This window comes from Lepidochelys kempii, chromosome 4 (genome assembly GCF_965140285.1).
Source record: "Lepidochelys kempii isolate rLepKem1 chromosome 4, rLepKem1.hap1, whole genome shotgun sequence".
Classification (NCBI taxonomy): Eukaryota; Metazoa; Chordata; order Testudines; family Cheloniidae; genus Lepidochelys; species Lepidochelys kempii.
This window is the reverse complement of record NC_136383.1, coordinates 49,890,613-50,008,884: the sequence shown is the minus strand read 5'-3', so window position 1 is coordinate 50,008,884 and position 118,272 is coordinate 49,890,613. Positions and strand designations below refer to the sequence as shown.

General features: G+C 42.2%; 1 long non-coding RNA gene across 1 annotated transcript; it reads left to right on the top strand.

The window, feature by feature from the left end:
• Positions 1 to 5,242: 5,242 nt before the first annotated feature.
• On the top strand, positions 5,243 to 110,447 carry LOC140910391 (uncharacterized). Its single transcript, XR_012158563.1, has 3 exons — positions 5,243 to 5,278; positions 40,033 to 40,113; positions 109,377 to 110,447. It is a non-coding gene; the product is annotated as an uncharacterized LOC140910391 (long non-coding RNA).
• Positions 110,448 to 118,272: the final 7,825 nt, after the last annotated feature.

Here is a 118,272-nt window from a genome sequence, read left to right as displayed (position 1 = left end):
GTTTTAAAAGCTTCCTGATACCTTGTATTTTTGGTTAGGGTGGAAATATTGAGATGAGCCTTCCTGGTAGCATTTTGGCACTTATTTTTCCAGTCCTGGCCAGAACTCCAGAGAGCAGAAATATATAGATGTCCCTCTGCACTGTGAAGTTACTGCCTGAATGGTTGGTGTTTTGGTGTTGGGGTGACCCAAGACTAGAGCTGGGTGAAATGTTTCCAACAAAAAAAGTATATAAAATATTTTGTGAACAAAAGGCAGATTTGGGTTGACTGAAATACTCTGTGAATCTGGTGTTGAATTTGCCACATTGTTTTTGTGGAAAACTAACAAAAAATTTCAACCTCCCCTCAAATAAAAAAAACACACTAGATTTTTACGATTCCAAATGACTTCATTTTGAAATTTGCCTCAATTTTATTATCCCCTTTGTTTAAAGCAAACTAGAAAATGAAACAAAAGACTTCATTTGACACCACCCCAATTTTTCTTTCTTTTTTGGGTTTTCCAAAAAATTCAGTTGGGTTAACACTAAATGATTAAAAAAATTTTTTTTGATCAGCCCGTGATCTGAAAAATCAGTTGTTAGCACAGTCTACTCAAGGCTGACAGTGCTTGGTGACTTCAGCGTTTACACTGATGATGATTCTTCTGCGGCAGCTCAGTATTTGCTATGGACTGTCACAGAACCTAGCGAGTGTCTCCTCCTGGTCACCCACTAGGACTGCTCTGAGGGAAATCCAAGCCTCTGCTGCTCTGGATTCCTGGGTATTCCAAACTTCTGGAGCCTCAGCAGGCTGCAGCACTGGTTCCTTCATTGGCCCCTGGCACATTATCTGGGCCGGCCACCCCTTCTCAGAAATGGAGCTCCTTGGCCCCCAGGACCAATGCTAACCCCTCCCCGGCAAGGCTACCCCAGTTACTTAAACACCCTCTCCCAGAACTCCACCCAAATGGTATGAAGCTTTACGGAGTATTTACATGCTTCAGATACTTCTAACATTTATCGATCTGGGTGCAGGCTTGTGTATGGCTCAAAGACTGTACTGGTGACTTTACTAGAGGGTGTCTTGACAGGGAATGAAGATCAGGGTTAGAATCCTGGCCGCACTGAAGTCAATGGAAGTTTTTATCTTTGACTTTGGTGGAATTATTAGCTGCTGTTGATATGGTTGATTATGAGGTGGTATTGACTCAACTGCTGTCAGGATTGTCTATGAAGACCTTGGGAAGTCTCTCCTTAGCTGGTCTGAATTAGCCCAAATCTGTTGACTTTCAGGCATGGCTGTAAAGCTCTCTCTCTCTCTCTCTCTGTGCGTGTGTGTGCGCGCACACGCTCATGACTAGGACATACATACTGGAAGTTGACGGGCTTTCTTTTTCTTTCTTGAATGTAGGGGATTTATTTGCATTGGTATGTGTATTTCCCATATGTGACAGTGTTTACAGCCCTGGATAGCCCTGTTTCCATGTAGCATTTGTATAAATCCTAATAAATAAAAATGAAATCTTATGAGTAAAAAGGTTCTTCAAAATACAAACATTTTGGGAGTGAGTGTGAGGTGAAGGATGAAAAGAAGGAGTGTGGTGTCCGTTTTGATTTGCCGTTCCCTAATATCTCTTCAGGATCAGGAAAAAAAGCTGACTCTGGCTAGCTAGTGGGCCAGAAGTTGTCTTGTTTGCCAGAGAGGTTCATGAATTATCAGCTTTTGGAATCAGGTTTGTTGTTTCTCTGGTATTCCATCACCTCCAGAGTGAATGATATAAGCAAAGGGCCAAATTCTAACCCCAGCTACTTCTGTACATTCCCATTAACATCAATACGTGGAGATAACTGAATTTGCCCTTTCAGACCTTTGCTCTAATATTGACTTTGATTATCTGATCTCCTTTTCCTTCTCTGGATAAAATCAAACGTAATACTTTCCCACTCTTTTTTTTTTGTCTCCTCCTTACCTCCAATCACCCAACCCTTTTATCTTTCTTAGTATAATACTGGCCCCTAATTTCTTTTATCCCCAAAATGGGCTCAGTGTTTGCCACGTCCTGAAAAAATCAGATGTTCCAGATGTAAAGATTCCTTCTTTTTCTATATTTTTAGTACATACTTTATCATTTTCTGTAATTGCGCATACTGCACTCTCTGGATAACACCTACCCTCACTGCCTGCAGGCCAACTGGTACTGTATAACATTACTTTTCTGCTATCTGAATTTATGATTGACAGATGCGTTAGCACCTTTTGGCATCTGACACACACTTTGTCCCCAAACCATTTGTGCTATTCTGATAAACAATTTCATTCTTTTCTTCTCTTTAGACTCTGAAAACGTTTCCATGTGATGGAGCTGAAATGGAACAGAGGATTGCAAGAATGTTTCTCCTCTGGAGTTGTATGGTTTGGTCTTTGACCTTGTAGCAGAAGGTGGTTGATAATGGATCACTAATAAAAAATTTATTGTGTAATTTGTTAGGGTGTTTTTCATGTGTGTGTGTGTGTGTGTGTCACAAGCTTGCTGTGAATGGCTAGTGCTCCCTAGGTTACATATTGTAAAGTATTACCAGATTTTGCAAGGGTTGCATTATCCTCACATTTTGGTTTTATAGTTTTGATTTTATTAGACTAATTTTTGTATTGAGGTACATGCTGTTACAGATACTATACCTAGAGAAAAACACAAAGCATTTGACAGGAAAGGTTCTGTGACTATGGATACCGAGTCCTCATGATTCCTATAAACATGGATTTATTAGTGTGCAGAATAATGAATTTTAACTTCTGGGATATTTCAGTGTTTTTATATTTGTGCCCAGGGCCAGTTCGGAACGTAGAAAATGTACTTTCAATTAAATGTTTGTGAGGTGGGTGGGTTTCACAACACACATTCTAACTTTTGATAATGTGAAAGCATCTTGTTTGAAATAAATTCTGAAACTCAACACTGCCAAAAAATTGAGGTTTGTGCTCAGAAATGGGATCCTGATGAGTTAATTTTGGAGGGAGGGGGAAAAAAATTCTGGAGGCCCACTTCAGTCACTTCTATGAAATGCAAATCTTCAAATGTCAACATTTTTCAATTTCATTATGAATATTTTTTACAGGCCTTCATAGAATATAAGCAAATTCCTTCACCCTACTATACATAAACACTTATGCTCTCTCCTTGAAAACTAGTCCTTAGTGAAATTCATTTGTCATTCAGTTGTAACCTATCAAAAAGCTACTTTTCAATAGGGACTTATTTCACTCTGCTCACATACTCTTCTGCACACAGCTGAAGCATGGAGCTCAGTTCACTTAACACTATTAGGGGATATTGCTCTTTTGGAATGTGACTGAAGGAAGTTAGTGACTGGGCATAAAATGGAGGCTCTTACACAGTGCATGAACTGTACCAGTTCTGTGTATAAACAAAGTACTTCAGCTTTCACCATGGTCAGTTGCTTAACCTTTCAATCACACATGTACACAGAAAGGGAAAGCAAATCCAGAAATTTACCAAGTAGGTTCCTTTTGGATTCTCTGTCTACTCAAGCTTATCTCTTATAGTATATTGTGTACTTCAACTTTATAGTCAGATACAAGCCCAACAGTCTACCCCCCTGCTCACTAGAAGCTCAGTCTTGCAAGGTGCTGAGCATCCCTGACTTGATCCAGCAAAGCACTTAAGTCGTTGCTTAACACACGAGTAATCCCAATAACTTCAGCGCTCAGCACCTTGCAGGATTGACCCTGGGAGCTCTGTTTGTAGTCTTATTTTTAGACAAAGCTAGATAACAGGCCTGTGCTGCAGAGTATGCAAAAGAGAGAGAACCAGGTCTTCAGATTCGACTTGCCTGGGTTCCATTGTGTTTCCACGATTCCCAGCATCCTGCTGTTGTTCCCTGTGAAATGAAAAAATAACATGGAAGGTACAGCAAACTCTTTCCCTGAATTGCAGATGGTCTTACTGAAAATAATGTCTGAAATGTTTCTTCCTTTGATCTGAAAAATAAAATGAAGTAAACAATGTTTTTGTGACACAGTAAGAGAGCTGGTATGAGAAAATGCCTCCGGAGACCTTGATGCATTCTCAGGCATCAGCCAGAGGCATTTTACGCACTGTGGCAGCAGTTTTTGCAATACCTCTCACTACTCTTTGTGCCCTTAGAGGACCCAATCCTGCAAACACTTATGCAGGGAATAACTTTGTTCATGAGTAGCTGCACTGAGGGAACTCAGTAGAACTGCTCACTTAAGCAGTGTCGCTTCTGTGTATCATTGTTTGCAGGATTAGGCCCACTATGGGGTGAAATGGAATCTTTTGTTATGTGTGTACACACACACAAATAAATCTCCATGCTGTAGCAGCTACAAACATCTCAACTGACTTAGTCATTGGACATCACAGATGTCAAACAAAACCTGTGGGGTTTTTAAAGGTTTGTTTTGGATGAGATAAAGGACGAAAAAACAACCGCCCTTGACTTGTTTCCCTCCATGTACCCAGCTGTGTCTATGCATCTCAAGGAAATCTTTATCAAATATACCTGCCCCAGGATAATTTATTTTCCTTTCTTGCTTCTAGTTACTTCTATCAGTTCTGTACATTCTACCTTTCATCCATGTTCCCTCAGGCCCAGACACTGCACCTATAATTTGATTGCCCTTTGCCTGGTCAGACATTCTGCAATGCTTCCACACCTCAAAAAACTTGTTCATTAATACTTTACAGTGTGCTCATATCTAGGAAGCAACAGGATCCCTGAGCAGAGAATAAAGGCTATGGTGGACAGTACCAGTGGCAGGGCCCTACAGAGAGTGGGATTAAAAATTGGATTGGATGGGATGAGATCAGTGACATGTGACAACAATTGACTCAGGTAATTATTTTTTAAAAATATTTTGCACTTGAATAGTGCTTAATCCCCCAAATCTCTAACTTTCACCACACCCCTCTGGGATAGATATTAATATTACACATTTGATACATGGGCACAGATTAAAAGTACCTTGCTTAAGGTCTCAGCTTCTCTACCCAGTTCTACCTCTATAAGACCTGACACACTCCCCCTGCTCTGCTTACTTGACCATGCATGTAGGAAAGAAAGGGTAGCTGAGCAGGAAGAGGGATGTACTTTAGATTGATTCCAAGGTACATCAGCCATGAGTTCAAGTTGGATCATCTGAGTGGGAGAATTGGAGATTAATTATGCTAGGTTCAGTTTTTGGAAAGGCAGATCACGAATGTAAGTCAGTCAGCAGGATGATTAGAAGAGACCAGATGGAATGCGGTTGTGGTAGGTGAAAGGCAGTAAATAGAAAGTCAAAGAACTAAGATTGGGTCTTTAGTTTGAGCTTTGTTTCCCAGGTTTCTTGAGGGGAAGGGGTACACAGTGTCAGGGGTGCGAATTTCAGCTTCAGAAATTCATTAGGGTGTAAGGTTTTGGTGACCTGTCTAGTCACATGGAATCCTGTTTTTTCAGGGTGCCCACACTACTCACTCCTAGCCTAGGGCCAGACTACCCCCTGCGGTTCCCAGTCTGTGTTCCTGTCTGTCTGGTAGTAAAAGACTGACAGAAATTGAATTCTCTAAATGCCTTAAATTGTGCTTTGGTTCCACCTCCCTGTGCTCGAGCACGTGAACACAGATGTGAGGGATCACCAGACAGCAAAACGTCACAGACAGGGGTGTGTGTAGATTCACCACAGACTGGGAGGGGTTGCAAAATAGGACGGAGGTAGACAGGGGGATTTTGTGTGTACATGGAGATTAGGATCTGGTCATGGGGTGAGGGAAAGGACAGGTGGGGCCCTATGTATGTTTCTTCACATAGGGTCCATAAAACCTAGAGCTGGCTATGGCTGGTATTATAGGGAATGAAGTGCAGTAGTTCTTAGTGTTTTAAATGGTGAAACAGGATGTCTCTCTGGCTGTGATCACTGCTATTTTTAACCTAGAGTCTCTAAAAATGAGATTTAGAAACAAACACTTTTTTTTTTTTATCCTGGTAAATTCAGTAAACTGAACTGAGTTGGTATTTGAAGTGGCAGCCAATTGGAGCCTGGGATTTGGCAACAATTACTTATCAGCTCCCAAGAATAGCTTCACTGTGTGATAAGTGGATAGTAGCTTTCCATTCTGATTGGCCAGGAAGGTCCACTTCTAGTACAAGAGGAAGATAATCAATCATGTTACTAGCTTTTGTCTTGGCAAAGGTATTTAGATTTCAGCCAGCTGGTTAGCTGCCTCAAGACCACCTGCTTGACTGAATAAGAGAGAATCAGTTCCTTTTTTTTTTTTGCAAAGGAAAGGGAGGGAATATTGACTTGTGTGATCATTTCAGGTGGATGATTAAATTTGGCCTCTCAGGCCCCAGATGAAAATTCAATTCAGATGACTAGTTTTCTTTTCATACACTGTTGAGCAATCCTGTGTTCTGCCATCACTAATGTTCCCGATGTTGATTGTCCCTTCACTTTAACAAAGCACAGAATACCCAGCCTTCTCTCTATTTCTTATACCTTTGGGCTATTGAAACATAATGAGGAGACTGTGCTCACTTAAGGATACGGCATCTGCACTTATCAGACTGTCTTGTGTACTCCATAAAGTAATACATTGATGTTGTACTGGGTGAATTGTCAAGTCAAAATTGTCATAACTTTTCTGCTGACTTGGTGGTTTTCAAGCTTTGAGCTGCCCATGTCTTGAACACATATTTCATGGGGAAAAAAATTGTCCTGAACTTTTGTGCTGTAACTAACCGCATAAATGATAGAACTGCAGGATAATACCCTCTCTATACAGGTGCAGATGAAGTAGAGCATAAGCAAGGAAAGGCAGGCAAGTGGAATGCTTGGAGTATTCTTGTTGTGTTTGTTACACGTATGCTGAGGATGCCTAAATAGCTAACATGGTGTAATAGTCAAAGTAGGGTAATTCTCCTCATGAATATGGATGGCAAAAACTATCCTTTAGCAATCAGCTATGCATATATGTTCTTAATATTGCTTCATATAGCCGTATCTTCCATAGTTAGTATGCTTTGAGCTAACAGATATTTGCCACATAGATGAAAATCATATAACAACCTTAATACGGGTGCTATTCTACATGAATTATTCTGAGCGCAACAGTATAACACTGAAGCTGGATGCATGGATCTCAGTGGCATTCAAAGCACTGGATTACTATCTCACCTAGGTTAAATACTGTCTCTCACGGGTTAAATAAATAGGTAGCAAGGAATGGATAAATTTGTTGCACCAGATCTTAAGCTTTTAACAAATAGGGCTTCACTTAAGAAGGCTTCACTGTTGCAAGGGCAATTCATTTATCTGAGTTAATGAATGCAGGAAGTGCTTTCTGATGGCAGTTTTGAAACAACTGTATATTATTATAAGCAGGGTCTGAATGAACTCTCCCCTGACAGCTAGTTGGGGAGACTTCAAGAGCAAACTGTATTTACATGAATACATACTTTGCATAGGTATCTAGCAGACAGGAGCTTCAAGTGATCAACTTTGACTGGTGTTGGATTACAAATCACCTTAGTACTGAATGTAGGGGTAGTGAAATATTGTTATCAGTGTTGTTGTCTTTATTATCTGAGAAAAGCAGAGCAGAACTGTGCTTAATTTGTCCCAAATGAGGGGATCTCCCTCAGTTGAAAGGACCTCATTAAACCAGGGGATTGAATGTCAGACCCCCTGTGAAAGCAGAGAGAGGTGGGAATAGGTGTGCCAGCGAGGAGGTATGGACTCTCCCTAAGGGTCCCTGGTCTTGATTAACCTGTTCCTCCCCACTGCTCAAAGATAGAGCTATATAGGGTCCATTAGGAGCCTTTTGTTATTTTAAGTGCTTAAAAGAGCTGCCAATCATTTGTGGTGGGACAGCATCTCGGTCCAGCCTCAGAGCTGAAAATCACTAAAAGCTGGGTGGAACCTCAAGAGACTAACCTGCAGAGGTCACAGCAGAGAGGCAGGTGGCAGAAGGCGGCCAGCGGAGCGGAAGGAGTGGCTGGAGGAGTGGCCAGACAGAGCAAGTGTTCAGATGGCAGAGCAAGCAAGGTGCTTTCTTCCCTGGGTGGGAGGTGAACTCACATACATGTACCTCTGAGCCCTGGGTCCTCACTGACCAAGGACAACCACTGTGAGTGGGGTGGGATGAGGGAGCAGAGAGGGGCACAGTAAAGGAACTTTTGGTTGTAGAACTCAAGAACATGAGGCAGAAGGCCCTGCCCCACGCACTTTGGGGTGGGCGTCCTGCTCACAGTTTTATGATTATGACTCCGCCTTGTGGCATTTTCCCTAATTAATGTCAGGTGACTTCCCTCCTTTCATTAAAAGTTTCTTTTCTACACTCAGACTTTGTGCTTGCAAGAGGGGAAGTATTGCCTCTCAGAGGTGCCTAGGGGTGGTGTGTAATTTCCCCAGGTTACTGGGTAGGGGCTTGAGCCGGTTCTGTGTTGTATTGTTGAAAAGGAACCCCTAGATATTGAACTTGGCACTGGTTGCTGCCAGCTCCACCTGGCAGAAGGGTTACATTACAAAAGGTCCTGTATGGTACATAGGATAAACTACTTGAGTGTATCTAAAGAGCAGTTTGGACTGTGCTATCGAGCAAGTAGCACTAGGAAGTGAGCTTTTGACAGCTAAAGATATACTGTTGGATGGTTTAATGGAGTTAAATAGATGGAACAGATATAGATAATAGGATTAGGAAACAAGATACAGATAAACAAACACACTGTAAAGCCAATACATTTGTACATAGCAAAAAGAAGTTGTCTGCATTATAAATGTTGTCTTAAAAGAAACCAAACCCCACACCCCTCCCCTTCCCAGAGGGCTAGATTATGTCTTTAAGCACGGCCCTGAACAAAGGATGCTGTGTAAACTGCATCACTCCTGAGTGAGTCACCAAATGAGTGAGTCCTTTAGAGCTGGAACAGTTCCTAAACTGAAGTTCCTAAACTGAAGCAAGATTCTTAGGGCTGGGGTAGGCTTTAAAGTCCTTAGCCCCAAACCCTAATAGGTGCTGGCCAATCAGCGACCTCCACCTGACTCATCTGAGTCTCACAGCTAGAAGCAAACACTGCAGCCTCTCCCAGATCCAACCAACACATCACCCCAATGTAAAAATACCTACAACTCTAGTTCAGGATAAAAGCAACTAAAGGAATAGAGACATCAACCCTGCAGTGCATGCCTCACAGCTGGGTTCTTACTTTCAGTCTCTTGCTGGGACTCTGTAAAGAACTTCACCCCAGATAACACATATTACTGTTTGACCTTTTGACAAACCAAGCTCCTTGTGCTCCATGCTCTTGAGTTACTCCATTACAGGCACTTTTTTATATTTTCAGTATGAACATGTCACACTCCTCTCTCTCCATATGTGTCTAACTGGTGGAATGAATAATCAGAATGGAGGAAACAAAACCAAGTTTAAGAAAATGCAAAATTATATTGAATTCTCACTGTGGGCCTATGCAAAGTGGATGTAAAATGTGGCTGAATCAGAATGGTAGCATTTTATACCCACCCACTTTCTACAGGTGTAGAGAACTACACAAGGGCCAAGAAAGTAGGGGGAAGCAAGCTCTGTATCTTTAATGAAAGGTAAAGTTATTTCCCTCTTTTTAAAGTTCAGCCCTTGAATAGGCTGTGGGTTTGGAGCAAATCTAGATCCAAAAGAAGAGCGAACTCAAGGTTATGGTGGACAGGATGGGCTGATTTAATATAGGACAACAGACCTCTTTCATGTTACTGAAGCTGCCACAAAGGGTGCCACAATTTGTTGCTTTGCATGATGGATTGCCTAGTGTGCTATGATCTCCTTGTCCTCATCCAACACAAGACCATTGTTACTGGATAACATAGGGAATACATAATTAGCTCTGCTACAATCAATTCTTGGAAGAGATTTTTGTAGCTGGAACAAATACTCCAAAGTTAGTTTTTAGGGCTGCTTGCTATAGTGAGCAAACTTCCTCTAGTTTAAATGTAAACTAAATTTGCACTTAAATAGTAGGAGGTCTGCCACATCTCTTCTGGTTAATATGTAGATTGAACTCTACTGCCATGAGGAGATGATCATCACATAAGTATGCTGCAGAACCATGTCATACGAATTGGTAGAAAAAAGCAACTGAAATCTAGCCATGATGAGTTACAGAATAAGAAATGTTTTTCCCAGTGACAGAACTAATCTAACACCAGAGCAAAAAATGCAACACAAGAGGTCAAAATATTACAACAATTAATTCATATTCAATGCAGCCTAAAATGCAAGCCTTTATGAAAAACTATTACTCAGTACTGGTGCACAAATTCTTCATTAATTTCTTCCTTTCTCATCACTAATAAACTTAGGGCTGGCATGTCACTTGGTGCACAGTTATCTATGTAAATTGGAAAAAGTGCTACTGCCTTCTGGATACCAAAAAAACCCCACAAACCAACAAAAAAACAAAAAACCCAACCCCTTTGTATTTCCCCCTGCCCATATGCAGGGCCAGCATAACAGCATTGTTACTCCTGTTGGTTCTGATGATGACCTCTTGGATTCCAGCAGTAAGTCCTCATAAGTCTTCAAATGTTTGCACAGGAAGGGAAGCTTTATAATTAAGTTTCCTGAGATTCCCCCAACTCATGTTGTAGGCCTTTCAGCTCTGGTTAAAACATCCAGCTGTCCTAACCTGGAGAGAGAGACTGGGGAAAGTGTGAGTGTTTTTTGCTTCGGAAGATCACATGGTTAGTTGAATACAGGTTCCTAAAGAGAAAAGCTGTGGTGAGAATATCTGTTAGCTACAATTTAAGTTACAGAAATAATGGTTTGCTTTCTGCTAAAAAGGCTGTTTTACTTTCCTTGCTTTTAGTTAAGTGTCATTTCTTTGTTTTGTTAACCCCTTTAGAAAGCCTGCTTCATTCTTATTATGACTCATTCTTATTCAGCCTATCTTGTAAATAATATCTGACCTGTTTTTAGCCTTTCCCTGGGGGTCGCTTTGTTAATCTCCATCCCAGATTGAGGCCAGGGCCTGGCACAAGTGCACGAGGGGGAAAGGGCATGAAGAGCTTTTGCCCCTCATGCAGTGCCGATCACAATCACAGTGCCTGCACACTTTTCAGCACAGGGACTGCTCTCTCCTAGTTCCCCTGTGGACACTAGTTACCCCAAAGAGGGGCTGGGAGAAGATGGGCCATGATGACCTTCTGTGCCAGATCCCCAGTCCCTTCCCGAGTGCTCCTACTGGGATGGTGATGGGTGGTGGTTAAGGTCACATTAGAGGCTTGAACACATAATATGGGAAGGTGTGCATGAGGAAATCTCAATCTAACATGGTCACCTAATTTAACCTAAACCAGCTTTCTATAGAAGGAAGACAAGAAGCCCCAAGATAAGAAAAATAAGGGTTAATTGGGCAATTGTTCTAGCTCTGATTAAACCCTCTGAAAGAAAATCCACTGATCCTCTTTGTGGCAATAAGCTAGCATGGCTGTATGGGAGGCCGTGACTGAGAGACAGGTCGGGGAATAGGATCAGATGATAAATCTTGGTTGCTGTTAACCTGAGGGGTTCTTTCTCACTAACATAGTTCTTCAGATTAATCTGGGTTTTGTTTACTATGTTCAGGGAGAAAGTAATATTTTGGGGATTACTGATCAGCAGGCAGTTGCATTTTATTCCTAGTATAGTGCACAGTAGATGTATCTTCTACCTCTAGCCTGACAGGTCATGTTGGGATAAGAATGATGGATGCTGCAGTTTCTGCATTTGAGAAAGACCATAAGATACCAATCTCAAGATTGTCATGATGAGACAGGCTTAATTCTCTTCCCTCTTCTCATTACAGTTTGCAGCACCAGAATGCATCTGTTTCATACCATGTGGCGCTCTTCTTGCAATCTTTGTCATAGGAACACATGATGAGAGCAAAAAAATAACCAAACCAACCCCCTTCTCTCCTCCAACAAAGCACTGACAAATGTTGCAATAAGTTAATTAGTCCTTGTGGTCAAAATATTAATGCGAGCAGAAAATGTCAAAAACAGGGAGGAAAGGTCCTTTTCCATGTTGAAGATTCTGTAGAGGGGGGAAGAATGGTACCCGGTAGACATATTTTGCCATACTAAGTAAAGAGTGTAGATCCAGATTGTGAAGGGAAAGCCACTTGCTGGGTTGGCTACAGTGGGAACTCCTGGAAATATTGGGCCAAATGCTGTTCTCAGTTGCCCCTGTGTAAATCAAAAGTAACTCCATTTACTTAATGCAGTTATGCTTGTCTACACCTGGAGAGCAGAATCTGGCTCATTGTGCGTACAGCAGGCACAGTGCTTCTTGGAGTGGAAGTGGAGCATGACTGCTCCTGCCTCTCTGCAAATTTGTAACCTGCTTTCTATGCTGGCCCAGCTCCACCTTCTGATGTGGAAAGTGGTGGGGCTATCACAGCCTGCTCTTTGTCAGAAGGGTTGTTCCCACCACTGGGTGGGGGGGGCTGACTTGCACAGTCCTCTTGTCCCCAGAGTACAAATACTGGTATGGTGGTGGAAGAGGCTCTGTATAATATTTCACGTAATTGCAGTAGGTCAAAAGGTTTTCAGTGAAACCCAAACGATGTGAAAGCTGCTTTGTTTGAAATTTTATTATCTCAAAATTTAGACCAAGGGTTAAGGTTCAGAAACACGGGCCAGCTTTTCATTTTACATCTGAATCATGCAAAATTTTTATCAGTAAAAAGTGTGAATTAGAGGAGATCAATATATTTATCTAATCAACAAGTATTGGGCAAAGGCATCAAGGAATCCCTGTTGAGGTTACAGGGACAAACCATCCCGATGAGTCGAAAGAATAGTAAATATGGCAGGCGACCAGCTTGGCTTAACGGTGAAATCCTAGCGGATCTTAAACATAAAAAAGAAGCTTACAAGAAGTGGAAGTTTGGACATATGACCAGGGAAGAATATAAAAATATTGCTCGGGCATGTAGGAACAAAATCAGGAGGGCCAAATCGCACCTGGAGCTGCAGCTAGCAAGAGATGTCAAGAGTAACAAGAAGGGTTTCTTCAGGTATGTTGGCAACAAGAAGAAAGCCAAGGAAAGTGTGGGCCCCTTACTGAATGAGGGAGGCAACCTAGTGACAGAGGATGTGGAAAAAGCTAATGTACTCAATGCTTTTTTTGCCTCTGTCTTCACTAACAAGGACAGCTCCCAGACTGCTGCGCTGGGCATCACAGCATGGGGAGTAGATGGCCAGCCCTCTGTGGAGAAAGAGGTGGTTAGGGACTATTTAGAAAAGCTGGACGTGCTTTTCTAAATCCATGGGGCCGGACGAGTTGCATCCGAGAGTGCTAAAGGAATTGGCGGCTGTGATTGCAGAGCCATTGGCCATTGTCTTTGAAAGCTCGTGGCGAACGGGGGAAGTCCCAGATGACTGGAAAAAGGCTAATGTAGTGCCAATCTTTAAAAAAGGGAAGAAGGAGGATCCTGGGAACTACAGGCCAGTCAGCCTCACCTCAGTCCCCGGAAAAATCATGGAGCAGGTCCTCAAAGAATCAATCCTGAAGCACTTACATGAGAGGAAAGTGATCAGGAACAGTCAGCATGGATTCACCAAGGGAAGGTCATGCCTGACTAATCTAATCGCCTTCTATGATGAGATTACTGGTTCTGTGGATGAAGGGAAAGCAGTGGATGTATTGTTTCTTGACTTTAGCAAAGCTTTTGACACTGTCTCCCACAGTATTCTTGTCAGCAAGTTAAAGAAGTATGGGCTGGATGAATGCACTATAAGGTGGGTAGAAAGTTGGCTAGATTGTTGGGCTCAACGGGTAGTGATCAATGGCTCCATGTCTAGTTGGCAGCCGGTGTCAAGTGGAGTGCCCCAGGGGTCGGTCCTGGGGCCGGTTTTGTTCAATATCTTCATAAATGATCTGGAGGATGGTGTGGATTGCACTCTCAGCAAATTTGCGGATGATACTAAACTGGGAGGAGTGGTAGATACGCTGGAGGGCAGGGATAGGATACAGAGGGACCTAGACAAATTGGAGGATTGGGCCAAAAGAAATCTGATGAGGTTCAATAAGGATAAGTGCAGGGTCCTGCACTCAGGACGGAAGAACCCAATGCACAGCTACAGACTAGGGACCGAATGGCTAGGCAGCAATTCTGCGGAAAAGGACCTAGGGGTGACAGTGGATGAGAAGCTGGATATGCGTCAGCAGTGTGCCCTTGTTGCCAAGAAGGCCAATGGCATTTTGGGATGTATAAGTAGGGGCATAGCGAGCAGATCGAGGTACGTGATCGTCCCACTCTATTCGACATTGGTGAGGCCTCATCTGGAGTACTGTGTCCAGTTTTGGGGCCCACACTACAAGAAGGATGTGGATAAATTGGAGAGAGTCCAGCGAAGGGCAACAAAAATGATTAGGGGTCTGGAACACATGACTTATGAGGAGAGGCTGAGGGAACTGGGATTGTTTAGTCTGCAGAAGAGAAGAATGAGGGGGGATTTGACAGCTGCTTTCAACTACCTGAGAGGTGGTTCCAGAGAGGATGGTTCTAGACTATTCTCAGTGGTAGAAGAGGACAGGACAAGGAGTAATGGTCTCACGTTGCAGTGAGGGAGGTTTAGGTTGGATATTAGGAAAAACTTTTTCACTAGGAGGGTGGTGAAACACTGGAATGCGTTACCTAGGGAGGTGGTAGAATCTCCTTCCTTAGAAGTTTTTAAGGTCAGGCTTGACAAAGCCCTGGCTGGGATGATTTAATTGGGGATTGGCCCTACTTTGAGCAGGGGGTTGGACTAGATGACCTCCTGAGGTCCCTTCTAACCCTGATATTCTATGATTCTATGAAATTAAAAGTGTCTGCATTTGTTGTTTATTATGGGATGTCCCCCATTTTAAATTGTAATGAAAACTTAAAGAAATCATGCAAAATTCAGTTTCACATGATTTGGATGAGAATCTAGTTCAAACTGAGTGATTTAAAAGTGTTTTTGCACTGAGATGTTAAGAAGGTATTTGTATTTGGTTTTGTATTTGTAGTATTTGTATGTGTAGAGGCTTGGAGGGGCTTTGTGCTGGGAGAGAAGCTGAGCCCTGATTAGGGGGCGGGGCTTCTCGGACTAGTGGTCCTATAAAGGCAGCCAGCCAGTCAGGCAGTGGCACAGACAGCTGTAGTGGCACAGGAGCTAGCAAACAGAGCTGTAAACAGGGGAGTTTGTCTTGTGGTGCTTGTTTGGGGTTTGTTTTTGCTGTGGGTGGTGGAGCTTTGGTGTGGTTTGTGTTTCCCACATTAACAGGATTTAGGTGAGAAGGTGATGACAGATACAGAGGCAGCAGTGGGAGTGACCCAAGTAGTGGAAGACACAATGAAGATGACTGGATGTGGAAGCTGCGGTATGTACATGATCCTGGAGGGGGTACCTGGTAAGAGTTTTGTCTGCATGAAATGCCGTCTGATAGAGCTGACGGAGGAAAAGATCTGAGGTTTGGAGATGCACGTGGAAAGTCTGGTTGAGTTTAGGAAGGGGTTTGAGCAGATTATGGAGCAAAGACATGAGGTATCTGAAGGGAAAAGCTCAGACTTGCAGATGGAAGCAGGACTGGGGAATTCTGAGGGGTGACTGGGTGAGGAAAGTGGTCAGTAGAAGCATGTAACTAAAAGCACCAGGCAGAGGAAAAGATGGGCTAGTGAAGGAGAAACAGAGCACAAGAACAGGTTTGCAGAGTTGGAAAATGAAGGGGCTCAGCAGGTAGTCACTGAAAGCGGAAGGGCAAGGAAGAAGAGAAGAGCGGCTAGCCCTATAGGAAAAGGGGAAGAGTCAATGGAGACTACACCAAATCTGAACCCCAGGAGGATACAGGATGGGTTGAAGAGGATTACAAGGGAGAATAGGAATGGAAAGAATTTGCCTCCAGAGGGAACAGGGGATAGACTGGAGAATAGCACCGTCACCAGGAAAAGGCAGGTCTATGTGATCGGGGACTCTTTACTGAGAAGAATAGACAGGCCTGTAACCAGAGCTCATCCACAGAATAGAAGGGTATGCTGTCTTCCAGGTGCTAAGATACAGGATGTTGACCTGAGGTTGAAAAGGATCCTAAATGTAAATCCTAATTATCCTTCATGTGGGAAGAAATGATAGGGCTAGATTCTCGCTGGAAAGTATTAAGGGAGACTATGCTAGGCTGGGGAAGACGCTTAAGGAAATCGAGGCTTAGGTGATCTTTAGTGGGATTCTGCCTGTTCCAAGAGAAGGGCAACAAAGGTGTGACAAGATTATGACTATCAACAAATGGCTTTGGCAGTGGTGCTATAAGGAGGGCTTTAGGATGTATGGCCACTGGGAGGCATTCATGGACAGAGGACAGTTCTCTCGGGATGGACTTCATCTGAGTAGGGAAGGAAATTGACTTCTAGGATGGAGGCTGGCACAACTGATTAAGAGAGCTTTAAACTAGGAATTTGGGGGAGATGGTTGGGAGATGTCCAGGTAATCTGCACGCCAGATTTTAGCATTGAGAGGGAAGAAAACGAAGTAAGAAAGGATACAGCCGTGGGTAGGAGAATGTATATAAGGTGGAAGGGCAGTGTGGATTCCAGTCTAATAGGCCGTACTGGCTGTAGAATGACCGTGCCTAATCGGGTACAGAATGTGAGTGAGGCCAAACAGCGAAAATTAGGATGTTTGTACACCCATGCGAGGAGCCGTGGTAACAAAAGGGAGGAACTAGAGCTACTGGTGCAGGAAGTGAAACCAGATGCTATAGGGATAACAGAAACACGGTGGAATAGTAGACATGACTGGACTACAGGTATTGAAGGGTATGTGCTGTTTAGGAAAGACAGAAATAAAGGCACAGGTGGTGGAGTAGCATTGTACATCGATAATGAGGTAGAATGTAAAGAAATAAGAAGCAATGAAATGGATAAGACAGAGTCCGTCTGGGCAAAAATTGCGTTGGGGAAGAAAACTATTAGAGCCTCCCCTGGGATAGTGCTTGGGGTGTGCTATAGACCGCCGGGATCTAATTTGGGTATGGATAGAGCCCTTTTTAATGTTTTTAATAAAGTAAATACTAATGGAAACTGTGTGATCATGGGAGACTTTAACTTCCCAGATATAGACTGGAGGACGAGTGCTAGTAATAATAATAGGGGTCAGATTTTCCTAGATGCGATAGCTGATGGATTCCTTCATCAAGTAGTTGCTGAACCAACTAGAGGGGATGCCATTTTAGATTTGGTTTTGGTGAGTAGTGAGGCCCTCATAGAAGAAATGGTTGTAGGGGATAATCTTGGTTCAAGTGATCATGAGCTAATTCAGTTCAAACTGAACGGAAGGATTAACAAAAATAAATCTGCAACTAGGGTTTTTGATTTCAAAAGGGCTGACTTTCAAAAATTAAGGAAATTAGTTAGGGAAGTGGATTGGACTGAAGAATTTATAGATCTAAAGGTAGAGGAGGCCTGGGATTACTTTAAATCAAAGCTGCAGAAGCTATCAGAAGCTTGCATCCCAAGAAAGGGGAAAAAATTCATAGGCAGGAGTTGTAGACCAAGCTGGATGAGCAAGCGTCTCGGAGAGGTGATTAAGAAAAAGCAGAAAGCATACAGGGAGTGGAAGATGGGAGGGATCAGCAAGGAAAGCTACCTTATTGAGGTCAGAACATATAGGGATAAAGTGAGACAGGCTAAAAGTCAAGTAGAGTTGGACCTTGCAAAGGGAATTAAAACCAATAGTAAAAGGTTCTATAGTCATATAAATAAGAAGAAAACAAAGAAAGAAGAAGTGGGACCGCTAAACACTGAGGATGGAGAGGAGGTCAAGGATAATCTAGGCATGGCCCAATATCTAAACAAATACTTTGCCTCAGTCTTTAATAAGGCTAAAGAGGATCTTAGGGATAATGGTAGCATGACAAATGGGAATGGGGATATGGAGGTAGATATTACCATATCTGAGGTAGAAGCGAAACTCGAACAGCTTAATGGTACTAAATCGGGGGGCCCAGATAATCTTCACCCAAGAATATTAAAGGAATTGTCACATGAAATTGCAAGCCCATTAGCAAGAATTTTTAATGAATCTGTAAACTCAGGGGTTGTACCGTATGATTGGACAATTGCTAACATAGTTCCTATTTTTAAGAAAGGGAAAAAAACGTGATCCGGGTAACTATAGGCATGTTAGTTTGACATCTGTAGTGTGCAAGGTCTTGGAAAAAATTTTGAAGGAGAAAGTAGTTAAGGACATTGAAGTCGATGGTAAATGGGACAAAATACAACATGGTTTTACAAAAGGTAGATCATGCCAAACCAACCTAATCTCCTTCTTTGATAAAGTAACAGATTTTTTAGACAAAGGAAACGCAGTGGATCTAATTTACCTAGATTTCAGTAAGGCGTTTGATACCATGCTACATGGGGGATCATTAGTTAAATTGGAAAAGATGGGGATCAATATGAAAATTGAAAGGTGGATAAGGAATTGGTTAACAGGGAGACTACAGCGGGTCCTACTGAAAGGTGAACTGTCAGGCTGGAGGGAGGTTACCAGTGGAGTTCCTCAAGGATCAGTTTTGGGACCAATCTTATTTAATCTTTTTATTACTGATCTTGGCACAAAAAGTGGGAGTGTGCTAATAAAGTTTGTGGATGATACAAAGCTGGGAGGTATTGCCAATTTAGAGAAGGACCAGGATATCATACAGGAGGATCTGGATGACCTTGTAAACTGGAGTAATAGTAATAGGATGAAATTTAATAGTGAGAAGTGTAAGGTTATGCATTTAGGGATTAATAACAAGAATTTTAGTTAGAAACTGGGGACGCATCAATTAGAAGTAATGGAGAAAGACCTTGGAGTATTGGTTGATCATAGGATGACTATGTGCCGCCAAAGTGATATGGCCGTGAAAAAAGGTAATGCGGTCTTGGGATGCATCAGGCGAGGTATTTCCAGTAGGGATAAGGAGGTTTTAGTACCGTTATACAAGGCGCTGGTGAGACCTCACCTGGAATACTGTGTGCAGTTCTGGTCTCCCATGTTGAAGAAGGATGAATTCAAACTGGAACAGGTACAGAGAAGGGCTACTAGGATGATCCGAGGAATGGAAAACTTGTCTTATGAAAGGAGGCTCAAGGAGCTTGGCTTATTTAGCCTAACTAAAAGAAGGTTGAGGGGAGATACGATTGCTCTCTATAAATATATCAGAGGGATAAATACCGGAGAGGGAGAGGAATTATTTAAGCTCAGTACCAATGTGGACACAAGAACAAATGGATATAAACTGGTCATTGGGAAGTTTAGACTTGAAATTAGACGAAGGTTTCTAACCATTAGAGGAGTGAAGTTTTGGAATAGCCTTCCAAGGGAAGCAGTGGAGGCAAAAGACCTATCTGGCTTTAGATTCATAGATACTAAGGTCAGAAGGGACCATTATGATCATCTAGTCTGACCTCCTGCACAGCGCAGGCCACAGAATTTCACCCACCCACTCCTGCGAAAAACCTCTCACCTATGTCTGAGCTATTGAAGTCCTCAAATCGTGGTTTAAAGACTTCAGGGAGCAGAGAATCCTCCAGCAAGTGACCCATGCCCCATGCTACAGAGGAAGGCAAAAAACCTCCAGGGCCTCTTCCAATCTGCCCTGGAGGAAAATTCCTTCCCGACCCCAAATATGGTGATCAGCTAAACCCTGAGCACATGGGCAAGATTCACCTGCCAGATACTACAGAAAATTCTTTCCTGGGTAACTCAGATCCCACCCCATCTAACATCCCATCACAGGCCATTAGGCCTATTTACCATGAATATTTAAGATTAAACTCGATAAGTTTATGGAGGAGATGGTATGATGGGATAACATGATTTTGGTAATTAAATATTCATGGTAAATAGGCCTAATGGCCTGTGATGGGATGTTAGATGGGGTGGGATCTGAGTTACCCAGGAAAGAATTTTCTGTAGTATCTGGCAGGTGAATCTTGCCCATGTGCTCAGGGTTTAGCTGATCACCATATTTGGGGTCGGGAAGGAATTTTCCTCCAGGGCAGATTGGAAGAGGCCCTGGAGGTTTTTTGCCTTCCTCTGTAGCATGGGGCATGGGTCACTTGCTGGAGGATTCTCTGCTCCCTGAAGTCTTTAAACCACGATTTGAGGACTTCAATAGCTCAGACATAGGTGAGAGGTTTTTCGCAGGAGTGGGTGGGTGAAATTCTGTGGCCTGCGCTGTGCAGGAGGTCAGACTAGATCATAATGGTCCCTTCTGACCTTAGTATCTATGAATCTATAATGCAGACCAAGAGTTGAAAATGAAACTTTGGAGATAGAAGGGGTGGGAGATGTGAGTGACATAGACGGAGATGGAATCAAATGTTTGTACAATGCTGTGTGATGCAAAACTGCTGGATTTTGTACAGCTTTCATTAAAACTTCACTGTACAACATAGAACAATATTCCTGAAGTATCTCATTTCCATACCAGGTTATGAACTAATGTAGTGAAGTCTGAAAATTCAGCCTAGTTTGAGGATAATTTTTTTTATTTTTTTTCTTCTACTTGTACTGACTGGCAGTTGAGTAATTGTCCACCAGTACAACGTCTGATTGAGTTGTCATTACAAAACCCCTTTGAATGCTTTTACTTCAAGAAATATCAAAGTCGGGATAAAATTGGAATAGCAGCCTGGTAATGAGATCATTATATATAAATACTGAAGTGCTCACAGGGGGCATAATGATTCCTCAGTGCAGGTATGCAGTGCATTCCTATTAAGCACAGCCTGCATTAGATACTTTCCCATTGCGAACATACATCATCCTCTTCTGTGTAAGGTTCAAGTCACAGAAAATGAATGACTGATTAAAGCTGGGAATATGTTATTTATGACACGTTAGGAGATGAAAGAAGCCTGGGCTGTGTGTTTACTTTTCATTTGGGATTTTAAAGTATTCTGATTGACTAAAGGTAGGAGAGATATATGGTATAAGGGGAAAACCATATCAATCCAGAGTGTGAAGTTTGCTTCCTTTCAGTGATCACTCCTTTTGTTTGTACTGCACCAAGCACGTTGTTGGGAATCAACAATTAATTACAATAATGGTTGCAGTGAATCCGTGCTGAAAATAGATACAGGGCCTGATTCTCCCCTGTCTTGGACCTTGCCTAGTCAGTTATGCCTGGGCAGAGTGGGTATAAAATGCTACCATTCTGATTTAGGACTCTTTACACCAGGGGTCTCAAACCAGGGGGTTGTGACCCTTCAGGGCATCGTGAGCTTATTTTGTGGGAATTGCAAACTGTCTGCCTCTACCCTCAAACCCTGCTTCACCTCCAGCATTTATAATAGTGTTAAATTTAAAAAAATGGTTTTAATTTATAAGGAAGAAGTCACACTCAAAGGCTTGTTGTGTGAAAGGGGTCACCAATTCAAAAGTTTGAGAACCACTGGTTTACACCCACTTTGCCCAATGCAAATGATTACACTAAGGTGGGAGGTAATAGCAAATGAGGCTCCTGGTATTCAAAATGGACTAAAACACACAAGAATAAGCATAAGATGAAGAACCAAGTTATGTCCAATCACACAGTGCTAAAACCAGAGTGGTGCAAATAACCAATTTTTCATATCAGCTACTGAATCAAAAGACTTTTTAAAAAATAAAACATTTTCAATTTTTTTAGGTAAACAAAACAATTAAAAAATAAATTATTTTGGGTTGGTCAAAATGTTTCATTTGACCCCAAACAAAATATTTCATTTGGATTTTGAGGTTTTTAAAATGACTTTAAATCTTTTTAAAATGTTTAAAAAATTTTATTCCAAAATAAAACATCTTTCAGAAGCAAACAGTCAAAACGTTTTGTTTCAGAAGTACTGAAATGAAACACCTTCATATTGCCAAATGTTTTTTCACTAAAGTTACCTGAGTTTGACCCAAATTTGCAAATTGTTTTGGTCAACCCAAATCTGCGTCTTTTGGTGGAAAAAAGTATTGGCACAAAACCTTTCGCCCAGCTCTAGCTATAGGTTATATTGATCCTTCACATGCTAGTCTAAATGTCCGTTACTTCCTATGTCTGTAGGAACAAGACATGGCATCTTGTGTGGGATGATAACAGTGACCTGCAACTTTGGACCCAATTCATCAAGTATTTTACTAGTATAACTCCATTGAAATCAGTGAAGTTATACGGCTGTGTAACTGGAGTAATGCAGTAGTGGATCAGCACTTATATCTTTGTGGTGATGAAAGGAGACAAGTCAGATGCATGAAAACATATATTGAGCAACTAAAAGTGTGGGGGAAAGCAGTTTCTGTTGACACACTAGTTTCACTGATCTTACATAGTCCATGTGTTAAAATTTAGCTGCAAGTATGTCTCTGTTTGACCATGATGGCTTCTGGTTAACATCTCATTGTACTGAAACCCAGTGACATATACTAGTTGCTTTCTGAAGCCCACATTCTGTGGAACATCCTTTGTTGTCCCTGCTGTCCAGCACTGTCATTGCTGTGGTCTTTTTTTTTTTTTTAAACCTTTTTTCTTATTTGGTAAACAAACCACTTTTACATGTGTTGGGACAAATTCACCAAAGTAGGTAAAATAGTACATCACTGGGTTTACACCAATATCGGCTCTGTCATAGAGGCCAAATAGACAGCTGACTTTGCAAAATATCATCAGCCTCTAGTCATCCATATTTTATTGCCTCTGATATTTACCTGTATGGCAGAGCTGACCTGATCCCAAGGCTGCAGAACTCCCATAGCCAGCCCCAGAGAATAAAATTCTGTAGCGATGGATATGAAACTCCCTAGCTTGGTGTCTTTATCAGTATAAATTATTAGCTATATTTAAGATAGCCCCAGACTTCTTGTAAATGATCCTAAAATCTACTTCGTTTACAAGTGCCTGGCATTGATGTCAGTAAACTCAAAGATTTAGCAGGACTCTGCTAGCATGTCAACTTCTATGGGAGCTGCTTCTAGTCCAGGAGAGGAGCAGGGTCAGGAAGAAGAATCTGGTGTGGCAGTTAGAGATAGCATGTCCCACTACAGCTCCAGTGTGGGTTCTAGTCCCACTTAGCTTAATGAGAGGAGAGAGCCTAGAATAGTAAAACTCCCTGTGTCAGGCCAAAGGAATCAAAAGGGCGGTGGCTTTGGAGTTCCCTTAATGTAAGGGGACTGTTGCCCCCTTACTAACATTCAGTGGGGGTGTTTTGGTTGGCTAGCTCCCAGTACTAAAAGGGAAAGGGTCTATGGGAAATCAGGACCCCGAGACTGATAGTCCCCCAGGAACAATCGGGAGAGGCCAATGCTCTAGGTCAGCCTGAATGACAGGGCAGGCAGGTTAATCAGAGAGTCAGGAGGCCAGGGAGGTCCCGTGCTCCGTATGAGCTGGATTTGCCTGGGTCAGACAGAGTGGGGCTGAGCTAAGGAGAAAGCAGGGGCCTGAGCTGTGCCAGATCCAGAGGGACCAGAAAAGCAACCCAGAGAGAGCAGATCTTGTCCTGGGAGCAGAGCTGCAGCCCCAAAGCCAGAGACACAGCCCAGAGAGAGCAGACTTGCCCTGGGAGCAGAGCTGCAGCACCCAGAGCCAGAGGGGCCAGAAAAGCAGCCCACGAAGCAGGTCAGTGCTGGGAGCAGAGTCACAGAAGCAGCCTGCAGAGCAGACCTGTCCTGGGAGCAGAGCTGCAGCAACCAGAGGCAGAGGGGCCAAAGAAGCAGCCCAGGGAGCTGGAGGCAGAGCAGCAGCAGCAGCAGCCATGCTGGGACAGAGTGGTGCAGCTGGGGCTGGAGCAGTCCGGAGCTGGATGCGGTGAGCAGCTGAGGAGACCGAGGGGGACCCCGGGCAGCGGGCCCAGCACAGGGAGACGCCTGCGCCAAGAGGCTCTGCAGGCCAGGCTTGGATCGTAACCCCGACAGGGCGGGGGCGACACTGGGAAGAAGGGTCCTACCACTTAGAGCCTGAGAGCGTGAGGCCCCCACCAGAGCAAGTATCCAACCCACAGCATCCCTGCGGCACAGCCAGGGCCTGAGCAGGAGGCCTGGGACTTACAAGGAACAGACTGTGAACTGCCCTGACGTTCCAGAGACACAGTTTGTGATGTTCCCTGCCACAGAGCGGGTTGATGTTTCCTTTAACCTTTCCCATTTTTCCTTATTCTTTTTAAAATTAATTGTTGATTAAATTACGTGCATTTGCTTTAAATTGTATGTAATGGTCTGTGGATCAGAGAAGTGCCCAGTGCAGAGAGAGTACCCCGGAGTGGGGACACCCTAGCCCCTGTCCTAGGTGACCACAGCAGGGTTGGGGGTCGAGCCCCCCAGGAATCCTGGGCCCAGCCTTGCTGGGGTTACGAGGACTCTGCCAGACAGGAGAGTGGAAAGGGAGTCCTCAAGGGCAGGGAGGCCACTGGGTAAAGGAAGTGGGAGCGAGGACTCAGATCCTTTTGCTAGCCCACTTCACCGGGGTAGTGCAGAAGCCAGGAAAGTTTCCCACAATAGCGGGACTATTTCCCCACTTACATTAAGGTTTTAGTCCTTCTCCTGGTATCTCTCTCTCTCGGCCTGTCTCAAAAATCCAAAAAACAAACCCTACTCAGGCTTACACCAATACTCAAACCAAATCTTTCCGTTTATCCCCATGCACAAACTGGAGCCCTAACTGAAAAGCTAAACCAACACTGACAAAGGTTACTTCCTGCCTCATGAGCTTCTCAGCCCTTTTGTCTCCCTTCCTCATTTCCTCTTATTGGAGAAAAAGGAGGACATAAATCTCCTTTCTCGCAACATACTTTGCTGGAAACTTACACTATGTTGTATCAGTCCTGGGAAACAACTACTTCAGTTTTCAGGGAGCTGCAATCCACTCTCCATGCTGGAGCGCCAATCCAGGACCTAAACAGAATCAGCAGAGTTTGGGCTGTCTCCCAAACCACAAACTGCTACCAGGAGACCATTTCCTCAAGCTCAGCTGCTGCCTTGCTTATGTTCCAGGGGTGTTTCCTGAATGAAAACCTGGAATGGGACAGTGCTGGCCCAGAAGGATTCTTTTGTCAGTCTTAAAAAGCTAGTACATCCCAAAACGTTCTCCTGAGTTATGAGGACCCTGTCTCTGCTTTGACCTCACTATGAGAGCACACTAAATCATGAAACCAGCTCTGCATTGTGCACCAGTTTCTCCTTTTCTGTCTTCTTCATGGATAGCCTTCCCCATTGGTCACCTTTCTAGGTGATGGATTTTGCACTGTCAAAAAGCTGAACAAGTGGCTCCTGCTTTGTTTTTATTTTTATCTGTCTGATTTTTGTCACCAAGGTAATTGTAAGTACGGTATACGGGTTGAAGGAGGACAAACTGTGAAAGGATTTCAGATTTGTGTTTTCAATCTCTTTGCCTAGCAAAAGAACAGAGGTTCTAACACCTGAACAAGCTGTATTCAGAGTAAATTTAAAAGCAGCTGTATGACCCATACTCCATATATAGTTAAAATATGGCCTTTCCTCACCACAGTACTTTGTAGTCTTCTACACCACCAAAATATTCTAATGTGTGTGTATATTTGGCTGTATAATATATTACACCCATGGGTTCTCAAACACAATCCATTTGGCTCAGAGAGGGTCACGAGACCTAAAATAATTCTGTACTACTACCCTTCTAGATGGTCAATAGTTTTTTGAACTATTGACCAGGTAGTGGTTGGCTGAGATAAGATCTCATGACCCTGTAAACTAAACATAAAGCAAGCTCTGTAGAAGGTAAATCAGAAGCTGAAGGACATTTAGGGGAAAAGACCTTTTTAAATGAGATATTTAAACCTTGAAGTATTTAGGCCCATTTCTTTGCTAGCCTGTTGCTTTTATAGGCTTGTCAGACAAACTGCAGGAAAGAGAAATCATAGAAAAAAGAAAATGAAATTGACATGAAAATAACAGTAAATAAAAACTCTTGCAAATACTTTCAGGGACATCAGGTGGCGTTTCCAAGGATGTCCTGAATAAATGAAGTAATAAAGTTGATGTGACTGACACCAGCTATATAAAATGGAGGAAAAATGTCACTTACATTAATCTAAGATGGAGGTTGCTCTTACTGCCAGGGCTCTTGCCATGGGTGCTGCAGTTGTACATGACAAGGGGGAGCAAAAACACTGGCACAGGGTATAAAAAATATTTTTAAAAGTGGCAAATGAAACTTCTATAGCCTGGACTTAAATTTTCTGGAGATCTGTTATGGCAGGGACCAGGAATACTAGGTGTCAGCATCAGTGTCCTGGTCCCTACTCTGAAAGCTGCCTTTGGTAGCTACTGAGGGGACAGTCCTCCAACCTGCTTTTGCTGCCCTCTGCTATCTTGGTCAGAGCATGGGAGGTCCTTTCTCCCGGTTTTCATGTTTGTTTGTTTCATGCTTGGGTGTGCCAGGGAATCCCCACCACAACCAGCCCCTGCTCTCTCATTTCTCCTGCTTCCACAAATATTTGTTTTAAGAAGGGTGGGCGTGAACCACTGGGGCACAGTTCCACACCACTGTGTCATAAGCCTGGGGGACCCAATGTTGTCTTGAGCTCTCCACCACATGAGGGAGTGTGTCTCATGTGCCACCCCTGAAAATAATGTAGAGCACCGTTTGGCCTTTCATCATTCAGTGAACCTGCTCCTGCACTTTCTGCTCAGGCAACATTCCCACTCAATGTCAACAGGCATTTTGAATCTGTGAGGAGTTCAGGATTGGGCCTAACATAAATATTGCTTTAAAAGTGCAGTGAATAACTTTCATATTAAAAATATTTCAGTTCTTGTTCCTGTTCCCTTCAAGGCATCAGCAGTGCAGTCACAAGAGACTTGCATTCTACTATAATAAATAAATACCTGGAGTGCAAAAGCTGCATTTTCTATTTCCAACAGGATCCCTTCTGTTAGCTTAAGAATTTCATAAAAGTAATGTTTAGTTTGAATAATCATCAGCCTGTCAGTGCCCTTCTCAGCAAAAATGACACTGCCAAAGACAGACCGTAATATACATGCACTCCCTGGTAGCTGCGGACTAGTCACTAAAAAACATTCAACCATCACAAGGTAACTCTGTCTTACATAGCCATTTTCAGCAAGCGTAGGCAGGATTAAAGGTAGCCCACGCCGAGCTCATTTTAAAAAGTCCCTTTGCCAGCTTCTGTGTGGGATACAAATCAGAGCAGGATTTGGCCCATATTGTAGTTTTGCTGGCAGCTAACAAATAATCTGGTCCTATTTAGACTAGAACCAACATTAAGCAACTGAGTGCTGGTTTGAATCACTTTTGCGCTCCCTGAGTCCAGCTGCTTTTCCTGTCTTCTCCCCACAGACGGGATACAGGATAAATGTTATAGGCAAGGCAGCAGGCTTTGAGCTCTGGCTCTTGGTGAGGGGAAACAGGGCATAGATTCTGTTAATTCATTTTGCTTTTTATTTCCTGGCTATGAAATCCCCTTTCCTTGAGATGAATTGACTGTAGGAGGAACAGCATTCCCCCTTTCTGCTTGCCTCGGGGTAGAGAGAGAGAACATTTTGGCTGATATGCAGATGCTGCACTTAGTACAACGGTCTTTGCCACAAGTACTCCTTTTCTTTTTGCGAATACAGACTAACACGGCTGTTACTCTGAAACCTTCCACTTTGCTGCATTAGGGTTTGAATGTCCTTGTTGTCTCATAAAGCTTTAGAAAAGACTCTTAGGATCTCTTGGCAAATGCAAAATCCAATAGTCATTGAACCACTGATAATCTTTTATGCCCTGTAGAAGTATGCTTTCATTCATCTGTTTCTTCACAAGGTAAGAAGTAAAGTTATTCCTTTCTAGGCATAAATTAGCATTTGTAACAATGCAGTGCAAAAAATGCAATTTAAATGGAACTGATTAGAATTTTGATAGGGCACCAAGGAACCTCTAAACAAATGCTGATCAGGTAATGAGCTGAACAAGTCATTTATTTTAGTGGTTTAGCCATCTATTCAGTGTTTGGGTCACAGCTTTCCAAACATATACGGTGACTGTTCATTAATTATGCACTTTTCACTCAGTAATTGTCCAATTTAACTACACATCATCAGCTTACGTGTCAGGGCACATCAGACAGCATGTGAAAAGAAGGGGAAAAAAGAGGAGTAGCAGGATCGATAACTGGAATTTTTAAAAATAATGTGGGCCTTACATTCCCTACTCCATGTACCCCCAAAACATATTGTTAGAATTTGGCCTTAATCTTTTATTGCCTGTTCTGGCTTGCAGTTTTGGCTTTTGTTAAACATATTTTATTATGTCTTGAAGATTGAAGTCCAACACAGTGCAGTTTAAAATGTGGCTACAGTTTGGCATCAGTTCCTGATTTTTGTACTAAGAACATAAGAACGGCCATACTAGGTTCATGGTCCATCTAGTCCAGTATCTTGTCTTCGAACAGTGGCTGGTTCAGAGGGAATGAACACAACAGAGTAATTTGAGTGATTCATCCCCTCTTATCCAACCCCAGCTTCTAGTAGTAGGCTTTAGAGGCACCCAGAGCATGGGGCTGCATCCCTGACCATCTTGGCAAATAGCCATTGATGGACCTATCCTCCATGATCTCATTTAATTCTTTTTTGAGCCCAGTTATACTCTAGGCCTTCATAACATCCCATGACAATAAGTTTGACAGGTTGACTGTATGTTGTTTAAAGAAGTACTTCCTTATGTTTGTTTTAAAACCCTGCTGCCTATTAATTTCATTGGGTGACTCCTAGTTCTTGTGTTATGTAAAGGGGTAAATAACACTTCCTTATTAACCTTCTCCAAGCCATTTGTGATTTAATTGACCTCCTGTCATATCCCCTCTTAGTCATTTCTTTTCTAAGATGAACAGTCCCAGTCTTCTTAATCTCTCCTCATATGGAAGATGTTCATACCCTTCTTTGTACTTTTTCCATTGCTAATATCTTTTTGAGATGGGATGACCAGAACTGCACACAATATTCGAGGTGTGGGCATACCAATGATTTATACAGTGGCTTTATGATATTTACTTACTTCTCCCTTTCCCAATGATTGACTGCCTCTGCACATTGAGTGGGATGTTTTCAGAGAACTATCCACAATGACTCTAAGATCTTTCTTGAGTGGTAACAGCTAATTTAGACTCCATCATTTGTATGTATAGTTGGGATTATGTTTTCCAATGTGCATTACTTTGCATTTATCATCTTTGAATTTCATCTGCCATTTTGCTGCCCAGTCACCCCATTTAGTAAGAACCCTTTATGCCGCTTTGGAGTCAGCTTTGGACTTACCCTGGGTAATTTTGTATCATCTGAAACCTTTGGCATCTCATTGTTTACCCCTTTTTCCAAATAATTTGAGTGTGTTTCCACTGTGAAAATTGATCATTTATTCCTATTCTTTCTTTCAACCAGTGACTGATCTATGAGAGCATCTTCCCTCTTATCCCATGACTGCTCACTTTGCTTAAGAACCTTTGGTGAGGGATCTAGTCAAAAGCATTCTGAAAGTCCAAATACACTATATCCATTAGATTACCCATGTCCACATGTTTGTTGACTTCCTCAGAGAATTCTCATAAATTGATGAGGCATAGTTTCTCTTTACAAAAGCCTTGTTGACTCTTCTCCAACATATGGTATTCATTTATGTGCCCGATAATTCTGTTCTTTACTATGGTTTCTGCCAATTTGCTTGGTACTGAACTAGGCTTACCGGCCTGTAATTGCCAGAATTGCCTCTGGCAATTACAAAAAATTGGTGTTATATTAGCTATCTGCCAGTCATCTGGTACAGTGGCTGATTTAAGCAATAGGTTACATACCACAGTTATCAGAGTAGCAGCTGTGTTAGTCTGTATTCACAGTTAGTAGTTCTGCAATTTCATATTTGAGTTCCTTCAGAATTCTTGGGTGAATACCATCTGGTCCTGGTAACTTATTATGGTTGTTTTATGAATTTGTTCCAAAACCTTCTCTACTGATGCCTCAGATTTCTCTCTTGAGAAGAATGAATGTGGGGACTCTCCTGTATGTCCTCCACAGACAGATGCAACAAATTCATTTAGCTTCTCCAAAATGGCCATGCTTTGGCAGGCTCCCTGCTTCTGATGTACCAAAAAAAAAAAAAAAAAAGTTTGCTGTTTTTTCTCTTGCTAGTTGCGCCCTTCCTAATTATATTTTTACACTTGACTTCCCAGAGTTTATGCTCCTTTCTATTTTCCTCAGAAGGATTTGGTTTCCAAATTTGAAAAGGACTTCCAAACTCCTGAAAAATTTAGGGGTTACTGTATAAGATACTGATATTTTAGTACCTCCTGCACTACTGTGTATGATATTGGTCACTATACATCTTGTTTTTGCTTTGGAGAGAGATGTGGGACAACAGAGGTGACACCAGAATCTTAAGTTCTGACGAAATGATATGGTTATTGGCGTTCTTCAGGAAACATCTGTGATGTATTATAATAATACTGTACATCTTTGAACTAGAGATATAGGGAACATATGTAATATAAACTTGTGAGAGCAAACCATGGTTGGCATTGCTTGGTCTGAAGTATTAAATGTAACAATTTTAGGATAAAGGATTATTTTCTGAAATAAAAAGAGAAAATTGTCTAATATATGTAGAGTTCACGCGTAGTGAAATTGACATAAACTAATCCCATCTGCATGAAGGGCAGCAATCCAGTTGCACAACAGTGGCAGGAGGATGGTTATTAACTGCTCTTCGGTCAAAGCAGCCGACTCTTTGGTGTTGATGGTGCAGTCAGTATGTTTCCCTGCTGTGAGACATCATATTTTACCCTTTAGGAAAAATATATTTTCCCCATTAGAAAGCCAAGTGAATGGGATGGATATAATCTTTAAAGGCTTGATGCCTGTGTAAGGGAGCAGGGACCTCTCCTTACACTCCTACGTGGGTTACCCATACCCATTGGCTACGGATAAGCAGTAGTCAGCAGGGCTACTCTTGCGCTCACTTGCTCTCCTGAGCGTCTGGGTGGGGAAGGACCCATGGCTCCACACTCCCTATTCACCAGCCAGTGGGGGAGGGGGTTATAGTCTACTGCTGGTATAGGCCAGCAATAAATGACTATCTTTCGGAGCAAGGCAGGAAGAACGGGAGAAATTTTGACTGAGCAGGGTGTCTGAGTCACATTTCTGGAGCTGGGAGGGAAACAGTGTTCTAGCTCCAGGAAAGCTTTCAAGATTTCAAAAAAGAGCTTCTTATCCTAAATTGTGGCGAAAAGCTTAAAACTCAAAAATGGAATCTGATAAGAATTATGTTAATGCCAACCTGCAGCTGCCAAGATTGTCACGGTTCCCAGCTCCCTGGCAAGCCAGCCTGTCGGGCTGCTGGAGACGCAGGGAGCTTGGAAGCCTCGGAAGCCTTTGGTCCTCAGTAGCCTGCCTGGTGGGCTGAAGGGGAGCTGGAAGTTGTGGTTGCTGGCTCAGCAAGCTTCAGAGGAGCCAGGCAAGTGTGTTGACAGGAAATGAAGCAATGGAAATCTGCCTTGCAGGCAGGGCAGCTGTGTCAGTGGTCATCCAAACAGAACCATTCTTGCAAAACTGTTTGATTTTAATGAATCAGCAAATTCTGATTTAAAAAGAAAAGTTCCATTGGCAGACAGAGCAGCTCTATGACATTGCCTCCTGGGGCTGTTCCTGAGTTGGTACATTTAATGTACCAGTTCTTGCTCAGAGATGCATCTAAAATCAAAATCGCCCCATATAAATTATGGGCCCAATCCTGCACTCCTACCCTGGCAAAACTCCCATTATCTTACCAGCCAAAGCAGAGTAGCAGTTTTTCCTGGATAAGGCACGTAGGATCCTGCATCATTATAGTCATTTTTATAATTGAGGTTTGATCACATATAAGAAGATAGCTGGGTACTTCTGTTGATCCACCATGTCAGCAGGTTTTGGTATCCTGTTGATTTACTGGCAGGGGCAATTGCTAATATACCCTGGATATAAGGAAGATGGGAGTGGCTCGTGGGTCATAAGATTGGAACAGCCAAGCCTGGGAGAAGGCTGAAGTTTGTTATTACCGTAATAAAGCTGAACCTTAGTGAGGGGTGAGTTTTCAACCAACACTGTGTGCTCTGACTGTATTGGAGCAGGATGGGAACAGCATCTGTTCCCACTGTATGTTTTTAAGAATTGTGACTACTTCTATTCAGTCTTTCTTTCCCAGATAGATAGAAAACAGCTTTCTCCAGTTTTCTTAAAACTGTCACCCCCCTGCATTACTTGGAGATGGTTAAAAACCAAGTTTTCAAAAGACACCTCTAAAACCACGGGAACAATTTGGCATTGTCAGATTTTTGCCCATGCATTTTGTCATGCACAAGAAATTTGAATCTGTGCATGCAAACTGCATTTGTGTATGCAAGTTCAGTTGACAGGTGTGTAGCCAACTTCTTTGTGCACACAAACGGAGTTTGCCTGTGTGCACGCACACACACAAATCTAAATCTATATTATTGAAGTCAGTGGAGCGATAGCAATTTATAAGAGCTGAGAATCTCAGCCAAAATTTTTTGCACATTTTGGGTATGAAATCTTTAACATGCAGATTTGTGCGTGAAATTTTAGTGTTTGGATTGAAATCCCTTTGAAACAACTGATCCTTAACTTCTTTGCTGATTGCCGGTTTTGTAAAACCAGTCTCTTGGGTCACTGTTATTCCTTTTAATAAAAATGCCCGTGACTTATTTGATTTTTTTTTAACATTATGTAAATCCTCTGTTCTAAAGTTTATCAATCATTCTTAACATTTTATTATTAATTTCTGGAAGGAATTCTACACAAATCCTGGAAAGGCTGTTAAATCAGAAGCAAGAGGTTTGGAATGTTGGATATTACATCAAATAGCACACTGGAGCTTTCCCAGGGAGGGTTTGATTCTGCAGCTGCTTCACATGCACAGTCCTTGCCTTCTGTAACAAATGCACGTGCTGCAGCAGACATTAAAAAATCAATTTAAAAAGAAATTATATAATTTTCCACTTGGAGAGTTGTAGGGAGATAGAATCACACGTGACAAATTCCAGAAGCACCTTGTGCTGCAACAAGAAGGCAGCAGACACTGCAGTGATGAGGGTGTTATAAGAACCTGAACAGACTATTGACTTGAATGAGTGTTTGGTTATAATGAGGATACATACTGTTAATAGTGCAGGTGTTACAGAAAAAAGCTTAACTATGGAAAATAGCAATTAGACCCAATGTAACATTGCTTTTGGTAGAGGACCAAATAGGCCTGAAATGTATCTCTTGTAGACAAAGAATGGAAAATGAGTGCACAGGGACAAGAGTCTGCTGCTTGTTAACCACAGGATTTAAATCCACACCATTCATTTACTCAGGGCGTCACATGACGAGAACCTGCTCTAATGCCTTTCCTTAAAGAGTCTTTCATTTTGCAAAGTAGAGGCTGCAGCAGCACAGACTGCATGTCTAAGAGCCCGATTAACTGTACTATGGTACACTCTGAATTCTTTAGTGTCTGGATATTCTTTATGTCAAAACAGGAACTAATCTTAGGGGACTGCAAATGCATTAAATACCACGCTTCACTGGTTACCTTTTGTGTCCAGATGGGGGAAGTGTTTGGGCTCTGCTGGCTGTGGGAAAAGTCTTGGCTCCTGCCTGCCCTAAGTGTGCTCTCAATCCTTGAGTCTTATTTCAAATAAACAAAATGCACATGTTCGAATCAATAAGGTGCATTAAGCTGTTCCCAAGATGCTGACTATGGGGCTCTTTGATAGAACTGGACATTCTGCAGATGGTCAGTGTTTTAGTGACAGCAAGTGGGAGAACTAATGTTCAAAGGGGCGCCCTTCTCCTCCACTATAGGGAGCACGAGCCACAAGCAGGGTAGTTCTGCTGCACAGGGGCATGTGGTTAAGGGAAGCTCACATGGGAGCAGTGGGAGAGGAGATCTTTGCATCTGGATTTTGAACATTCATACAATTGGGAGTGTTCAGATCTCAGGTTTTGGTGTGAGCTAATCTTAAATGTTATAAGTAGGGGAAATGAAAACAAAGAGAATAGGTCTGACCCCAGTCTCACTCACACTGTGTAATTCCATTGACTTGAACAATGAGGATTATTATTAGTGGAATCAGGACCTTGGTCTTCTGTAAAGAAAAAAGTTTCCACTTTTTCAGCTCTTCATAGATGGGAAGTCTTTTTTCATCATGTTCCAGAATGGTCTCCCTCACTGCTAAATGTTTTCTGTTTTGTGCATTCCTTCTAGTAGGTGGTTCTCTTCAAAAACTAGAGTGGCCCACATTTTTGTTTTCCAAGGGTTATGTCTACACTGCAATTGGACACCTGTGGCTAGGTGTAGACATTCGGGCTTGTACTGGAGTCCGGGAGGGTCCCAAAGAATGGGCTCTGAGTCCAAACATATACACCCCCATTAAACAGTCCCTTAGCCTGACCCCTATGAGCCTGAGTCAGCTGGTGTGGGCCAGCCATGGGTTTTTAATTGCAGTGTAGACATACATCGAGATGATAGGCGTGTTTTTTTTTCTTTTTCGCCTTGCACTCTTCAAACTTGTGCTGTCCCACTTCTGTCAGCTACCAGAATGTTGCTACTAGCTGATAGCCTTTTATACTGCTTAGGGTTTTCTTTCCCTTCTTAAAGATGGGTAGTATATTTGCTCTTCTCCAACCTTCTGGGACTTTGCTTTTCTCAAAGAGTTTTAAGAAGTCACTGCTTGAGGCAGTTTCTCCTGCTAGTTTTTTAAAACCTCACATGCATGTCACCCAGTCTCTCTGATTTCTGCATTTAGTTTATCTAAGTTTTTTTTTTCTTTCACCAGCCTCTTTATCAGTCCTTCCACTATCTTTCTTTAGCCTTCAACTCTTAATGCTCTTCTGCTCTTCATTTTTCTGTTGCTGACTGAGACTGAAAGGGTCAGCTATTTTAAGTCCTCTGTTATATTGTTCCCAGCTCATTTAGGACTTGGTGCTGAGTGCTTCCTGAGAAGTGCAGAGCACCCTCAAATCCCACTGATGTCATCAACTGCTCATGACAATGATCTTTAAGGATGCTAAGCATATCTCCAGAGGCTCTGCAGGTTTGAACCGTAAATGAGAGCTACCCATTCCTGAGTGATCCCCTTATCCACGTTTTCTTTGTAAAACTTTTCATTTGCTTTATGCCCTTTAGCAAGTCTCTTCCGTTCTGCCTCATGACTTTTTCTTACATGACTTTATAGGTATTTTATAGTAACACTAGTATAAATAAGCAACAGCCTTTCTCAGCATAATGAGTTCATGTCATGGTCATTGACTTCAACGGTACCTTTCACCTTCAAATTGCTGATTATTTCTTCCCTATTGGTCAGTACCAGGCCTACACTGCCATACCTCCAGCTGCTTTTTCTACAAAGGGACAAGAGGTTAATATCAATCCAGTCCAGGAACTTGTATACAGGGAAACAGAGAACATCAAGTTTCTTCCAGGAAGTGTGTGGGTAATTTAACTCTCCCTTGAGTACTAAGTCTTGTGATCTTGTCATCTTTGACATCTTTTATATTTGCCTCTATAGTAATTTGTCAGTGTGTTTGGATCACTTAATCATTCAGATGCCTTACATCAACTATTTAAAGGCCTATGTGGTAAGTGAGCAGCACAAAACACATAAGTAACCATTGTAATGGGCAAACCTGGTCTCACACATAGGGGCAAAACCTCACCCTTGCCTCTTGCCTCCACAGAGGGCCTTTGAGAGTGGGATGGTTCAGCTGGACAATGTAGGGAAGAGTGCTGAAGTGCCCCTGCTCACTCAGAATAAACAATTAAAGTTGCTAAAATCTGTTTTTCCTACCGACACTGTGCTAACAACTCCACAGAGAAAACCATTGGACTATGCTATATATTCCTGAGCACCGTCTACAGACAATTTATCTATTAACTTACAATTTACAAAAAGAAAAGGAGTACTAGTGGCACCTTAGAGACTAACCAATTTATTTGAGCATAAGCTTTCGTGAGCTACAGCATCTGATGAAGTGAGCTGTAGCTCACGAAAGTTTATGCTCAAATAAATTGGTTAGTCTCTACGGTGCCACTAGTACTCCTTTTCTTTTTGTGAATACAGACTAACACGGCTGCTACTCTGAAACCTTACAATTTACGTGTATACCTATGTAGAGCACCCTTGTAACAGGGTGCGTGTGCTCCTTGTAATACACTAAATTCTGCTGCATGGCAGCTCTTTGCATATTACTCTATAGAAGGTGGGCAGAAATGTGGCATAGATGAGCTTTTTAACTCTTAATGTTTCATTTTTTCAGCTGTGAAGCCCTTTCATCACGCAATGCAATACATTGTAAAATGCACAGCTAAGTTAGTCAGGAAACATATACTATGCCTTCCTTAGCTGTGCACTTGGAGCTCAGCTCTAGCACTGGTCAAAATTTACCAGGCAGGCTTGGAGTGCAATTTCCAAAGGTTCACAAATCAGTCAAGTCAAAACCATTTTTCACTAGAATGCTCAGGGCTCAATTCTCGGCTGTGCCTGTGCTCTGCTTGGGAGCCGCCCACAGCTCCTCAATTCTCAGCTCCCCAGCTCCTGTCAAATTAAAGTTGTAGGGAAAGCTTTAACTTATGCTACTCATGAAAGGTCCCTCAGGAACTTGCACCTATGGAGAATCAGACATAGCAGTGGCCTCCTGTCACGCCACCTCCAAACCACTGACCCACTCATTCCCTCCCCTTACACCAGGAGCAGGAACGTTCTGGCACAGGGAGAGACAGAGCTGCCTCTGGCAGCTTTATACTGCTGGACGTTTCCCCTACACAGAGAGACTTCTCTAGCACAAATCTCCAGCCACTTTAAAGTTCACTTTCATGCACTTGTTAGACTGGAGAATTTGGCCCTCAAAGACAATTCTCATAGAGGGCCATTTCCCTGCCAAATTGCTACTTTTTACCTCCAAGTGGTTTGGTGCTAACAGCTGGTCAAAACAACAAATGCTTTTAAATATTTCTCCCACTTTTTTTTACTCCCATATTACTTAATTAATTTTGCTCAGATTTATTAAAAAAAATCTTGCTTAGAAAACTGCAGCGTCAAAGCTGAAAGTTTTTGGAATTTTAGGAGCAACTGAAAGCAAGGGGTTAGAATAGAAATCATTGTTTAACCTTAACTGTAGCAGTCACTGCCCCTCCTGGTATAATTATTTGACTTATCTCACGAACAGTATTTCTGCATTGGCTAGGCTAGGACGTTCTATAGGGCTATGTATTGGAAGACCTCATACTTTCAGTAAGACTTGGCAAAGATCTCCATTTGTGCCTTAGGAATTTACCAGAATGAAAACATTTTAGTGAATTTAGCTAAGAGTGAAATGATTTGCTCCTGACATCACCGACCTTGTGGAAAAATGAAGCCCAAGCCTAATGGGTAATAAACCTGAGCCCAGAAAAAATATTCCCCTCCAAATGCATTGTCCGTTCAGGGTGGTGGGAGCTTCAAGTGTCACTGCTGACTGTTATTATGTGTTACTGAGGCTCAGTTCTCTAGTGGGATAGTGCTGTGTATCTTTAGTCTGGACAGTCATCTTCCTCGGATGGAAGTTTGCTCTAGTGATTGACATTGTACTGATTGCTGCTGGGCAAAGTGCTGAGCACCCTAAGCTCCCACTAATCACCTAAGCTTCACAGTAGCTCTTTGTGACATTGATTAGTTTGGTTCTCTGCTGCTTAGAAATCTTCTACCCTCTAAGAGTTGAGGGCCCTTAGTACTTTTGGGGAGGTGCAAGTTAGGGCCCTTAATGTTCAATGGACAGCTGTTTGGGTCAGGGTCTTTCTTTGACTTGTACAATTGGTTATGTACATTTCATGGTGCTGTATTAAATAATACTTGTTTTAAAGAAATGACTGAGGCTGCAGAGGACCCTGGTGCTGGCTGATATAATTCATTAAAGTAAACTTGAACCTCAAGCAGACCATTGGCCAAAAAGATGCCATTTATCACCAAGCTAGTCTACAAGATTGTTGGGGTCTGCTAAAGAGCAACATGGGACCTAAAGAGGCAGCGTAGGGCTTAAAGAAAAGGGTTTTTCTTTCTTTTATTAGCATTATCTTTATGCTTGGCCTTGGAGGCCTATAAGACCCAGACCTTATAGAAGTTTCCAGTAGGGCCAGAGCTGGTGCCTCTGGGTACTATACAAGTATGCCTTTTTCATCACATCAGAAAATGTAGGGCAAAATTGTGCAACAGTGATTTGTGTTTTAGCCATTTATGTTATGGTGAGAATTATTTTGCACAGCCCTAATAGTTAGGGGCTTATGGATAGAAACACTCTTGTTTGGATAGTGTGTTATCAGATGGGGTTACATAAGGAATGTGAACATCCAAGCTAATGCATACACAGTGGAAATGAGTGGCTGAAATGTATGAAAAGGGTCTTTGAATTAAGTGCAGTCACTTGCAGGACGCAATATTTTTGGAAAAAGCCCAAACAAATGTGTAATTTCTTAAACTTAAACCTTTTAAGCAAGAATTGCCAAGAGGACCAGATAAAAGGAAATAAAATAAAAAGCAAGACCAAAGGAAAAAATTAAAAGCAACAATGGATCAATAAATGAAATTTGCTGGGAAATAGGTACTGCATTTCCAAAAGGTCCAAATTACGTATCAATTACTAGCGGCTAAAATACATTCCTGCCTATTGAAATTACTATCATCAAGTAAAGCACAGTAGGGGAAACAATGTTTTTTTCCTTTGCTTCCAGTATTTAGAATAATTTTTGTGTATTCTACATGTCTCCAGTAATTGAATTTACTGAGTACTGAATAGCATACAAATGTTCAGCCAATATTATTCCACATATAGTGCATTATTATTGAGGCAGAGAGTGCTGATTTATTTTAGAAAAAAGAAAAGGAGTACTTGTGGCACCTTAGAGACTAACAAATTTATTTGAGCATAAGCTTTCTATTCTTCAGGTACTGACTGAACCCAATCAAAGGGAATTCCACATGAAGAGTGCTTGTAATCTAATGAGCAAGAGGCAGAAAGTCAGGACTTCTGGTTTCTGTGCCTGGCTCTGCCATTGATTTCCTCTGTGACCTTGGTCAAGCCTCTTACATCATCATTTTTAAAAGTGGGTACCTAAAGCTAATGAGAACTATAGCTTCTCATTACCTCTGGAAATTAGATTATCTATTTAAGTGCTTAAATAGGGCTCTAGAGACATAAGTTTAGGGCACCCTAGTTAGAAAATGTTGGCCTGACCTTCTTTGTGCCTCAGCATGCTTATCTGTTGAAATGGGGATAATACCATGTACTAATACTAATTACAATTGGTAAAGTGCTTTGAGATTTTTGGTGCTCTAGAAGTCAAAAGGTATGTCTGCACTGCAATAAATGTGTGGCACTGAGTCTCAGAGCCCAGGTCAGCTGACTTGGGCTCATGGGTCTCGGGCTATAAAATTGCCATGTGGATGCTTGGGCTAGAGCCTGGGCTTTGAGACCCTGCCCTCTCTTAGAGCCCAGGCTCCAGCTTGAGCCTTAATGTATAATACAGCAATTTTATAGCCCCGCAGCTGGAGCTCAAAGAGCCTGATTCAGCTGACTCAGGCCAGCTGCGCTGCGTCACAGGTCTTGTACTGCAGTGTAGAGGTACCCAAAGTGTGTTAGTACCTATTTCTGTGATGGGCCTTGAGATATTTAAACATGCAACGGACTCTGTTTCCTTTTTATGCAAAAATAAACCAGAAGAGCCAATTTGTTGTACGAAGGCTGTAATTTATCCTTACTGATTTGAAATGATCAGGTATGCAGAGGCAGCTTACTGTTACTGAATAAACACTCCTTTTATGTCCCTTTAACACCAGTATCTGAAACAAAGTGGGGACACAAAAGGAAGCCAGGCTTCAGGCTCTTTTTTGAAGAATGCATTTTGTGATGGATTAATGACAAATCTTAATAAATTATTTATCAGATAATAAGTGTGATAATTGTTCTTATTTATCATCAGTCTAGCTTGGCTCATTCTGCTGTCATGCTTTCAATCAAGCCATCCCTGAGGATTCTCCAGATAAAAAAGTACAGTCAAAAGGTCAGTCCAACAATTTTAACTTATAATGGCACACTGATTATCTCTTAATTGAAAAATGTAAACTAGAGACACTGTAAATCATGCAAGTGACCCTGTCCTCCAAACACAATGTGTAGAGTCATCATGTGTCACTCATCCTACCACAGAGAACGGCACAATCTTCAGTAATGCTCAGAGTCCCTTGAATTAATTTGGAAAAAAAATGAACTTTTTTTGTTTTTCTTTTCAGTACAGGGAAAACCCTACTTTTTCTGCAGAACCAGAGACCTTATATAGTTGTATAGACATGCAGTCCAAAAATCAGGCATTTGGGGCCTGATCCTCAGGTGATGTAACTGATATAGCTTCTTTGGAGATCAGCTGAGAATCTGGCCCTTTGAGTCTATAATGTTTGACAGCTCTACCATCTCTATGTTATATATGGTTAAACTACGTGCCAGAGGAAGGCAAAAACACTCAGCCAATCTAGTGTAAAAAACCAACCAAACAAAACCCACCCCACAGGATCAATGTAAAATATCCTCCCAAGAATGTAAATGCCCTCCTAATGCTGCAAAGAACAGCTAGCTACTAGAAAACAGGAAACTGACTAAAAACCACTTTAATGTATTCAATTGTCTTTACTTTCTTTTGCTTACATAAATTAAAAAATAAACACTCAGATACTATAGTGAGGTCGGTATAAACCCCTAAGATATTAATTCTACTTGGCTCCATCACCTTGACTGGAAGCCCGTTCCACCTGTGTGCAACTCTTTCTTCTACATAATATCCCATAATAATAATTTTTATTGTATACTTTTCCTCTCCTTTTACACCTAAGGTGTGTTTTTCAATCCTGCAATCTTTACTGGGAATTTTGGTTAGTAAAGACTGCAAATCGTGACCTTTTGCTTTGCACTTACATAATGTTAGGCATATAGTTTACTCTTCTCCCCTCCCTCCCCCCAAAAAAGGGTGAAAAGGAGAGGAAGAAAATGAAACAACAAATGAAAGGAGTTTCTGTAAGAGAACACAGATCTGCAGAGCATTCTGAATGATACATATTCTACAGAGTTCTTTTCAGAAATCTCCCATCTAAGTACTGGTCAGTCCCAACCTTGATTAGCTGACAAGATCACACACCTTTTCAGTATAGTGATTTTTCCTTTGATTTATACTTGGAAGCTGGGGGAATAAGTTGAGCAGTAGGACTCAAAACCAAGTCTCCTTCATAGCACTTCAGAGCATCACCATGGGGTCATGAGGCAGGGCATCAAATGTACAATCTTTTTCAAGATAGAATCTTATAAAATATAAAATCATTGGGAAGCTGTATGCCTAGAACACTGTCAGTGCGGGTTACTCATCTATGTACTAACTAAGTTCAGACCTCCTTATTTTTAAAAATTAGACCAGATCAGGGCTATTCAGACTGGGAACAATATTTCGTTTTCAAGTCTGAGGTGTCGAGATTCCCTCCAAGATCTTTTCCACTAGGCTTATCCAAACACCGTGTTCAGTTCTGAGAGAACACTTCATTGAGTTCTCTGGGCTCCAGAAACTCAGTTTGCTTCCAGTTGGTCACTCAGCTTAATTTATTAGGCATTTAACAGCTCTTTGCCCACGTTGGCCAGTTTTAGGTACAGGGTGATACCACAATTCCAAATCATGTCATCACTACACAGGTTAGATACATTTTTCCTAGCTACTAACATTTATACTTCTTGAATCCAAATTGGTCTGGACATTGTACAGATCATGCAAGGACCAGTTGCTTTGCAGATTGTATAAGGACCAATCACTTATATCCTCACCTTATGTACATTTGAAGGTGTTGTCACTTACCTCAACTAGTCTGGTAACAACATCTCCAGCACACAGCCTGTCCACACTCGTTTACAGTTTGACCTTGCACTCAAATCAAGCTATATGCACATTTACTCATGTCCAAGAAGATCTATGCTTACATGAGATTGCTACCCCTTCAGTTTCAGCTTACTTGGAGACCTATATTTTATTCATGCCGGGATGTACTTCTGCATCTGCAATGTAATTATCAGAGTCTGTTATATCATTAGTCTTAACATTTTGCAAACAGTTGCATAGATGACAAGTTGAAAAGCTATGAAGGGTTATTATTACTGCTGGGGAAAAGGGCACTGCTGAACAGTGCTCTCCCTGAGAAATAGATTCAGACTCTTTCGAGGGTTTACAAAGCCCTTTGCACACCAGTGCCCAAACTATATTTGTTACAGCTGGGCTTGAAAATAGTGCTCAGGCATGGTTCTGAGGGAATGGGGTGAACAGGATTGATAAATGGAGTCTGTGCATGACACATTTTGAGATGTTTTTAGGGAAGTTGGAAGGGTGAGAATTTTATCAAATGGCAAAGGAGGGGAAAAAATGAGCTTAAACTGTTTCTATGCTGAATTGCCTCATAACCTGGTTTGTCAAGATATCTGGCAGGAACTTCTGAGCTTAATTCTTATTTTATTTTAGCATAGCAATTCATCTTTAAATTAAAACTATCTAAGAATTTATAGATTGTCACAGGTGGATTAAACTGAGCCATTAACCATTGTAATCAGTAGATACTGAATTGTTACATGCCAGTATTGACTTTTGCCATCTTTAGCAGCAATTTGATTTGTCACCCTCCCTTTATTATGCTACCCTGGCAAATTGTGAAACTCGTATTTTCAACAGAGCTGGTTGAAAAAAATGCAGAATCTTTTGTGAATTATTTTGGAAATTTTTTTATCACAACTTCAAACTTTTGGACAATTCTAACTTCTCTGTAAGCTGGTTTGAAAACTGCAAAAAATGTTATCAGAATTTTGAAAATTCAAAAAATGCTGACAATTTCTACTTTTTAGCAATATAAAACATTGTCATTTTCAGGAGGAAGTGCTGACATTTTCATGCAAAAACCCAAACCAAACCAAACCCAGAATAAAAACCAGTCGAAGAGGGGGAAGGTTTAAAAAAGTGATAGTAAGGTTTTTTTTTTGTTTTTTTTTCTGATTTCTGAGAAATTTTTCATTTATCACAGACCCAATTCTGCAAGCACTTAGATGTCTCATGTATAAAGTTCAGCATATGCATAAGTGTTTTCAGGATTGGGATCAGATGTTAAAACACTCGAGGACATAGGTGCAAATAATCAGTTGGTCTATATTGTCATAAACCTGTTGACTTCAATGACTTGACTTCAGTGGAGGTAGGACAATTTAAACCAGCTGAGGCTCTGCCTCAGTGCATGCTAGTCTGAGTATTCCCACTGTGACGTTGCCCAGACCTCTGAACTGATCCAAGTTCAGAGGCTTGCCCTTTTATTGTGAATCCCTTGAAAAGTTAGTGGTATCTGTCTGGGAAAGGGCTGTGTGAATGAAGAAAAAGATGTACTGCATGTTGGAAATATCAGGAACCATGACATAGCAAAGGCAAATATGTTGCTCTTGCATTGCATTTATTGTGTCACTTCACTCACATACCATAGCTCTTCTGCTGTTTTCATAGACAGACATCACTAACATTAAAGCAACAGTTTACACATAGGCCTGATTTCTCAGTAGTACTAAGCCCCCACAATTCCAGATGAAGCCAATGGCAGTTACAGGTGCTCAGCACCTCTGAAAATCAGGAGAGAAACTTTTACATTTTTATTGTGCAAGCCTTGAAAGTTAGTAATGTTCAGGCTACCTTCAAACTTTGGACCTCATCTAGGAGTACTCTCCAGGCTGTTTGGCTTTAGAACTGCCTGCCAGGGTAGAATTCATCCCTTTTTTTTTTGGATGACCTGACCTGTATAAGGCCCTATGGGTAGCCAATGGCATGTAGTACCTTTGTGAGGCGGGAGAGGGGAGTGAACAACTGGGCAGAAGGAGTCCACCTTCTTCAGTGAACAGGGGATGTAGAGGCCCGTGCCAGTTCTGAATAGGCAAGAAGAGGAGAACTGAGAGTGAGCTGGAGAATGTGCTCTATATCTAGGCTCACAGAGAGCTGGGCACACTTGTAGAAAGCGTATAGGGTGTAGTGGTCACTACAACAGCCAATAGATATGAGTAACAACTACCATGGCCTCACTCGGGGTCAGAGAGGTGGATTTTCCTCCTCAGTGGCCTGTAGAGGACACCTCAAAGAACAATTACTCTCTTTTTATGTGCAGTTCCAGAAATTCACCCTCAGAGAGCCAGCTAATATATTTTTCAATATAACATTCCATTCAAACCAACCAAGCAGAAAGGTATGGTGTGATGTGAATGCCAGTTGCTACATTAAGAGCTTTTATGTGCTTGTGACTTCAAACAAACCCAGGAAGTGGTGGGAACCTATCACCTAGCTTTTTTGCACAGAAAGCCCTTGTTTTGAATGGCTGAGAGATACTTCAGGATCAGGAGGGATTTTAAAAAAGTTTGTTTTTTGAGCATATTCAAATATGCGCCTGTCAATCTTCAGACTGTCCCTTTAAGATATTCTCTCTCCTTCTCTCTGTTCTCCTTTCAAGTTCCAAGTGCAAAGACTTCAGTGGTTAGAATTTGATCCAACTTGTTTCATCCTGATGCTAATCAGTCTCACCTCCTCATGATGAATAAGTCACAGGCAGATCTTCTTATTTATCAGACAACATACATAAGCTCAGACAAACAAATAAGACTCTCTAAGCCAGTGTTTGAATTTTGCATATAAGTGTCTGTGATCAAATCATCTTTTGATGCCACTTCGCATAATACGCTAAGGGCTGGATTGTTGCTTTTCAGCCACTGCTGCATAAAGGAGGCTGCAGAGTGCTGTCCAGGAGGCACACCAAAGCGATAGTTTCTTGGAGAAGCACTGTTTGCCAGGGCTGCTCCTTGTGCACAGCTGGCAAGCAATCTTCTTCTTCCATTTGGACAGGCAGAGCAGGTTGTTCACTCCCTACTGCAGGGAAGGAGGGGACAAACAGCCTACTGTGATGTGTCTGAAAACTGTGTTAAATTGTGATGTCCATTTTAAATTGTCAGGGGGTTTCCTGCTTCTGCATGCAGGAAGGGGGATCGGTCAGAAAGCATGTGATCTGGGCCTAGCAGTGGGCACATCTCTAACTTTTTTGCCTGCATCAGGTAGAGGGCCGGGGGGTGGGGGGAACCCCCATCAGAACTGAAGTGAAGAAATTCACAGCAGTGTGAGAATTTTCTGCTCAGTTAATTTGTCTCCTTAGGTTACCATTTGGACAATACTTTTTCTTATGAGGATCTTAGTGTGTGTGATTCCTGTGACAGCACTTCTTTCAGGTCATACAGCAAATTCTTCTTCTTTCAGTTGCACAAGGGCAACTCCACTGAAATCTATTCAATGGGACTTGACTAGATTGCAGTGGGGCCACAAGGGTGCAAATGAGAAATTTCACCCATATCACATATATTTCCCATTATGAATGTTATTACTAATACCAATATCTTTTACCTTTCTACTAAGTCTTGCTACTGACTTCAGTGAGACCAGGATTCCAGTTGTGATCAGCACTTCTTAAAAAGCAGTGTCACAACTTGTTTGACATTTTTATAGGCGTATCAGACTAACTGCTAAGAGCAGGAGGTTTCTTGTATCCGTTTTTTATTTTGCAGAGACAAAGGTGGGTTAGGTAATATCTTTTATTGCACCAACTTGTATTGGTGAGAGAGACAAGCTTTTGAGCTTACACAGAGCTCTTCTTCAGGTCTGGGAACTTACTCAGAATGTCACAGCCAAATTCAAGGTGGAACAGATTGTTTAGCATAAGAAGTTAACACATTTAAAGGGACCATGCAATGAGAAGAGGCCTTTTTATTTTTTATTTATATTTTTATTTTCTTTTGCAGTAAGTTATTAGAATATTTTACATTTATTATATTTAATGAGATATGTGGCAGTGAGCAAGAACTTTCCAAGATTTCCTCCTGCATTGCACAGTCAGTGGATGACTTAGACCTATAACAGGCTGAGGCTGATGTGGGGACTGAAGGTAAACAGCAGGAAAATATGTCCAGTTTCATCACAAGATAGATAACTCTACATAAACAGCAGCGAAACAAACTTCAGTGCTTGCAACACTTGTCTGCCGCTCAAATTCTATTTAAGGAAGTTATAATTCTTTTTTTAAACATACCCTCATACATACAGGCTTACTGATGTGCAGACAAGCTTCTTTCAGCGGTGTAGGAAAAAATTATGATCATATGCTGTGTCTTACACAAGTGGGCTTCTACTTTCCATTGACACATTCTAACAAATATGATGCTTAAACTTCAGCTGGATTCAGTCTTTGCTATTTGATATGGCTACAGCCACCCTTAATGCAAGCCACCCCCTCCTGTTCAGTGTCATAATGATCAGTAACTGAAACTGCACATTCGTCATTATCGTGATCAAGTTTTGCTGAAAGATTACCCACTTCTCAGTGTGACTTACAGGTCTATGCACCCCTCTGGGCATAATGTACCTGAAGCACCAGGTTCTGGTGCTCACCATGGAAAGAACTGCCTTCAACCTGTACTATATTCTAAGATGTGCTCAGCATGAAATTCACCCACACAAACCTAATGCAAGTTTCACCGTAGCAGGCAAGAAGGACACTGGGCAGCTTCTCCTTCCCTAGGCTTATCAGTAAATATCAGGTTTCAGAGTTGCAGCCGTTTTAGTCTCTATTCACAAAAAGGAGTACTTGTGGCACCTTAGAGACTAACCAATTTATTTGAGCATAAGCTTTTGTGAGCTACAGCATCCGATGAAGTGAGCTGTAGCTCACGAAGACAAATAAATTGGTTAGTCTCTAAGGTGCCACAAGTCCTCCTTTTCTTTTTGCGAATACAGACTAACACGGCTGCTACTCTGAAACCTGTCATTATGCAAGGCACTACATTTAGCCGTGTGGAGTGGAAATCTATCAACTTCATGAAAAAACTCGTACAGATACAGACAGACATCTTCTTCTTTTCCAAATGCAAACAGTTGGACATCCTGCCAAAAGGACTGAAGGTAAAAAATCCATTGCAGTAAATATCAGTACAACTATGGGATCACCTTTCCTCTGAGTGCCAGGTAACTTTGATCACAATTTTGTGATCATAATTTTGACATTGGTGTAACTTTTTTTTCTAGATCACCTACTGTGTGGGTAGGGATGCCTCATGGTCTGTAGCACTGAGAGAGAGAGATTCCCCAAACTGCTGACAGCAAAAGGCAAAGATTTGATATCAAAATATTACTGCATCACACAGTGCCCCCAGTATTTGCTCGACCAAGAAGTAAAAGACCAGCACAGAGAAATGGATCCAGGTCTCCTACATGGTCCAATGACCCACAATTACAAGAAATCTAATGGAACAAAAATTCACTCTCCTCCTGTTTCCACAATAAACCAAAAATGTCAAGAGTAATTGTCTCCAGGAGGCGTACTTCCAACGTTCAGATTCAGAAATGCCAGGCTGTCAGCATCAAAACTTTATTCTTGGTGCTTGAAAAAAGCAAGCAAACTCAAAACACTTTTACTTCCTTATAGCAAGAACCTTGATTAGCAAACCAAAAAGTTAGCGTGTACCAGAACTAGCCATTACTTCTAGTAGCCTATTATGAGTTACTTGTAGTAACCTGTGAAACATTCATGCTGGCCTGGGGTAGTGATATTGGAGTTTATATATTCTGTTGGCTGCTGCCATTCGAAGGATACATGACACACTCTTCAGAAGGGACTGGCATCCCATCCAAAAGAGGACAGACAAAAACTCACAAAAATCAGTTTCTTATTCCCTACCTGATTGGTATCTGGGGGAAGTCCCGGCTCATCTCTTTCTAACTCAAAGCAAATAATCTAGATTGTAAGGTCTTTGGAATAGACACTGTCTTAGGCTGTGTTTATAATTTATAAAGCACCATGCATATAATCGGCATTAAATACACAATACTAATTGTATTAGCATGATAACTGTCACTGTTGCTCCTGATGAAGGTTGTTGCAGAATACAAATAAAATGATCAGTTACTAGAGGGCAAACAGTATTAGGTGTAGTCAATATAAAATTGTACTTTGTATACTCCCTTCAACTATGTATATTAAATGCTGCTTCTTAATTCTCAATTTAAACTAAACAAATGACATATAATGCAATATTCCTCACACATTCAGATATTGGATCAGATTTTTCCCTCTGTTAATAAGTGGGATTACTGAGGGTAACTCAGGGGTAACTGAGGGTGGAATGTAGTTCAAAATCCTTTCTTCGTATTCGTATCCAAATTTTAAAAGGGGCTTTAACTGACATCCAAATTTTTTACCTGTAATTCTGCTCCACAATCGATCACAAATGTAATCAATGCAGGCACAAGTGACAGAATATAGCTGTCTCGCTGTCTTGTTTTCAGGCACAAATAATCTTTGTAGTCAGAAATCCAAGAGTTAGATATTTAAATCCTGTAATTTGCATCTATGATTGACTTAATCTGCAGGATTGCACTCCTAATGGATTGAGACTGAAAAATGCCGTGCACAAAATTAGAGGCTGTTTTAAAAAAATTTGGCCTATGCACCATATTTTAAAATCACTATTACCTGTGGTAGAGAACATTTTCTGTCTCTTCCCATGAGACCAAATGTATTATGTGGAATAGCTCACAAAGAAATAATACTAATGGCTTATATTGACTTAGCCTTCTTGTTTCCAATCATGCTGTCCTTGGGGTTGGATTATTGCTGCCAATGGGTCACGGTGTGCGGGAAAGCAACGGGGGAGGTAGATTTCCTCCTAGTGTGTCTGAGCTGCAGAGCCCTATTAAATCAGAAATTACTTCCACTGAAATGCAGCCACCTGTTGGGCGGAATAAGACCACTGTATAATAGAGCCCTGCAATATCGCACAAGAGTTCGGAATAGAAAATGAAGAATACTGTATTTAATCGAAATGGACGGGGGAGTGGGCACTTTATAGTCCAAACGTTATCCAAGTGGAATTTGATCACGTCTAACATCCCAGTCACCTAACCAGATCAGTGGAATCATCCTCAGCAGAAGATCTTTGTTGTAAGTGATGTTTGTGAGTGTATTCCCCAGATAGGTTCATTCAGATTTGTTATATTATTCTCTCCCTGCCCCCCCCAGCTCACAAGTGCCACTGTGGGTTTTAACACTAACTGCAGCACAAATCATTAACTTTCCAAAAACTTCCGTCTTCCATGTGATGTTTTAACTCAGAGAAATATTTGAGGTGCCAGGGACTCACTTAGCATGTGAAAAATGTAGAAGAAAAAAGGAAAGGGAAAGTCGGGCAAGACTGATAAGTGACCTAGCCAACCTCAGTCCCTGTGCACAACACTTACTTTTTGCTTCAGTAAAGTCTATTTCAAAGCAATCTCAATCTTTCATCAAAGAGATTACCAGTGCACTCCCAATGGGTTTCCATAAATCTCACTGTTCTCTCTCTTTCACAAAACCAGTTCTTTGTTTTCATTTCTTTAAATCTTTTATCCTCAGGTTGCTACCAGTGGCAATACGGCTTACATATCAGCAGCTCCAAATACTCCACAAAGTCCTGGCTTGTTCTCACCCTATAGTGCTTACAGTCACAGATGTGATGAAAGAAATTTGAAAGGCACAGCTAGGCAATCTTGAACCAGGCTCAGCACATTCCCCTTTTTACAGCTTATTGCTTTCTGGATGTTTCTTTTGACTGGCCATCAATCATCACGTTGGTAACTTTCAAGTCATTCCTGGAATATTTGTTCCTCTGATAAAAGGTAACAATAGCACAGTATATGAGGAAAAAAAAGGTACTTTTGGCTTCAAGTTGAACAAATGCTTTGCTCTGGCTCTAGCTTTCCTTTTTATTTGGGTATGGGAGAACTTCCTCAGCAGGGCCCCACGAGTTAAGCACACAAGAGAGATTGCTCTCAAGCAAAGTGGCAGTCAGAACCAGAAGAGAGCGAGGTTTGAAGACGAGTGGATATGAACACACTCTCATACAGAAGAACTCCAGGAAATTGGAGGGGAGCAAAGCAGGATGCTAGTTTAGCATTTCCGATTAGTCTCCAAAACTTACTTTACTGAAATTTTAAAAAAAACCAAACACATTTCAACGTTGAAAGCCCCCAGTGAGTCCAGTAACAAAGGCAGTTCATTGCCTTGCTGATGAAACAGGCCCAGAGCCTTTAAGAGGCAAAAAAGGTTCAGGAGCTTCAATCAGTACATTTTCTAGGAGCATAGCTTTACTGTGTGCAGAGTGCGAGTGCCCTGGGTCTCCTCGCTGTTATATATCATTATAGTTGGGCAGGGCATTTTTCTCAGTGCAATGCAGCTATTTAATTGAGCTGCTTAACACTTCTATTAGCAGGTAATACAATATGGCATTTGTTAAACACTTTGCCCCCCTATTTATTAATGTATCCATTAGAGTTTAATTTTTAGAGGGTGGGAGATAAGAGCAAGTGAAAATAACTCTCTTCTCGCTGCTGCACTAATAAAATTCTTCCCCCAAAAGCTTTGATTTGCTCCTTCTTTCCTTTGCTTGGATTATTTCCATTTCAAGGCCTCTTACCCTCAGGAGTGACTCACCCTTGTAATTGAGCTGCAGGCTGTGAAACTTTCCCCTTTTTTTGATTAGTCTGGTCCATTGATCAGAATCATTTCTTGAGAAGCTCTGGAAACTTCTGAGTTAGTCTCTTGGAATTTAATATGTTACTGCTCTTTTGATTCTCTTGAATAAGAGAGTGTTAACAGGATTGATGGGTTCTCTTGCTCCAATAGTAGCACTGACAGTTCAGTCTTGTCCGTCAATCCTAAGCTCTATAGATAAGTTGCAAATAAAAAAGTGTATTTGTCACTAGTGGATAGAAAGGGAATGGAAATGGGCCCAGATTAGTTAGACTTGAGTAGTAGTAGGTAGGAAAAAGCAGGAGGTGCAACAGTTGACTCTTAGAAATTGAGAGTAAGGAATTTGATTTTCAGATGGTGGAGAATCCAATCATCCACAGTTAACTCATAGGGTTAAATTAATCTCTGGTGTAACTCCATTGTGGAGTTACATCAGGGATTAATTTAGCCTATAATATAAGACACCTGGCTCTTGATGTATCAGCACTAAAGCTGTGCAAAACTTTTATACGATACCCAAAGTAGCTATAAATGCAGAACTTGCCAGGTTTATTTCTTTACAAATTCAAAATAGCCATATTTATTTAGCTGCTTAAACTGCACCCATCACCATGGTATCTGAGAGGATACAGATACCATGGTGAAGGGCAGCTGGAGAAAATACTAAAATAGGTCAGGCGAAGGTCCACAAATATTTCAGGCTAAGCCAGCCCAGTTTTAAGCACGAATTATGATTTTGCAATCAAACTAGGTAAAACAGTACTTTTTATTGAGATTCTGGATTTGTTCAAACTTGAAATTCAAAACGGGTTTGCGAACTCATCAGAACGCAAACTGGACTGATTCTCATGAACCCTTGTTTCAGAGTAACAGCCGTGTTAGTCTGTATTCGCAAAAAGAAAAGGAGTACTTGTGGCACCTTACTGCAATTGCTGAGTTTGGAGGAAGGACTGATTTAAGTCACCATCTAACATCTTTATTTCCAGGCTCAGTATTGGGTTTGTATACCCCATTAAACCTCTATATATTCGCATGAGGGGCATAATGGCTGTCTCTGCATCACTTCCCAGATGGAAGCCCGTTTATGAAGTAAGCGGAATATTGGCAGATATTGCAGTCTACTGCTTTTCCTGGTGTTAATATATGGGTTCAGTGCAGGGGTGATTACAAATATAAAATCAGATACTGTGTTAAATAGTCCTGATGCTAAAATGCTCACTGGTATCATACAGATCCTAGATCTTAGATTATCCAAATCCAGATCCCCAGTGCTCTTTCACAAGAGAGAAAACTAAATAACTATTCTTTGTGTTCTTTTTTATTTTAATATTCACTTTACTTAGAATTCCCATTTCATCCCAATCAAGTTTGAAATTTGTTATGAAAACTTCTTGCTGCTACTTTGGAATTGTTCAGGTTGTTCCCTGGGATCTAAGAACTAACACCCTTGTGGGGAAAAAAATGCGAATGAAGAGTTTGTAGCCATGACTTTTCAGTATACAAATAAAAGATGATGATGTTGCCAGTTTTCCTAAGCATTGTGGCAGAGTTCTCGAAAAATTGTTTGACACTTTTGCATTTCCTTCTGACATTTTGGGGGTTAATTATCGATAATTTACAATAGAATAGTTTTCACAGGCATCCATTTCCCACTTTCTAAATACTTAGATACTAAATACTCTAAATCATTAAAAAGAACAACATTGGAAATATGTTATGGAAATGCATTCATTTATTTATGTACAGTATATGATGCGATCACTCTAGGTTCTGCATAACTGCATGTAATAATCTCTCCCATTTTCTCATTTTTAAATAAGAAGTCACATACTTCTAATTTTTGTGCCTGAATTTATGCAAATAACTGAAAATGTATGCATTTTTGATCCACTGCTTTTTTAGGAGGATCTTGAGAAATATTAAATTATAATGCTGAATGTACCGTATATTAAATCCAACTGTTTGGTCCATGTAGGTGGCTGAGATAGGGAGCCCAGAACTCAGTGACTTCTTTGGTTAGAACTGTACCATATTCTTCTTTTGGTTGGGAATCTGCAGTGTAGGTTCTTTTGAGCTGGACAAGAAGGGGTGTGTAAAGTGAGTGCCGTCTCTCTCTCTCTCTTGCCTAGTGCCTCAATTATAGCTGAAGTAAGGGAAAGTGAAGGGACAAACTGTGTTTGTGTATTTTTTCTTTCTTTTTTGTTAAGCCCCCAGAATGGCTTACATATGGACTAGAGGGGATGGATGTAGGCCTTGGTCCAGGTTGGTATGATGAGAACTTGTTGGCTGTCTTATGTGTTTGGGTAAAGAGTTTTTCTCTAAACTGTTCAGAGGCATGTTTTTCTTGCCAGCATTGGTTGCGGTAAGCTGGTATTCTTCTCATATTGCATCCCGTATACCACATATCCATGTTCATACTGCTCTGCAATATTCCAGACATATTCCAGAAGGTGCTGCCTCTTCTGTGTCTAAACAAGGACTCCAGTCTCAGGTGCTGTCAAGATGGAACTTTTTAAATGTAGGAATACCCGAGGTTTTATCAGAGGTGATGGGGCATTTCATTGTACAGACAATGTTTTATGTGATTTATTTTTTTTTAAATAATGTTAATACAGTTTTGGGTCCATCATCCCTAAAATAACACCTTGGTTGCCCTTTGCTCTTGTGAAGAAATGATCTTGATCTTAGCCCATAAAATAGGTTAGACTATCAAGATTTTGATGTTCTTCCTAACAATTTGGTCACATCCAAAATAGAAATTGGCCAAGAGAAGAATGGGGCTTACCAGTATGGTTGGACAAAGAGGACTAGATTGTGCACTGACCCTGCTCAGGAACATGGTGGTGCAGGAAGGGGAAGGAGGGTGAAAGGAGCCGCCTCATATGTGTCTCATATGGAGCTCCCCAGACAGGCACAAATGTAGTCCCTGTATTTAGAAGAGCACAGGAATAGCTTCCTTCTACTATTCTCAGGGCACAAAAATTCTTCAAAGGAGGTTGGGGTAGAAGAGACTGGTGGGAGCTGGCTTCTTTGGAGCCGATGCAGCATGCCCACTCCTCAAAGGCATTGGTGATTTGTTGAAGTGGCTATGCTCTGAGTCAGTCATACCCACAGCTCCTTTTGGGGAGATACAGTTCCACAACAACCCCACAAGCTGTCCTGTAGGCTGAGAATGAATTCCATCGAGTATAAAAAACGGGGCTATTAGGAAGGAAGATGATTTGACTTTGGTAACCACTTCAAGCTGCTGCTGTGCTGCTATTCTAGTTCTTATCTGCCTCTCCCATGCCCATGGTTTGGATTTCAGATGCCATAACAAGGGAAGTTTAGTGTTCATTCTAATCAACCACCGTGGAGGTTCTGGGGCTCAGCCCAAGTCCAGTTCTAACACCATCTGTGCCTGTGCCAAAATCTCACAATCTCTGCTACCAACTTTCCAGTCCGAGTCCAATTCTAACACTGTCTATGCCTGTGCCAAAATCAACAAAGCAAATACTTTTTGGTGGAAAGTTGGTTGCAGAGATTGTGAGAAAGATGTACATTTAGCCGTGCTACTCCATGGGGAATCCAAGTGGCTTGATGGGTCTGCATGAGGCCAATTCCTCTGAAAAGAGCCATTAGAAATTTTCAGGAAGACCTATGGCCAAACTGGATTTGTTTTTTAAGATAATTAATTTTGCACCTTAAAATATTTTTGTGATTCTGATGTTTATAGTCCATTTCCCCACCCACCCTTCACTGTCCCTTGTGCTTTTGTTCATTTGCTGCCTTTTTCTGGCCAGACTACTGATAGTCTGTAGCATGCTTGCTTCAGTAGATGAAGAGCTGTTGTTGTAATTCAGTTAATACACTTTCTCTTCTTTAATAATATCTCCAGGAAACTCAGACATAAATATTTATTAACCATTTGTATCTTTAAAATGAGAAAACAGAATGACTTTGGATTGGATTGGTTCTGCTAATCCTGCCAAAGCCTGGTAAAATATCTCACAGCAGATTAGGACATCTTTCTTAGATTCTGGCTCAACATAAAAGTCAGACTTTCCTTCCTTTCATACTTCTTACGCTTCTAGTCTAAGGGACAAAATCACTACTGGCACAAGCAAATACATTCCAGTCTTCAGTGGAGCAGCATCTGTTTAACCCCAGGGTGAATTCAGTCTGTAGCATAGACCTGATACAAATCATGTGGACTTCACCCCTGTATTCAAGGCTTTGTCATTCCCATTTTAAACTGATACAGGGGGCTCTACATAGGGCTTCACCTTTAATCCATGTGAAAACTGAAGCTGGTGCAAAATGTAGATACATATTAAATAGGGCATGTAGTTGTGGGCACGACACCAGCATTGCAGAATCTAATCAGGCTGTGAAAGTCCTAAATAGCTTGGGACCTGTCTACCTGAAGGCCTAGGTATCTTTCTATATAATACTGCTGAAGTTGTGATAAGCAGACGTGCTTGAGTTGAAGCCTCCTTTGTTTATGGAAGAGGGGGCTGCTGGGAGGCAGATCTCCATGAAGGGTCTTCAACTTTGTCTTATAGGATGTGTCTTGAAATCCATTGATTTGAACAGGAGATTGGGAAGGACTGATATATTCAGAACTTGGGTTATTTGATGGGATTTAGTGCTTTGGGGAAGTAGTGGGAGGGGGAGAGATCAGGATGAATGTTTTGTACAGCAGTGGCCACTAGTTTGTGAATGCTGCTTTGGGTGGGTTGTTTCTCCAGTTACTTGTCAGGGTGACCAGAGCCATGGTGTGTCATTTTATGTGTTAAAGAGAAATAAAAACAAATAAATAGATTTAAATTGGAACGCATAGAGCTAGAATTAAAAGTTATGCTCTTATGCAGGGATGCTGGAACAATTTTGTATAGTGGGGGTGCTGACAGCCATTGAACCAAATGGTAAACCCTGGATATAATGGAAACCACTTCAAGCCAGGGGGTGCAGCAGCACCCCAGCACCCATAGTTCCAACACCTATGCTCTTTTGTTGTGTTCATAAGTCCCACTGTAAATTATACTTTTTGCATTTAGTCCCTTTTATGATACCTTATTTTTGCTTTTTTCAGCTGCTTGTCTAGGGACTTATTCTTGAACAATAAGATGAGTGGAAGAGAGGTTGTTTTCCAAGTAAGGACTGTTCTTCAGGGCTTGCTTTTATTTATTTTTTTAATAGGGCTTGTCAAAATTTTTCATTTTTAAAAATAATTAGGGGGCAAATTTTTCATGAGAACTTTCACAAAAAGGTGTTATTTTTTCAATCAGCTCTAGATCTTTTTTTGTGTGTGTGTGCCTGTGTGGGGGAATAAGGAGTAGTTTTGAATATATTACTGATTTACTTTTATATCTTAGCTAAGGCTGAACACTTAATGTAAAGAAGGCACTGGAGATTGTGATAACTTGAGCTGGTCAGAAAATAGTTTTTTTCCCACTCAGAAAATGCTGATGAAAACAAACAATATTTTTCATGTAAACTTTCCACAGGAAATTTTTGATTTCTCAGTAAAAATTCAAAAATTGAAATATTTTGGCTAAAATCCAAGTGATTTCATTTCAGAAATGTTGCTGCTGGATATGTTCTAGTCTCTTTTCTATAGGCCAGGCTCCTTTGTCAGACTAAGTCTCAAATAATGCAGCACAATAGCCCCTCTTGGACAGGGAAGGTGATACACCACATCCATGGACTCTCTTGGTGAATCATGAGAGATGTAGTCTGGATGCTGTCACCTTCAGCCCTCAACTAAAACCTCTCCAGGGCATCATCAAAGATCTACAACCTATCCTGAAAAATGATCCCTCACTCTTACAGATCTTGGGAGACAGACCAGTCCTCGCTTAGAGACAGCCCCCCAACCTGAAGCAAATACTCTCCAGCAACCACACAACAAAAACCCTAACCCAGGAACCTATCTTTGCAACAAAGCGTGATGCCAACTCTGTCCACATATTTATTCAAGTGACACCATCATAGGACCTAATCACATTAGCCACTCCATCAGGGGCTCATTCACCTGCACATCTACCAATGTGATATATGCCATAATGCGCCAGCAATGCCCCTCTGCCATGTACATTGGCCAAACCGGACAGTCTCTGTGCAAAAGAATAAATGGACACAAATCTGACATCAGGAATCATAACATTCAAAAACCGGTAGGAGAACACTTCAACCTCTCTGGCCACTCAGTAACAGATTTAAAGGTGGCAATTTTGCAACAGAAAAGCTTCAAAACCAGTCTCCAACGAGAAACTGCTGAGCTTGAATTAATATGCAAACTAGATACCATTAACTTGGGTTTGAATAGAGACTGGGAGTGGCTGGGTCATTACACATATTGAATCTATTTCCCCATGTTAAGTATCCTCACACCCTTTTGTCAACTGTCTAAATGGGCCATCTTGATTATCACTACAAAAGTTTTTTTCTCCTGCTGATAATAGCTCATCTTAATTAATTAGCCCCTTACTCCACCTTTTCATGTTCTCTCTCTCTCTCTCTCTCTCTCTCTCTCTCTCTCTCTCTCTCTCTGTGTGTGTGTGTGTGTGTGTGTGTATATTTTCTTCCTATATGTTCCATTCTATGCATTGATGAAGTGGGCTGTAGCCCACAAAAGCTTATGCTCAGATAAATTTGTTAGTCTCTACAGTGCCACAAGTACTCCTATTCTTTTTGTGGATACAGACTAACATGGCTGCTACTCTGAAACCTGGTTGGGAATTGTGGCCCATACAGGAAAATGGGGACATTAGACAACTAAGCTACAATTCCTGTGAGGCACTGTGGCAGCATGTCAAAATAAAATGTTTTGGTTTTGGCCATTTGTTTTTTGATGAAATATATATATAAATTCTGCATTAAACAGACACTTTTGAGAAAAATGATCAAGTTTAAAAACTTAATTTTCTGTTGAAAGACAGTCTCGACAAAATTGTCAACCAGCCCTAGTGATAACAAGTTTGTGTCCCTACAATATGAAGCCCAAGGAGCTCTGCTTAGGAATGTATGCATTTTGTTTTAACTGGTAAACTGCAGAGATACTTAAGCATCCAACTCGGTTTAACTGAAAGATCAGAAGAAAAGAGACAGCCACAGAGGGAAGGCAATGGGCAGCAGCTAGACAAGGGCGGCGAGCTTTGTGAGTTCTCTGTCTTTCTCAGGTTCTGAATATTATGTTTTTATTTGATGCTTGTTAATCCTTTTGTGGGTCTGTAGCTTCAGAAGAGGGCAAGGGTTATACAAGCCAAGATACTCCATACAGCCTCAGCTGTAAAAGAGCTTATGCTTGAGCTCATATGGGTCAATCTGGAGGTCACAAGAATTCCAGCCAACACTGGTGTACCAACTGGTACAGATGAGTGACTGAACACTAAACATGCTAAAGCACCAAAAGAAAGCAAGAGGAACAAGTCAGCTGCAAGAATCTTTGCTCACAAATTACAGGGCTTTCCAGAAATCAAAACTTCTACATCGAAGTGTCATAATTACAGCAAGTATAGTTAGTCATTTGACTGTTAAAAAGATCTTTGCTGCAAGAATAATATCCTTCCCAGCTTTAATCCCTTATTGAATCACTTCACTGATTAATTAAAAACCTAAGTTTGTAAAATATAGATGTAGTAATGTGTTCTATAGTATACAATATACATACAGTATATGACAGATTCATCAGCATGTCCATCTATTGTAAATCTGTATTACATATTTATTAGCAACTTAATTTAAAAAAAGTGCTGCATCTGGGCCATTTCCCTCCCAGTTTTAGCAGGTCTAAGGGATGTTGGATTTCTTGTTCTGTACAATTGTATAAACAGACCACCTCATCTCCTGCCCAGGCAGGTCCTCTAGAGGGAGCCTGGACAGAGGTGAGTGAAGCTTTGAAGGGTGGCAGACATACCTCTTGCCTTTTCTCTCTTTTTTGGGTAATGAATAGGGGTGTCACTAACTGCCTGGCTTGTGTTCATCACTGTCAGCCCTGGCAGTGTAAGAGATAACAGGATAGATTCAAGGCCACCTAGGGAATGGAGCCTGACAGGACCTCATTCATCACTTCCCTTCTAGGGGTCTCTGCGGAAGAGCCAGCGTCAAAGAGGTAATCGAAGCTCACAGGGCCATGTGGGGGTTGAGGAGGGCTGCTCTGCATTGCAAACAAACCTGCGCTGTCAAATCTATTTTGTAAATGAAGTGTTTTTCTGGAGACAGTGTGTTTATAACTGTCATCCTAGGTATACTCCCTCTAATATACTACCACCGTGGCAGCTTTGGCTATGAACCTTTTCTTTCCAGTCTCCCAATAAATATTGCAATTATAAGCAGACATTACAAAAAACATACACTTTAAAAAATGGTTCATTCTTGACCCTTCATTTGACAAGTAGCCTCTTGTTTTCTCTTCAGTTCTGCTCCATGCATTTGAACTCCTTTCCTCTTTGTGCAGTTGTGCCAGTAAGTATGATGCCTAGCCTTTTGCAGTCTGTACACATGGGATCAATTTGCCACTGGCTCTGTGAGCTGCATCACAGTAGATGAGTCTGCCTGTGAGATAAAGACATCCTGCTTATATGGAATCAAAGTGCCATGGGAGAATGAATTTTGTCTGGCCACAAGAGCCAGGCTGATGTTGATAACCCTCAGATGTGAACACAGAAGTCAATAGCATTAACTTTTAGAGTAGGAATACGTAAGGAGTCTTTTCAACCTGAGGTGAGACAGATTGATGTCAGAGAGCACTGCTTTATAAGTCAGAAAACAGGACTCCACCAGGGCTACTGGTTTTATTAGGGTCAAAATGTACTGACCAAGTTTGACTCTCCTCTAATTGCCAATTGACTGTTATATGCAGATGGGCTTGACTTATCCAAGTCACAGCTTCCTCTGTAGATGTTGAAGAATACATGTCTCTTCAGCAGTTTTTACTCCTGCTCCCAGGGCCAGCTGGCTTTCTCCTGATCTGGACAATACTCCTTACTACCGTACAGTAGGGTGTGCCCTATTTACCATTTACAAGGCAGCTCTACAACTGATTCAATATAGAGCCATCCACTACATATGTATTTCTGCTGCCATATCATGGGTTGGAATAATGCCCTAGTGATCCCTTATCAACTGGGAAGGCAGAAGCCCTGCAACTGGACTGTTGCAGAAAACTGTGCTGAGGATGGCTTTAATCCAGTGCTCTCTGAAGACCTGATGGACTGTATATGGGGCCACCTGGCTCCAGGAGCTGAGCAAGAGGGCTGTGCGATAGGCTAGTTATTTTTTCAAAATAAAGTGTGATTGTAGCCTGGCTAGCCATATCCATGTTAGTTTAAGACTACCTAGCATGGGTAACAATAGCAGTGTAGATGTGGTGGTAATGATCTCAGTATGGGCTAGCAATCTGAGGTCCCCAAGGTCCCCACCGGGCTTGTACTTGGGTGGCTAATGTATGCTGAAGTCTACGTGGCCATGTCTTCACTCCTGTTGTTACCTGTGCTAGCTAGATTAAAGCTAGTGTGGGTATGTATTCCTGCCGTGCTGCAATCACTCTTTCATTGGCCGTGTAGACATATTTTCCATCCCCTGAAGACATCAGCAGATAAGGACAGGTTCCCAGTGCAGAAGAGCATAATTTTAGCATAAACTCAATCCAGCACTGCATCAGACTGTCAGGTCAGCAACTTCCTATCAGTTTCTTCTTCAAATATTTAAAAGTATTTAATATAAGTAGTAATATACACTTCTTATGGTTAGAAGTATGGGTTAAGAATAGCATTATACAATACATGGAGTTTTTCTTTCAGCTTGCTGCTTTGAAGCTTTCCAGTCCCAAACTCTCTTGAAGTAGCAAAATCTTTGTAAATCCTGGAAGTAGCACCACCTTAGTGCAGCCAGAGGTGACTGAATAAAACAGACTGACTGTGCTTGGCAATAAAAAATTGTGTTTGCCCAGACTACAATCAAATGTTTCCTCCCCTAACAGTATGCAAAGGAAATCCCATGGCAAAGTGTTTGCTAAAGATTGAAAAGAAATGAACAAGATAATGATCTTACATTAGTATAAAGAACAGGAGTATTCAAGAGGTTTCAGAGTAGCAGCCGTGTTAGTCTGTATCCGCAAAAAGAACAGGAGTACTTGTGGCACCTTAGAGACTAACAAATTTATTAGAGCCAATGAAGTGAGCTGTAGCCCACAAAAGCTTATGCTCTAATAAATTTGTTAGTCTCTAAGGTGCCACAAGTACTCCTGTTCTTTTTGCGGATACAGACTAACACGGCTGCTACTCTGAAACCTTACATTAGTATAGCACCTTTCATTTAGGAGAATCCCAAGTGCGTTTATAAAGTGATTTTTACAAGCTCTATGCAGGAATCAGCCAAATCACCACTGAAAAACAGCCCCCTCAAGGGTGAAACAGCAACTACTAATAGCACCCAGTATCACTAATCACTAGTATAAGAACTAATTCATAGTGTTATGCTGGAAGGTATTAATGGCGGCCCTGTGTGAGTCTTTGATCTATAGACAATCAAAGATCTTGTTAAAGATGATGGGTATGCTAAATACCTTTTCTTTCAGGCTAGATGGAAGGAGCAATTAAATATCCCTTTATGCAGTGACAACTGGAAACAATAAGAAGTCACCACCCAAGGCAATGGGCCTCATGTCAAGGCTGATCAGATGCTAAGGGCATGTGTACACTATGGGTGCTATAGAGGCACAGCTACAGTGCTGCAGCTATGCTGCCGTAGTGCCTTGGTATAGATGCTTCCTATAGCAAGGGCAGGGGTTTTTCCATTTGATGTAGGTAATTCACCTCTCTAAGTGGTAGTAGCTAGGCCAACAGATGAATTCTCCATCAACCTAGCTGCGTCTATACTGGGGGTTAGGTCATCTTAACTATGGTTCGCAGGGGTGTGAATTTTTCACACCCCTCAGCACCATAGCTATGTTGACCTAATTTTCAAGTGTAGACCAGACTAAGATATGTGGGTTAAAGAGTTTCCCTGTAGTTGCAAATGCAGGGCAAGGGAATTGCTTGGTTGCAGCTCTGTACGTCTGAGGAATAGAAAACTAGCAGACAGCAAGAGAAGAATGAAGAGAGCGACCCTGAGAGAGAGCAAAGATGGAGCTCCTGGGCAGACTTGGTAATTGTGAACAAGGAAACTGCTCCAGTTGTTTCTTCTACTATGTTCAGAGAAAGAAGGAGTTTTTGATCATTCTTTGTAAGTAAACAGGATTTACCAAAGATATGCATAACTCTCATAATCAATTTCTCCTCCTAAAATTGGAACAACCTGGCAAAGCCCTGAATATTGGGTAATCACTCTGGGACAAAGGGAGCAAGAATAATTTATTTAAGTAAAAATACAGGGAAACTTTTAGGAGGCAGATTGCAATTACCCAAACTGGAATTTTGTCAGCACATGATGGGTAAGACCTTTATTCATGAGAAAAGCACCATGTGGTTTTTTTCATTACAATTGGTCAGAACCTCTCTTTTTATATTCTTTCTGAAAGGTGGCACTTCCAACAGCTCAGTGTCTCCCACTATCACGCTGGGTTAATTGGTTCAATGCTGATGCAGAGGTAAGAATGCCGCTAACCATACACTTCCAATAGTATTTGGGTTTTCCGGGGAGGTAAAGGTTTTCACAGTCAAAACTCGTACTGATTGATAGCATAGATGGATTTAAGTATCACAATTCAGAGGAATAGAACATTCCATTTGGGGAGGGGGTGCAATTGGAGTTTTGACCCATTATAAAGAAAGAAAAAAAGGTGTCAAATTCAGATGCGGATCCAGATTTTGAACAATGCCAAAGTTTGGGAGTGTGCCAATCCCGTGTTTTGGTTTAGGACCAGCCCTTGTTTATAGGTATGCAACTAGTGCTAAATAGCATTAAAAATTACGTCAGGAGTTTTATGTGGCACAATGAAAGTGTGTCAATGAGAGTCATTGTGAAAGGTCATGAGTTAAAGGGAGAAAAATGAGGATCAGAGAAAGCTGGAGACAAATGAGGATCTGAGAGGAAAAAGTGATGGGTAGAGCCACAAAGAACATTGAAAAACAATATTGGGTATGATGGCGAAGGACACAGATTCCTACTTTGGGGCTCCTGCAATCACTCTGTTAAATGAATAGTTCTATTTCTACCAGCTGCTACAGTGATGGAGCTTTAAACAAGGACACTGAAGTAATCAAGACAAATGACATAGTCATGATATATTGCTATAATATATAGCTCTCCCATTCAATAAACTGATTGGCACCCGGGGAAAAAATAATAATTTGTGATTATGATGTTATAAAAAATCTTTTTAATTCAGGGGTGTGACATCCAATTACAGTGCGTATTATCTGTTTCATTGGCCATGTTCAAAACTCTTTGGATTATAGTCATTCAATTATACAGTATTTAAAAAAAAATACAAAAATTTCTCCAAATATGGTTGGCCTTGGGGCATATACACAGAATTTCTCAAACAATACAAAACTAGTCGACCAAAGGCAAACTACCTATGATAGAACCAAATATCAGAGTATGCCTGTAAACAAACCAAGTTATCATCCCCTCAGACAAAATCCTGGGTGAACATATGAGCTTTGCCCCGTGAGCTGAAGGTCAACCAGACTCTTCCTCTGCCACTACAACTGAAAAGAAAACTTTAGAGTTAAGAGATCTCCACAGAAAATCTGCCTTGATTATTCAAATCCATATAGAAAACGTAAGCAAGAGCGTATCAGCTGATGTTATCTGCTGCAATGATATACAGGGGAGCCAATTTCTCAGGTACATGGTACCCACAAAATGTAGGATTTCATAAACTGATTATTGCTGTAAATTGCACCAGGAAGCAAGTCAGAAGCATGTGAAGTCTTTGGAATGCTGGTGTTAAGATGAAAGGCAATGAAAGAGTTCATTATAGTTTAGAGAACTTTGTGCCTATTTTAGGCTTCAACACTACAGGTGTTCTCTGCTCCTGAAGGTTAACAATGCTTTTATATCCAGATGGCCTGAGTTCAAATCCGCATAGGGCCTCTATTTGTAATAATGTGCTGGACAAGTCCCTAACCTTCCATCACCCCCTTTAACTGCCCTTCTGCACATAAACCTTTACCAATCTATCTCTACAAACGTAATTAACAACTACACCAAAAATCCACAACTGCTAATGATACCTCTTGTGTAATGCATGTTGAGATCTCCTGATGAAAAGTGCTAGGTGTTATTAGTGTTGGAGAAAATAATCTGGTGAAGGGTAGTTAAGGGGGGAAAGCTTGAGTCCTTTGAAAGGTGAGCCAGAGTTATGGATTGTGTTGTGTGGTTGTAGTATGTAGTCGTGGCAAGATATGTGTTTGTGGGTGGAGAAGTGCAGGGCAAATAGTGGTAGGTGACTTTTCCTTTCCTTATTTTTGTGGATTTGAATCAAGTGTGCTTTTGTAGTAACTGTAGCTGCTATGCAACAATTCATGTGTGTGTATTAATGTGCTTAGGCACTATCTCTGTTCCTTTAATTGTCATAATCCCATTTGTGGGAGCGGCTGTTCCTGTAAGGAACCAGACCTTCATTTTGGATTGATCAAGCAAACATATTCTGAAGTGCAAAGATTAGTCAGAAGTAGGTGAGGTTTAAACTAAGAGAAAGGGAACACGGGAAGAAAGAACAAGCAATGGAAGAATGGAGATAGCAAATGTTGAGAGAGGATGAACCCATTCTCATAATACAAAGTAAAGAGGAGAGAAAAAGGAAAAGAAACAAAACCTTTGCTGTATTTAATCTGGTCCCCATGTCTAGTGAGTCTAGAGCTGCACTTAGGCAGACACAGAAAGGTGCTAACAGGTATGTTGCTGTTTCCCTATAATCTGCTGCTGAGCTAGGTCAATCTTTGCCGTTTCGGATGCAGAGGAAGGGGAAATGTAGGCAGACCCTTTTCTTTCTTACTGAAAGTAGAGCTCGTGGTGCTGAAGGTCAGGAAACATTATAGCCTGTCTTTTAGAGTGGGTGATAACTGAGCAAGCACAAAGTCTTTCTACATTAGATTTTACTTTTTTAAAATTACTGTATACACATATACCAATGAAAAGTAGATCTGTTAAACTCTATTTGTTGAAACTAAACCAACTCCTGAAGAACATGAACAATAGCTGTAAATATTACATTTCTATATTTCTGTAATTCATTTTGCTGGGTATGTTGCTATATCTGCCCTATTGTTTGGAAGTTGTCTTGCACTACAAAACTTACGTGACTGAGAGATTCTGAAGATCAGAAGGTTGAGGAGCAGTGACGGTGGGTATTTGGTGTTGTCTATACTAGCCTATGTGTGAAATCTACTACCTGTGCGACTCTACCAATGGTAGCAACAGTGGGGGCAGTAATGTAGCCAGGGTATCTAGACACGTTTTAGCTACTGTGGTTTCTAGAGATGCTCAGAAATGAGTTAGACAACATAGTGGTAAAAACACCAGCAGATGGTCTGAGTGCACCTGCTATTACCATTCCCAAGAGAGTTGCACCAGTGGGAGAGTTAGGCAGTATATTGAACTTCCTCTGATTGCACTTCTTCTACTAAAAGTGGGGCATGCAAGTAACTGTGAGTCAGGACTTTTTGAGTTCTGTTTCCAGATTTGCCCCGATCTGGTCAGGTCACCTCACCTCTGTTTATGTCTGTTTATTCATTTGTAATACCGGTGGATAAATGATACGTATATATCCTCTAGAAGTGGCGGTGTTGGGATTAATTGCTATTGTCCATAGAAGCCCCCATCTGTATGCCCACAGCAAATGTAGTCCCTCCAACTTCTCACAACCTCCCTTTTTCATCACCTCATCCAATCTGATCCTCTCAGTAATTTCCCTTTCCAGTTCCTGGGAACAGCTTACCCCCTTTCCCACCCTCTCATGGACTCCCATCTCCCTTTTCTTCTCCCCCTGTCCACAAAAAGTGAACCGCTTAATCAGAGTTTAAAAGAGAGACTTGGTGAGGGTGCAAAGGGAGACATGAACTCCCAAATATCAGAGCTATTACTGAATAATGAAACATGGTCGCTTGTGTGTGAAGCCATTGATCATAGCCACTGCTAAGGCAAAGCTTCCATCACCTCCAATCAAGGCTTTTGTGTTGTCTCCCTACTCTACCTTGGAGCAGTGGTACAGACGTGGCCTGGACATCGCCTTCATCCGCTTCTGACCAACAGAGCTCATGCAGTGTCTTGTGCTCCCCATGGGTCAGCTTTGGAATGGAGCTGAATGAAGAAAAAACAAAAAGACTTCTTGCAGAGATGGTGAGGAGGGGTGGGAAAGAGGTGCAGGGTAGTGGGGAGGAGAGAGCTTTAACAATAAATATCAGTTAGTTTTAAGAATAACAGTCATTGGTTAGAGGGGAGGGCTTCCTAAGTAGCAGGGAAGTTGAGAGGGAAAGGGTGAGACAAAAGAGGCTGGGTCTACACTACATACTTACTTCGGTCTAACTACGTCGCTCAGGGCTGTGAAAAATCCATACCCCTGAAAAAAATCCATACCCCTGAGCGACTTGAGCAACATAGTTATACTGACCTTAACCCCCCATGTAGACAGCGCTAGGTCGGCAGGAGAACTTCTCCCACTGACATAGCTATTGCCTCTCCCAGAGATGGAGTTATTAAGCTGACGGGAGAGCTCTCTCCTAGTGGCTTAGAGCATCTTTCCCAGAAGCGCTACAGTGGTGCAGCTGCATTGATGCAGCTGTGCTGATGTAAATTTGTAGTGTAGGTCTGCCTAAGGAGAGAGCATGTTTTGGGATAACAACTTGAGGGTACCCCCTATTTGCGAGCTGATAACTGTATCCTTGACTACTAACATCTTGGCCTCAGAGTTTATTCAGCCAAGAATGTTCTTAGTACATCATAAACAGGGACTCCCCTTGAGTTATCACCTAAATAAAGTTAGTGCAGCTCTCTTATTTCATGGTATTTGTTTTCTAGCAGTGCCCATTGTTAAGGATCTGGGATATTGTAAACACGTGAAGGAATAATTAATATAAAACTGGACCTTATGGCCCAGAAAATCAACCTCTGACAAAAAAGAAGGAAAATTGGCCAAAAAATAACTCTCTGGTGGAAGAGCACAAATGGGCTCTAGATATGCTGCTGTGAATAGAAAGGCCCTACATCAAATCATGGAGACAGCTATAGAGAGACAGGAGGGGAGTAAGGGGGTCCTGGACCCAGACAGATTCAGATGGAACATTGGGAAAGAGAACAAGGACAACTCAGCCAATCTCAGTTATGTTGACACAGGACAAGAGAACGTAACTCAGCTACCCCAGGGCTAAATTATTAAGGGCTTTATATACCCGCAACCAGACCTTGTCCTAAATGTATTGTCTTACAGTCAGCCCTTTTTTGAGTAATGTAAAAGTTGAGGTAAGTGGTGTTGGGAAAGAGCCCTCAAATTCCAGGTTATATTTCTCTGCTAAATAAAACCGTTTTCCTATTACAATTTGTAGTTGGATCCCTGTATTAAGGTAATAGATGGGAACAGAGTGAGCAGGGCTATCAATACATCTCATGGTAATGATGACATCATAAACCACATGAATTTTTGCTCTTGTGGTTTATTATGATACTTCCAGAACCCTGGGAAGTATTTATGGCCCTTGCAATCCACAGATTATAATCAGCTGAACGAGTCTTTTATATTTGGCAAGAAGATGCTTTTTTGATTGATTCTTTTTATTTCTTGGCAATTCCATTTTGAGTTTAATGCTAACATTTAATAATTACTCCATTTCCTGCCACATACCCTAATTTGACTTGCCTTCCTTTGCACTGAACTTTATATTAATATCTTTAATGAATCTGAGTACTCTGGCAAGGGTAGGGGGAAAGAGGAATGTTGGTTGATTTGATGCAACCAGCAGTGTGTGGAAGAATTATTGCTCTCTCAAGGTCACGCTTGCAGCTCCTCATCATATAATCTGAGCAGTGTAACTTGAAACTGTACATGGCTGTTTAACTTGCAAGAGCCAGGAGGGGAATAGGCTCCAGAATAGCATTTGTTTAACATTATTCCTCAATTGTAATTGAGTTTTGTGGTTATGAAATGCTTAAGGCTTTCCATCCTGTGATTGCCTCTCCAGTGATCCCCAAAACAAGCATTTCAGTGTGGTAATAAACTGCCTGTCTTGGGGGGGGGTTGCTCTGTGAAGCTACATCTGATTGTAACGTAACTTTCAAATAATTATTAGTGACATTAATGTTCATTTTTCCGCATGATGATTCAGAGCCTGATCCAAAGCTCACTGATGTTAATGGGAGTCCTTCTATTAACTTCAGTGGTCTTTGGATTAGGCCCTTTCCTGGGTATGTCACATCTTTCCATTTGAATTAGTTTCTGGCTTTGTACAGTGTTATAATGTCTGACCTAGTTTATTACTCCCCTTTTAAAGGGGCACTGCCAAGGATGGCAGTAACCTACCTTGAAAATGTTAATTTATTACAGTGGTATCACTGTGTATAGAAGGAAAGGTTGGTTTTGTTTTTTCTGCATATGGTACCTTTAAATGGACAGGAGTCTCCCTGCCTGATGCAGGAGCAGCTGCCAATGTGTGTTTCAGTGCAGTCTATTTGACCTCTGGGAGGGAGGTGAGGCCCCCGTTCCACACAAATGCTAACAATGCAGAGGGTCCACGAAAACATAGAAGTCTACTAAATGCACAGGCAAATGAGAGAGTGTAGGATGGAAGCAGGGTTAAAGGGATGGTAAAATGGAACCAGGAGGGGCCACTGAGCAGAAAACCCAGACAGTGCCCACTGGTCCAAGAAGGTGTATGTTTCTGTTCAGATACAGAATGTTCAAAAGGGAGTCTCTCTGTTCTCTCTCTTTCTCTCATGAAGACTTTGCTCTTTCTTTGTTTCCCTTCAGCCCTAGCACTGGTGCACTCGCCCTGCTGCTGGAAAATAGGTGCAAAATTTTCTGGCACAGACAAGGCCCTATGAATAAAAAAATGTCACCTGGTTTTTCCTGCTGCATTGGACTGGCAGGAAATAAAGAATTTTGCTCTTCAGAAGGCTGTTCTTCTTAACTAATAATTAAAAATAATTTCACTGTACCGTATTTGTGTAGTAATTCTGCCTTTGTTAATTCTAAGAGCAAACCCTCTGCTGTCATTAGTGATCTTGAACATAAGAAGGATTTATACCAAAATCCCACTTCTTAATCTTGTGCAGCCTGAAGTTCAACATTTGATTAAGTATGTTTTCTGAACTTTGATTTCCATGTTTTCTGAGAGTTTAAACAACACAGCAGAAGGGGCGCACATACACAGGGTCCTCTCAAAATTAGGGACTCAAAATATTAGTTTGATCAATATGCAGTCAGCAAGTTTTCCTCAACCCTTTAATTTTCTTCACTTGTGCTGTCCAATTTAACTCCCATAAAGTGCTGTCATGGTAGGGTTTGTCTTCATTGCTTATAAAAAAAAATTGTTTTTGTTTTTTTTTAACCTTGGGGGTAAACAATATGTTTCAGCTATCCTGAGGTAAAAACACAATGAAGACAAGGCACTTTAGTTTTACTGAGAGGTCAAATAGGTGGACTATAAGGCTGACTTCACGTAATTTTCCTCCTGGTAAAACTAAGGGCAGGTCTACATTACAAACTTGCATTGGCCAAGCTGCTCTGATGCAGCTGTGCTGCTGTAGTGCTTCTGGTGAAGACATTCTAAGCCAGAGGTCCCGAAACTGTGCCCCTCCCACCCCCCCGGGGGCAATAATTCCTAACCTTTTATACCTGTAGTTACAGCATCCACAAGGTACAAGCTTGGTTAACATTTTAACTGTACCTTTGGCCTTGGATTCCTCCATGTGAAACAAAATATGCGCTTATTAAATCCTACAGTTTTGTTTCAGGTATTTCCATTGGTGATATGGAAAACAAATAGTTTAAGTGAGATTACAGTATTCAGTGTGGTGCACTTATTATTTATGACTCTCTACACAATTCTTTCCTTCCTTGATCTCTAATATAGTCAGTCCATAAGATACAATGTTTTGAACTTTATTAACTTTGGTATATGCAATAGGGCCATTTTGCTTTGAACATATCTACAGCACCCCTGAATTAAACGCACATAGTGTTTACTTATTACACTGGTCCTTTCTGAATATCTAAAGGACAATTATAGAGACTGCTTATTTTTCATTACATCTGCTATGTCCCTGAAGTGTCTCAGTCTTTATTGTTGAACAGGAAACCTGACCAAAATCTGCTATTAGAGCAAAAGAAGTGAGATCAGAATCTTGACTTGTCCAGCATTCAGCACCTCAAATATGTACAAATATAGAGACTGGTTCTGAGTCCCCTCAGCTCCCACTGACTTTGGGATTAGAAGAGGCTCAGGACGATTCCCCTAAGTGCCGTCCAAGCATTATTTGCATTTACTCTTTAGCAATTCATTTATTATTTTTGTCGGGGAGGAAAGGGGACACTGGGTGAAGAACTCAATAGGAGTATAAATAGTAAATGGTGATAACTCATAGAGCTTGTTTTCTCACAGAAAAGGCACCAATCAAACTAGTCTCAGGCACTACAATAATATAAATAATAATACATTGGTTTCTAAATTGATTTAGTTAGTGATACAACCCTCTTGTGTGGACACTCTTAAAATGATTTAGGAGTGACTAACATCAGTTTAACTTAATTTGGTTTGTTCGTAGACAGGGTCATAAAACTAGGTTCCTGTCTGGGTCTATTCTAGAGTGAAGGGTAATTTAACTAATTTTACGCACCTTAATTGTAAGGCAGACAAATACAGTTGGAATGTGCTACAGAAATTCTTGGCCAGAAGACAGGCTTTTGAAGTGAAGAAAACATGCAACAACCTGGTGATTATGTGCTTTCTGTATCTATTGATGGCTGTATCATTGCAGGCTAGTCTGGCAGTCAAATAAAGTATGAGAACTTTATAAATATTTATTTAGAATGTGTGCCTGATAATTGAAGTAAACTGAGTTCACCAACAGGAGAATTTTTCCACAGATTTTTCAAATTGTACCATCTATTAGTGCTGTAATTTGGGTATATTGGAATATAAGAGACTAAAATCTTTCTTGAATTCCCTTCCTGTTCAACCGTATTACGGGAGCACAGAGAATAAATCCAGGCATAATTTGAACCAGGGATACCAGCTTGCTTAAAGAGTGAGTAGAACTGGCATATTACTGCTAGTGTCAGCTTTTAATAGTTTAAATTTCTGAATATATCTATAAATAGTGAAATCAGTTATTATTTACAATTGATTTTTGTACTGATAAAAGGCAGGGAGTGAGAGGAATAGACAGAGACAGGCATACTGTGAACAGATAGTGTAGTATGTTTACTATGTACCTTTGTAAATTGCTAAGTGGGTAGAAGAAATTATCAGAAATTTTTTTTATAGAGCTACGGCATGAGATGACACTCTGATCGCATCTCCCCTTCCCTCTCCACAAGTCCCTTCACTGGCCCTTCTTTCTGTAACTAAAGGGTATGTCTACACTATGGGGACTATACCACTCCATCTATATTGCCGTAGCTATGCTGACATAACCATGTAGTGTAGCTGCAACCTACACTGATGGAAGAGATTTTTCCATCTGTGTAGGAACACGCTTCCCAGAATGATGGTAGCTGAATGTAGGTATGTCAACCTAATGTCAAGTGTAGAACAAGCCTAATTCAAAGTCCTGATCATCACTTTCAAAGGTCTAACCAACTCTGCCACTGTTTACATTGCAGTTCTCCTGCTAACCCTAACTCTGCCCACTCACCTAACTCTGCCCACCTTTTATGTGCTTGGTCTACACATAAAAGTTAGGTCAAAGTAGCTATGCAATTCAGAGGTCTGAAAAACCTACACCCTGACTGACATAGCTAACCCCTAGTGTAAAACCCCCAATATAGCTGTGCCAGTATAAAGTGTAAACATACTGTTTGTCTTCTCCCACTTGAGACTATAGGCAGGATCCTCAGCAGGAGTAAGTCATTGCAGCTCTGGTGAAGTCAATGGCTATGCCAGTTGTTACCAGCTGAGGATCTGGCTCTTTGTGCCTTTTTTCATGCAACACCTTATAGGTCAGATCTCATCCCTGAACCTATTTGCCTTAATTTTAATTAAAATACTAAGATTTCTTTCCCTTTATTATTTAGTCTATCCAACAAACTTTTCTTTGTCAACAACCAATTATAAGTGTTATGTACTTTTCCCACATTTAGTTCCTTTCTGAACAAATTGTCTATAAGGTGCCACAGGACTCTTTGCCGCTTTTACAGATCCAGACTAACACGGCTACCCCTCTGATACTTATCTGAGTAATTTACCTTGATACTAAATATTTTCCAAAGTATACTGAATCACACCTCACTGTTCTAATTTGCGCAATGGTCATGACATTTCAGTTCTAGATAATTTAATGGAAATAATCAAAATTACCGGGTAGGAAAGAGAATCTTAATTCTGCATTCCCTGTTTGGCTGCTTTATGAGTATTGCATTTTCCCTTAGTTTCTTTCTTCTCTCTTGGCTTTCTAACAGTAGCAAAGAGTAATCACCATCTCTGTTAACTGTTTTAACAGCACTCCCCACTACATATTAAATTTGGATTGCCCATTTCCTTGAAAATGCTGTTAGGGTAATAAAAGTGACTATGTAAATATGGCACCTTCTTCCTCAATAGATCTGCTCACTGGTTGGATTCTGACTCATATCTGTTTACTTTAGGGACAAAAAGTAAGACATTAGTCCAGAAGAAACAGCACAGTTAAGTGAGTACTGGACTGTGTTCTGGTTCACAGATCATTAACAGAATTGTTAACTAAGGCCCAGATCCTCAGAGGTATTTAGGCACCTAACTCCCAAGGAAATCAATGGGAGCTAGGCACCTAATTTGATTTCAATGGGAGTTAGGTGTCTAAGTACCTCTGATGATCTAGGTCTAAGTTCCATTTACAGAATCTTTATTCTTGTTGAAGTCAGAACCAACCCCCGCCTCTGTTTCGACTCATGATTACTGCTCTTGATTGCTAAGAATAGCACACATCCTCTTGTTTTTTGTCACCTGTCTCCCTCACACTGGCCCGCTTGCTTGTCTCATCCACCAATTGTGTCTTGTCTTTTAGACTGTAAGCTGTCTGGGGGCAGGGATTGTCATTTACTATGTGTTAATACCATGCCTAATGCAACAGGACCAGATCTGGCTGACCTCTAGGCATTATCACATAGTCAAAACAAACCACCAGTATTCCCAAAAAATCCAAACTAAAACTCTGTCTCCATAGCCCCCTCCCCTCAGGAAAAAAATCTTTCTAAGCATATTTGATCAGGAGTCAGAGACAATAAATCTAGGACCCCATTTTCATGTCATTTTTCAGATTATAACCGCACTTCAAAATCAACATGGTCCTTTCTGACTTTACCCCCATCTATCACAACTGCTGCCTCATTAAAGTGAAATTGATTAAGTCACCAAAATTCAGCCCTGCTAGATTAATTTGGCTGCATTCTGGTAAATTTAACTGGAGCAAAATCATGTTGGTACAAGTTAAGTGAGCGGATTTTCAGAATCATTTATTTTTATTCTTCTTTGTCAGTCAGGGCAATTTATTCTGAAATCATTGTCATAGGAGACAGCATGAACAGGGTCACCCTGGAGTATGCAGCTGTCACTCACATCTATCAATCACAGATCTAAGCATGTTTAAACTTGCTCAAGAAGGGACAAGTTCATTCCCCTGCTCAAGATTTATCTGATTCTTAATACAGAGGCACTTTAAATCTCAAATGGTATATAGATTCACAGCCTGCATCTGATTAATCTTTTCACACTCCTATAGTGGTGTTGTGGCAATCTCAGAAGAGGACGCACTATGGAGGGGCTCAGTCTGTGAGGAAGGCCCCAAGCCGATTGTTTACATTCACTCCTGCGCTTGTTTGGAGGTGGGACCGGAATATTTGCTCAAACTGGTATCAATGTCATGGAGAGGTCTAATAGGATGAGTATGGGTGTACTTCTGTTGGCTGTGAAAAAGAGGAGCTCCTCCACCAGAGGAACAAGTGCTGTGTTTGTACCATGGCCTGACACCTGAGTGAGAGTGATCAAAGAACATTGGAAACTGACCGCTGGCAGTGGAGACTGTTCCTTGCTTGAGGAGCTGGCTTAGAAAAAGGAGGCTAGACTTTACCACGTTTCTGAGTTCTCAAGCACTGAGTGATCATTTCTTTAGTACTGAATAGATTATTGCATAGTTTTAGAGTGAGTGGTAGACTCGCCTTAACAGAGATTGTCAATACCTTCTTTCGTAGGGAACTGTTGTATTAATTTAGATGGAATAAATAGACCCAAAGAGTCAAAGGTGTTAACATAATCCAGTCATTGTCCAACATTAAACAATTTTAAACAAGGTTCAGGGTTTGATATACAAAGACCTCAGCCTGCTTAGTACCCTGACAAATGCACCAATTAAAAGTCTTCACTTTTTTTTATTAAAGATACAGAAAAGAAGGAAAAACAGTAAAAGGATTTGAAATGTGCTAAGTAAGGCTTTAATTTTAACAACATCCTTTATTCTCTTTCCCTTTAACTGGAGAGAGTTTTTTAGAAAGAAAAACCTCCTTATTTGACAATATTTAGATGATATCGAAGATGGTAATAACTGTCCTTTTGAGGCAAAGAGAAGAAGTTAGCTGAGATCAGCTGGAGCTGCTGCTGCTGTTAAAGTCCAGTCCTGTTTCCTAGAAGACAAAACAAGACACACACACATCCAAAAGGGGAGGGAAAAGAACAGCAAAGATAGGCAATGCAACTTCTGTCTCTAACGTTGACTCTCACATGCAACCTCCCTGCTGGAGAAACACAAGCACAGCACGTTCAGCCACTCGGAGACCTGGCAAGCTTGTACCAACATCAGGCTATTTAGGGCATTGTTTTTAGCTGGCTCTTTCTGTTCACAGGCTTATAGCTGTGTTGCAAAATATGCAGTCTTGGCCAGCTAAGCCATACTCTTATTAGACAGAAGGAAAAAGGAGAGGGAAGAAAAAAGTGGGGAAGGAAAAGAACATACAAGTGGGAGGTGGTTTGGCAAAGTCTCTTATCCCAGATGGCATTTGGGATTCAGCTGGAGCTGGTAGAGGTGGCAAAGTCATCTGGGTCCTTCTTTCTGGGTGAGTCTGGTCAGTATATCTCTCAGGATCAGGATGACTAAGGCCTGAGGACCCACTAGATGGTAGGGTTGGCAGCTGTGATGCTTGCTCTAGTAGCTAATTTTTCTCCTCAAAGTTTCTTTCTTTAAGGACCCCAAAAGGGAGTGATAGTTGGAATAGTCCCTCCCCTCATTATTTTGAGACCAATTAGGCCTAATTTCTAACACACCAATTTTGGTTCACTGATTTTTCATCCCACACTTCTCTCATTTACCTGACATGATCTTAATACAATCCCTGAGTTGTATCAATAGGCCTTTGTGTTCGGACTAATTCGGTCTGTCTTCCTTTTGTACCTTTTCCCATCAGCATTTGTTGTTATCGGTTATTGTGACATTTTACAAATTTCATTATACTTCTTACAGTTAAACTCACAACCAGAATACACTTGTTGGCCCAATTATCAGAAGAGAACCCAGGTATTCTTTCCTTTCTTGCCACCCAGGGCAAGAGTCCTGTCAGAGATGCTGGGATTAATTGCTGTCAGTGATTCCATTACCATTACACTGGTGAATGGACTGAATAACTTGGAAGGAGGATGATGTGCTTCTCGTCTTGCTCTCAGCTTGCTCTTAGTGATGTCTGAGGTCATCCCAGATTTGGATGATCTCTGTAAAATAAGATAGTTCCTTGCAGCAGAAGTTTCTGTGTTCAGGGGTTGAATGAAGGCAGTCTGGTTTTACACAACCCTTTATGGTGTAGAAAAGCTCTGAAGGATGTGCCTTAGATGCCTTTATGGTGGAGGAGACATTGGTTGTCTCTGCCTCCTTCACAGCAGTGGCATAGGTTTGTAGGACTCTGTGTCTGAGTCTGTCTGTATTAAACTGTTTCCTCTGCCAGTGAGGATAGTTTTCTTCCCTTCTGCTTTTCTGTTACAGGTTGTCTGAATACCTTGGTGATCTATATGGGCGGTGGGGTGGGAAAGGTTAGTTCAGTGTTATACTGTCTATAGTAGTGGTCAGAGAGTAGTTGCAGTACTTCACTAATTTTACTACTCCTTGGCTGGGTAGACTATTCCATAAGTAGGTTTTGGAATTTTGCAGGGTCCATGAGTTTTTGGGTGGGGGTAGAGGAATATGGTGATGGCTTCTTGTAATAGGGAGCATTTTTATTTCTATTTGGAGAAGAGAGTGATTTGATCAGGATCGGGGGATGGTTCTTGCGTTTCTTATGTGCACACTTAAGCAGAAAAAATTACTATATTATAAATAGGTTATTTCAATTTAATTTCAATTTCAACTTCTTGACAGCTGTTCTATTTAAACACACTGAAAATATCCTCCAGTATCCCTTCTTCCTCACAACCTCTCTCTGCTTTTGATGGGAACATAGTAGCGATATAAATCATGTGACACAGCATGTGCAGTCCATGATGACTTTGCCATTCTAGTCATATATCATCATGCAGAAAGGTTTCGAAGTGTGATAGACCTTATGTCAGGACTGGGACAGAGCCTGACATCTATTGCTGATAAGCAGGCATTTCCTATTTAAAAAACAAAACTGGATTCCGATACCTCAGCTGTAGGCAGAATATAAAAAATGTACTGTGTGTGAGTATAGGGCGGATTGCATAATTACCAGTATTTATGTAATAAAGATAGTTTTATCCACACTGGTGATCTAATAAAGGGAATAAATAAACCCAGTGCCTGATGCTATTAAGGCGTTCAAACAATCCGATATTTTTGTTTCATTATTACTATTACTTATTAGGTAGATTTTTGGAAACAATTTGTTTTCCTCTCATTCCGCCAGCCCCACTGGTGTGTGATCCCTGGTTCTGATGCGATGAGGGTCAGCTATGCTACTGAGCAATGTGGTAATAAATGAGAACACAGAAGATGAACTGCCTGCTCTCCTTCATTCTTTAGTTACAGATTGACTCCAGGACATGCAAGGACTGCCAAGTAGTTAACCTGTAGAAAAAGAAAGCAGCTGCAATGAATGAACTGTCTTTCTGGTGAAAACATTTTAGTGCCTCCTTAATTACACCTCTGTAGGGTACACAGTTCTTAGTAACCAGCAACGTCCACATGGAGATGGTAATTTGCAAAGCTGAATAATGAACAGATATATAACCCCGTTGCTGTACTTCTTGAAGAGTCATAAGGGGGGAATATGGGAGTAGATCAGACAATTAATGTCTAAAGTGCCTTATTCTATTTCCTTTCCTCCCTGCCCAATTCAATTTGATATGCAGTGTAACAATTATCTCTCTAGTGAACAGATTCTTAAGGGCTTGTCTACATGGGAAAGTTTTAACAGTTATAAAGGTATAGTTATACCGGTATACCCCTGTGTGGACACTCTTAGGCCTGGTCTACACTTGCAAGTTTTTGTCTTAAAAGTCAGCTTTTTTTGCTGAAACAACAATGGTGTCTACACTGACCAGTAACTTTTTGTGCCAAAACTCCTGAGTTTTAGCACTACAATAAAACAACTCTGATGAGAGTCATAAAGGTTTTTGTGCTGAGGGTTTAGCACCACAGTGGTAGTGTGGACGCCATCCTTGAATTTTGCGCTGTTATTGGTCTCCGGAAGCTGTCCCACAATGCTCATCCTGGCCACTCTGGTCAGCACTTTCAACTCTGTTGCCCTGACGCCAGGTAAACAACCATCCTCTCCCTTTAAAGCCCCAGGAATTTTGAAAGTCCCCTTCCTTTTTCCTCGGTGTGCAGAGCTCACATTGCATCTTCCCAGCTGACCATGGCGACTCCACACAGTGAACGATCTCCTGCTTGGTCCACTGCAGAGCTACTTGATCTGATAAGTACTTGGGAGAGGTGGCTGTCCAGTCCCAGCTGTGCACAAGCTGTAGGAATTTTGATGCCTATGGCCAGATAGCACACAACTTACAGGAAAAGGGATATGACCAGGACATGCTGCAGTGCCCGTGACCCATGATGCGCCACGATCCCCTCCACCTTCCCACAAGACCTAGTGGTAGAAGGGGGAAAGCTGCAATGTGGGATAGCTACCCACAGTGCACTGCTCTCATTGATGATGCAAGCACTGCAAGTGTAGACCCTCTATGGCACCATGGAAGACAGTGTAGACACACAACTGTGCTTTTAATTAATGTGCTTTAATGAAAGTGGTATAACTTTTGACGCAAAAACTTGCCAGTGAAGACATACCCTTATTCTGGTGTAAATTCATGGCTTAGGTTATACTGAAAAAACTTTCTTGAGTAGACAAGGCTGAAGGTAGATGATTACATTTTCAATTCACAAATGAGGATGTAAGGAGAGTGGCATGCTGGGTTTGTGGTGGTCACAAACTTCCGATTTCATTGTTTTTAATCTAGCTAATATTCACTGTAGGCTGCTATTTTGTGAACAAGGAGTGGCACTATGAATATGGGAAACCAGCCAGCATATGAAAAGCTATATATATTTTTTAAATGTAGTCATGCTCCCAAGCCTCAGAGTGGGGTTGTTTGAAATTTTCAAGTAACAAAACTTCTCCAAAAACTCTAGTAAGTTAATTGCTCAAATTGTGTCTCTAGATTTTTACCACTAGATCAGTGGTATGAATCTCACTGAGATAGTGAAATCTGTTACCATCAGACACCTGCGAAGTGGTTTTAGAACTGAGTCTCCCCTCACACCCATGTAAATCAACAGTGACTCCATTAAAGTCCATTGAGTTACACTACTATAAAATTGGTATATGAAAAGAAATATGCCTTGAGCTTGTGGTCAAGGGTTAATGCAGTTGTTCATATTACAAAACCAAGTCAGCTGCTGCTAATTGCCATTTTGGCTGTTAGCAGTCTTAGTGGGGAGTCCTAGGGCTGAATGGCAGGGTGAGTTTGACTGTTGTTACTCCTGGATCTGTTCCCTGTATGGAGGACTATGGCTTTCACTCTAGCACACTTCATTAGAATTATATTGACTTGGATTGTAAGCTTTTTGGGACAGGAGCCATCTTTTTGTTCTGTACTTAGCCTAGCACAGAGTGGAACCAGTCTATGACTAGGGCTCCTAGCTGCTACTGCAGTATAAATAATAAAAAGAAAAAGAAAACCTCTTCGTCGAAAGGTCTTTGCCACCAATTAGGTCTTTACCACACCAAGATAGTGACCTGCATGACTGTAGCTTGGTTTCAGTGGGTAAAAGAAGTTAAGGAAATTTTGGTTGAAAGTTTTGCTGTTGAGCTAAATTTAGTGGGAAAACTTCAATGCACCTATCACTGTGGTATCTAGTAAGCACTGATCAGACATTACATACCGAAATCTGTACTCCTTGAAGAAAGGTGGAAATGAATTAATGTTTTAAAACTAAAGCTGACTGGAGGAAAAACCGTTCCATTTGGTGGCAATTTTTGAGATTTTGAAACTTGGTTTCATTCCTCATTTGAAAAAAACAGAACAAAACCTTTTGAGCATTTTCACAAAATATACATGTGTGCGTGTTTTCACAAGCACTTTATAGCCTAGTCATTAGGGTTCTGTTATGAAATTTGGAAGAGCCAAGTTCTAGTCCCTGTTCTTGCCTCATTCAGCAGAGTTTTTCATTGTAGGTGTTGTTTTCTTTTGGACCCAAGCAATATATGATGAAGGGGCTGAGGAGAGGGAGCAGGGCTGCCTTCAGAATTGGTGCTGGCTTTTTCCTGGCTTTTCTTTTCAGGGATGGGTTTTGATTTCCATCCAACTTTTGAAAAATTGGCCCTAAGTGAAGAAATAAACTGGAAAAAGGTAACTCCATCAGTGCTTATCCCTGCACATGATTTTCACTTCTGTTCTTCTGCCCTAAGACCTTTTTGAAATATTAGTTGATCCCTCCTTGCTGGTGGCATTGGAAGTGGTACAATTTTTACCAGAGAGAGCCTGTGTATTTTTCTACATGGGGAAACTAACTGGTAAAATGTGGGGCATGTGTATATGTATAAACTCACACTCTCTGGCAGTGACAGGGTTAAGGGGCACTGGACAGTCCAATTAGCCCATGCTCTGGCATCTGGGGAGAAGACAGGTAATTAAGGATTAGACCCAGCTGGAGAGAACTAGACTCTGTGGTTCCTAGAAGGGAAAGGATGCAGGGCCTAGAGGGGAGGACTAAGAGAGGAGAGGTGCAGTGGGGAGCTTATACTTTGGGACTGACCCTGAAAGGGGGAGGGCAGCAGGAGGAAGGGGTTCTAGGTGGCTGCCAGAGAGGCTAGGAGCCACCCCAAGGAAAGCTTCTCAGCAAAAAACTGGGAAAAGCCATATGGAAAGAGGAAGCTCCAGGGAGAGAGGCTTGGAGAATGCAGCTCCAAGACAAGGGCCCGCAAGCAGGTAAAGATACAAAGCAGCCCAAGGAGCTAACAAGGGAACATAAACAGACCTAGATGCTTATTACTCTAACCCTGGGCTGGAACACAGAGGAGAAGGCTGGTCTGGATTCCCTACCTTCCCCCCTAAAGGAGGGGCACTGTAAGCGTCTGGAAAAAAAGAGCAAGGACTACTTAGCCCAGATCAGGTAGGTGGACAGTAAGGGGTTGCATACATGGTATGTTATTGCTTGGCAATCCTGGATGTGAATCTACATTGCACCAGCTTGTCGCACAGAAATGTCCTGTGTAGGAACTGCTGCAGTCTAGTGACAGTCTAGGAGTGTAGCTTGGTTTACTAAACTTTCAGGTGTGCTGTAGCTGTGTTCACATGGGGAATTGCTGCATGGCAAGTTGGTGCGCTATAGAGTCACACTCTGTCTTGCTGCCCAGTAACTTGTTCTGTAGACAAGCTCATTAACTTTAGGTTTGTAGATTGGACTTTTTTGTTACTCCAGAAGGAGTGAGGTTCTAAGGGTATGTCAACACTGCAATTAAAACCCTGTGGCTGGCCCATTCCAGCTGACTCGGGCTAAGAGGCTGTTTAATTGCAGGGTAGATGTCTGGGCTCAGGCTGCAGCCTGAGCACTGAGACCCTCCCACCTCACAGGGTCCTAGCACGCAGGCTCAAGCCTCCAATGTCTATGCTGCAATTAAATATCCCCTTACCGTGAGTCAGCTGGTGCAAACCAGCCATGGATTTTTAATTGCAGTGTAGACATACCCTAAGTGGCCTAGCTGGAGGGCTGAGTCACAAGAAGGAACAGACTACTGCCAGTAGGGGGGTAACAGAGGCAGAGAAAGGCTGCCATGATGGGGCCTCCAGCTAATGCCTGAATCTTCTACACAACTGTAATGGTCTATATGCTGGTATAATACCCTATTTGGATACTGTATTTCTGTATAGATTATGTTGATTCCAAAAAGGAGGACATACGTGGTGTAGCCAGTCTCTTTCTACCCTCCTAACCCTAATAGAAGATCTGTCTTTTAAAGATACTGAGTAACCCTTTAATAATCAATCCAGGCAGAAACCACTTGTGTTTGAGAACTGGGACCTAACGGCTATGCTGGCCCCACAGCTACAAATGGATTTCTTATGTTAAAGTTGAAATTAATGACTGTGTACTTGAGCTATGCCTGTTTTTTATTTTAAATCCTAATCCTCTGGTTGGCCCGTTCCCAGAATGGGGAAAATATTTTTGAATATTTAGTGGAAAGTGGTTACAATGAAGATTGCATAATCTGCATGGAAATCAGCAAAATGATGATTAGGGCCTCTGTAGCGAGAGTTCTCTGTGATTACAGCTACTGTTACATAAAGGAAAAACTGTCCCGTTAAAGGATATAAGTCACAGACTCTTCTTTTTTTAAGACCCCATCTCTTGTTCTTTACTGGAAAGGCAGAAGTTTGCCTTTTATTTGCCTATTTACTGCTAATGATTGCATGGGTGGAGCCCATTGGTTTCACTGGAATACTTAGAGGGTGCAGAAATCTGTCCATTTGGATCAAATGGAGGACTGGGGCAGAAGGGCCTGATTCAAAGGCCATTGACATCAATGGGAATCTTCAACTGACTTCCATGCACTTTGGAGAGGGCTCCGATAGTTGCAGAAAGCCATTAAGAATACTGTTTTCACTGCCGTTCTCAGTGTGAAGATGGGTAGTTCTGTGTAATATTTCAAGAGCAATGCAAGTTTCAGTTACCTTTCTGAAGCTTAATTTTGTCTAATTGTGTTTAATCAAGCAATGTGCAACATGCTAATTAAGTGCATGTGGAGCATTGTCTTTGAATGTGCTACTGTTCTATTGAAGTATAAATAGAAACTTGTAATGGGCATAAACCAAAAAGCAAAGTACTTTCTGCATACAGCACAGAGAACAGTGTGACTATTTCCCTTGTTTAACAAGCATAGGCTTGATGGTCAAGTAGGTATAGGTCATGCGAGAGACCATGGATTTTTTTGAGATGGTGAATAATCAGGGCACCCTAAGCAACAGAACACTAGCAGATGTTGGCTGCTTATATTCTCTGTCCAAGAAATCTTATATATTTTTAGACTGGAAGTGACTTGGGATCCTCAGTATCCATATAATAGTAATGTAATACTTAATGTAGCACTTTTCATCCATAGATATTAGTTTTATGGATCTATGGTAAGTATAATAATCATCTCCATTTTGCAGATGAGGAAACTGAGGCACAGAGAGGAGACATGACTTGCCCAAGGTCACCAAGGGAGTCAGTGGCAGAGCAAGGAATAGAACCCAGGTCTTTTCACTCCTAGTCAGCTTCCCAGCCAAGGATAACCACACTGTCTCCTGACATTTTTAATCCTGTCCAACACACTTTGAATAATTTGGATGGCAATAAGTATCTTGTGGCTATAGAATTTGATTCTACCTAATCTTAGGCCATGTCTACACCACCAAACTATGTCGACCTAACTTACGTCGGTGTCTGGCCACTGCAGTTATTAAATCACTTGTGTATGCATACACTTGGCTCCTTGTGTCGGTGGTGCATGTACTCACCAGGAGCTCTTGTATCAATTGTATTGTCAGTGTAGGGCATTGTGGGACAGCTCCTGAAATCCAGTAACCGTCTACATAAGCAATGCAGTGTCGACACTGATATTGTGTTGACTTGATTACATTGACCGAAATTCTTTGCTGCTCAGGGAATTGGTGTTACTAAATTGGCATAGATGGGGCAGTTAAGTTGGTGGGAGCCAAATTTGAGTGAAGACACTTCCATGGCTAGGTCGATGCAGGCAGCTTACACTGACCTAACCATGTAGTATAGAGCAGGCCTTAATCCTTGTAGGCAAATGTTATAAGCACTAATGTCACCACTACTACTACTAATGAATGTAATTTTATACTTTCAAAACTCAGCTGAGTGGAATTTCCCTCTCTTTTTTTTGGAACTTCATTATGAAATACTACACAAATGTGACATTAAAAGAGAACTCAGGAGAGAAAAGTACAGCACCGAGGGAGCTGATAAATACAGAGCGATTGGCAGAGAGATCAAGAAAGGAATGAAGGTGGCCAAGGAGATATGAATTGAAAAACAATGCTCTAAAATTGAAGAGTGTATCAATAATAAAAATAGCAAATGAGCCTTCCAGGTTGTAAAAGATCTGATGAAGGAAAGATGGACCAAAGCTAATGCAATTCAAGACAAAGAAGGGAACAGTTTTACCGAAGAAAGGGTCCTCATCAAAAAGGTGGACAAACTACTGCTCTGATCTATACAACCACCAGACAAATGTGGATCCTAGTGTCCTAGACAGCCCAGATTCAACAGAGGAGGATGACTTTCCAATACTGCGTGAAGAAGTGGAGACAGCTGTGAAATCATTCAAGAACGGAAAGGCTACAAGTATTGGCAACATCCCAGCCGAACTGATGAAATACAGAGGAGAAATAGTAATAGATATACTCCCCAAGATCTGCAACAAGATCTGGCAGACTGGTGAGTGGCCCTCACAACTGTATCAAACTTACTGAACCATAAGCTTAATTAGCCATCCCACAAAGTGATGTTGAAGGTCATATAGAACAGACTGAAGCCACGAGCAGAGAATATCATTGCTGAAGAACAGGCTGGCTTTCACGCTGGAAGAAGGACCACAGAACAGATTTTCAACCTTTGTGTTCTATGTGAGAAGTATTTACAACACCAGCAGGACATCTACCAGGTCTTAGTTGACTTCAAGAAGACGTTTGACAGAGTATGGCATGAAGCTCTCTGAACAACCATGAAGAAGTACAACGTTGGTCATAAGCTTATTCTTACCATTGAACAACTGTATGCCAAAAGCGCAGCAGTGCAGTTCTCGTCAGTGGCACAATAGGAGAATGGTTTCGCCCCACTACTGGAGTCCAGCAAGGCTGCCTTCTTTCACCCACACTGTTTAACATCTACTTGGAGTGCATAATTGATGCCCTAGAAGATCACATATGCACAGTCAGCATTGGGGGGCAAACAATTTCAAATCTTCGGTTCGCTGATGACATTGATGGCCTGGCAGGCAGCGAAGATGAACTTGCCAACCTTGTGAAATGATTGGATGAAACCTCTGCAAAATGCAGCATGGAAATCAGTGCAGAGAAAACCAAGCTGATGACAGACAAACGTGACGGGATCAGCTCACATATCACTGTCAGTGAACAAGAGCAGGAGACAGTGAAACAGTTCAAGTATTTGGGGATAATCATCACTGATGAAGGATCAAAGGCAGAAATTCTGGCAAGAACTGCGCAAACAGCAGCCGTGGCAAATCTAAAGCCAATTTGGAGGAATAAGAACATCTCCCTGGAATCCAAACTGAAACTGCTGCATACATTGGCCATCTCCATTTTTCTGTTTGGCAGAACTTGAATGGAGAATACAGGTAGTAGAGATGAGATGCCCAGAGTTTTATGGAAGTATCTCCTACTTCTACCACATCACTAATAAAGAGGTCTGCAGCAACATCACCCGATGCGCTGGGTCATATGAAGAGCTCTTGATGACCGTGAAGAAGCGCAAGCTGGAGTGGTACAGCCATGTAACAAGATCGTCTGGCCTATCCAAGATCATCATCCAAGAAACAGTACAGGGGAAAAGAAGAAGAGGTAGACAGAAGAAGAAATGGATTGACAACATAAGAGTGGACAGGAATGGACTTCGCGGAGACTCAAGCACTGACCCAATCATCTGGGGTGGAGACAATTGGTTGATCGCTCATCAGCGATGGTGCCCCAATGACCAATGCAGTTATGGGAGAAGTGATGATGATGATGATGATGATGTTGATCTTCAGTGCTGACAGTGTTTTACCTGTAGAATAAGTTGCTATTTTTCGTGAGTAAGGGTATTACAGTCTAGCCCAGTGTTATCTTCTCAGCCCTAGAAACTGGAAGATGAGTGATCTACCTTAGAGTGAAGTCAAATGGATGACGTTCTGGTGCATGGGCCAGTGAGTTAGCCTGCTGGCTTACAAATAACAGTCTTCAGCCACAGGATTCCAGTCCCCCTTTCTTCAGGGCTTCAGTTTAATTTCTTCAAAATAACATACGCTCAATATGTCAGTCTTGTCCCTTCCCCTGGGCTGGGGTCTTCTGCCTATAGGCCTATAGGATTATATTTAGAGGCCATTTGCTTGGTAGTCAAGGTGAGCCTCTTTGCTCCCTTCTCCTTCACAGCCTCCTGCTTGCACAGTTACACTCTACAGACCATCTGCCTGAAAACTCACATATAAACAGGCCTCTTTCATCCAGGGACTCCTACAGGAGCCTACCTATTCCTTGCAGAATTCTCCAACCCAGCAGAGCTACTTGCTGTTTTTAGGTAGACCAGGTGATCTTCAAGCTATCACCTGGTCCTTGGCCGTACACCATCATCTGTGAGGGAGCTGACTGGTCACAAGTGGGTCTAAGCCCAAGTCCCCTTAAAGGGCCAGCCACCCTGTAACATGTTCACATGTTCCAATAGGATAAGGCTTGTCATAAATATAAAGGGAAGGGTAAACACCTTTAAAATCCCTCCTGGCCAGAGGAAAAACCCTTTCACCTGTAAAGGGTTAAGAAGCTAGGATGACCTCGCTGGCACCTGACCAAAATGACCAATGAGGAGACAAGATACTTTCAAAAGTTGGAGGGGGGGAGAAAACAAAGGCTCTCTCTGTCTGTGTTATGCTTTTTCCGGGAACAGAAAGGAATGGAGTCTTAGAACTTAGTAAGTAATCTAGCTAGATATACTTTAGATTCTGTTTGTTTAAATGGCTGAGAAAATAAGCTGTGCTGAATGGAATGGATATTTCTGTTTTTGTGTCTTTTTTTTTTTTGTAACTTACGGTTTTGCATAGAGGGATTCTCTATGTTTTGAATCTAATTACCCTGTAAGGTATTTACCATCCTGATTTTACAGAGGTGATTCTTTTACCTTTTCTTCTATTAAAATTCTTCTTTTAAGAACCTGATTGCTTTTTCATTGTTCTTAAGATCCAAGGGTTTGGGTCTGTGTTCACCTGTACCAATTGGTGAGGATTTTTATCAAGCCTTCCCCAGAAAAGGGGGTGTAGGGTTTGGGGAGGATTTTCGGGGGAAAAGACGTTTCCAAGCGGGCTCTTTCCCAGTTATATATCTGTTAGACGCTTGGTGGTGGTAGCAATAAAGTCCAAGGGAAAAAGGAAAATACTTTGAACCATGGGGAAGTTTTATCCTAAGCTGGTAAAAGTAAGCTTAGGAGGTTTTCATGCAGGTCCCCACATCTGTACCCTAGAGTTCAGAGTGGGGAAGGAACCTTGACAAGGCTAAATTCAGCCCTGGTGATAAATGGGTGCAGCTCTGTTGACATAAGGTGTGGATTTCACAGATGAACTACAGCAGATAAAGTTCACAGACAGAAAGTTAGAATGCCAGTGGTGCAACAAACATCATGAATCCCTCCACCACCTGCACAAACAACACTTCTGACACTATGCCACTGCAGTTAAGGAGGCAGAACGAGCCACCTCTTATTCCTCAACCAATGTGGCAGAATCGCAGCCAGCAGAACTATTTCCCATATTTCACATTGGCTAATTAAGTAAGCCACCCGACCCAATATTGACCTTTGGGAAGAGCATTCAGCATACTTCTCTGGTAAGACCAACCAAATACGTATGGAACTAACAGGGAAAGAAAATTCCACCATAGCCAGACTGTATTATCTGCTCCATTACCCCTGACTGAGTTTGGCCTTTTCACACCTGTTGAAGCTCAAAAAACCCTGGAAAATGATACAGCCATTCCCTGTGAAACAGATTTAGCGAAGAACAACTGTGCCCACTATTAATGGAAATAGTCAATGCTTTCTTCAGAGAAGCACACTTATCAAACTTCTTGAAATGTGCAATAGCTCACTTAATGTCAAAAAGCCAACCCTCTACCCTGAAGATCTTTCCAGCTACTGTCACATCTCCGATCTCCTGTTTCCGCGCAAAATACTTGAGAAAAGTAGTAACCACCAAACTACAACAACATGTGATAGACAAGGTGGAGAGGTAAAACCTTTTTCTTGGACAAACTTCTGTTGGTGAGAGAGAGAAGTTTTCAAGCTACACAGAGCTCATCTTCAGGTCTGCATGCAACAACATGTGATATCTGCCAACATCCTGGATGCCTCACAATCAGGCTTCAGACCAGGACACAACACAGACAGCTCTAGCGACACTCAAAGATTAGCATCTCCTCATGGCCATTCACAGAGGAAAGAGCTGCATGCTTGTACTACTGGACTTCTCTACAGCCTTTGACCCAGTGGACCACAAGGTATTACTAACTGTTACATGACCCAGCAGGAGTAGATCATCCAGCCACCACAGTGGTTCCAATCATCCCTCACCAGCAGAACTCAGAGTGGTGATGGGTAACAGCTTCTCCTCTCTGTAGGTCCTCACCTGTGGCATCACACAAAGATCCATACTATTCCTGCTTCTCTTCAATATCTACATGAGATGCCATGGGTTTAACCGCCCACTGCATGCCAATGACATTCAGCTACATATCTCATTCTCAACTAATGCAGCTACCACTGCTACTAAAATGTCAGAATGCCTACAAAAAATCAGCTCTTTGATGAAGAGCAGCTGGCTCAGGCTGAACCCAGGCAAGACCAAAGTGATGCTAGTTGGAAAGGGGAAAATACTTAGAAGAACTGGTCAAGATGTCTCCAACTTCCATCGAAGGCATGCAGTTACTATTCTTCAAATTAGTGTGAAATCTTGGGGTCCTCTCTGACTCCTCTCCAAATGTGGATGACCAAGCATCAGTTTCCAAAATGCTTTCCTTCATCTCTAGCTTAGTATGAAACTTTGTGCCAGGCTACCTCTTGGCAATGTCCCTTCAAGCATTACCCAGAGGAAAGACACCAGTGTCAAAAGTTTAATTTTTTTTTCTGATCTTCAAAAGAAAAACTTCAGGTAGGCTCAGTTAGTAAATGGTATTCACGGCTGAACTGCAAATTAGATTGCAACTGCTCTGGGTAGGCTTCGTAAATTTATACAGCTAAAACTGAGGGTTGTAGTAAATGCTTTGAATTTAATTTGAATGTTGGCAGTCATCAGTGGCTGAAAGATTCCAGGACATCTGAGCTTTAATTCTTTTTATATTTTTAGGCAAATGAAAGAGAAGGAAAGGAGGGGCCCAGTGGTGCAAAGTAAAACACCAGCCTTCTGTAGGCTATTCCAAACAGTTAACACATGAAAATGAATGCAATATTAATACTATAATCAAGGCGCATAAGCATTACAACTGTGCAAGTTCACTTTTTTCCTTAGGACTCATTACTTATAGAAATCTACATGGCCATTCTGCAGTGCTTACTCCAGAAATGCTACTTTCCCCTGTTGTACTGGCTTGCGTCCTTTTGCATGCTAATGCAATAGTCTATTTCTAACCTGACTGTAATAGATTAGTGAATACATGAGGCTATCTTTTCTCTGCTAATGTGATTCCAGCCATGCAGAGAACCTGAAGTTTGTCTTAAGCAGGCCAACTCCTGAGCATTTTTCATATAAAATTCAATTTAAATAATTTCTAATTTTAAGAGTCTACTCTGTTTTCTATCTTATAGCTTTGATGAAGTGTTCTCTCTTGCAGGAGTACTTGGAAGTTTGCTTTTTTTGGTGCGGGGTGGGGAGGTAGAAATCTGCTGTTTGGCTTAATCAGCTAATTGTCTCAATGTTTTTTCTCCCCTTGAAGATGAGCTGTAGTTTATTTAGTGTATGAAATATTTGTCTTGATTAGATGGGGAAGCTTCAATGCTGGTTAAAGAGCTTAAAATTGAGAGTTCTAAAGTTATTTTGTTTTTTGGCTTCCGTTCCTTCTTGCACATCTCCAGAGATGAAGCAGAGATACAAAAGGAGACGCAGGAGATTACGGTGCATCCTGTAGCCTTGACAAAGAAGCATGTGTGCTGTGCCTCTATTGAATTGTCACTTCCCTTGTGCCTGAACACCAGATGGTGTGTGGTGCTGCAAAACTCTTAATGGACTGGGTGTCAGATAAGCATACTGATGTGAACAGGTAGCTTCCTGTTCTACTTTAAGGGGCAGAAAATAACACACATATCAGTGGTTAACTCTTTTAATTTATAAAGCATGCTGTGCTTGCGTAGAAGCAGTTAAAACTTTTAGGTTCCAGCTACACAATAACTTTAACCATCATAATGTAATTTCATTTTGTAGCATGCCTGGGATAGTAATTGTGTCCCCTAACTGCGCTAAAGCCTTGGATGTGACCAGCGGCTTTTGTGTGGTTTATGGGCATGGTCAAAACATCATTTGGGCCTGTTTGCAGTACAGAATGGAACTAACTGAAATCAGGTCCCTTTATGCTACTGAAGCTGTAGAGCCAGATTTAGGTGCCTAAATGGGAGATGAGCAGTTCTGAAAAATCTTGCGTGTAGTTTATAATGGGCCTTGGTGGCAAATATAAGGAATTCAGGGACTGGGCCTCTTTCCCATTGAAGCCAATGGTAAAATTTCCATTGACTTCAGCAAGAGCATGAAGTTTATGCCCTGTAGTTTATGCACCAGGGCATCCAACCTCATATATTATAGTTAAAATGGTCACTTTACAGATAACGTAGAGCAACATATGTATTTAGAGAAGGTGCATTTATTTGCTAGAGGTTAGACTTACGATGAGATATGATGGCTTACTTGTATGAGGACTGGAAAATAAAGGCTATCCTTCAGTTGCACTATACTGTATAAGTAGATTCATAGAATCCTAGAATATCAGGGTTGGAAGGGACCCCAGAAGGTCATCTAGTCCAACCCCCTGCTCGAAGCAGGACCAATTCCCAGTTAAATCATCAAAGATTCATCTCATTCACAAAACATCTTTATACACTTGCATCTGTGTCGTTAAAGAGACTCTTTGTCTATTTCTGTTGTTCACATCGCTGATATCTGGGTGTCAGGAATATTCCAGAAAAGTTTATCTTACAGCTGAAGCCAACCATGGAAAACTTTAGCACCCAAAAGAGAATTTTTTTTTAAAGTTCTGAGCAAATAAAAATATGGATTACATTTGAAACTGTCCTGCAAAATTAACTGTAGCCTTACTACCAAATGAATGATGGAATCAGTAATGTCCTATTTAGTCACTATCTACAGCAGCAGCCCAGCTGTGTTATAACATGATTTCTCCTTGCCCAGGTTGGGAGAGAGTGCAATGTTAAGGAGCAAGGTTGAAATCCTGGCCCAGCTGAAGTTAATGGGAGTTTTGCCATTGATTTCAAGGGGGTTGAGATCCTACCCAATATTTTGACCAGGATATCGACAGGGTTTAAACACTGTTCTCTACCACATTTGCAACATTTAATTTTTATTTATTTGGATTTCTACAATTATAAAGTGATGCCTATCCAGAGCGCTAAGTGTTACAGAAACAAATACAATTAAACATTGGCTTATCCTTCTCCCGCAGAGCTGAACCTCTGACAAAACACTAAGATGAAACTCTCCTCCTCCATGTAGATCTTACTCCTATCAAACCTCGCTCCCTACCGCAGTCCATGAAAATAGATATACTTTGCAGCATGCTCTAAAGGCCCACAGGCCCAGGCTGTTTCAGTCAGGGGGAGGATCTTGTTCTGGAGCTGAAGGTCTTTTACAGAATACATTATATCCCCAAACTCCTCTCTCTCAAATTGAGAGGGATCCAGCTCAAGCACCTATGCTGATTGCAGATGTGGCAGTGTGGGAATGTCCACACAAGCCAGGGGAAAACAATTATATCAGAGCAAAATGTTTTACAATTTGTGTTTAACCACATTTATTGCAATGTCAATGGGCTTTGAGAGTGGAATAGTAGAACACTCTGTCTGCAGCAAACCTTAAGTGGCCTATTCACATGTTAATTTAGAAAAAGGAAAACATGAAGAAAATATGCAGAAGCCACTGAATTAAAAACAAATAGTGTGTATTCCACGTGGTGTGAATACTCTCTGTGTAGACAAGATGTTGAAAATAGTTTTGCCCTGTTTGCGCTAGTGAATCAACTATTTCAACCCACAGCCCACTCTGAGGCAGGGTTATCTTCCTCTTACGGACGGATGGGGTCAGCCTCCTGCCTGTCTGCTAAGTGGAACAAAGTGACAATAGCACGTAGCTATTGTTCTGTGTCTTACATTGGTTGGCTGCCAGGATAAAGTTTACAATCTTGTGGACAGATCCTCAGCTGGTATAAATCAATGCTACTCTGATTTCAATGAAGCAATATTGGTTTACACTAGCTAAGGATCTCTCCCTGACCTTTCTTTGAAAGTCCTGAATGGGCCAAGTGCAAATATATGAAAGATGGCTTGTCTCTGCCCTTCTCCATACAGCAGCATTCCAAAGAAATAGTATGGTTAATAGACCTCAGATGCAAAGTGAAGGCTGTGAGCCAGTGACAAGGCATTGCTGGTGGAAGCTGTTGTTGTGGGATCAAGTCTCTTAGAACCTTTAGACTGTAATACAGACCCTTCTGTTCTGACAGGATTTCCTTAACAGCCAAGTTATGAAGCAGCCCAGCATTCATCTGGACTCTGATCCTTAAATACAAGTGGCTTGATGAGGAAATCTGACTCCTCCTGAAGGCTCACTGGTGCCCATTTGAATCTATGTAATGAGTGCTAAGATACTATGGAGATGCATATTATAATAGTAATAGTATGGTTTTGTAGCTAGAGCAGGGGTCAGAAAATCAAGAGAACTGGATTCTCTTAACCAAATCTGCCATTGATTCACTATGTGACTGTCCATGCTTAAGTCACTTGACATCTCTGTGCTTATGTTTCCCTAGCTGTAAATGGGTATAATTATATCCATTTCATGGAGTGCAAAGTATTTTCTCTCCTGCTAATTGACTTATTTTCCCATGAAATGCTTTAAAAATTATTACAATAAGATTTTGTGATAATAAAATACAGAAATATAATATTGATTTTCAATCTCTCCCCCTCTATTGTTTAAAGGCCTGTTCCTGACAGTTACCATAGTCTTCAAAGGAGCAGAATGAGCCTTTACTTTTGCACAAGTGGACAGAAAGGAAACTGAACAAAATTTAAAATAAGATCAGTTAAGGAGTGCACATACATTGAATGACTCACTGTATAACTTTCATTCATCCATTCACTTTGCAATAAATTCTAATTAAGAAAAGTTCTTAAAATACTGGAATATTTATTCACATCTATTAGTCCCTTCAGTGATTTTTCTAGCTTAATTGTTAGTGTCATACTTTTAATTAGGGGCATATTTTTATATTGACAAACTTATTTTCAAATTGCATTTAAATGATGAATCATATAGAAGAATTTTGGAATTCACAGATGTTATCATAAATAATAAAATACTTTATTTCACTGTTTTAACTGGTTAGCTTTTTAGTATAAATAGTACTTTTCAGAACATGTTCTTTGCTCAATCACTCTTCCAAGTGGGATGTTCCTGTAATATTGCCTTGGCTAGTAAGAAGTTAGTTTTTTTTCCCCTCTATTTTTAATTTCCCCTTATTTTCCTCAGTCTTTCCTTCTCTGAAACAGGGATGGTCTAGGTTTCCTTGGTCCTGCCACAGCACAGGGAGCTAAACTTCTCCCCCTACATTTCTATGATTCTACGTATTTAATAGTTTTGCAAAAGTGAAACTAAAAGTTCTATAATCTCAATGAGCACCTTTCACTTAACTAAGGCAGTTGAATCTGTTGTGCCAGATTCTAATCTGATTGGCAGTGGAACAGGAAATATTTTGAGCTGTACAGTGATGCATGCCATGCATCTGATACAAGAATATGGGCTTGAGAGAGTCTAGATTTATTACTTGGTGATATTCAATAAAACATGTCAGAGTGGATTTATTTTTTAAGAGTTGATATATGAACACTAGGTCTGGGTTTTGTAGCTGTTTTATGAAATACAGTGGATTTGAAAGAATATTAAAAACTTAATGTAGTTAACATTTCTCTCAGTCAGTTTATGACATCTCAAAAAATAAATGCAAGTTTAATAGAATGACATCTCTCATAAAAAAAAGAAGTAATATTTCTTGATTTTCAGATTCAGAAATGAAAGCTGACAATTTTTGGAGTGTCAAAAGCATCTGAGCTAGTTCAGACTGAGTACATTGCTTCTGTGATTTTTTTTTTCTTTTTCTTTTCATTTTGTAGGCATGGGAAGGCAAAAGGTCACTGGATGGACAATATTCTTTTCTAGCAGCAAGAGCTAATATTTTCTTGAGAAATTCTGGGTAGATTTAGATCTTTGCATATGAAATGCCAGTTGAGTTTACTGTATTCTAAACAAGCCTCTAGGTGGACAGTGGGTAGGCAAGTAGGCTATATGAGGACGGTGCATTCTTTCTCGGTTTGGGGACAAAATCCGAAAAATGATATTGGAATCCAAGAGAATCACTTGGTGCTTCACCATGACATTGAGGTACAGATTATTGCTTCTGATGTAGTCTTCTACTTCATAGTTCTGACCTGAGTCCAGATGATGTTCTAAGATGTCCAATGATCAACCACTCTTAGTCCTCTGGCTCCCTAGCTGTCACCTCTCTTGGGCAGAGACCCATGTCTCTCTCCCTCCTGACCGAGTTTTTTTCCAAGCTGCCCAGTTCCCTGCCTACACTGTGATATCCCCAGCAAGCCAGACTGCCTGAACAGGTCAGTGTCTGCTCTTGAATTTTTCTTCAAAGGCTGTGAACAGTGTAATTGCCAGCTGTTGTAAATTATCACATGGCCCTTTCTAAGCAAGCACATTTATTCTTGAGGTTTGTGATGCGGTGTCAACCCTACAGAAGGCCTGGAAGGGTTAGAATGGCCAATTAACTTCCCAGGCTGCATCTGGACAAGGAGACAGGGAGCAGGGATTTAATTAGAAGAGGTTCAGCTGAGCCGGAAGAGGCAGGGCCCATATAAGTCAAGAAGTTGGCAACAGAAGGGACTGGAGGGAAGGAGCCTTCAGTCACTCCTGGGTGAAGCGAGGGGTGTCTGGCACTGCAGAAAGACAGGCTGCAGTCACTCTCTGAGAGCAGGGAGGCTGACAAAGCCAGGAAGGTAGGAAAAGTCTCTGGGAAAAGCAGCAGGTAGGACAGTGCAGGCCTTGGCTGCTGACCAGAAGGCCCCTGAGCTAGAACCTGGAGTAGACGGTGGGCCCAGGCTTCCCTACCAGAACCTGGAGTAGACGGTGGGCCCAGGCTTCCCTACCAGCCACTGGGGATGTGGCACAGGCTAGGCAGAAGATAGTAGACTGCCTGAGAGTCATGGAAGGGAAATACATAGTGACCTGTTCGGAGGGATGAGTCACGAAGAGCCGGCTGCAGTTCCTGGAGTGAGAGGGGTCCACAGGACAAGAGAAGAAAGGGAAAGACACTGCTGTAAGGGGGCACAGCACCTGGCAGAGCTAATCCCAAGGATGGCCAGTAGGAGGCACCCCATGACAAGTGGGGTGAGTGGACCCGATGACAAGGTGAAAGCAGTACTGAGAAGACACACATAGGAACTTTTATTATTTATGTTAAGAGCTTACTGGAGGTCACTCAACAGTCTTATGAGGCCCCAGTAGACTGAAGTAGTTCCAACCCTTTCCAGGTCCTATCCATTTGATGGATCAGAAAGAAGAGCCTGAGTCAGCTTAAATTCAGGCTATTTATTTAAAAGTCCTGTCTTTGGTGGTTGGTCCCTAGAGAATTCAGTCTGAACTAGTATATGAGAACTTCTCCCCAGAAACTCTCTAGAACAGTGGTTGCCAGGTGTCCAGTTGCCAACTGGAATACCCAGTCAAAAAGGGACCCTCGTGGCTCTGGTCAGCACTGCTGACTAGGCCATTAAAAGTATGATCAGAGGTGCAGCGGGGCTAAGGCAGGCTCCCTGCCGCACAGCTCCTGGAAACAGCGGCATGTCGCCCCTCTGTCTCCTACACGTAGGGGCAGCCAAGGGGCTCCATGCACTGCTCCCGCCTCAAGGGCCAGCTCCTCAGCTCCCATTGGCCAGGAACCACGGCCAATGGGAGCTGTTGGGGCGGCACCTGCAAACGGGGCAGCGCACAGAGCTGCCTGGCCGCGCCACTGCATAGGAGCTGGAGAAGGAACATGCTGCTGCTTCTGGGAGCTGCCTGAGGTAAGCACGGCTCAGAGCCTGCACTCCTGACTGCCTCCCATGCCCCAACCCCCTGCCCCAGCCCTGATCTCCCTCCCACTCTCTGAACTCCGCAGCCTGGAGCACACTCCTGCACTCCAAATCCCTCAGCCCGGAGCCCTCTACCGCACCCCTGACCAGAGCCTGTACCCCCTCCCACACCCCAACACGCTGCCTCAGCCCGGAGCCTGCTCCCACACTCCAAACCCCTCGGCTCCACTCTCCAGCTGGGAGCCCCCTTCCGCACCCCAAACCTCTCAGCCCTGGCCCTACCCCAAAGCCCTCACCCCCAGCCAAAGCCCTCACCCACTCCCGCATCCCAACCCACTGCCTGAGCCCGGAGCCTCCTCCCACACCCTGAACTCTTCTTTCTGGTCCTACCGCAGAGCCCGCACCCCCAGCAGGAGCCCTCAATCCCAAACCCCTGAGACAGCCCAGTGAAAATGAGCGAGTGAGTGAGGGTGGGGAGAGCAAGAGACTGGGGGGAGGGGGGATGGAGTGAATGGGGATTGGGCCTAAGAGAAGGGGTGGAAAGGGGGCAAGGCAAGGGGTGGGGCAAGGGTATTTGGTTTTGTGCGAGTAGAAAGTTGGCAACCCTAGCTGCAGGGTCCAGGTGGCAGGACAGCGACAGCCTGGAAGCCGACCCTGGACCCCCACTATGTGGGGCCATCCGGCTGCCTGCCCTGGACCCCCACTGTGTGGCACCCTGCCTCCAGTGTGCTGGGCAGCATGGCAGCCCAGACCCCTCCATGCCAGGCAGCTGGGAACTGGGCGGAACCCTGGACCACAAGCTGCCCTTTAGCACCCAACTGAGCTGGGCCCCAGCTGTATGCTAATTGGGCTGTGAACCGTTGCTCTAGAGGTATTAAAACCTGAATGAATTTTCCTGATCATTCCTTGCTCTTCTTAGTTCCTGGACAAGCGGGGGTCACCCTCTCCCATGGAATTACAGACAGTCTCTGGCCCACAATGATACATAAACTTCGTGCAGTAAGAGCTCCCAAAAACATTTCAGGAAGTTGCCCAAAGTGTTTTAACCAAGTTAAAATATTTTGTTTAGAAATGGCTGAAATGAACTGTTTTGACTTTTTTGGAAATAAATCCATTTTTTGGCTGAAATTATTCACTGAATTTGATTCTAGTTTACAAACACTTTGGGTACTCCAAAAATGCATTTTTGGGCAAATTTATTATTCACTGAAAAAACTTTGCCTAGTCCTACATGCATTATCTAACAATACAGAATGGTATCAATTGATCTCTTACCTCTCTGAACCGTATGAAAATCAACCAGGCCTACATAGAGTGAAGTGAAAGCAAAAGGCTAATATCACCTACGACATAATCCAATGTCTATTGAAGTCAAAGAGAGTCTTTGGATTTTGGATTAGGCCCCTAGTATGTACCACTTTTTAAACGTGTAGCCCAAAGTGTTCCTTTGAAAAAGGAAAAAGCAGAACTGGAAATCATTTGACTACAAAGAAACTTTAGCACACACAAGGTTAGGTCCTACAGTCTTTAGTCAATGGGAATTTTGACACAGTAAGGACTGATGGATCATGCCAATCATTCCTATGTAACGCATACTTCATTTGTTTAGCATTGCATAACACAGATCCATTCAATATGTTCTTTCTGATGCCTGAAGCATAGAACCTGGCACTCCCATGCTCTGGAAGTGGTTTTTTTTTTTTTTTTTTTTGAGACTACTGCCAATTTACAGTAATTAATATGATAAGGGCAGCATCTGTAGCAGTCCCTAATTCTTTAATCTTAGAGCAGAGATAGAAATGGATTAGCTAGAAATAAATATAGCTCATGGCATTTTTCTCATGAGAACAAGGCCTTTAAAATATTGCATTCTTGTAGCAGGACCAGGCAATGCAATGATGAAGGCAATTTTCCTTTGCCTCAGGGAATTATCCATGCTGGACTGAATGGAAAGAATAGCTGCTGATTTATTTTAAATTAGACAGAAATAAAACTCTGCCTCCAGGCAATGGATGTAGTTCTGTGGGTTGTTCCCATAGCACTCTGACCTCTGGAGGGAAGAAGTCTGTACATTCTAGTGCAGATGAATTTCCTGTACATATCAAATCAGTGATTAGGAAAGCAGGATAGAACAGGACCAGAAAATTGGTCCACATTCAGTTTTACTGACTGGGGATATTGATTTTTAAGATGAGAGGTAAAGCTGCTTCAAGAAGTGAATTGGAAACTTTTGTAAACAAAAGATGAGAAATTTCCATATTCAAATGAGCTAGTTGGCTGTAAAGATGTATGGGTTTTTTAAATATTTCCAACAGTTACCAGGAAATTACATTTCCTTTCAGAGAAATGATCTGTTTATTGCTTGAAAATGTTGCTTGGGTTATTTTTTTTCATGTCAGTGAATTTAAGGCTTGTGAAAGCTGCAAGACTGACAACACTGGAGATTGAAGTTTTTTGGGGGCACATGTTACATAGTCAGCACTACTGCAATCATCCCCATGTTAACATGTCCGTGTGCCTTAAATCTGACCTGGGCCGACATCAGATCTGGGTGAGAAACCAGTCTCTGTGCCCACTGAATCCTTGGCACTTGCTGAGACTGCCACTGGGAATGCCAGTTGTGATGGTGGTTTCAACTGATGTGGACAACTGTCCTGTAGGACAGGCGTTCTCAACCTTTTTCTTTCTGATGCCCCCCCACAACATGCTATAAAAGTTGCATGGCCTACCTGGGTCACAATAAATGTTTTTCTGCATATAAAAGTCAGGGTCGGCATTAAAAGCAACTTTACCATACAATTCCTTACAACTTGGTGTATACAGGACCGAGAGAGGGGAGAGCCTGGTATTGTTCATCAGTGACTCTTCTGGCTGATCAAAGAACACTGTGAAGGGACTCTGAGTAGAATCATATCATTTTTTTGCCCAAAAGATGTGGCTTTGATGTGGATCCTCAAGGGAAGACTAATGTGGAGAAAGAATGGGAGTACTATTTCAAGGGTGAGTTTTTGGCTTGAAATAAAGTAAACTCAGTAGAGTACAGGCTTGAGTATGACTATGCCAATCTACTACTGCCAGGCTTGGTCTCTGTTACTTGTTCATGTATGTATCTGTGTGTGTGTGTGTGTGAGAGAGATAGGGAAGAGTCAACAGGAAGTGTTGTACTGCATAACATCCTCCTGTACATGTGGCAACTTCAAACTTTGTTTAAATATAGTGGCTAGAAAGTCCCCTTCATGGATTTGGTTTGAACCCCTTTTACACTTACTCCTAAGATTCGTGAACTAAAATTAGCCCATTTAAGGTCTGTGTCCTACAGTACTCTCCTGCCAGTAGCAAAAAGGGGCCAGGCTCAGTTTTCTAGGGGTGTCCTTAAAGACATAACTAACACTGACTTAAGCCCCCGTACGAAAACTGGGAAACTATATACACCATCCTGGATGACCCTGGTGGGCAATTCTTCCCCGCTCATAAGCACTATGAGCAGGGGTTAGAACAAAGAAAATTGTATTGGGGAGGAGTTAAAAGGAAGAGAACGAATCTAGGAAACCCAGAAATTCCATTCTATGACCTAAGACTCCCCCCCCAGCTGTCTTAACTGTAGTCCCAACCTCAGTCCTTCTTTGGCTGTTATGAGTGGCTGAAGGTTCTGGCCACTATGGTCTTTAAAAAACCTCCTCTTATTGCCTTTTATGTTCCTTGCTAGGTGTGACTCACTGTGTGCCTTAGCCTTTCTGATTTTGTTTCTATGTGCATGTGCTATTCTTTTGTTATCTCTCCTTAGCAATTTATCCATGTTTCCACTTCTTATAGGATTCTTTTTTGATTGCCAAGTCATTAAATAGCTCCCGATGGAGCCATATTGGCTTCTTACTATTCTTCCCGTCTTTCCTTTGCACTGGGATAGTTTGCTGTTGTGCTGAGAAATTGCCTGTTCTCCTGAACTACTTTTCCCCTTAGATTTTCTTTCCTTGGGACCTTACCTATCAGTTCTCTGAATTTGCTTTTTTGAAGTCTTTGTCCTTATTTTGCTGCTCTCACTCTTTTCTTTCCTTAGAATCACAAAATGTATTTCATGATCACTTTCTCCCAAATTGCCTTCCACCTTCAGATTTGCAACCAATTTCTGCTTGGTGGTTAGAATCAAGTCTAAAATAGCTGGTCCCAACTGTTCCTGACAGCAGTCTAGGTCAGGCACATTCAATGTTGATGTCCTGTCCTGGTATCTCCCAAAAAGGTCCATTATATTTTATTGTCCCCAAATGTCAAATATAATTATATGTTAATGAAAATGTCCCAGACTGTCACGTAGCAATGCAAGAGAGGCCTGCCCTATTAGTCAGTTCTCCAACAGATGCCAGCAGAGAGCTCTCTCCAATGCAATTCTTGCCAACTGCAGTTCTTAAGAAGCTGTGGGCTGCTCTTCTCCGATTTCACCAATAGCAGGCAGTATTGAGCTCCCTCCTTTCTAAGGCTTTGTTACATAGGACTTACAACAGAGGGGTGCAAACTACAGCCCGCGGGACCGTCCTGCCCAGCCCCTGAGCTCCTGGCTGGGGAGGTTAGCCCCCAGACCCTCCCCCGCTGTCCCCTCTCCCCTGCAGTGATGCCGCTGTGTGGGTAGCACAGTTTGTGCCTGTTCACCTTCCAGGCTTTCCAATAAGCCTGTCCTGCCGCTCTGAGCGGCATAAGGGGGCGAGGGGAGGGAGGGTTGGATAAGGGACAAGAGGCCCCCTGGGTCAGTCGGGGTACAGGTGGAGGTTCGGGGGGGGGGGGAGGTCAGAAGACAGGGAGCAGGGAGGGTTGCATAGGGGGGTGGGGTCCTGGGGCAGTTAGGGATGGGAATCCCGGGAGGGGGCAATCAGGGGACAAGGAGTGTGTGTGGGGGGTTGGGTGAGTTGGGAGTTCCAGGGGGTGGGATTGTAGATAGCGGTCAGAGGACAGGGAGCAGGGAGGGGTTGGATGGGGGTTGGGTCCTGGGGGGTCAGTCAGGGGACAAGGAGCAGGCGGGTTGGATGAGTTGGGGGTTCTGAGAGGGGCAGTCAGGGGGTAGGAAGTGGGAGGGGGCGGATGGGGGCAGGGGCCAGGCTGTTTGCGGAGGCACAGCCTTCCCTACCCAGCCCTCCATACCATTTCACAACCCTGATGTGGCCCTCGGGCCAAAAGTTTGCCCGACTGGCTTACAAGCACATTACTGTTTCCTAGCATGCTCCTTTTTCATTAGTGTTACAGTTGCTGCAACCAATCCTTGGCCACCTAGGAGTAATGGGCTTTAGCTATGCAGCACAGTGTGATAGAGCTTGGATTATCATGCTCCTAAACAGCAGGCCCCTGCCACCTGATCAAAAGAAGATTCTGTGGGTATGTCTGCACTTTGAGCTGGACGTGTAAATTCCAGCTTGAGGAGACATGCCTGCGCTAGGTCTGATCAAACTAGTGCATTAAAAATAGTGTACCCCTGGCAGCGCAAGTGGTAGGCCACCCCAAGTACGTACCCGTTCAAAGGTCTGTACTTGGGGAAGCTATCCCCTTGCGCCCCCATGGCTATGCTCTATTTTTAGTGAGCTAGATAGATTAGAGCTAGTGCAGATATGTCTCTATAAACTGGAATTTATATCTCCAGGTCAAAGTGTAGACATATCTTGTGTTAGCTGCAAGCAGTGTAGGTCCTATGACAAATGCTTGAAAAGTTTTGATTCTATCCAGTTACCAGCTGTGCTGTCTGTACACGTGTACTTTCACCTCCACCCCCTCCATTACGGTATTTTATAAATGTGAGATTTGGCCTATTTTGTGGAATGGTATAGATGGTGGTTCACCATTCTGTAGGTAAATAGATTTTAAAAAAATTCCTATTCAGTTGTAATTTAACAGAGCATTTCAGAAATAATGTGCAGAAATGTTGCATTCTTCCCATTAACCCTCCCTTTGTGAAAAGAAGTCCAGCTGTTACAAGTTTGATAATGTTTATAGTAAAGATTTTGGACCTGATCTTGGTGTTGGTGTTCAGCTCCACTGAAGTACCACACAGTATGAGGAAGGGTAACAGAATAAGGTTGTGAGTTATTATCCTAGCCATGCCTTATACCAATGTGTTTGCTGGTCTTCCACACTAGCTGCTGTGCTGTGGCAGAATACAGGAGTGCCTTGATTGCAGCTTCAGCTTTTTAAATATGCTGGCATGTGAGCATATGGTGGTTATGTAGGGTAGAACTGAAAGCACATGTGGTGTACATGTTTGAGGCAGCAGCGAAGCAGTTAATGTAGATGGGAACCATGTGGCTAAAATGCTGCACTTAATTTGAAAACTCATCCAAGTTATTTACAGCATGAACTTCTTTTTAGTGCCATCCCATAGGGCTTCAACACCGTTTGTGAGAAACACAGTGTATAGTGTTGATAGAGATACATCCCCCTGCCTTTCCGTCCAAATACCAAACAAAAAGGAATAGAAACCAAATGGAATGAGTGTGTCTGTTCACTGATTGAAAAATTTATGGCTATTTGTAAAAAAACAGAAGAACTTGGTCCTCTGCTGAGAAGCAAAGATAAGAAATAAACCAGTTACTGGCAGTGTTTCCCAAGGGTCAGACTTCAATTATACTGAGTCATTCACTAGATGCTCATGGTGAAATGTGATAGGTAGATTTCTTTGTGACTATCAGACCAAAATCTCCTCCCACTTTCCTCAGGGGAGATGCTTGTGACTTATACTATACACGTAAGAGCAGATTCAGACCCTGTGTTAGCTGAGAATTAGTAGAACCAAGATTCCCACCCCACCCACCCCCCGCAAGGTAGGGAAGGATTTGGGTTGTCTGCATGTGATTTGCAAAACTATTATTATTTATTAATGTTTGTATTATTTAAACATCAAATGTGAATGCTGAAGGAGAAACCATGGTGCATTTAACCAAACAAGACAATTTTTACCAAGAAGATATTTGGAACACACTAATTTTTTTTTAAAGTTTGTTAAATCTTGTTTTCCTCTTCTTTAAAATAAAACTTTTCTCACTTAAAAGCTAAAAATACGTTTCAAAAATAAAAAATACTCTCTTTATTTATGTTGTTGTTGTGCCTGGGAACCCTAGTCATGCTAGGCGCTGTACAAGCACAGAACAAACAATGGTTCCTATCCCAAGAAACTTACAATCTAATTATAGGACAACAGACAGCAAATGGATACGGACTGATGGAGGCATTCCTTTTCTCTCTCTGTTCTGGGTGACCCAATTTGAAGTTCTTGAAGATTTCAACTTGGGCCGCCTTTGGATCTTTAGCTAAAGCGATTGTAGGGGAGTTCAAAGGGCTATGAGCACGTGGGCCATTTGTCTTCATTGGGGATTTGCCCTGATTTCAGCCACCAATGTTACTGCACTGGTGCAAACCCCTACTACAAACAAAACAAAGGTATTTGCACCTGTGAAGCGTACCCCTTGCATCTTTGCCTTGTCTATGCAAGGGGTTTGCACCAGTGCAGCTACAATGGCTAAAATTGGTGCAAATTCCCAACGTAAACAAGACCTGACAGTGACACTAAAATGTCCTCTCTGCAAATACATGGACATGGACTGCAGTGTGCCCCTGTGATTTGCAGACAAATGGCAAGTGGTGTGTGTAGCTTCCATTTGAGCCCAAGGAAGTAAACCTTCCCCAGAGTTACCAACATTTAACAAGAGGCAAGAAAGCTGGAGTGTGAAGGAGGGTTGTTGGCCACTAGGCCCCAGGAAGGGTACGTGAGGGCCATCTGTACACTGTATCTGCAGAATTTTGGAATATGGTTGAAATGGAGAATCTTTTTTCAGACTGCTGTTGACTTCCTTTTGCCTGCCCAACGTAGCAGCACATACCTATGTTGTTAATGCCTAACAGTCCCTGGCTCCCCTTACTGTCATGTTTGGAGAAATCTTGACATGTTTTTCTATGTCTGGCATTTTTGGAAGCAAGAGTAGAAGTTTTCACCTCCCCTCTGACATCTTTAAGGGAGTGGATATCGGGCAGGCCTTCCCTGGCATATGTGAGTGGCATCTTGCCACTCACTCACCTGCTCTGATATTCTGTCACCCTCACTTCCCTTTTCCTCCTCTTGAAATTCTCTCTTCAATTCCCCACATTTCTTGCTTCCTTCGCTCAAAGATACCCCATCTCTCTTAACACCTGACTGTTCTGTCTGTTCTTTGCCCCTCTCTTTCCTTGTTCTCTTCCCCACCTCCAGTAATCTCCAATTGGTGTGCTGAGGTGTTTGGTTCTTTGGGTGGCCCCCTAAAGAACAATCACCAGCCTCGCTATTTGTTGAGTGTCTGAGAAAAGAGTAACTTGCTATATTCCATAATTTATAAGGAACAACAAAGCAAAATGATTTTGGTGCTCACATGGCAGCCCCCTGTATTCGGCAATGCAGTGCGCTCGCATATGGATGTGTGCGTGTATGAATGCTGTACAGTGGACCAAATTCTGCCCTCAGTTAAACAGCAACTAATGAAAACTCCAAATTTACACTCCAAAGCCTATAATTATAATGGGCTAGAATTATAATACACTACTATTACGTGGCTTTTAAATCTAGGTAATGCCTTTTGTAATCAAACTATCCAAAAAGCACATTAGGATAATGACTTGGATACTAGTAGTGCACTGATTGTGTAGGCAAATAGAGCAATCACTGTGTACTGAGCAGTAGCTCATATAACTTTGGACACAAACACTGGGTTATCTGCTATTCTTTTTGAAAACTGCAATGGTATCTTTAATTTTCACCTGGACAGGCCACCAGAGACTGGCTGAATGGAACTTAGTTCTGTGTCTTTCTTGAAGGATGGTACCTTTAATATTAGTGGCCTGTCTAGAGTCAGCACTAAGTCATGCAATGGGACTTGAATCCACCACCTGACTTGGAGGCTACTTGGTACAGTATTATGTCAGTGGATTACAGTTATGCCATGTTATGTTGCCATTCCTACTAAAACGGTAACTATATTTTAATCCCTCACTTATTCTTTGAGTTATATATGTGTGTTGTTTAGAACCTGACCACTTCAATATTCTTCCATTATATCCTCCCCTCACACCAGTTTACACTCTCACCACCCCAAAGGAAAGGGGTGAAAGGCCAGCCAATCAGAATGGAGAATATCAAAAAGGTCATTGTATTAGAATACATTACTGTTCACAAAATATATTAGGCAAAAAAGTCCTGATACTTGTTTTCATTGCAAAGATTGTACTAATAATATAGTTATTACACAAAATTAGTCCTTTCTTTTAACAATGAACGTGATATATAGAAGAACCAGCTAAGGTTTTCAAACAATGCCAATATTAAAAGTTTTTAACCTCTTTTAATATCTATTATACCAGTAGCAGGCAACTGTGACACAAAGATTATGTTTAACTTCCAGTTTAATGTACTAATTAAAAATATGGGAAGAACAACTTAAATCAATGTTCAGCTGGAGTTCTGGAGACTTTACATTTGATGGCCATGAAGGGGGTAGTTGGTACAGGTCTTGAAATAACTTACTGATGTTTCATTTCCTTGTGATAATCAATATATAATATAAATATTTCTATATGTTAATTGGTTAGGGGTTTTTTTTGGAGGGGAGGACAAGTATCTGAGAAAAAAGATTTAAATTGGTTTTTGTTTTTCAAGTAAATTAGGTTCTACTGACTGAAAAATGAGTGTGTGTAGGGGGGTTTAGGATTTGGGAGAGGAGAAGAAAATGGGAGATAAAGTGTCACCACAAGAATCATAAAACAACATAGAAAACATTTGGAACAAAAAAAAAAGGAAAAATCACCAAAATGAATGTAACTACAAAAAGCATGAAGTCGATCCACTGTTTATAAATTAGTTCGAGTGATGTCTTTTTTGGGGAATATCCCTTTTTGTTTTAATATCTTTATGAAGAAATAGATCAAATGTGGGGGAAGCTATTTTGCTTTCACATTTTTCGCTTTTAGTATGAAACATTGTACAGATGGGATTGCTATGTGCCATATAGGGTTATGTGATGTTATCTAGCAATAAATGGGATATATATAAGTATTTGAGTACTAATTCTCTTGAAAAGTCGAGCACGCATACACCCACATCTTGCATTAAAATCAGATCACTTTTAATCCTCCCTTTAAAAGGAAGCTCAGATGTGTACTTCCTTGCTTTAGTTGTTCAGGATGCAGGCCATGTCCAGTTATTATAGGGAGCTCTAACAATCAACACAGCCATTATCTAAACCTCCATATGGCACTCCAGCGAAGTACCTAGACATGTGCACTTTTGTCTTTGGTCATTTCATACTGAAAATACAATTAGATTTGGCTGTCAAACAGATGAAATCTGTCATATTCCTCCTATAGGACCTGAACTTGGTCCAGATCAATAAACACAAAAACACTCGCCCATAAAATTGCAAGCTAAGCCTGTAATTTCAATACATGCGGGTTAGGATTCTGTGGAATCTGGCATCCTCTGTTTGCTGGCTGAACAGTCTGTTTCTGTGATTAGTATGGTTTAATTGCTTTACCACAAAATGAGCCTGAGAATAGTTACAATAAAGCAGCAGATGGCTTTGCCACACCTTCCCTAAAAGGGCAGTTCCCACAGAAAAAGGGACCTTTGTTGCTTTCTGCAGAAGACACCTTTAAAATCAGGATAAACTCAAATTATTTCCCAAGTATAACACAACAAAGTTGTGTTTCCCCTCCCTTCCTTCCTGTATTTTTATACTTTCTTTATTTGTAACATGCTTTGTCTGGACATGAACTATCATGGGGGGAAAATATTTATACATAGGCTTGGTGAAACATTTCATCCTGAAAAAATGTATTCTTTAGATTCAGTCCATTTTCCTGTTCTTGAATTATCCAAAAACAGATAATGATTTTTACAGATTTGATCACTCTCTTTGTAATTATTCAAATCTTCTGCTTGACCATCTTTAGCTGGTGGATTATTACCCTCAAATGAACACTGATAGTGAATTTGATACTTGGAATTTACTCTTTGAGCTGTGTGGATCACCTAAGTCACATACAGGTATGTTTGCTCTCTGACTGGATGACCATTTGGTTTTTATTTTTTTCAGCGTGATAGTTAGGAGTATTTAGGGAAAGCTTGGCAGGGAACAGTCCTGGGGAATTTTAAGATAATTATCACCATCTATTTAGCAAACTGAACATCCAATTTGCTCTATCACAGACACACAAACAAGTAAGTTAATATGGACATAAAGTCTTATTTACAAGGGGTGCAGTCATGGGCCCTGGTTTCTGTGTTCAATGAATTGCCTCAGTGTACGAACCCCAGCCAAGGTGGTTGGGGGAACTGTTATCTATTCCTCATCTCAAAAAGAATGATATTTCATATAGTACATTGAACAAGTGCATGGGCTGAATTAATTGTCTTTCATTCTGTATCATCATAACAGTAATTGCATGTGCAGATGCAGTCAGTTTGTGAAGGGTGCCATCACCTTTCTCATTTTGGGCCTGGCAATGTATCATTTAATGTCCTTACCCCATTCTATACTGTAAAGTAGAGCTCAGCTAATAACTGACTTATTTTTTTGGTTCAGTTGCCAAACAAACAAACAATTTCTTGCCAACAAGAAAAACTGAAAAATTTTGTGTTTTGGGTCAAATGAAGTATTGCAAATGTCATTTCAAAAACATGTTCAAAATGAGATGGGTCACTTCAAAAATGATATTTCGAAATGAACAGCTGCAATTTTTTTGAGTTTTTATTCAGCTGAAAGCATTCACCAAATTCGACCCAAATTTGCAGAGTTTGTCAGCCTGAAACTGCATTTTTTTGGTGAATTTACTATTGACTGAAATTTTTTGCCCAATATCAGCCTAGCTACCTGAACTTGAATTTAGTGGTTTCCGTTTTCCACTTCTTTCCCTACAATCATTCTGCTATAGAAACAATTTCATAACCACGTATGCTGGATAGTTGCAGCAGTTACATATCTTCGCGTGTTTCATTTGATTAATAACGTCAGTGCGCTGCCTCTAGCCAGAGGAATGGGAGATAAGTTAAGTCTCCTGCTTTGCATATGGAAGTACTCAATACATCCATCAAGTGCATTTTTAGAATGTACTTAGGGTGAACAGATGTCCTGATTTTATAGGAACAGTCCCAATATTCAGGGCTTTGTCTTATATAGGCAACTATTGCCTGCTACCTCCTTTCCTGATTTTTCACACTTGCTATCTGGTCACCCTAAAGGTCCTGCTCTTCATCTTCTGTTACACCTGTTACAATCCACCAATTACTTGTAAGAAACAGTTTAATCAAGTGTGCGTGTGTGCTTATTTGGTCAGAGCAGTGAAGGGTGTGGTCAGAACTCTGAGCTAGCTTGTGTGTTAGGGATCTGGGGCACAAGTCCATTTCCTCGGGGGGTTATTTGATCACGGGTTTGTATCTATCTGAATTTTTTTATGTATATAAGATCTGCAAAAGTGTGTGGGAGTGGACCCATTTTTAAATGTTCCAATTTATTGTCTTTTGTAACCTACGATGCCTCCACTTTCACTCACAAATCCCTCAAGGCATGATAGGTGCTAGCACCTGTGAAATGTTGCTTTCATCTCCCAATTCTAGGCATCTACGTTTGAAAAATTTGACTGTAATATTTTTATTCTCATGACACATCTGAGAGGTGTTATTACTATCTGATAGGGTTTTTTTTTTTGAATGTTCTTGTAATAGGAGTTTTGTCTTAGGGCTTGTCCACACAGACACTTAGTGTGCAGCAAGCAAGGGTGTGAATGTACAGCTCGCTAGCTTATCACGCACTAACTGGCTGTGTGGACCATGCCGCTGCGCACTACAAGTTACAACAGTATGTCAAAGTGCACTGTATAACTTGCAGGGCGCAGAAGCGGTGTCCACACAACCAGTTAGTGCATGGCAGGCTAGAGTGCTGAACATCCCTACCCTGGCTTGCTGCGCACCAACTGACTGTGTACACAAGCCCCAAGTTCAGTTCCAGCAACCATGTGTCCACGTGTCCACGTCACAGAAAACCACCACTACTATTTGTGATTATTGGCACATTTTCTGTTGGTCTTTCCAGAGAGGCCAAGGGCTGACTGGGCACGTCGAGGGCAGGATCCCTTCATCTCTAGATATGGTCCACACACATTTGGAGCGAAAGCACGTTGGAAGCACAGCATGGAGAAGTACTGCTGCTTTCTGTGCTCTATCATTCCGTTCCATAGACTGAGAGCTTTAATCTCCAGGGCTGCTGTTCCAGCACCTTTCATGAACACACAATCCACTAACAAAATCAGAGAAGAAACCCCCTGTGATAGCTTCAGAAAAATACATGGGGTTACTTCTGTGTCTGAGGTCACATTCTTATCACTTGGCTACGTCTACGCTGTGAGCTAGGGCTGTGACTCCCCTGCTCGTGTACATATTCTTGTGCTAGGATAAGTATAAAAGTATCAAGTATAAAAGTGGTGTCGCTATAGTGGCATTGGAGGCATGGCTGAGCTGTGCTGAATACCTACCCACCAGTTTGAGGCCATTTTGTACTTGGCGCGGTTCAGCTGTGCCTCTGCTACCATGGCTATACTGCTCTTTACACTCACGCTAGCTTGATGAGAGCTAACGTGAGTATATGTACACCATCAGGGGAATCACACCACTGGTTGGGAGCATAGATATAGCCCAGGAGTAAGAACATGACACCAGGCAAGGGAGTGGCCACATGTTGTATTTCTCACCTTCATGCTGGTGACTAATTAGTAAATTAATTAGTAAATCGTTCTCTATTTGTTCATATTTCTCATTTAGCTATGAGGCATATAATTTTGTCTATAAGAAAGGCTTTAAAGTTCCATCAAGGAGGAAAATGGAATCTAAGAAATAATTCACATCTAGTATGCCTGGAATGTTGACATGGTGAACAGCGGGATGTTGTAAGCTTATCATGCATGCAATTGTGGCTAATTCACAGCCCAGTACTTCCTTCTTTTTATAACACAGTATCATGGAACTGAAGGGCAGCATCCGGCCATCACCAGAGAACTTTGCAACCTGTATGACAACAGTATCAACAAAACTGAAGGGCTGGGAAAGAGTCGAGTCCAATGATAAGCCGTGAATACAGTAGAGCAAACAAAACCGAATGTGCCTAGCTGACTTTCTCTGATGAGGGTGCTTTGCACTCTAATTATTACAGTTGTACTTGTGTTTTCTGCCTTTCAGTGGTATCAAACCAAAGGCTTCTCTCTGACAAAGGAAACAGAGCAAAGAGTTGCTCTCTTGTTTTGTTTTGTTTTCTGATGCTGGAAACTTTTTTAAAGATTACTAGTCTAAGATGCTATTTCAAGATTCAGACATTCATTCCACGCACCATTACCCATGGAAGAAGGAAAAAAAAAAAATAGAAAGACTACCATAACGGTAAATGCAACTCTCAGTTAGCTAATGGACAGTATAAGAAATTGTGTACTGCATACACATACTATTCATACAGAGGAGAAGATGCTCATCTCTGACAGGCCTTACTCTAATGGAAAGGCAGTTAATAATATATAATACTCTCCCATAGGAGACAAGACATGATTGCCACCCACATATTTTTATGTGGGAAGAACAGATTGAATAGGGTTTGTGTGGGTGTGTCAGAAAGAAATACCTATAGGCTTCACTTAAGGGGCATTTTGACACAAGAGGGCTAGCAGTAGCATCATTTGTGTTTTACTGCTGACCAATTGAGATGGAAAGAGTGTGAATAAAATGAAATGTCCTTGCAAGGAAACGGATCCTGTGTGGTAGCCTTAAGTAGCTAAAAGCATCTAGATTCTTATCGTTTTCCTGATAGTAGTTTCTCTTGTTTTACTAGCTGGCTTTCAGGGCAGTAGTGAAGATGAAATATATACAAAAACTTTGTAGAGGCTTATGCTCAGTTAGGACTTGGCTTGTTTAAAATGAAATTAAAAGAGCTGATTGAAGAGAGACCCATATTTGGCCATGTTCCTATCACAGTTGTGTGAGATTTGCTTTCATATATTTAGTCTTTCTTCCCATGGCTGTTTTCATTGTAACTTTCCATAATTCAGAATAAAGCTATCCAGATCCAGTCCTTTGTATATTTTTTTTTAGTTATAAAGCTTAGACGTATTTTTATTTAAAAATTGACTTTATCTCATGCTAAAGATGAAGGTAATTCTTCTTGGCTGTGGAATGGGCTACTTTTACTAATGCTGTATGTGCTGGGGCAGTAAAACTAATAGCTTCTAGGTCAGGAGTGGGCAACTTTTTGGCCCAAGAGTATGGAGGGCCAGGTAGGGAAGGCTGTGCCTCTGCAAACAGCCTGGCCCCTGCCCCCTATCCACCCCCTCCCACTTCCTGTCCCCTGAGTGCCCCCCCTTAGAACTCCCGACTCATCCAACGTCCCCGCTCATTGTCCCCTGACCGCCCCCTCCCAGGACCCCCTGCCCCTAATCGACTGCCCCTTCCCGGGACCCCCTGCCCCTAATCACCACCCCCCCGGAATCCTACCCTCTATTCACCCTCCCCCCCCGCTCCCTGTCCCCTGACTGTCCCGACCCCTATCCACACCCCCGTCCCCTGACAGGCCCCCAGGACCCCCACTCCTTGTCCCCTGACCACCCCTCCCGGGACCCCTGTCCCTAAGTGTCCCCCCCCCCCAGGACTTCACCCCCCATCCAACCCCCCTGCTCCCTGTCTCCTGACCTGCCCCCCCCGAATCTCCACCCCATCCAACTGCCCCCTGTCCCCTGACTGTCCCCCATCTGACCACCTGCCCCTTATCCAATCCCCTCTCCCCCCGCCCCCTTACTATGCTGCTCAGAGCGGCAGGACAGGCTTATTGGAAAGCCTGGGAGGTGGGCGGGCGCAAGCTGTGCTACCCGTGCAGCGGCGTCACTGCGGGGGACGGGGGACGCGGGGGAGGGCCGGGGCTAGCCTCCCCGGCTGGGAGCTCAGGGGCTGGGTAGGATGGTCCCACGGGCTGGATGTGGCCCATGGGCCATAGTTTGCCCATCTCTGCTCTAGGTTTAAGATTCTGAGGGTTGGTGGCAGGGTGTTCTCAGTAGACAGTCCTTGACCATGGTATTTATTTTCCTCATTGTACTACAAGAGTCAGTCTGACAACTACAGTTTGGTGCAAGTCCCATCTCCTCTCTCAGGTGATAGATTTTAATTAGATCATGTCCAACCACTTTGATACATATCCGATATGTCATATCTACTTGGAATAATAAGCATGTAATGGAAACAAGTCTCCAGTCTGACATTAATTTCAAATCCACAAGTAAGCAGAGACCAATCAGATATTTATCTTCAATGGGAGTTGTGGTTTCTCAGCAGCCTTCAGGATCAGGCCCAGAGGATCTGAATAAAAGTCTGCACATTTCAGAGGCAGGAAATGAATCAAAGCAGATGCAAAGGTCTAGACTTCCTGACAGGTGAAGGCAAGTTGGGTTTTTGGACAAAAATCCTCTCTCCTCACTTGCACAGCCCTTTCCAGTGGTGACCTCTTAACTCTGGATGTTACAGTTGTCAAGTGGCATGCACTTAGTTTTCAAAGGATTAACTCCAAATGACCCTAATAATGATGAGCAAACTTAAAATCTTTGGAGGTTTGGCTCACGTAAGCATCTTAAAGTCAAAAATGTCTGTGGAAGCATGCCTCCCAGTCCAGGTAGACAGACTTGTGTTAGCTCAGCTCAGCTCAAGCTAGTTGTGCTGAAAATAGGAGTATGGATGTTGCGGCTCAGTATGGAAAATCAGAGTATGGATGTTGCGGGCCACCTTGGGCTCTCAAGCTCACCTAACTCCTGGCTCTGAGCTTGGGTGTTGTCAAGGTTCCTTCCCCACTCTGAACTCTAGGGTACAGATGTGGGGACCTGCATGAAAGACCCCTTAAGCTTATTCTTACCAGCTTAGGTTAAAAACTTCCCCAAGGTACAAACTTTGCCTTGTCCTTGAACCGTATGCTGCCACCACCAAGCCTGTTAAACAAAGAACAGGGAAAGAGACCATTTGGAGACGTCTTCCCCCAAAGTATCTCCCCAAGACCTACACCCCCTTTCCTGGGGAAGGCTTGATAAAAATCCTCACCAATTGGTACAGGTGAACACAGACCCAAACCCTTGGATCTTAAGAACTATGAAAAATCAATCAGGTTCTTAAAAGAAGAATTTTAATTAAAGAAAAGGTAAAAGAATCACCTCTGTAAAATCAGGATGGTAAATACCTTATAGGGTAATCAGATTCAAAACATAGAGAATCCCTCTAGGGAAAACCTTAAGTTACAAAAAGACACAAAAACAGGAATATCCATTCCATTCAGCACATCTTATTTTACCAGCCATTAAACAAAAGGAAATCTAATGCATTTCTAGCTAGATTACTTACTAACAGTTGTAAGGCTGCATTCCTGATCTGTTCCCGGCAAAAGCATCACACAGACAGACAGACAGACCCTTTGTTTCCCCCCCTCCCAATTTGAAAGTATCTTGTCTCCTCATTGGTCATTTTGGTCAGGTGCCAGTGAGGTTATCTTAGCTTCTTAACCCTTTTCAGGTGAAAGGGTTTTGCCTCTGGCCAGGAGGGATTTTATAGTACTGTATACAGAAAGGTGGTTACCCTTCCCTCTATTTTTATGACAGGTGTCTAGCCCAAGTTTCTGCTAGTGCTGCAGTGACCCTACTGATATTTTTAGTGTGCTAGCTTGAGTGGAGCTGGCTCGTGTCTCTCTATCCAGGCTGGGAGGCATGCTTCCAACTGCAGTGGAGACATACCCTCAATGACTCAGGTTCCTAAGTCCCAATTTCAAAAGCCACTTCAGAAAATTTTACTTGCTCTCTTTCTCTTACCTTCTTTTCCTCTCAATTTCTTTGTCTTTTGTTTACACTGGCAAGTTTCTGCGCAGGAAAGCAGTTTTCTGTGGTGTAACTCCCGAGATGTACACACTGCCAAGCTACTTAGTGCACAAAAACTGCACAGTTGCAGTGCTGTAAAAAAAAACCACCCCGACGAGAGGCATAGAACTTTCTGCACTGGGGCTACAGTGCTAGTGTAGACACCCTGGTTGATTATAGCACCGCGATTGGCCTCCTGGTCGATTACAGCGCTGCGATTGGCCTCTGGCCTTCCTCAATGCCTGTTCTTGCCTCTCTGGTCATTGGTTTGAACTCTACTGCCCTGCCCTCAGGTGAACAACCGTGAGCCCCACCCTTAAATTCCTTGGGAATTTTGAAAGTCCCCTTCCTGTTTCCTCAGTGATGTGTGTAGTGGTCTCAGCGCATCTTTACAGGTGACCATGTCTACTCCATGCACCAGGTGATCCCTGCACTTGGAGCAATGCTGAGCTGCTGGACCTCATCAGCATGTGGGGAGAGGAGGTTTTCCAGTCCCAGCTGCACTCCAGCCATAGGAATTATGATACCTACAGACAGATTTCATGATGCATGACAGAAAGGGGCCATGACCGGAACACATTGCAGTGCACGGTGAAAGTGAAGGAGCTGTGGAACACCTACCACAAAGCACGGGAGGCAAACCGGTGCTGTGTCCATGAGCTGCCGGTTCTACAAAGAGCTGGACAGGATACTTGGTGGAGACCCCACCTCCACTGTGAAGGCCACTGTGGATACTTCGGTGGTTCCCGTGCCAGACGAGAGTGGACTGAGCCAGGAGAAGGAAATTTTGGACGAGGATGGGGAGGGGGACCCAGAGGCAGAGGATGACTTGGGGGTCAGAGTTGCATGTAGCCAGGACATCTTCGCTACCCTGGGGGAGGCTAGCCAGTCACAGCTGTCAGAGCTTGGCGAAGCGCAAACAGGAGAGGAGGCCCCTGGTAAGTGGTTTTGATTTTAGAATCGCTGAAGCGAGTTGTTGGGGGCAGGAGGGTTGCAGAAAGCAGGCTTGTGTCTGTATGATGTGTGTACCACCACATGCCTAGTCTGAGTGGCAGAACAGGGTGTTGATTGACTCCCTCACTTCACAGGAATCTGCCTCCGAGATCTCCACAAAACTCTCTTGGAGATACTGAGCAATCCACTACTGCAGGTCCTTTGGCAGAGCTGCTTTGTTTCTTGCCCCATTAAGGGTAACTTTCCCATGCCATTCTGCCATTTCTGGGAGGGCGGGGACAGGACCATTGATGCACACAGGCGAGCTGCATAAGGGCCAGGCCGGAAGCTGCAGTCTTGGAGAAGATCCTCCCTTGATTTCCTGCTCACCCTCAGCAACGAGATATCTTCCATAATGAACACAGCCTGTGGAAAATGCGAGAATAGTCATGATTATAAGGCTGACCCTACAATGTCCTCCCCAAGAGCCCCCCCCCCCAGTGCCCTGCCTACGTGGCCCTCCCCAAGAGCCACGTGCCCAGTTCACCATACTGTCCTGGAACACCGATTACCCCTGCCCCTGTGCTTACTCTCCATTTTGGGGGTCTTATGGCTCATTTGTACTTGCCTGGGGTCAGCCAGTTAGCGACAGGTATGTGAATAGTAGCTGTGTTTTAAATTATTGAATCAGTGGTCTGTGTGTTGCAAACAATACTGCTTCTGTAAAATGTTGCATTTTGGCTTCATGGATATGACCTTGGGAACCCAGCCTCCCTCTTTGTTATTGCCAGCTGAATGGCTGCACAGAATTAGAAAGCGGCCAAGAGGACTTTCTGCGTGATGTCATGATGCACTCTGTGGCCGAAAAACAAGAATTGGAGGCATGGCGGGACAGTGAGAAGAGAGACCAAAAGGAGAACATAGTGCACCAGACCGAAGCCATGGAGCGGCTCTTAAACATTATGGAGCGCCAAGCGGACATGCAAATCGAGCAGCTCTGCACCCGCCCTCCCCTGCAGCCACTGTTGCAAAACTTTTTCCCATGCACCCCCTGGACACCGCCAACACACTCTTATCAACCTCCTGGCTCCAATCTGTACCCGCTGCATTCCACTCCTGCCCCATCACAGTCCAGCCCTGCAGACTCCCAGTACCCACTGCACTCAACACCCGTCCCTCTGGAGTTTAGCCCTGCTGAAGTACAGTGCCCACTGCACTCTATGCCAAAGGAAGGTCATGCCTGACTAATCTAATCGCCTTCTATGATGAGATTACTGGTTCTGTGGATGAAGGGAAAGCAGTGGATGTATTGTTTCTTGACTTAAGCAAAGCTTTTGACACGGTCTCCCACAGTATTCTTGTCAGCAAGTTAAAGAAGTATGGGCTGGATGAATGCACTATAAGGTGGGTAGAAAGTTGGCTAGATTGTCGGGCTCAACGGGTAGTGATCAATGGCTCCATGTCTAGTTGGCAGTCGGTGTCAAGTGGAGTGCCCCAGGGGTCGGTCCTGGGGCCGGTTTTGTTCAATATCTTCATAAATGATCTGGAGGATGGTGTGGATTGCACTCTCAGCAAATTTGCGGATGATACTAAACTGGGAGGAGTGGTAGATACGCTGGAGGGCAGGGATAGGATACAGAGGGACCTAGACAAATTGGAGGATTGGGCCAAAAGAAATCTGATGAGGTTCAATAAGGATAAGTGCAGGGTCCTGCACTCAGGACGGAAGAACCCAATGCACAGCTACAGAGTAGGGACCAAATGGCTAGGCAGCAGTTCTGCGGAAAAGGACCTGGGGTGACAGTGGATGAGAAGCTGGATATGCGTCAGCAGTGTGCCCTTGTTGCCAAGAAGGCCAATGGCATTTTGGGATGTATAAGTAGGGGTATAGCGAGCAGATCGAGGTACGTGATCGTCCCACTCTATTCGACATTGGTGAGGCCTCATCTGGAGTACTGTGTCCAGTTTTGGGCCCCACACTACAAGAAGGATGTGGATAAATTGGAGAGAGTCCAGCGAAGGGCAACAAAAATGATTAGGGGTCTGGAACACATGACTTATGAGGAGAGGCTGAGGGAACTGGGATTGTTTAGTCTGCAGAAGAGAAGAATGAGGGGGGATTTGATAGCTGCTTTCAACTACCTGAGAGGTGGTTCCAGAGAGGATGGTTCTAGACTATTCTCAGTGGTAGAAGAGGACAGGACAAGGAGTAATGGTCTCAAGTTGCAGTGAGGGAGGTTTAGGTTGGTTATTAGGAAAAACTTTTTCACTAGGAGGGTGGTGAAACACTGGAATGCGTTACCTAGGGAGGTGGTAGAATCTCCTTCCTTAGAAGTTTTTAAGGTCAGGCTTGACAAAGCCCTGGCTGGGATGATTTAATTGGGGATTGATCCTGCTTTGAGCAGGGGGTTGGACTAGATGACCTCCTGAGGTCCCTTCCAACCCTGATATTCTATGATTTTATGAAAGGAGAAGTTTGCATATGATACCTGGACATACACAAATCTTTAACCATCATGGGACCCCACCTCGTCCTGGGACCTTCCCTTTCCCCATTCCACCCACAGTGCTGATGCGTTTTTTGGTTTCTCTCTCTTCTCCGGTTGTTTTTTAATAAAAGAATTGTTTGGTTTGAAAGCAATCTTTATTCTATTAATTGAAAGCAAACAGAGCCCTGCAAAGCAACAGGCAGTTTTCTTAAACTTTCATAGTGGATTGTCTGCATCAATCACAATCAGCTCCTAGCATTACAAGCACTGCACTCCCAAGCATAGCAACAAATATTAGTGGCTTTCAGCTTCAGATTAATGTCTCAAGGCATCCCTGATCCTTATGGCCCCGCACTGCGCCCCTCTAATAGCCCTGGTCTCTGGCTGTTCAAATTAAGCCTCCAGGTGCTGAGCCTCAGCGGTCCAGCCCTGAGTGAAGCTTTCACCCTTCCCTTCACAAATGTTATGGAGCATACAGCACATGGCTATAAGCCGTTGTCATGGGCCAGGTCAAGCCTCACATACAGGCAGCACCAGTGCACCTTTAAACGGCCAAAAGCACACTCAGCAGTCATTCTGCACTTGCTCAGCCTATTGTTGAAATGCTCCTTGCTGCTGTCAAGGTTCCCCATGTATGACTTCATAAGCCACAGCATTAAGGGGTAGGCAGGGTCTCTCAGGATCACAATAGGCATTTTGACTTCCCCAATGGTGATCTTCTGTCCGGGAAGAAAATCCCTGCTTGCAGCTTCCTGAACAGGCCAGTGTTCCGAAAGATGTGTGTGTCATGCACCTTTCAGGACCAGCTTGAAATGTCCGTGAAACGCTCACGGTGATCCACAAGCGCCCGGAGAACCATAGAGAAATACCCCTTTTGATTAATGTACTCGGTGGCTAGGTGATCTTGTGCCAGAATTGGAATATGTGTACCATCTATCACCCCTCCGCTGTTAGGGAAGCCCATTTGTGCAAAGCCATCCATAATGTCATACACGTTACCCAGAGTCATGGTCTTTCGGACCAGGATGCAATTAATGGCCCTGCAGACTTCCGTTAACATTAGTCAAACGGTCGACTTTCCCACTCCGAACTGGTTAGTGACCGTTCGGTAGCTGTCTGGAGTATCCAGCTTCCACAGTGCAATCACCATGCACTTCTCCAACAGCAGGATAGCTCTCATTCTCGTGTCCTTGCGCTGCAGGGCAGAGGCAAGCTCATCACACAGTCCCATGAATGTGGCTTTCCTTATCCAAAAGTTCTGCAGCCACTGCTCATCCTCCCAGACATGCATCACGATATGATCCCACCACAAAGTGCTTGTTTCCCGAGCCCAAAAGCGGCATTCCACTGTGGTCAGCATCTCCATGAATGCCAGAAGCAATCTTGTGTCATAGCTACTACATGTGGCAAGATCAATGTCGCACTCCTCTTGCCTTTGTAGTTTAAGGAATAACTCCACTGCTGCTCATGACACGTTAGTGAGAGCGAGCAGCATATTGGTCAACAGTGTGGGATCCATTCCATTCCATGCAGACCGAAGAGGCAGAGCGCGCAGTACACAAACCA